The sequence below is a fragment of the Salvelinus fontinalis genome, chromosome 13 (assembly GCF_029448725.1).
Source record: "Salvelinus fontinalis isolate EN_2023a chromosome 13, ASM2944872v1, whole genome shotgun sequence".
In the NCBI taxonomy this organism is placed as follows: domain Eukaryota; kingdom Metazoa; phylum Chordata; class Actinopteri; order Salmoniformes; family Salmonidae; genus Salvelinus; species Salvelinus fontinalis.
In genome coordinates this window covers 12,345,512-12,489,690 of record NC_074677.1, presented here as the reverse complement: position 1 = coordinate 12,489,690, position 144,179 = coordinate 12,345,512, and the positions used below count along the sequence as shown (strand labels likewise).

The window sequence follows — 144,179 nt, the reverse complement described above, 5'->3', positions numbered from 1 at the left end:
AAGTCAACAAACAGATCACTGACCATCTCGAATCCCACCGTACCTTCTCCGCTGTGCAATCCGGTTTCCGAGCCGGTCACGGGTGCACCTCAGCCACGCTCAAGGTACTAAATGATATCATAACCGCCATCGATAAAAGACATTACTGTGCAGCCGTCTTCATCGACCTGGCCAAGGCTTTCGACTCTGTCAATCACCATATTCTTATCGGCAGACTCAATAGCCTCGGTTTTTCTAATGAATGCCTTGCCTGGTTCACCAACTACTTTGCAGACAGAGTTCAGTGTGTCAAATCGGAGGGCATGTTGTCCGGTCCTCTGGCAGTCTCTATGGGGGTACCACAGGGTTCAATTCTCGGGCCGACTCTTTTCTCTGTATATGTCAATGATGTTGCTCTTGCTGCGGGCGATTCCCTGATCCACCTCTACGCAGACGACACCATTCTGTATACTTCTGGCCCTTCCTTGGACACTGTGCTATCTAACCTCCAAACGAGCTTCAATGCCATACAACACTCCTTCCGTGGCCTCCAACTGCTCTTAAACGCTAGTAAAACCAAATGCATGCTTTTTAACCGTTCGCTGCCTGCACCCGCACGCCCGACTAGCATCACCACCCTGGATGGTTCCGACCTAGAATATGTGGACATCTATAAGTACCTAGGTGTCTGGCTAGACTGCAAACTCTCCTTCCAGACTCATATCAAAACATCTCCAACTACTCCATCTCCAAAATCAAATCTAGAATCGGCCTTCTATTTCGCAACAAAGCCTCCTTCACTCACACCGCGAAACTTACCCTAGTAAAACTGACTATCCTACCGATCCTTGACTTCGGCGATGTCATCTACAAAATAGCTTCCAATACTCTACTCAGCAAACTGGATGCAGTTTATCACAGTGCCATCCGTTTTGTCACCAAAGCCCCATATACTACCCACCACTGCGACCTGTATGCCCTAGTCGGCTGGCCCTCGCTACATGTTCGTCGTCAGACCCACTGGCTCCAGGTCATCTACAAGGCTATGCTAGGTAAAGTGCCGCCTTATCTCAGTTCACTGGTCACGATGGCTACACCCACCCGTAGCACGCGCTCCAGCAGGTGTATCTCACTGATCATCCCAAAAGCCAAAACCTCATTTGGCCGCCTTTCCTTCCAATTCTCTGCTGCCTGCGACTGGAACGAATTGCAAAAATCTCTGAAGTTGGAGACTTTTATCTCCCTCAACAACTTTAAACATCTGCTATCTGAGCAGCTAACCGATCGCTTCAGCTGTACATAGTCCATCGGTATATAGCCCACCCAATTTACCTACCTCACCCCATACTGCTTTTATTTAATTACTTTTCTGCTCTTTTGCACACCAGTATCTCTACTTGCACATGATCATCTGATGATTTATCACTCTAAATTGTAATTTTTCGATTTATTGCCTACCTCCTCATGCCTTTTGCACACATTGTATATAGATTCTCTTTTTTTCTACCTTGTTATTGACTTGTTTATTGTTTACTCCATGTGTAACTCTGTGTTGTTGTCTGTTCACACTGCTATGCTTTATCTTGGCCAGGTCGCAGTTGCAAATGAGAACTTGTTCTCAACTAGCTTACCTGGTTAAATAAAGGTGAAATAAAAAAATAAAAAAACATATAAACTGAGATTTTTGGATATAAATATGAACTTTATCGAACAAAACATACATGTATTGTGTAACATGAAGTCCTATGAGTGCCATCTGATGAAGTTCATCAAAGGTTAGTGATTAATTTTACCTCTATTTCGGCTTTTTGTGACTCCTCTCTTTGGCTGGAAAATGTCTGTGTGTTTTTTGTGACTAGGCTCTGACCTAATATAATCATATGGTGTGCTTTCGCTGTAAAGCCTTTTTTGAAATCGGACACAATGGGTAGATTAACAAGAAGTTAAGCTTTAATTTGGTGTATTGCACTTGTGAATGTATGAAAGTTAAATATTTCAAAAAAATATTTTTGAATTTCGCACTCTGCCTTTTCAGCGGATGTTGTCGCTAGCGGAACCCCTAGCCTCAAGATTAATTCCACAAAATATAGCAAAATAACCTATTGACCAATAAACATTACTGTCACGTTCCTGACCTATTTCTGTTAGTTTGTTGAATGTGTTAGTTGGTCAGGACGTGAGTTTGGGTGGGCATTGTCACGATCGTGTGGCGGATTGACGGACCAAAATGCAGCAGTTGGAAAATAAGCCATCTTCTTTTATTTAACAACACGAAGATGAACACGACACAAAACTCTATACAAACGAACAAAACAACAAAACGACCGTGAAGCTACAAACGTTGTGCACATACATACAGGCTACAAACGTTCTACATAGACAATTACTCACAACCAATGAGAGCCTATGGCTACCCTAAATAAGGCTCCCAATCAGAGACAACCGAAATCAGCTGTCTCTAATTGGGAACTCATTCAGGTAACCATAGACTCTCCTAGACAACTAAACATACATAGACAACGCTAGACATCTACACTCAACACAAACCCATAACTACACCCCTTTACCATATAAACACCCAAAACTAACAAAACATAAACATTCCCCATGTCACACCCTGACCTAACTAAAATAATAAAGAAAACAAAGAATACTAAGGCCAGGGCGTGACATAACCCCCCCCTTGAGGCGCGAACTCCGGGCGCACCATACACAGTCTAGGGGAGGGTCTGGGTGGGCTTCCCTCCACGGTGGCGGCTCCGGCTCTGGTCGTGGTCCCCACTTCACCACAGTCCCTAACCACCTCCTTAGCCTCTTCAAAATGACCCCTCTCCACATTAATCCCATTGCATTAAGGGACAGCTCCGGACTAAGGGCCAGTACCAGGGTAAGGGGCAGTACCAGGGTCAGGGGCAGTACCAGGGTCAGGGGCAGTACCAGGGTAAGGGGCAGCACCAGGGTAAGGGGCAGCACCAGGGCAAGGGGCAGCACCAGGGTAAGGGGCAGCACCAGGGTAAGGGGCAGCTCCGGACTGAGGAATGGCAGCTCCGGACTGAGGAATGGCAGCTCCGGACTAAGGGACTGCAGCTCCGGACTGAGGGACGGCCCATGGCTGGCTGACAGATCTGGCTGCTCATGGCTGGCTGACTGATCTGGCTGCTCATGGCTGGCTGACGGATCTGGCTGCTCATGGCTGGCTGACGGATCTGGCTGCTCATGGCTAGCTGACGGATCTGGCTGCTCATGGCTAGCTGACGGATCTGGCTGCTCATGGCTAGCTGACGGATCTGGCTGCTCATGGCTAGCTGACGGATCTGGCTGCTCATGGCTAGCTGACGGATCTGGCTGCTCATGGCTAGCTGACGGATCTGGCTGCTCATGGCTAGCTGACGGATCTGGCTGCTCATGGCTAGCTGACGGATCTGGCTGCTCATGGCTAGCTGACGGATCTGGCTGCTCATGGCTAGCTGACGGATCTGGCTGCTCATGGCTAGCTGACGGATCTGGCTGCTCATGGCTGGCTGACGGATCTGGCTGCTCATGGCTGGCTGACGGATCTGGCTGCTCATGGCTGGCTGACTGATCTGGCTGCTCCTGTCTGGTTGGCGGCTCTGGCAGATCCTGTCTGGTTGGCGGCTCTGGCAGATCCTGTCTGGTTGGCGGCTCTGGCAGATCCTGTCTGACGGACGGCTCTAGCGGCTCCTGTCTGGCTGGCGGCTCTAGCGGCTCCTGTCTGGCGGACGGCTCAGTGGGCTCATGGCAGACGGGCGGCTTTGCAGGCTCATGGCAGACGGGCGGCTTTGCAGGCTCATTGCAGACGGATGGCTCAGATGGCGCTGGGGAGACGGATGGCTCAGATGGCGCTGGGGAGACGGATGGCTCAGATGGCGCTGGGGAGACGGATGGCTCAGATGGCGCTGGGGAGACGAGCAGTTCAGTCATCGCTGTGCAGACGGCAGACTCCTGCCGGCTGAGGCGCACTGTAGGCCTGGTGCGTGGTGCCGGGACTGGTGGCACCGGGCTGGGGACACGCATCTCAGGGCTAGTGCGGGGAGCAGGAACAGGGCATACTGGACCCTGGGAGCGCACATTAGGCCTTGTGCCGGAACTGGTGGTACCGGGCTGGGGACACGCATATCAGGGCTAGTGCGGGGAGCAGGAACAGGGCATACTGGACCCTGGGGACGCACATTAGGCCTAGTGCGTGGGGCCGGAACTGGTGGTACCGGACTGGGGACACGCATCTCAGTGCTAATGCGGGGAGCAGCAACAGGACGCACAGGACTCTGGGTACACACAGGAGGCTTGGTGCGTAATTTAGGCACTGGTGGTAAAGGGCTGGAGACACGCACCATAAGGCTAGTGCGTGGAGGAGGCACTGGTTGTACTGGGCTGGGGACCGTCACAGGAGAGTTAGTACATAGGGCTAATATAGGAGGTGCAGGACTAGGGAGGCGTACAGGAGGCCTGGTTCGTGGGACTGTCCTTTCCAGACGGTTAGCACGCACATCAGGACGAGCATGGAGAGCTGACTCAGGTAACCTCACATCCCGCACACGCTCTGTCGGGTGGATCTTGTGCCTCACGCACCAACACAGCAGCTCCCTCATTTCACTCTCTTCCAACCTCCCCAATAAATCCTTAACAGTCTCTGCATCATTCCCATTGCTCCTCTCCAATCTCAGCCCGACTGGCTCAGGTTCCCTCTTAGAGGAAGCGCGGGAAGCACGGGAAGTTGACGCAGTTCTCCCATCTGGACTCGCCACATTCCCCATGAGCCCCTCCCCAAGAAATTTTTGGGTATTACTCACGGGTCTCCAGCCTTGTCTCCGTGCTGCCTCCTCATATCGCCTCCTCTCGGCTTTCGCTGCCTCCAGCTCTTCACGAGGGAGGCGATATTCTCCAGGTTGATCCCAAGGTCCATCTCCTTCCAATTCGTCCTCCCAACTCCAGAAATCCTGTGTAGGTAGGTCCTGTTGCCGCCTTCCATGCCGCTTGGTCCTATGGTGAGTAATTCTGTCACGATCGTGTGGCGGATTGACGGACCAAAATGCAGCAGTTGGAAAATAAGCCATCTTCTTTTATTTAACAACACGAAGATGAACACGACACAAAACTCTATACAAACGAACAAAACAACAAAACGACCGTGAAGCTACAAACGTTGTGCACATACATACAGGCTACAAACGTTCTACATAGACAATTACTCACAACCAATGAGAGCCTATGGCTACCCTAAATAAGGCTCCCAATCAGAGACAACCGAAATCAGCTGTCTCTAATTGGGAACTCATTCAGGTAACCATAGACTCTCCTAGACAACTAAACATACATAGACAACGCTAGACATCTACACTCAACACAAACCCATAACTACACCCCTTTACCATATAAACACCCAAAACTAACAAAACATAAACATTCCCCATGTCACACCCTGACCTAACTAAAATAATAAAGAAAACAAAGAATACTAAGGCCAGGGCGTGACAGGCATTCTATGTTTTCTGTTTCTATGTTGGTTTAAGGGTTGCCTGGTATGGCTCTTAATTAGAGGCAGGTGTTTGGCGTTCCTCTAATTGAGAGTCATATTTAGGTAGGTTGTTTCACAGTGTTCGTTGTGGGTGGTTGTCTCCTGTGTCCGTGTCTGTGTCTGCGCACCACACGGGACTGTAGCGTTTGTTCGGTTTTTGTGTAGTCTGTTTTCCCTGTCCGTGCGTTCTTCGCGTTATTTGTAAGTTCGTATTGTTCATGTCTGTCTACATTATTTTATTTTGTTTTGTAAAATGTATCTAGTGTTCTTCGTGTGTTTAGTTTCGTCTTGTTAATTAAAGTTTCATTATGTATTCACAACCGCTGCGCCTTGGTTCCATCACTACTCCTCCTTTTCGGTTGAAGAGGAGGAGGACCGCCGTTACAGAACCACCCACCAATCCAGAATCAAGCAGCGGTGTAATCGGAGGAAGGGACAGCGCAAGAAGGAGGAATGGACTTGGGACGATGTTTTGGACGGTAAAGGTTGCTACACACACGTCTCCTGTACGTGTGCATAGCCCAGTGCGGGTTATTCCACCTCCCCGCACTGGTAGGGCTAGATTGAGCATTGAGCCAAGTGCCATGAAGCCGGCTCTACATATCTGGCCACCAGTACGTCTCCTTGGGCCGGCTTACATGGCACCAGCCTTACGCATGGTGTCCCCGGTTCGCCTACATAGCCCGGTGCGGGTTATTCCACCTCCCCGCACTGGTCGGGCGACGGGGAGCATTCAACCAGGTAAGGTTGGGCAGGCTCGGTGTTCAAGGGAGCCAGTACGCCTGCATGGTCCGGTATTTCCGGCGCTACCTCCCCGCCCCAGCCCAGTACCACCAGTGCCTACACCACGCACCAGGCTTCCAGTGCGTTTCCAGAGCCCTGTTCCTCCTCCACGCACTCTCTCTATGGTGCGTGTCTCCAGTCCGGTGCCTCCAGTTCCGGCACCACGCACTAAGCCACCTGTGCGTCTCCAGAGCCCTGTACACACTGTTCCTTCTCCCCGTACTCGTCCTGATGTGCGTGCACTCAGCCCGGTGCCACCAGTGCCGGTACCACGCACCAGGCATATAGTACGCTTTGAGAGTCCAGTGTGCCCTGTCCCTGCTCCCCGCACTAGGCTTGAAGTGCGTGTCTCCAGTCCGGTGCCTCCAGTTCCGGCACCACGCACCAGGCCTACAGTGCGTCTCAGCCGGCCAGAGTCTGCCGTCTGCCCAACTTTGCCTGAACTGTCCGTCTGCCAAGCGCCGCATGAACTGCTCGTCTGTATTGAGCCTTCAAAGCCGCCCGTCTGCCATGAGCCTGCAAAGCCGCCCGTCTGCCATGAGCCTACAGAGCCTTCCGCCAGACTGGAGCCGCTAGAGCCTTCCGCCAGACAGGAGCCGCTAGAGCCTTCCACCAGACAGGAGCAGCCAAAGCCTTCCGCTAGACAGGATCAGTCTGAGCCATCCGTCTCCGCAGCTCCATCTGAGCCATCCGTCTCCGCAGCGCCGTCTGAGCCATCCGTCTCCCCAGCGCCGTCTGAGCCATCCGTCTCCCCAGCGCCGTCTGAGCCATCCGTCTCCCCAGCGCCGTCTGAGCCATCCGTCTGTCCCGAGCCATTAGAGCCGCCCGTCTGTCCCGAGCCGTCAGAGCCGATAGTCAGTCAGGAGCCGCTAGAGCCAGTCGTCAGTCAGGATCTGCCAGAGCCGCCAACCAGACAGGATCTGCCAGAGCCGCCAACCAGACAGGATCTGCCAGAGCCGCCAACCAGACAGGATCTGCCAGAGCCGCCAACCAGACAGGATCTGCCAGAGCCGCCAGCCAGACAGGATCTGCCAGAGCCGTCAGCCAGCCATGAGCGTCCAGAGCCGTCAGCCAGCCATGAGCGTCCAGAGCCGTCAGCCAGCCATGAGCGTCCAGAGCCGTCAGCCAGTCATGAGCTGTCCCTCAGCCCAGAGCGGCTATTTATCCAGAACTGCCCCTCAGTCCAGAGCTGTCTCTCTGTCCGGAGCTGCCTTTCAGTCCGGAGTTTCCCCTCTATCCTGAGCTACCTCTCTATCCTGAGCTACCTCTCTATCCTGAGCTACCTCTCTATCCTGAGCTATCCCTCTATCCCGGTGCTGCCCCTTGTGTCGATGTTACCTAAAAGATTTAGTGGGTGTAAGATGAGGGTGGTCATTTGTAGGGGGAGATGTAAGCTGGGATTGACTATGGTGGGGTGGGGACCTCGCCCTGAGCCTGAGCCACCACCGTGGTCAGATGCCCACCCAGACCATCCCCTAGACTTTGTGCTGGTGCGCCCGGAGTTCGCACCTTATGGGGGGGGTTATGTCACGTTCCTGTCCTATTTCTGTTAGTTTGTTGTATGTGTTAGTTGGTCAGGACGTGAGTTTGGGTGGGCATTCTATGTTTTCTGTTTCTATGTTGGTTTAAGGGTTGCCTGGTATGGCTCTTAATTAGAGGCAGGTGTTTGGCGTTCCTCTAATTGAGAGTCATATTTAGGTAGGTTGTTTCACAGTGTCCGTTGTGGGTGGTTGTCTCCTGTGTCCGTGTCTGTGTCTGCGCACCACACGGGACTGTAGCGTTTGTTCGGTTTTTGTGTAGTCTGTTTTTCCCTGTCCGTGCGTTCTTCGCGTTATTTGTAAGTTCGTATTGTTCAGGTCTGTCTACATTATTTTATTTTGTTTTGTAAAATGTATCTAGTGTTCTTCGTGTGTTTAGTTTCGTCTTGTTAATTAAAGTTTCATTATGTATTCACAACCCGCTGCGCCTTGGTTCCATCACTACTCCTCCTTTTCGGTTGAAGAGGAGGAGGACCGCCGTTACAATTACTGTCAATGTAGTTCCATCAATTCATGTTTCCATCAATGAATAAAACGCATTATTTTGCAGTGGGATTGTTTTTCCACCCTGTCAGTTAGGTCTAAAACAATTGTATTTATCGGCTTCAAAAAAAAATATTTGAAACCCTGGTGCGCATGCATAGGTACAGAGCCAGCCCGTACAACTGACTAGGTATTTATTTATACGTGTTTTTAGCTAGGCAAGTCCGTCAAGAACAAATTCTTATTTACAATGACGGCCTAGTGGGTTAAATGCCTTATTCAAAGGCAGAACGACAGATTTTTACCTTGTCAGCTCTGGGATTCGATCTTGTAGCCTTTCAGTTACTGGCCCAACCCTTTAACCAGTAGGCTACCTGTCGCCCTGTAAGGGATTTCCTCTTCGACTGAGGAGGAGTAGCAAGGATCGGACCAATGTGCAGCGTGGTAAGTGTCCATAATAGATTTTTAATAAATCAAAATGAACACAGAACAAAAATAACAAAATACGAACAAACAACCGAAACAGTCCTGTATGGTGCAAACACTAACACAGGAAATAATCACCCACAAAACACAATAGAAAACAGGCTACCTAAATATGGCTCCCAATCAGAGACAACGACTGACACCTGCCTCTGATTGAGAACCATACTAGGCCAAACACATAGAAATATAACAATAGAACAAAACATAGAAAAACAACATAGAATGCCCACCCCAACTCACGCCCTGACCAACTAAAATAAAGACATAAAAAAGGAACTAAGGTCAGAACGTGACACGCCCCTTCCCTATTTCCCTTTCAGAAAGTATTCATACCCCTTGACTTATCCCAAATGTTTTGTTACAGATGGAATTTAAAATGGATTAAATTGTGAAAATAGATTAGATTTATTTTTTGTCTCACCCATCTACACACAATACCCCATAATGACAAACTGAAAACATGTTTTTAGATATTTTTGCAAATTGATTGGAAATTAAATACATAAATATCTAATTTATATAAGTATCCACACCCCTGAATCAATACTTTATAGAAGCACCTTTGGCAGTGGTTACAGCTGTGAGTCTTTCTGGGTAAATTTGTAAGTGCTAGATTACCAATTTCAGGTCTTGCCATAGATTTTCAAGTATTTTTAAGTAAAAACTGTAACTTGGCCACGCAGGATCATTTACTTGTTTCTTGGTAAGCAACCCTCTTTCTCTCTCTCTCTCCCTCTGTCTCTCTGTCTCCCTCTCTGTCTCTCTCTCACCCACTCACTCACTCTCTCTCTCTCTGTTTTCTCTGTGTGTGTGTCTCTCTCTCTCCCCCTCACACACATACACATATACACACTCTCTCTCTCTCTCCCTCTCTCTGTCTCCCTCTCTCTGTCTCTCTCTCACCCACTCACTCACTCTCCCTCTCTCTGTCTCTCTGTCTCCCTCTCTCTGTCTCCCTCTCTCTCTCTCTCACTCACTCACTCACTCACTCACTCACTCACTCACTCACTCACTCACTCACTCACTCACTCACTCACTCACTCACTCACTCACTCACTCACTCACTCTCTCTCTCTCTGTGTCTCTGTGTGTGTGTCTCTCTCTCTCCCCCTCACACACATACACATATACACACTCTCTCTCACACACACACACACACACTGTATCTCTCTCTCGCTTTCTGTCTGTCTCTTTTCTCTCTCTTTCTCTCTTGTTCTCACTCTCTCACACACACAGACTCACACAGACACTGTCTCTTTCTCTTTCTCTCTCTCTCTTTCTCTCTCTCTCTTCGGAGTGCATGCTGGGAAGTGAGTCGTCAAGCAGGAGTGTTTGTGAGAGCGACTGGATTTCTTTTCATTCTATTGGGTTTTGGTATGTAAATATATATATATTGATTAGTTGGTTTAAAGATAATTGTTCTAATTATTAATTAACAAGTAGAGGGGTGGTGGGATAGTTTGAGGTTGTTTGTTTTCGCGAGGGCACAACCAGCTGGTTGAGGCTGGTTGAAATGTCCACTCGTGGGAGTTTGGAGTATGAAAAACTTAGTCGGCGCAATGGAATTAAGATTTTGGCAGAGGTTGGATGTTCAGTGGAAGAATGTGTTTTAGCGGTAGGTAGTATGATTGGGTATGATAGCATTAAATCAGCCTCAAGGATGAATAGCGCAGTAGTGATATTCTTAGATTCTATTGGAAAAGTGAATACGATGGTGGAGAACGGTGTTGTTTTGAGGGAGACACAGACGCAGGTATTTCCACTTATGAATCCGGCTAAGAAGGTTATATTGTCTAACGTACCACCATTTGTTAGAGATGAAGTGTTGGAGAGAGAATTATCGCGTCATGGTCAAATTGTATCTACAATAAAGAAAGTTCTTTTTGGATGCAAATCTCCGTTGCTGAAACATGTCGTGTCTCATAGGAGGCAAGTGCATATGATCTTAAAAAAGGACGTTGATGAACTGAATTTAGCGTTCAGTTTTAAGATTGATGGATTTGATTATGTTTTTTACGCTTCTACTGAATCAATGAAATGTTTTGGGTGTGGAAGAGAGGGGCATTTGGTGCGTAGTTGTCCTGAGAAGGAGCGCGCAGAGCCCGGTAGTAGTTATAGTGATGGTACAGATAATGCATCGACGCAAAGAGATGAACCTGCTAAAAGTACAGGGGAAGGAAGAAGGTGGGCAGATGTGGTTGGAAAAGGGGGAGAGGAAGGCAGTGTGGATACGGGGACAATTGTGGTGGATCAGAACAAGGAGGGAGGGGAAGCAGTCTGTGAGATTGCGACTGCCGTTGCTGAGGTGGTGTTGGAAAATGAAATTGGAGATAAAGAGGAAATTGAAATAACAGGAAAGGAAGAAGCTGTTTTCAAAGTACCGAGAAGTAAGAGAAAGAATGTAGGGGGTGGTGAGGGGTCTAATTCTAAGAGGAAGGTAGAGATTGATAAATTAGTTGAAGATGAAAAGGTTGAAGAGATGGGGGAGTTTTCCTCTGGGGAAGAGAGCGGGAGTGAGTCATCTGACGCGTCACAACAAAATAGTGAGATAATTGGGGAGGAAGGAAGGTATGGAATTAAGAAGGTACGCCAATTTCTGAAGTTGACAAAAGGGAAGAAATATATGCAGGATTACTATATAACTGATTTTTTCCCTGAAAGTGAATTGTTTATTGAATCAGCAAAGTTTTTGATGTCAAAAATAACAGGGGGAGGTTTGACAAGCCCTGAAATTGCTAGACTTAAGAAGGTGGTCACGAGAGTGATAAGTGATGTAAATTCTAAAGAAAATGAAAGGGTTTAGTTGCAGTTTTAACCCTGTAAAGAGATGGGATGTCTGTATTTTCCTCTGTATATTTTTTTCATTCATGAGCAGTTTTAAGATTTCTTCTTTAAACATAAATGGCGGAAGAGATGTTAAAAAAAGAGCGATAGTGTATGAGTTAATTAGGGGAAAGGGAAGTGACATAAATTTTCTACAAGAAACGCATAGTAATTTGGAAAATGAAGTTATGTGGAAAAAGGAGTGGGGGGGGGACAGTGGTGTGTAGTCATAAAAATTCTAAAAGTGGGGGTGTGGCTATATTGTTCTCAAGGGGGTTTTTGCCTTTGTCTTATGAGGTTGAAGAGGTAGTTGAGGGGAGGTTATTAAAAGTTAGAGCAAGGTATGAAAACATCACTATGTGTCTGATAAATGTCTATGCCCCAGTGGTGGCAGTTGAGAGGGTATGTTTTTTAGAGACATTATCAAATACCATTGAGAAATGTAACAATGAAGATTATTTATTTATTGCTGGGGATTTTAACTGCACAGTCAGTGATTTAGATAGAAATCACCAAGAACCTCATATAGCCTCAAGGACCTTTTTAAAACGCCTCATTGTAACACATGAATTGTGTGATATTTGGCGGAGTCAAAATGGAGGCACAAGGCAGTACACCTGGGCGCATGTGAGAGAGAACATCATCTCTATGGCAAGGTTAGATAGGTTTTATTGTTTTGAGCATCAATCTCAGGTCTGTAAATCAAGTGTGATAACCCCAGTGGGATTTTCTGATCATTGTTTAATAACAGAGGTGGTGTTCATTAATGATGTAAAACCCAAAAGCGCATACTGGCATTTTAATATAACTTTATTGAGTGATGCTCACTTCAGGAAATGTTTTTGTTTTTTCTGGGAGAGGTGGAGGTCTCAAAAGGACAGTTTTGTATCTATTCAACAGTGGTGGGATATAGGGAAAATCCAGATTCAACAATTTTGTAATCAATACACGAGGAATGTCACCAAGGATATCATCAGATCAATGAAAGCCCTAGAGTTTGAAATAGTGGAACTCATGACGTTGGTTGAGACCACAGGAGATCGAGGCCATACGCAGGCACTCAAGAAAAAAAAAGTTGAATTGGCAGACCTGCTGGGTATCAGAGCACAGGGGGCATTGGTGAGAAGTAAGTTTCAGGGAATATCTGAAATGGATGCCTCATCCAAATTTTTCTTTGGTTTAGAGAAAAAGAATGGACAAAGAAAAATTATTCATTGTCTCAAATCAGCTGTTGGACAAGAGCTCACTAGCCCTAGTGAAATTAGAAAGAGGGCAGTAGAGTTCTATGCTGAGCTCTACAAGTGTGAGTACAAAGAGGATAAAACAGTGACACAGCAGTTCCTTGATGGGCTCCCAAAGGTGGATGCAGAAGCTCAGGTTGAGCTTGAGAAACCATTGTCTTTGCAGGAGTTATACTCTGCATTAAAAGGCATGGAAAATGGAAGGGCACCAGGCTTTGATGGGCTTCCCGTTGACTTTTTTAAGTCTTTTTGGACTATGTTGGGAGAAGATTGGCTGGCAGTAGTTAGTGATAGTTTAACCGGAGGGTTACTACCATTAAGCTGCAGAAGGGCTGTCCTCACCCTACTGCCCAAAAAGGGAGACCCTAGGGAGGTGAAAAACTGGAGGCCGGTGGCTTTATTGTGCACTGATTATAAGATCCTGTCCAAGGCTTTGTCCAACAGGCTGAGGGAGGTGATGGGGCAAATCATACATACGGACCAGTCCTACTGTGTTCCTGGCAGGCAGATAGGGGATAACATTTCTCTGATTCGTGACTTTTTGGACGTCTCTAGGGCTATTGGGTTGGATGCAGGTCTAATTTCAATTGATCAGGAAAAGGCATTTGACCGAGTTGAACATCAATATTTATGGCATACGCTTGAGGCGTTTGGGTTCAGCTCTGGTTTTATTGACATGATAAAGGTGATATATGGTGACATTGAAAGTGTATTGAAAGTTAACGGTGGTTTGAGTGCTCCTTTTAAAGTGTGTAGAGGTATTAGGCAGGGATGTTCTTTATCAGGGATGCTGTATGCCATTGCTATAGAGCCACTACTAAATAGCATTAGAAGTCGCATTGAAGGGGTGTACCTTTCCAAGGATATTCCTCCTATTCGTCTTTCAGCCTATGCTGATGATGTAGTTGTTTTAGTGAAAAATCAAGCGGAGGTGGATAGTTTGAGTCTAATGGTTGATCGGTTTAGGGGAATATCCTCGGCAAAAGTAAATTGGGAAAAGAGTTGTGCTTTACAGATTGGAGAATGGTCTGGAGGGATCATGGCTTTGCCAGGGGGATTGGAATGGTGTAAGGGAGGGTTTAAGTATCTTGGAGTGTACTTAGGAGATGAGGGGATTATGGAAAGAAATTGGATTGGGGTGGTTGAAATGGTGGAAGGGAGGATGAGGAGATGGCGTTGGTTGTTATCTCGAATGTCATATAGGGGGCGAACTATTATAGTTAACAATGTGATTGCCTCTGCATTATGGCATCGGTTGGCAGTTTTAGAACCACCATCTGGTCTTCTGGCTAAGATACAGGCAATTATGGTGGATTTTTTTTGGGATAAATATCACTGGGTTCCACAAAGTGTTTTGTATTTGTCAAAAGAGGAGGGGGGACAAGGTCTGGTACATCTTGCTAGTAGGGCTGCTGCTTTCCGTTTTCAGTTTATTCAAAGGTTGCTTTATGGACAGGAAAATGTGGTGTGGAGGGGGGTAGCAGGCCTTGTGTTACAGAGGGTTGGAGGATTAGGTTTAAAGAAGGCTTTATTTCTGGTTGATAGTAGCCAGATTTCTAGGGAGGGAGTACCTCCGTTTTACAGAGGTCTTCTCAGAGTGTGGAGCATAATGAAGGTGTCCAGACGAACTTCAGCGGAGTCAGTGCATTGGCTGTTGGAGGAACCTCTGGTGTTTGGGGCAAGACTGGATTGTACAACTGCAGCTGTTCCACATTTCTCCAAGATTCTGGTGAAGGGAAAAATAATCACCTTAAGACAGTTAATGGCAATGGCTGGGCCCGACTTAATGGATGGAAGACGGTTGGCTGAACATTTGGGGGTGAGGTCGGAAAGGATTGTTGGACAAATGCTGGGAAGCTGCAGGAAAGCTCTGTCTGCGGAAGAGTGGGGAATGCTTAATAGCCACAAGAAGAAGGAACAAGATGAAGACGTCTCATTTCCAAGATTAGGGATTACACCAAATATCACAGAGTCAGAGAGAAAGGGTATATTGTTGGATTTGAGAGGGTTGGAGGAGGTGGGTTTGGATGAGGTGAATGGGAAGGATTTGTATAGGGGGTGTGTTAAGGTGTTAAACAAAGAGAAATTGAAAAATAGAAAAGACACTCCATGGAGGGTAAAATTGGGAATTGATGACAAGGTAAAGCCAGCATGGAGAGCACTGTACAAACCACCGTTACAAAAGGGTACTGGTGATATGCAATGGAGGGTGTTACATGGCATTATTGCAGTTAATGCTTTTGTATCTGTCATTAATTCAGATGTTAGAGATGGATGTCCTTTTTGTAATATAAGAGAAACCATTTTTCACTGTTTTATGGAGTGTGAGAGGATAAAACCTTTATTGGAAATACTGGAATCATTGTTTAGAGCTGTAGGTGAGATTTTTAATAACAATGTTTTTATTTTGGGGTTTCAATATAGTAAGCAACAGAAAAGAAAATGTCAAATGTTAAATTTTATTTTGGGACAAGCTAAGATGTCAATTTTTTTGAGTAGGAAACATAAAATAGACACGGGATATGAGAAGGATATAAGATGTGTTTTTAAAGGATTAGTGAAAGCAAGAATAAAAGTGGATTTTGAGTTCTTCTCAGCTGTAAAAGATCTCCCATTGTTTGAGGAGAAGTGGGCATATGAAGGAGCGCTTTGTTTTGTAGAGGAGGGGAAATTATTTTTTGTTGAGGAAATAAGTTGAATGTATATGTTCTTTTGTATTTTTATTTTATTTATTTTGTGTAGGAATTACATTCATTGTTTCATTTCTGAAAAGGCAGTGTGTCATTATTTATGTTAACAATTGAGTAGAAAATAAAGGTTTTATAAAAACTCAAACTCTTTCTCTCTCTGTCTCTCTTTCATACACACATACACACTCTCTCTGTGTCACTCTCTCTTTCAATTCCAATATCAATTTATGGGGCTTTATTGGCATGGGAAACACATGTTTACATTGCCAAAGTAAGTGAAATAGATAATAAACAAAAGTGAAATTAACAATACAATATTAACAGTAAACATTACACTCACAAAAGTTCCAAAAGAATAAAGACATTTCCAATGTCATATTAAGTATATATACAGTGTTGTAATCATGTGCAAATAGTTGAAGTACAAAAGGGGAAAAAAATAAACATAAATATAGGTTTCATTTACAATGGTGTTTGTCCTTCACTGTTTGCCCTTTTCTTGTGGCAACAGGTCACAAATCATGCTGCTGTAACGGCTGTCGGTGGAAGAAGGTGAGGACCAAAGCGCAGCGTGGTACGTGTTCATGTTTGTTTAATGACACTGAACACTAAATACAATAATAACAAAAGGGAATAACTGAAACAGTCCTGAAAGGTGAAAAACACTAAACAGAAAACAACTACCCACAAACACAGGTGGGAACAGGCTACCTAAGTATGGTTCTCAATCAGAGACAACGATTGACAGCTGCCTCTGATTGGGAAACATACCAGGCCAAACACATAGAAAAGCAAAACATAGAACAAAACATAGAATGCCCAACCCAACTCACGCCCTGACCAAACCAAAATAGAGACATAAACAAGGAACTAAGGTCAGGGCGTGACCGCTGCTGTGAATGCACACTGTGGTATTTCACCCAATAGATATGGCACTTTATCAACATTGGATTTGTTTTCAAATTCTTTAAGGGTCTGTGTAATCTGAGGGAATTATGTGTCTCTAATATGGTCATACATTTGGCAGGAGGTTAGGAAGTGCATCTCAGTTTCCACCTTATTTTGTGGGCAGTGTGCACATAGCCTGTATTCTCTTGAGAGCCAGAAAGGCCTTCGATGGCCTTTCTCAATAGCAAGGCTATGTTCACTGAGTCTGTACATAGTCAAAGCTTTCCTTAAGTTTGGGTCAGTCACAGTGGTCAGGTATTCTGCCACTGTGTACTCTCTGTTTAGGGCCAAATAGCATTCTAGTTTGCTCTGTTTTTTTGTTAATTCTTTCTCACGTGTCAAGTACTTATTTTTAGTTCTCATGATTTGGTTGGGTCTAATTGTGTTGCTGTCCTGGCGCTCTGTAGGGTCTGTTTGTGTTTGTGAACAGAGCCCCAGGACCAGCTTACTTAGGGGACTCTTCATTGCTCTGTAGGCGATGGCTTTGTAATGGAAGGTTTGGGAATTGCTTCCATTTAGGTGGTTGTAGAATTTTTGTAGGCTCTTTTCTGGATTTTGATCATTAGCGGGTATTGGCCTAATTCTGCTCTACATGCATTATATGGTGTTTTACGTTGTACACAGAGGATGTGTTTGCAGAATTCCGCATGCAGAGTCTCAATTTGGTGTTTGTCCCATTTTGTGAATTCTTGGTTGGTGAGCAGATCCCAGACCTCACAACCATAAAGGGCAATGGGTTCTGTAACTTATTCAAGTTTTTTTGCCAGATCCCTATTGTTATGTCAAATTTTATGTTCCTTTTGGTGACATAGAAGGCCCTTCTTGCCTTGTGTCTCAGATCGTTCACAGGTTAGTGGAAGTTACCTGTGGCGCTGATGTTTAGGCCGAGGTATGTATATTTTTTGTGTGCTCTAGGTCAACGGTGTCTAGATGGAATTTGTATTTGTGGTCCTGGCAACTGGACCTTTTTTGGAACACCGTTATTTTTGTCTTACTAAGATTTACTGTCAGGGCCCAGGTCTGAACGAATCTGTGCAGAATATCTAGGTGCTGCTGTAGGCCCTCCTTGGTTGGGGACAGAAGCACCAGATCATCAGCAAACAGTAGACATTTGACTTCAGATTCTAGTAGGGTGAGGTCGGGTGCTGCAGGCTGTTCTAGTGCCCTCGCCAATTCGTTCATATACTGTATATGTTGAAGAGGCTGGGGCTTAAGCTGCATCCCTGTCTCACCACACATCCCGGTGGAAAGAAATGTGTTTGTTTTTGCCAATTTTAACCGCACACTTGTACACTTGTTGTTTGTGTACATGGATTTTATAATGTTGTATATTTTTCCCCCAACAACACTTTCTATCCATTTGTATAGCAGACCCTCATGCCAAATATAAATCAACAAAGCATGAGAAGACTTTGCCTTTTTTATTCAATTAGGGTGTGCAGGGTGAATACGTGGTCTGCCGTACGGTAATTTGGTAAAAAGGCAATTTGACATTTGCTCAGTACATTGTTTTCACTGAGGAAATGTACACGTCTGCTGTTAATGATAATGCTTTCTCTCTTTCTCTCTCTCTCTCACACACACACACAGAGACTCGCTATCTGTCTCTGCTCAGCAAATAGCGGGGTCTCCAGGTCATGATGAGTGACTCAGTTTAAAGGTTTAGGTCTCTCAGGAGAAATATCACGCTCTCTCTCTCTCTCTCCACCGGACTCTATTCACCCCCTCTCCATCACTCTCCTTCTCTCACTCATTTACTGCAGTAGACAAGAGCTCATTGAATGACATGCATTCCATATAACCACTGCCTCCTATGTGCAATGGGGGGGGGGGGGGGGGGCTGTACTCTGTGCTGTTCTGTGGTGCAGACAGGCAGGCAGATATTGCTCTGACACTGATGCTGATTGTGGCTGGCTGCTGCTCCACACACAGCTCCAGGCTACAGATTTATCAGCTGGTAATCAGTGACGGGTAGGCGGAAAGAAAGGCAAACCGGCCGTAGCACTCGTCTCTGGGTGTGGGGCTTGTGGGGCTGGTATAGGTGGATTGCCTGTGATTGCGAATAGAACATGATAGGATTTTGTTACGTTACATAGAAAGGAATTACTTTTGCTGCTGTGGGCTGTTAGGTGTCTGCCGTAGGTCGCACCACGTGTGTGTGGGCAGGGCTTGTATGTGTGTGTTTTTGCTTGTGCATGCGTGTACATGCATGTGTGTGTTCATTCATGCATGTGTATGTGTGTGTCTTTTTGTGAATCATCTATACTGTATGCGCATTAATGGCTGCACTTAGGTCAGTTGTTCACAGGGCTCATAATGGGCTTTGCTTTCATCTCCAGTGTGTAATTACAGTGATGTCACTGACATGAGGAGAGAAGCTGCACCTGGCTCTCTGACTGAAACGCTGTAATCACAGCCATATGGATAGATGGGCCACTAGCCAACTAGTCATTAGATCTGTCTATATACTATAGGACCATAGCCAGGTTGCTTATAGACTATAGGACATATACAAAGCACAAAACGAGTATCGTTGCAGAATTGTCATCTTGTGCTTGTTATCACCAGGTTCGTACTTATAATGCACCAAATGGAGAAAACGGACTGAAACCAGGTTGGACTACTTTACCTACAATGGACCTGACCAATAACAAATGTTCATTTTTGTTTTCTATTGCAAGAGGTTTTAAACGTTTTTTATGTGCCCTAATGAACTTGCCTGATGACTAATCCTGAATTTAATTCCTCTGCTCTATTGATCACTCCATATATTCATTGTGGAAAGAAACGCTAGTGGGCATAGCCTTTTGGCAGAGTGATGTGGATGGGTGGTCAGGTTACTAATGAACACAAGCCAGGGGTGGAATTTAAAAAGTCACTATTGGAAACTCTTTAAAATGTCCAAGGATTTCAGCAGAAAATATATCTCAAATCAAATCCCATTTTGTTGCTCACATACACGTATTTAGCAGATGTTATTGGGGGTGTAGCGAAATGCTTGTGTTTCCAGCTTCGACAGTGCGGTAATATCTAACAAGTAATATCTAACAATTTCACAACATATACCCAATACACACAAATCTAAGTATCAAATTAAATCAAATTGTATTTGTCACATGCGCCGAATACAACAGGTAGACCTTACAGTGAAATGCTTACATACAAGCCCTTAACCAACAATGCAGTTTTAAGAAGATACCTAAAATATACAGGGGGTACCGGTACAGAGTCAATCTGCGAGGGCACCGGTGTCGAGGTAATTGAGGTAATATGTACATGTAGGTAGAGTTATTAAAGTGACTATGCAAAGATTTTAACAGAGAGCAGCAGCAGCGATCCAGAGAGGGGGGCAATGCAAATAGTCTGGGTAGCCATTCCATTTGCATTGCCCCCCCCCCCAATTACCTCGACACCCAGTAAAGGAATGTAATTAAGAATATGTAAATATATGGACGAGCAATGTCAGAGCGGCACAGACTAAGATACAGTAGAATATAATAGAATACAGTATATACATATGAGACGAGTAATGCAAAATATGTAAACGTTATTCAAGTAGCTAGTGTTCCATGTATCAAAGTGGCCAGTGATTTCAAGTCTATGTTTATAGGCAGCAACCTCTATGTGCTAGTGATGGTTATTTAACAGTCTGATGGCCTTGAGATAGAAGCTATTTTTCTCGATCCCAGCTTTGATGCACCTGTACTGACCTCACCATCTGAATGATAGCTGGGTGAACAGGCTGTGACATCGGGTGCTGTACGTGTCCTGGAGGGCAGGTAGTTTGCCTCCGGTGATGCGTTGGGGACACCACACCACCTGGAGAGCCATGCGGTTGCTGGCGCTGCAGTTGCCATACCAGGCAATGATACAGCCCGACAGGATGCTCTCAATTGTGCATCTGTAAAAGTTTTAGGGTTTTAGGGGCCAAGACAAATTTCTTCAGCCTCCTGAGGTTGAAGAGGCGCTGTTGAGCCTTCTTGACCACACTGTCTGTGTTGGTGGACCATTTCAGTTTGTCAGTTAAGTGTACGCCGAGGAACTATCCACCTTCTCCACTGCGGCCCCGTCTATGTGGATAGGGGGCTGCTCCCTCCGCTGTTTCCTGAAGGCCACGATCATCTCCTTTGTTTTGTTGACGTTGAGTGAGAGGTTGTTTTCCTGGTATCACACTCCAAGTGCCCTCACCTCCTCCCTGTGGGCTGTGTTGTCATTGTTGGTAATCAAGTCTACTACTGTTGTGCCGTCTGCAAACTTGATGATTGAGTTGGAGGCATGCAAGGCCACGCAGTCATGAGTGAACAGGGAGTACAGGAGGGGGCTGAGCACTCACCCTTGTGGGGCCCCAGTGTTGAGGATCAACGAAGTGTAGGTATTGTTTCCTACCTTCATCACCTGGGGGCGGCCCGTCAGGAAGTCCAGGATCAAGTTCCACAGGGCGGGGTTCAGACCCAGAGCCTCAAGCTTAATGATGAGCTTGGAGGGTACTATGGTGTTGAATGCTGAGCTATAGTCAATGAACAGCATTCTTACATTGGTATTCCTCTTATCCAGATGGGATAGGGCAGTGTGCGGTGCGATGGCGGATGCATCGTCTGTGGATCTACTGAAGTAGGTCTAGGGTGTCAGGTAAGGTAGAGGTGATATGATCCTTGACTAGTCTCTCAAAGCACTTCATGATGACAGAAGTGAGTGCTACGGGGCGATAGTCATTTAGTTCAGTTACCTTTGCTTTCTTGGGTACAGGAACAATGGTGGCCATTTTGAAGCATATTGGGATAGGGAGAGATTGAATATGTCCGTAAACACACCAGCCAGCTGGTCTGCGCATGCTCTGAGGATGCAGCTAGGGAAGCCGTCTGGGCCGGCAGCCTTGCGAGGGTTAACACAGTTAAATGTCTTACTCATGTCGGCTACGGAGAAGGAGAGCAGTCCTTGGTAGCGGGCCGCGTTGGTGACACTGCTTTATCCTTAAAGAGGGCGAAGAAGGTGTTCAGCTTGTCCAGAAGCAAGATGTCAGTGTCCGCGATGTGAGTGGTTTTCCTTTTGCAGTCCATGATTGTCTGTAGACCCTGCCACATACGTCTCTTGTCTGAGCCGTTGAATTGCGACCACTTTGTCTCTATACTGATGTTTTGCCTGTTTGATTGCCTTGCGGAGGGAATAACTACACTTTTTGTGTTCTGACATATTCCCAGTCACTTTGTCATGGTTAAATGCGGTGGTTCGCACTTTCAGTTCTGTGCGAATGCTGCCATTTACAGTTGAAGTCAGAAGTTTACATACACCTTACCAAATACATTTAAACTCAGTTTTTCACAATTCCTGACATTTAATCCTAGTAAAAATGTCCTGTTTTAGGTTAGTTAGGGTCACCACTTTATTTTGAAATGTAAGAAAAATAGTAGAGAGAATGATTTATTTCAGCTTTTATTTCTTTCATCACATTCCCATTGGATCAGAAGTTTACATACACTCAATTAGTATTTGGTAGCATTGCCTTTAAATTGTTTAACTTGGGTCAAACATTTCGGGTAGTCTTCCACAAGCTTCCCACAATAAGTTGGGTGAATGTGGCCCGTTCCTCCTGACAGAGCTGGTGTAACTGAGTCAGGTATGTAGTCCTCCTTGCTCGCACACGCATTTTCAGTTCTGCCCTAAACTTCTCTATAGGATTGAGGTCAGGGCTTTGAGATGGCCATTCCAATACTTTGACTTTGTTGTCCTTAAGCCATTTTGCCACAACTTTGGAAGTATGCTTGAGGTCATTGTCCATTTGGAAGACTCATTTGCGACCAAGCTTTAACTTCCTGACTGACGTTACTTCAATATATCCACATAATTTTTCATCCTCATGATGCCATCTATTTTGTGAAGTGCACCAGTCCCTCCTGCAGCAAAGCACCCCCACAACATGATGCTGCCACCCCTGTGCTTCACAGTTGGGATGGTGTTCTTCAGCTTGCAAGCCTCCCCCTTTTTCCTCCAAACATAACGATGGTCATTATGGCCAAACAGTTCTATTTTGTTTCATCAGACCAGAGGACATTTCTCCAAAAAGTACGATCTTTGTCCCCATGTGCAGTTGCAAACCATAGTCTGGCTTTTTTATGGCGGTTTTGGAGCAGTGGCTTCTTCCTTGCTGAGCGGCCTTTCAGGTTATGTCGATACAGGACTCCTTTTACTGTGGATATAGATACTTTTGTACCGGTTTCCTCCAGCATCTTCACAGGGTCCTTTGCTGTTGTTCTGGGATTGATTTGACCTTTCGCACCAAACTACGAGACCGAACACGTCTCCTTCCTGAGCGGTATGGCGTCATCCCATGGTGTTTATACTTGTGTACTATTGTTTGTACAGATTTACATGATACCTTCAGGTGTTTGGAAATTGCTCCCAAGGATGAACCAGACTTGTGGAGGTCTACAATTTTTTTTCTGAGGTCTTGGCTGATTTCTTTTGATTTTCCCATGATGTCAAGCAAAGAGGCACTGAGTTTGAAGATAGGCCTTGAAATACATCCACAGCTACACCTCCAATTGACAAAAAAAATGTCAATTAGCCTAACAGCAGCTTCTAAAGCCATGACATCATTTTCTTGAATTTTCCAAGCTGTTTAAAGGCACAGTCATCTTAGTGTATGTAAACTTCTGACCCACTGGAATTGTGAACAGTGAATTATAAGTGAAATAATCTGTCTGTAAACAATTGTTGGAAAAATTATTTGTGTCATGCACAAAGTAGATGTCCTAACCGACTTGCCAAACCTATATTTTGTTAACAATAAATTTGTGGAGTGGTTGAAATATTTGTTTTAATGACTCCAACCTAAGTGTATGTAAACTTCCAACTTCAACTCTACATGGCTGTGATAACTGAAGAGTATTCTCTTGAGAGATCATACGGTCGGCGTTTGATTGTGACGTATTCTAGGTTGGGTGAACAAAAGGACTTGAGTTCCTGTATTTTGTTACAATTACACCATGAGTCATTAATCATTAAACATACACCCCCGCCCTTCTTCTTCCCTGAGAGATATTTATTCCTGTCTGTGCAATGAACTGAGAACCCAACTCCCTGGACTGACTCAGACAGTATCTCCCGAGAGAGCCATATTTCAGTGAAACGGAGTATGTTACAATCCCTGATGTCTCTCTGGAAAGAAACCCTCGCCCTGAGCTCGTCAACTTTATTATCCAGAGACTGAACATTAGTGAGTAACATACTCGGAAGCGGTGGGTGGTTTGCATGCCTCCTAAGTTGGACTAGAAGACCGCTCTGAGTACCTCTCCTCCTCTGGCAGTGTTTTGGGTCGGCCTCTTGAATCAGTTAAATTGCCCTGTGGGATGTGAACAAAGGATTTGCTTTGGGAAAGTCGTATTCCTGGTCATAATGCTGGTAGTGCTGGTGAGTTAACGCTGCTCTGATATCCAATTGTTCTTCCCTGCTGTTTGTAATTACAATACTGTAAGAAATAATACATACAAAAACAAAACACTGCAACGTTTCCTAAGAGCTAGAAGCACGGCAGCCCTCTGAAAGGAAAACAAAGATTTGCGATTCTTATTGGACATATCCAGGTAGTCCCAGCCCTGACGGGTGTGTGTTGAAGCTGAAGCAGTGGCAGTGTGTGACCTACCATCCTCCTTGTCCTCCTGGCAAAGACAGACAGACAGACTAGACTCTAATAGGGTGCACAGAGAGATAGAGTGAAAACAGGGGGTTGAGTTGCCAGACGTGGATACTCGAGCACAGGTTAATCTACTAATTGGGAGAAGAGGGAGAAAGGTTGCCAGCTTGTGATGGCCACCAGGAGGGGCCATTTAAGTGGGACATCTGTTCCTTTTGGAGAGAAGACAGGAGACGCAGGGCGGGGCTCCCCTGACTTCCTCCCACCCTTCTATCGTTCCTCTATTTACACAAGGCCTCGTCTGGTCCCAGCAGCCCAGAGTCCCCCCTCTAGACACCATGTGGTTCCTCCCACCCTACCAGTCTCTAATCAAAGAGACTACGCCATCTACTCAAAAACAGTTTTTTTTGTGGGACTAGTATAAAGAATTGGCATAGTAGCAAAGGGTTAGAACTCTGAATTCAACACAGATAAAAAAGCTCTTCTTGGATGCAGGGTTTCTTGTGGGAGCGCATGCTTGTTGTTTTTGTGAAGCCAGGGTTTTTAGATTGTGGCTTCAGTTTTATGATATCAGTAGTACTCAGTAATATCACTCATAATCATTTCCCAGCCAAAAGGAAGCAGGGTTGGCATTTAGTCTGACTGAATTGACCCTAACCCTGAAAGGAGAGCAGATTATAAGTGCAGAATCCTAATATGAGACCCACTCCGTGATGGAATTACAATGTTGTACTTTTTACCAGGGAAGACATAATTGAGACCTAGGTTTATTTTTCAAATATGGCCTGCACAATATAACACAAATATACATATTATACACAAAATATATGTAGAAATACAAAAACCTAGTCATGGGAAGAATCACACATCACCTAGAAAAACTGTTCCTCCACAAATAAGTCCCCAATCAATACTCTAAACTGCCCGAATGGCACCAGAACATTAAGATGAAATGTATACTGAACAAAAATATAAGCGCAATATGTAAAGTGTTGGTCCCATGTTTCATGAGCTGAAAGGTACTTTCTATACACACAGAACACTTACTGTATTTCTCTCAAATTTTGTGCAGAAATTTGTTTACATCCCTGTTAGGGAGCGTTTCTCTTTTGCCAAGATAATCCATCCACCTACCAATAAGATTATTAAACAGCATGATCATTACACAGGTGCAGCTTGTGTTGGGAAAAATCAAAGGTCACTCTAAAATATGCGGTTTTGTCACACAACTCAACGCCACAGATGTCTCAAGTTTTGAAGGAGTGTGCAATTGGCATGTTGACTGCAGGAATGTCCCCCAGAGCTGTTGCCAGAGAATGTTAATGTTGAATGTTCATTTCTCTACCATAAGCCGCCTCCAACGTAGTACGTCTAACTGGCCTCTCAACCGCAGACCACGTGAAACCACAGGACCTCCACATCTGGCTTTTTCACCTGCAGTATTGTCTGAGACCAGCCACTTGGACAGCTGATGAAACTGTGCACAACTGAAGAATTTCTGCACAAACTGTCAGAAACCGACTCAGGGTAGCTCATCCGCGTGCTGGACGACCTCACCAGGGTCTTGATCTGACTGCAGTTGTTGTCGTTACCGACCTCAGTGGGCAAATGCTCACCTTCAATGGCCACTGGCATGCTGGAGGTATGCTCTTCACAGATGAATTCCGGTTTCAACTGTATCGTCCCATGGTGGCGGTGGGGTTATGGTATGGCCAGGCATAAGTTATGGACAACGAACACAATTGCATTTTATTAATGGCAATTTGAATGCACAAAGATACCGTGATGAGATATTGAGGCCCATTGTCGTGCCATTCATCCGCCACCATCACCTCATGTTTCAGCATGATAATGCACGGCCCCATGTAGCAAGGATCTGTACATAATTCCTGAAAGCTGAAAATGTCCCAGTTCTTCCATGGCCTGCATACTCACCAGACATGTCACCTATTGAGCGAGTTTGGGATGCTCTGGATCAACATGTTCCACTTCCCATCAATATCCAGCAACTTCACACAGCCATTGAAGAGTAGTGGGACAACATTCCACAGGCCACAATCAACAGCCTGATCAACTCTATGCGAAGGAGATGTGTCACACTGCATGGGGCAAATGGTGGTCACACCAGATACTGACTGGTTTTCTGATCCACGCCCCTACTTTTGTTTTTTACTTATCTGTATTCCCAGTCATGTGAAATCTGTAGATTAGGGCCTATTGAATTTATTTCAATTGACTGCTTGCCTTATATGAACTGTAACTCAGTAACATATTTGAAATTGTTGCATGTTGCGTTAATATTTTTGTTCAGTGTATTTAAAATTTTGTTCCAGCAATATGGTGCTTTAAGACTAAAAGCAAATGCTTGTAATGGGTCCAAAATGTTTATAACCTTTTATGCCTTATAACCTTTTGGAAATGTACTTTAATGCTGATTTGGGGACCAGCACTGTAAATTAATGTAGCGCAGATGTGATGGTGCGATGCATCTGACTGTTGTACATTCAATATGCAAATGTTGTTGCCTTTTCCTGCAGTCAAATTACCTAGTGGCCTCATGGGTGTAATGTTATTCATATTTTTCATAATTTCATAGTTAATAAACATTATTCTAAAAACCCGTAGAAAATCCTGTGTTTTTATGTCAAACGGTTTTGTTATATTTCAGTATTCAGTGACGTATATAAAGTGGAATATTGTGATACAAACTCAAAATAGGATACATTTCAACTCTATATCTGACATGGCACAGGTGTCTTATTTTTTGTAAGCCCATAACCATATGTGTGAGGTGTATACTTCTGTTTCAAAGTAGATTTGTTTAAGACTACCAAGAAACACTGTGACCTTGATTTAGGCCACTGCGGTAAAATGTTAATTAATTGTCACTATGTAGCTAAATAAATTATTGGAATAAAATTATGTGATCTGATTGGTGGTTGGTCTCGTCCCTCAGGGTACGCCATACTGCAGGCCATCATGGAGAAGGCGGGCCAGAACAGCTGGCAGGTGAGCGCCATCTGCGTGGAGAGCTTCGATGACGCTGCCTACCGTCGCCTCCTGGAGGACCTGGACCGACGGCAGGAGAAGAAGTTTGTCATCGACCTGGAGGCGGAGAGACTCACCAACATGCTGGAGCAGGTGAGATCAGTCAGGCAAGCAGGCAGGAAGGCAGGAAGGCAGGAAGGCAGGAAGGCAGGAAGGCAGGAAGGCAGGAAGAAAGAAAGAAAGAAAGAAAGAAAGAAAGAAAGAGAAAGAAAGAAAGAAAGAAAGAAAGAAATTAAGGGAGTTCAAGAGGCTCACCAACATACTGGAGTAGGTCAATCAATCAATCAATTAATCAATTCATCTATACAGTCTAAAACAGGTGACAGCACCATTTGGTAAAGCAAATGACCAGAGGAGACATTTTCCTTCATTTTAATTTGAGACCTGCAGTGGATTTTACAGTTCTAGAGTGCTTATTTGAATTAAGTTGAATTAATTAGCTGCAAACATGATTCATTCATATTTTGTGGTACAATCTGAGATTGTCCATATTGTACCAAACACAATTGTGTCATATTTTACATTATCATTCAGGTTTAGGTATATTCAGTCTATTAGGTCAAATTGTAGAATGTTTGAATAGCTTCTGGCGACACTCAGTTGCCTATATGTAGTCAGCGTTACAAACCGAATAACCCACTTCTCTGTTTCATAGTGTACTCATCCGCCATCCCCCAGGCAACCAGTATCTCTATCTCACGTTTCAATTATTTAGCAAATTTCAGCTCCGGCATCTGTCACTGTGCTAACGACTCAGTGTTTATGTGAGTGTGTGCGAGTCAGTATGTGTGTGTGGTGTGCTTGTGTGTGAGCCGGGCTCACCTCCAACAGCACCCATTGTATCTCAGTAGGCTTCAGTACACACAACTTCATCTTAATCAGCAGGTCACATCTAATGTACACATTGTATCTCAGTAGTATCTCGTGTTCACCAGGGATGCAGTGGTAAAAACTTGTTGTTTTTCGCATGGTCCCAATTTTAAGGGTAAATTCACTTTTCTTTAGTATAGCTTATTTTCAACTTCCCTCCAGTGTTATTGTTTCCAAACCATTTTTGGTTTTGTTACCTGGTCATTTAGCAATGTCCAGAAAAATCTGGCTAGCATTTTTGGAGAATGGAGCACTGCCAGTGGAAACAGATTGTATTTGTTAGCAGTGCGTTCAAACATATTAGGCTAAAACTTTAAACAAACAACAATGAATGCTTTAAAGAACATTTAGAAAGTCTTCATCATCGCTACATAGATACTGTACCTCACAAATCATCTATAAGCCAAGTCATACTACAGGGTGACATAAGCAACAGGGTGGCCCCTATCCGGGATCCTTGGGATGTCCCAACTCTGATGTTACCCCATTGAAGTTGACATTTAAAAGTGTTGAGGTAAGGGTTAGGGTTAGGCTAGGGTTGTGGTTAAGGTAAAAGTAAGGGCTAAGTTTAGGGTTTAGCAGCTGTCTTCAGTTCAATGTCTGTTTAGCTACTTGAGATCTGCTTGTGTTCAATGAATCAATGAACATTCTCTGTCTCTCTCTCCATGCCAGGAGCATTTTCATATTCCCTACTACCTGGCCTCAGATAGTGTCTGTCTGTCTATCTCCTCGTGTGGCACTCATCCGGATGCCTACTCATTTGTTTAGACAGCCTGCACGTCTGATTTCTCATGAAAGAAAGACAATGTTGACGCGATGCCAAGCCGCACACACTGGGGTGTCATTCAACTGACAGCCAATTAAGCTTGCTAATGCTAATCCAGTCGGGTTCACTCAACGTTTGTTGAACGTTTGTCCCTTTCCAGTCGGGTTGACTTAATGTTTCTCTAACGCTTCTCTCTCCCTTCTCTCGCAGATTGTCAGTGTCGGAAAACATGTCAAAGGCTACCATTACATCATGGCTAACTTGGTGAGGAAAAAAATCCTGGCATGTCTTGACTACACCATTCTCTCTCTCTTTCTCTCTTTCTCTCTTTCTCTCTTTCTCTCTTTCTCTCTTTCTCTCTTTCTCTCTTTCTCTCCTTCTCTCCTTCTCTCCTTCTCTCTTTCTCTCTCTCTCTCTTTCTCTCTCTCTCTCTCTCTCTCTCTCTCTCTCTCTCTCTCTCTCTCTCTCTCTCTCTCTCTCTCTCTCTCTCTCTCTCTCTCTCTCTCTCTCTCTCTCTCTCTCTCTCTCTCTCTCTCTCTCTCTCTCTCTCTCTCTCTCTCTCTCTCTCCACGTCTATGTATTTAGTATTCAGCCCTTTTCCACAGACAGTGTATTACTGATGTCCAGAACAGGACAGCTCAGTGTTTGTGTGTGTGTGCGCATCTACATGCGTACTTGCGTGCGTGAATGTGTGTGTGACAGTACTGGAGGCATCAGAGCACTGGGCTGGGAGAGATAACTGTTGGCACAATCCTTCTTACCAGCCCTCTGCTGCAGAAGCAGGGCGTCGACAGAATTCAGGCTCAGCCGGTCATCCCAGCTCTTAGAAAAGGCTAGGGGAAAGAACTGTCTGGTGTCCTTTTTGTCGCGGTATAACATAGTGTTCTGCCTCTCTTTCTCTCTCTCTTTGCCACTCTCTTTCTCCCCCTCTGTTTATTTCTCTCCCTCTTTCTATCTACCTTTTGCATGCCTCGCTCATTCTCCTTACTTCTCTCCATTAATGTCTTTTTCTTCCTGTCTCTCTCTCTCTCTCTCTTGATCTCTGCCCTCTGCCTACCTCCATCTGTCCCTAACCCCCCCCCCCCCCCTCTCTCTCCCAGGGTTTTAAGGACATCAACCTCGAGCGCTTCATGCATGGCGGGGCCAACGTGTCGGGCTTCCAGCTAGTGGACTTCAGCAACCCCATGGTCATCAAGCTGATGCAGCGCTGGAACAAGCTGGATCAGAGGGAGTACCCGGGCTCCGACAGCCCCCCGAAGGTAACACCCTGACTGGGATTAAGTCCTCTCATCTCCTCTAATGTCATGCCTTTCCCCCCACTTGCTGAAGAGCGACAGCCCCCCGATAGTACACCATGCCTGGAGTAAGGTCTTCTCCCCTAAGGTTCTCTCCTGTATCTCTCCTCTAAGTCATGGGGGTTAGAACAATTCTTCAGTAGATAACCTCTAGTTCTGACTGACTGGCTGGCTGACTGACTGGCTGGCTGACTGTGTGTAGGATTGCTTTAGACTCTGGTCAGTCTGGTCTGGTGCATGGGAAGGTGGCTTTAGGATTCTACAGGACCAACTGCAGAGGTGTGGGTTAGCCTGCTATCTCAGACTATCTCAACACACACACACACACACACACACACACACACACACACACACACACACACACACACACACACACACACACACACACACACACACACACACACACACACACACACACACACACACTTAGAATACCTTACAGTACCTGCTAACTGTGGTGCAGTCTCGTGGAAAGGTTCAGGCTATGGGATTGTGTCACAATCTCCTCTTTGTCTCACACCTGTGGACATTCTTAGTATTGGAATAGTGTAGCCCAATGCCTGAGGGAGCTCCACTCTTGCTAGGGGCCATGAGAACTGGTGCATTTTAGCTGTCCTGCTGCACTTGAATGCACTGGACCCATGCTCTAAAAATTCTAGCCAGAAGATTCTGGACGTTGCTAATTAACCAGCTAAGGAACCTAAAAAGGTTTGGATGAAACATCAAAAAGAAGTTGAAAATAAGCTAAAATGTTGAAAATATTATGAACTCTCCCTTTAAGGGGCTCTGTGACCAGCAGTCACCCACACCACCCGTACACATCATGAGTCAAAATCTCTGAGGGCTGATCTGAGATGCATTTCCTAGGGATAGATGGGAGGGAGGGAGTGATGGATGGAGAGAGAGAGAGCGAGCGAGTGGGGGGAGGTAGGGGAGAGATGGTATGGAGGGAGGGAGGGAGGGGGCATCATCATCAGCACTGTTGTTGGTCCACCCTGGGGGCCATTGGCCCTAGCTGTGAGAATGTGACGAACTGACCAATTTAAGCTATACTGCTGTGCCACGACATGCAGTGTGTGTGTATGCTTGTGTTTCTGCTCCAATATCCATGCAGATCACTCAAGATTGACTTCAAAATTGAACATCTGTCTATGTCCTGAGGACATCAGGAAATGCCTTCAAAACCAGCCACTAGGGGCAACAGTGCTATTTCCATGAAGTAGGCTTGGGTTTTGCGTTCTGGACAGGGGTGGTGAACGGGCGTAGTCCCATGACTCCGGATCTGAAGGTCTCGTGTTCTATCCCAGTGGTAGATACTCATTTTATTTTTTTATCCTATCCCTTAACTTAGCCATGCCAAAATGTAATGTTTTAACCCTATCCAAAACCTTAAACTTTGAAAATGTGACGTTCAAAAAATGTACTGTCTTGAGCAGGACGAATCAATCAAGGGTGTCAAAAACCCTTTGAAATTTGATGTTTGGAGCAACTTTGAAATTTTATCCTTGGAGAAACATGGATAAACGTTAGAATCTAAAGTGAAATTGGTAAAACCATTCCAATGTTCTCCCTACCAAACAGCCCCTCTGGTGTACAGTAGCACCATCCATAGTTTTTTTATTTTGTAATTAGTGGAGCCCTACTGTGTTCTGGTCACAGTCTAGATCAGGGATGTCAAACATACGGCCCGTGGAGAGTTTTGGTCAAACGTAGTGCACTATATAGTGAATAAACTATACAAAATGGTTATTCAGCTGTTCCCATAGGAGAACCCTTTTTGGTTCCAGGTAGAACTCTTTTTTGTTTCCAGTTAGAACTCTTTTGGGAGCCATGTAGAAGCCATTGTTGAAAGGGTTCTACATGGAACCCATTATGGTTGTACCTGGAACCAAAAGGTTTCTAACTGGAACCAAAAAGGGTTCTTCAAATGGTTTTCCTATGGTGATGGCTGAATAACTCTTTTAGGTTCTAGATAGCACCTTCCCAGGTCCAAGAACAATGGCAGTATTTCATTATAACCACACTCTGGATGTGTTGTGATTTGTAGGTTGGTTATGACTTGTATTATGGAACTTGGCCTGCGGGTGATTTGAGTAAAAAATAAATAAATACAACAACAAGAAATTGTGAGTGATGGGGGATGAACTCATTATACTTTAAAATAACTAAAACCAAATGGAAACTGTGTAGAAATTATAATGGACCTACATTCATATAGTTTCTTGCCTGTGTACAGCCTACTGATAATCAATACAATTAAAACTAGACAGTCAAGGAGCATGGTAAATTCCAAAAACGATAGATAGAGGACAATTTTTATACATTTTGCTCGCAAGGAAATATCTAACATTTTCAGTGCGGCCCTCCGGACATCGCTGAAGACCGAATGCAACCCCGGGGCAAAATGAGTTTGACACCCCTGGTCAAAACAGCTACAACACCCTCCTCTCCCCATTCATAACTCCTTGGCAGGACTGTCCATCTTCTATTTAAGTGCCCAGACTCTTACCAATGCCAAGCATGTACCAGTTTGTGCCAACCTTCGTGCCCAGGGAGCAGGTGGCATCAGCGTTGGTTATCAAACTGTTTATTGCCCCCCTTGACCCTTGTTGGTGTAGGCAGCTTGTCCACTCCTGTCACAGGGTTGGTGGTCCACACACACACACACACACACACACACACACACACACACACACACACACACACACACACACACACACACACACACACACACACACACACACACACACACACACACACACACACACACACACACACCGTGGCCCCCACAGAGAGCTGAAATGAGCCAGGATGGAAGGAGAGCGGGGTTAATGAGAAGGATTTTCCCAGGCCAGAGTGAAGATTAAATGAACTCTCCAATAAGGATTTTCCCAGGCCAAAGTGAAGATTAAATTAACTCTCCAATAAGGATTTTCCCAGGCCAGAGTGAAGGTTACATTAACTCTCCAATAAGGATTTTCCCAGGCCAGAGTGAAGGTTACATTAACTCTCCAATAAGGATTTTCCCAGGCCAGAGTTGAACGTTAAATTAACTCTCCAATAAGGATTTTCCCAGGCCAGAGTGAAGATTAAATTAACTCTCCAATAAGGATTTTCCCAGGCCAGAGTGAAGGTTACATTAACTCTCCAATAAGGATTTTCCCAGGCCAGAGTTGAACGTTAAATTAACTCTCCAATAAGGATTTTTCCAGGCCAGAGTTGAACGTTAAATTAACTCTCCAATAAGGATTTTCCCAGGCCAGAGTGAAGGTTACATTAACTCTCCAATAAGGATTTTCCCAGGCCAGAGTTGAACGTTAAATTAACGACCTGGCCAAGATAAAGCAAAGCAGTTCGACACATACAACAACACAGAGCTACACATGGAGTGTGTACAAACATACAGTCAATAATACCCCGTGTGGCTCAGTTGGTAGAGCATGGCGCTTGCAACGCCAGGATTGTGGGTTCGTTTCCCACGGGGGGCCAGTACAAAAAAAAAGTATGAATGTATGTACTTGTAAGTCGCTCTGGATAAGAGCGTCTGCTAAATGACTTAAATATAATATAAAATATAATACAGTAGAAAAATAAGTCTATATACAATGTGAGCAAATAACACAATGTACCTTGCTGCATTACAGGCATTTTGAAAAGTAGATTTTTAATGCCCAGTATACAGTAGCCTGGTTACTTTCTCTGTTCAGCTATTACATTTTACTTCTTGCCACTCCTGTCATTTCCCAAAGAGGAGTAGAATGTTAACTAAAACGTCTGCTACCCAGACTATGTATACTGTACACACACGCAGAAACTTTGTCTCTATTCATAGTCACACGGGCGAGCACACACACCCCATCCCTCCATCACACACACCTGACGCTTCGCTCCTGTTCCTCAGTACACATCGGCTCTGACCTACGATGGCGTGATGGTGATGGCGGAGGCCTTCAGGAACCTGCGTAGGCAGAAAGTGGACATCTCTCGCAGGGGGAACGCTGGGGACTGTCTGGCCAACCCCGCCGCCCCATGGAACCAGGGCCTCGACATGGAGCGCACCCTCAAACAGGTATCTACCACTGCACCTCAAAGACATTTCGGTTCATGAAATAACTACATAAATTTCTGCCAACTCCCCGGCAAACCGGGAACATTCCCAGAACATTAGCTAAGATTCCCATCAAGTTCTAGTTAGGGTTTTATATAACATTCTGACCATACTAAATAAATGCAAAACAAGGGAAATAAGGTCAGGAACGTGACAGTTGGTCTCCACTTTCTGGAGGACCGAGTTTTGAAATCAGTGGAATGCACGGTGGAATTAGAGTATGATAGCTAAGGAGATGGAGAAAATTCTGCCGTTTGATTACAAATATGCAGACGGAGTCAACAAGAGAACACACTGAAGGCTGTTGTATAAAACACCTGTCTCCGGATTACATCTTCAAACTAAGGCAACCATGACGTCTGTGACAAAGAGGGAGAAGCGTCCATCCATGTATACGGACGGGTAAGATAGTCTAGCTACATTTTCATATATTACACATTTCTAATTTTGTCAGAAAGTCATTTTAATTTCAAGTTAAAGCGTACTGTTAGTTAGCTAGCTAACGTTAGCTGCCTGGCTTGCTAGCTAACGTTACGTGTATGATCTGTGTAGTAATATTATTCGTATCTCAGAGCCATTTGCATTGCTAGCTATAGCCTAATGTTAGCTAGCTAGCTAACATTGATGTGGTTGGTTAGCTACCTTCAGATTCATGAAGGGTAGTAATGATATGAGTTGGGATTATGGTTCATTGTTTAGCTAGCTAGCTACATGTCTAAACGAAAGACTCCACTATGCAAGTAACCATTTCAATAGAATGTTGATGATATCACTTCTACAACTGTTGATAGACGTATCTGGTAAATTCACTCTGACTATCTACTCTGATTTCAAAGCACTCGTCTGAGTATGCCAGAGCGCAGAATAACTGACGAATTTACGAACGCTCAACAACCGTTGAATATGACCAGTGTCAGTAAACGTTGGCAAACGTTGGTTCAGTTTAATATGGCCAATCAGAACACAATTTCTGAGTTAATAAAATGTTCCTATCCTCTTCATATGCTTTGTACTTGTAACACTGTACTTTATTATTTTCTAGTTTTCTAGTTGGACAGTGCTTCCTTTAAATAACTTCTATTCATATGGTTCTTAAATTCAGTTTCAGAACCTTCAAAGTAAATATTGAAAACTTTTTTACCCTTTCTCAATCAAAACACATACAAATGCGTGCAATACCTATTCTGAAAAATTATGATCCATAATAAATATACAAATCTCATTTAGGTTCAATGCAATGCAAAAATAGGTCCAGTGCAGCTGTTTTTATCTCAATATCAAATAACTTCTGGGTAACAATTAAGAAATTGGGCTCACGAGTGGTGCAGCGGTCTAAGGCACTGCATCTCAGTGCTAGAGGCGTCACTGCAGTGTCAAGTTCGTCGTAAGGAGGCGACCAAGGCGCAACGTGAAATGCATACATTCTTCTTTTAATGAAGAAAGAACACAAAACAAAGTAACAAAGTAACAAATGAACGTGAAGCTATATAAAACGAGTGCTGACAGGCAACTACACATAGACAAGAACCCACGAAACCAAAAGGGAAAATGGCAACCTAAATAGGATCTCCAATGATGGGGACAATGTTAAACAGCTGCCTCTGAATGGGAACCAATTCAAGCCACCATAGACCTACAATATGCCTAGACTTACAAACACCCCATGACATATAAAAACCCTAGACAATACAAAAACACGCATACCCACGCTCGTCACACCCTGACCCGACCAAAATAATACAGAAAACTAAGGTCAGGGCATGACATGCAGACCCTGGTTCGATTCCAGGCTGTATCACAACCGGCTGTGATTGGGAGTCCCATAAGGTGGTGCACAATTTGCCTAGTGTCGTCTGGTTTAGGGTTTGGCCTGGGTAGGCCGTCATTGTAAATAAGAATTTGTTCTTAACTGACATGCCTGGTTAAATAAAGGTAAAATACAAATAAAAGTACCTTACTGTGATTGTTTACAATTAAAATAGTTTAAAAAATGCACAATAGCAAAGAGCAAAATCACAAAAAAACAGTATTACAAGTACACAGCATATAAAGAGAAAGGGAACGTGTTAAATAACTCAGTGGTTGTGTGCCGTGTCCTGATTGACAGTATTAGACTGGGGGAAAAACACAAGGTCTCAGCTAGTCCCTGGTGGCGCAGAAGGTCAATGATCTGGTTGCAGATCCACAGGTTCAATCCCAAATATTCTTGAACCATTTGTCTTTTGGAAAAAATAATGTAAAATTGAGGCTCAGATACTCTATACTCAAAGAGAGTTTATTTCGTCCAGATTCATAAATCCAGTCAGAAATGAAGAATTTTGACCTAACTGTGTAAAATGTACTCTTCAACTTTTAATAAAACGCAACCAATATAATTCCTACTTTGGGACACTTGGCATGGTCCCCCCTGTCTTATTTTTCATGATCTGAAAAGTGAAAGTGATCCGAGATCAGAACTCATAGTCTTGTATACATTGTAAATATGGACCCAGAAGTATGCAGTATATGAAGAGGATGGGTGAAGTCATGGTGAATAACCCAGTTACCAGTATATCCCTATGTTAATTATGCCTAAGAAGGCTTAAAAGGCAGTGTTTTATTCCTGGCTGACCATACTGCCATGGCAGTATATGTAAGAGTGCTTACCTGGTGGCACAGAGCATAAAACACCTGGATTGAGATGAAATGCTGTTCAAATGTCTTAAGAATTAAATAATATGCCGTTTGTCAACATATGTAATGTAAAAATATGTTTGTATGATTAAATGACCTGTGGATGAAATGGAAATGCCATGTGTGCCTATATCACCTTGTAGTGGGTCTACAATGCTATCCTCAAATGCGAATTCCAATCAAATCTGGAGAGAACCATAATGGGGATGTTTTCCAATCTGCTTTCTTTTGCTTTATGGAGCTAAATAAAAATGTGCATGCTGCCAATGTTGAGCTAATATTCGGTCAGACTTAAAAAATAATATCTTCTAAAAGTTATTGAATGTTCTGAGGACCTCCAAGAAAAATGTATATTGCGTCAACATTAATGGAATATTATGTTAAACCTAAAACAAATATTCTATGAATGTCATAAAAACGGACTTATTTGGAAATCGTGGAACATTACGCAACAATGTGGGAATGTTCTGTGCAACCTTCATTAATATCACAAGAACATTCTTGCAACATTGAGGGAATGTCCAGTGCGGGTCGGCATGATAGTGTGAAAACTGTATAAACATTGTATGAATGTCATCACAACTGAGCATATTTTGTGTTTTGGAAACCTATCTCTTGTAATGTATTCACACTTTTCCCACGACCTAAATGTTCTGGGAGCCATTAAAGAACTCATAATGGCTGTTCTGTAAAACAAATTGCAACATCAAATGAATGTTTTGTGCACCCTGATACAAACATTATCTGAATGGCAGCACAATTGGACAGTTGTGGTGTTTTGGGAACCTATCTCATCATATACCTACAATGTTCCCACAACCTAAAGAAACATTCTGGAAACCTTTAAAGATCAGATTAAATGTGTTCTGGGAACGTTCCTGCAACATCAGGTGAATGTTTTTGCACCCTAAAGGAAACATTGTAGAATCATCTGCAGAAGTGGAAAGTTGTTGTGTTTTGGGAACATATATTTTGTGAATTCCACTCAAAATGTTCTCACCAGACTGTTCCATAACCTAATGAAACATTCTGGGAACATTTAAAGAACAGATTAAATGTGTTCTAGGAACATTCTTGCAACATCAGGTGAATGTTTTATACAAACATTCTATAATCATCAGCACGACTGGACAGTTGTGTTATAAGAACATTTGCCCGAACGAATGTTCTGGGAACTTTCACAGAACCAAATTTGGTTTGTTGCGTCAAGGATGTCCACAAATTACATCACCAGTCAACACTACATACTATGTCATATGTAATCTATCTTATTAAAAGTAAAATAAAGGTATACTTCCACTCTGATGTAGTTGCAAAATTCTGGTCATTTCCAGGATTTCCAGAAATCATGGTCGGATGATTCCTGATTTCCTTCTTATTACCTCATGATTCTGGGAATCTTCAAACCAGGATTTCTGTTCATTTTGGTAAAGTTACCGGAGTTGAATACTCTGATACTGTTTGCAGGTCCGGTTGCAGGGATTAACAGGTAATGTCCAGTTTGACCACTATGGACGCAGGGTCAACTACACCATGGACGTGTTTGAGCTGAAGAACAACGGACCCAGACGGGTAAGAAGACTAGTGCTGTGACCGCCTCACCCACCTATGCTGCACCTCACTGGCTCACCCACCTATACCGCACCTCACTGGCTCACCCACCTATGCTGCACTTCACTGGCTCACCCACCTATACTGCACCTCACTGGCTCACCCACCTATGCTGCACCTCACTGGCTCACCCACCTATACTGCACCTCACTGGCTCACCCACCTATGCTGCACTTCATTGGCTCACCCACCTATACTGCACCTCACTGGCTCACCCACCTATGCTGCACCTCACTGGCTCACCCACCTATGCTGCACCTCACTGGCTCACCCACCTATGCTGCACCTCACTGGCTCACCCACCTATACTGCACCTCACTGGCTCACCCACCTATGCTGCACCTCACTGGCTCACCCACCTATGCTGCACCTCACTGGCTCACCCACCTATACTGCACCTCACTGGCTCACCCACCTATGCTGCACCTCACTGGCTCACCCACCTATGCTGCACCTCACTGGCTCACCCACCTATGCTGCACCTCACTGGCTCACCCACCTATGCTGCACCTCACTGCCCACACTATCATACCTTAACTCATTAATTTAAAGACATAACTATATGTTAGAATTTATATTCACTATATGTTTAATTGTTTTCTCAATTTCCATCACTGCCCATGCTTTCTAGCTATAACCATAATTGCTATACCATAATACCACTATACCATAATACCACTATACCATAATACCACTATACCATAATACCACTATACCATAATACCACTATACCATAATAACTGAATCGTATTAAAAACATAATATGCACGTTTGAGCAATGAATAACTGTATGTTTAATTTCTTTCTGTTTGAAATGATAGAAGAGAGCGAACATCATGTCATTATCTGTTTATCTGTTTAGCATTGTCTGTGTCTGTAGAATCTGTGTATTGTGTATCAGTGTTCTCTATATTCAAGTTGCTGCATGAATAGTATACTCAAGCTTCGACAATGTGTGTGCGCACCTGCGCCTATGTGTGTATGTTTAGTGCTGTTTGTGTACAGTATGTGTGGGACTCCAGCCAACTACGGTAGGTGGACAGAAAGCAGTGGAGCGGTAGAGAGAGAAAGTGATAGAGGGAGGAGAAGAAGAGGGGAGGAGGGGAGGAGGAGTGTGTTCATCAATCAGCAGGCCGCTTGGGCCTGCCCGCTGGCTGGCTCCGCGCGCTAGGAGTCCTGTCAGGACAGGAGGGAGGGGGGGCTGGGTACACACACGTGCGAACATACAGACACCTCCATACATGCACATGCGTGCACACACACACACGCTCACGCATGCACACACTCACACCTCTCCACCGCCCCCCAAAAGCTCGTCAATCATTCCTACACTCAGCAGGGAGAGAGAGGAGCAGTTCACGACCAGCCCGCCATCACTCCCTCCCCCCCACTCGTCTACTTGATCCATGGCAGACACCACCAATTTATATGGCAGACATTTATATTGACTGCCTTAGCTTGACTCACCTATTATACGACTCATGTACTGTATACTAAACATTTCAACATTGTGTACTTTAATGTACTGTACATGACACATCCAAGCATACTGTACAATTTGTGTGGCTCTTATTCTTTGCTTGTATATGCACACATTATCTCAGATACTCTGACAGATCTTAACACCACATCATGAAACATAAATACTGGAAACTACACACCAGAAATGCACTGCACACACTGAACACACACACCCTCTACAAACCCTCTACACACACTGTACACACACTGAAAACACACACCCTCTACACACACTGAACACATACACCCTCTCCACACACCCAACACATACACCCTCTACACACTCACCCCTGTGTTTGACTCAGTGTCCTCTGTCTCCAGATGGGTTACTGGACGGATTCAGACAAGCTGGTTCTGATCCAGAATGAAGCCCTCCTTCCCAATGAAATCCTGGAGAACAGAACTGTTGTAGTCACCACTATCATGGTAAGACACACTACAACCCCACACACATGCGCATACGTGCACACGCACACAAAGAGACACACAAGCACAAAAGAGGCACAGACACACCCCCTCTAGCGCGCTCATGTCTTAATGTTCTCCCGGACAGGGCTTTACTCCACCTTCCTCTGCCTCAGGGCAGACGTTCAGTCACACAAACACAAACACAATCCAAAACACTCACCAACATTGGCACTGCAGATGCTTTTGAGACGTTGTTACACTAGGTGTGATGGAGATGTCATTGTAAACATGTCACTGTAAGTGCAGTACCTACCATGACTAGTCTAGTCACCTTTATAAAATGCATGAGCTGTGCTCTGTATCCTTGCCAGAGACTGCTACACATGCATTTTGAGAATTGTTATTTAATGAGGCCAGAAAGTCAGATTCTATACTCAAACACACACACACACACACACACACCACACACACACACTATCACACACTATCACACACTCACACACACTCACACACACTCACACACACACACTCACACACACTCACACACACTCACACACACACACACACACACACACACACACACACACACACACACACACACACACACACACACACACACACACACACTATCACACACTATCACACACTCACACACACTCACACACACTCACACACACTCACACACACTCACACACACTCACACACACACACACACACACACACACACACACACACACACACACACACACACACACACACACACACACACACACACACACACACACACACACACACACACACACACACAGACAGAAACTCTCTGGGCTGATGTCAGAAGGTTGTGTCCTCCTACGTAACACTCGTTGTTTACTTAGTGGGCTACTTACTAGGGCTCAGGACCCAAATGATACCTTCCTGTTTGCTTGATAGTTGTTTGTTACATTCGGTTTCTCCTTCTTTTTGCACTGATACTGTAACATTTGGTTGCATGTAACTATGGGTACTAAATCAGGATTTTCACACTACTGAGCTGAACCGAGCCGAGCCAAACCAAGCTGTGCTGAGCTGGCCTGGTAATGCATTCATCCTAGTTGCTGGAACCGGGCTGACAATGTGAAAAGGAAATATCTGGGGCCAGCACAGTTCGTTCGGGTCGGCATGATAGTGTGAAAAGGGTGAAGATTTACTGTGTTTCTGAAAGTAAAGGTGGTTAGTTAGTTGGAGAGAACACGGTAAGGAAAGCAGAGTGAGTAGAAGAGGGATGGAAATGGGATTGGAGAGTCATACCTCAGCAGAATCCTCCTCTTTTCAGCCCCTGGTGAGGAACCCCATTTTAAGAAACTGAGAAAATGGACACAAGCTGAGCCCAAATGACACATCCCTTATTGGGAGACAGACGGACAGTGTTGGACACAGCCAGAGCCAAAATGAACCCCCTAAAGACACAGACTGATGCAACGGAGAGATGCGTTGTGAATTCTAATGCACACCTTATTAGGAAACTGACCCAAGGGAAGGATCTATCCAGAGCCAAAATGAACCCCTTCAAGAAGACCCAAAATGGACACAATCTGACCAAATGTTTAAGTAAATGAACAAGAATGTGGCGGGATAGGAGCCACAATGGACCCTTCTTCCTGCCTAAAGACACAAAAATGTTTGTTCTTCTAATCAAACATCACATTAACATGGTTGCGCTTAACTGTGTGTGTGTGTGTGTGTGTGTGTGTGTGTGTGTGTGTGTGTGTGTGTGTGTGTGTGTGTGTGTGTGTGTGTGTGTGTGTGTGTGTGTGTGTGTGTGTGTGTGTGTGTGTGTGTGTGTGTGTGTGTGTGTGTGTGTGTGTGTGTGTGTGTGTGTGTGTGTGGATGTCTGCGTGTGTGTGCGTGTGCTTGCGTGTACGTGCATGCCCGTGCGTGTGTGTTAGTATGTGTATGTCTGCACATGTGTGTGTTTGCGTGCAATTGGTCTCAACCAACTGTAGGATATAAATGTTCTTATTACAGCAATGTCCATGCCTGGCATATTGCAGGTGATTATGGGTAATACAGTATTTGAAATTGAAATGCAAAATGTAGGAATAGATGTTGAGATTTTAACGAAATAACTTAAAAAAGACTGCTCTGAATCTGTCAGTTTCCATTCATTGTTTGTATATAACTGCTTTATAATACACCTTCAAAAGCACTGCCTAAGAAATCATTTTATAGAGCATGATAATATCAGTGTTTAACCATGCCGACTGTGTCGGATAGAGTCTCTAATGTGTGTTTGCGCTTGATAATGTACTCGATAATGTTTGTTTACTGTAATATACACTAATTAAGCTTTTACTTCAGTATTACATTCTGTGGTGACTACAATAAGACAAACAGTAACACAAACTGTTTTGGCAATGCATTGGAGAGAGAGAGAGAAAGCTGGCATGTTTTGTGTACATCAAACCAGAAGGGACGATAAACTCGGGAGTTGGCATTCACACGGCGGAGGGGGAGTTTTGTTTGTTGTCCATGCAATGCTTTTGTTTGTGGTTTTTCTGGCTTTCATCAGCTACCATATGGCCAAAGGAAGCTCCAATGAAAAGAGCCAGGCAGGTAGTGTCTGTTCAGCTGTTTCTCATGTAAATATGCTATTCTTTCTGATGACAAGACTTCATTTGGGCTCCTGAGTGGCGCAGTGGTCTAAGGCACTGCATCTTAGTGCTAAAGGCGTCACTACAGACACCCTGGTTTGAATCCAGGCTGTATCACAACTGGCCGTGATTGGGAGTCTAAAAAGGCGGCGCAGGATTGGCCCAGCGCCGCCCGGGTTTGGCCGTTATAGGCCGTCATTGTAAATAAGAATTTGTTCTTAATAACCTCTACCAACCCCCCTCCAGGATCCGGGATCATCCTCATCAAAAAAGCTGACTAGCATAGCCTAGCCTAGCGCCACAGGGATATCATATAATATAATTTCATGAAATCACAAGTCCAATACAGCAAATGAAAGATAAACATAAATCTTGTGAATCCAGCCAACATTTCCGATTTTTAAAATGTTTTACAGCGAAAACACAATATATATTTATGTTAGCTCACCACAATAGCCAAACACACAACACCATTTTTTCACCGCAAAGATAGCTTTCACAAAACCCACAAATAGAGATAAAATTAATCACTAACCTTTGAATAACTTCATCAGATGACAGTCTTATAACATCATGTTATACAATACATTTATGTTTTGTTCGAAAATGTGCATATTTATAGCTATAAATCCTGGTTTTACATTGGTGCCATGATCATAAATAGCACCAAAACAGCCAGAATAATTACAGAGAGCGTGAAATACATAAATACTCATCATAAGACATTTATGAAAAATACATGTTGTACAGCAAATGAAAGATAAACATCTTGTGAATCCAGACAATATTTCCGATTTTTAAAGTGTTTCACAGTGAAAACACAACATATATTTATGTTAGCTCACCACAATATCCAAAAACACACCGCCATTTTTCCACCGCAAAGGTAGCTTTCACAAAACCCACAAATAGAGATAAAACTAATCACTAACCTTTGAACATCAGATGACAGTCTTATAACATCATGTTATACAATACATTCATGTTTTGTTCGAAAATGTGCATATTTATAGCTACAAATCCTGGTTTTACATTGTGAATATGGCGCCAAAATGCACCAAATTGTCCGGAGAAATTTTTGACAGTCACGTAATCTAACCAAAAAACTCATCATAAACTTTGCTAAAAAATACATGTTGTACAGCAAATGAAAGATACACTGGTTCTTAATGCAACCGCTGTGTTAGATTTTAAAAAAATAACTTTAGTACAAAGTACAGCATGCAATAATCTGAGACAGCGCCCAGCCATTCTCCGCCATGTTGGAGCCAGCATATTCCACAAAAATACGAAATAACAACATAAATATTCTCTTACCTTTGATGATCTTCCATCAGAATGCAGTGCGAGGAGTCCTAGTTCCACAATAAATCGTTGTTTTGTTTTAGAATTTCCATTTCTTCTGTCGAATTAGCAACTTTGGCTAGCATGGTGGCGCTCAAGTGTCCATCAATGTTTGGCGCATGGAATGAAAAATTCAAAAACTGATAATAAAAGTCGAATAAACTGGTCAAACTCAGTTGAGAATCCATCTTTAGTATGTTTTTCTCGTATGTATCCAATAACGTCCAAGACGGAGCATTTCGTCGTGTCTACCTAACGCATTGCAGAAAAGATTATGGTGCTCTCTGGTGCGCAGCAAAATACTGCCAATATGGCGGACCTGTCACTCCAAAAGCTCTCATTCGGTCTCACATCAAGCTAGACACCCCATTCATCATTCTACTGCCTGTTGACATCTAGTGGAAGGCGTATGAAGTGCATACAGATCCATAATTTAAAGGCAATTGAATAGGCAAGGCCTTACACAGAGACCCATTTTCAGAATTTTCACTTCCTGTTTGGAAGTTTGCTGCCAAATGAGTTCTGTTTTACTCACAGATATAATTCAAACAGTTTTAGAAACTTCAGAGTGTTTTCTATCCAATAGTAATAATAATATGCATATTGTATGATCTAGAATAGAGTACGAGTGTCACACAGGACTAGGTTGGTGAAGGAATCAGACGCAGAGAGTTACAGTTGCGAAAAGTGCTCCTTTACTATAGCACACAAAAAATGAATAACCCCAAACATACAGGGCGCAGCGAACAACTTGAATAACCCAAAACACAGGGTGCCAAGTAATTCGAAAAATAAATACACCTCTACCTAAAACACACACACGTAACATAAAGACAATCCCGCACAAAACAAGGGCGGGTCTACCTACTACATATAGGGAAGCTCATTAACCCGAAAACAGAAACACACGTGAAACTAATAAGACAAAACAAACAGACAAACGAAAAAGGGATCAGTGGCGACTAGTAGGATGGTGACGACGACCGCCGAGCACCGCCCGAACAGGCAGGCGAGCCAACTTCGGCGGAAGTCGTGACAGTACCCCCCTCCTGACGCGCGGCTCCCGCAGCGCGCCGCCATCAGCCTCGAGGACGACCTGGAGGGCGAGGCGCCGGGCGCTCCGGCTGGAGGTGGTGGAAGTCCCTCAGTAGAGAAGGATCCAAAATGTCCCCCACCGGAACCCAGCATCTCTCCTCCGGACCGTACCCCTCCCAGTCCACGAGGTACTGTAGGCCCCTACCCCGCCGTCTCGAGTCCAGAATGCCACGTACAGTGTACGCCGGGGACCCCTCAATGTCCAGAGGGGGCGGAGGGACCTCAGGCACCTCACTTTCTTGCAGGGGACCAGCCACCACCGGCCTGAGGAGAGACACATGAAATGAGGGGTTAATACGGTAATACCTAGGAAGTTGTAACATATAACACACCTCGTTTATTCTCGTCAGGACTTTAAACGGCCCCACACACTGCGGCCCCAGCTTCCGACAGAGCAGGCGGAGGGGCAGGTTTCGGGTCGAGAGCCAGACCCTGTCCCCCGGTGTGAACACGGGGGCCTCACTGCGGTGCTGGTCAGCGCTCCTCTTCTGCCGTTGTCCCGCTAACCTTAGCGATTCTGGGACGGCTTTCCAGGTGTCCTTGGAGCGCTGTACCCATTCCTCTACCGCAGGAGCCTCGGTCTGGCTCTGATGCCATGGGGCCAGGACCGGCTGGTAACCTAACACACACTCAAAAGGGAACATGTTCGTTGAGGAGTGGCGGAGGGAGTTCTGAGCGAGCTCAGCCCAAGGAACATACCTCGCCCGCTCACCAGACCGATCCCGGCAATATGACACCAGAAACCTGCCCACATCCTGGTTTACGCGCTGCACCTGCCCATTACTCTCGGGGTGAAAACCCGAGGTCAAGCTGACCGAGACCCCCAGTCTCTCCATAAACGCCCTCCAAACTCTGGATGTGAATTGGGGGCCCCGATCAGAAACGATGTCCTCAGGCACCCCATAATGCCGGAAGAGATGGGTAAACAAGGCCTCCGCAGTCTGCAGGGCCTTAGGGAGACCGGGCAACGGGATGAGACGGCAGGACTTAGAAAACCGATCCACAATGACCAGGATCGTAGTACTTCCCTGGGACGGGGAAAGATCGGTAAGAAAATCCACCGATAAGTGTGTCCACGGCCGTTGTGGAACGGGGAGGGGCTGTAACTTCCCTCTAGGCAAGTGCCGAGGAGCCTTGTTCTGAGCGCACACCGAGCAGCAGGAGACATAAAATCTCACGTCCTTAGCCAACGTGGGCCACCAGTATCTCCCTCTAAGACTCTGCACTGTCCTCTCGATGCCAGGATGACCCGAGGAGGGGAGAGTACCCGGACCCCCCCCCCCCCCCGACCCCCCCCCCCCCCCCCCCCCGGCACGTACTGAGCCCCCGCTGGACAGTTAGGGGGGGGGCTCTAACCGTGAGGCTCTCTCTATCTCTGCGTCCACCTCCCATAACACCGGTGCCACGAGACATGAAGGTGGAATGATGGGAGTTGGCTCAACGGACCGCTCCTCGGTATCATAGAGTAGGGACAGCGCGTCGGCTTTGGTGTTTTGGGAGCCTGGTCGGTATGAGATGGTGAACTGAAACCGGGTGAAAAACATGGCCCATCTAGCCTGACGCGGATTTAGTCTCCTCGTTGCCCGGATGTACTCGAGATTACGATGGTCAGCCCAGATGAGAAAAGGGTGTTTCGCCCCCTCAAGCCAATGTCTCCACACCTTCAGAGCCTTGACAACAGCTAACAACTCCCGGTCCCCCACGTCATAGTTTCGCTTGGGTGGTACGCCCGAGCGCTGGGACAGAACGGCCCCGACCCCCGCCTCGGACGCGTCCACCTCCACTATGAACGCTAAAGAGGGGTCCGGATGCGCCAACACGGGCGCATTGGTGAACAGCTCCTTCAGACGACTGAAAGCTCTGTCCGCCTCTGCTGACCAACGCAAGAGCACCGGTCCTCCCTTCAGCAGTGAGGTAATGGGAGCAGCCACCTCACCAAAACCCCGGATAAACCTCCGGTAGTAATTGGCAAACCCTAAAAACCGCTGCACCTCTTTCACCGTGGTCGGAGTCGGCCAATTATGCACGGCTGTAACGCGGTCATCCTCCATTACCACCCCGGAGGTGGAAATACGATAACCCAGGAAGGAAACGGCCTGTTTGAAGAACTCACATTTCTCCGCCTTGCAATACAGGTCTTGCTCCAGCAGTCGCCCAAGTACCTTACGCACCAGAGACACATGCGCTGCGCGTGTGGCAGAGTAGATCAAGATGTCATCGATGTACATTACCACTCCCTGCCCAAGCAGGTCTCGGAGAATCTCATCTACGAAGGATTGAAAGACAGCTGGAGCATCTTTCAACCCATATGGCATGACGCAGTACTCATAATGGCCAGATGGAGTACTAAATGCGGTTTTCCACTCATCTCCTCCCCGGATACGCACCAGATTATACGCACTCCTCAGGTCCAGTTTTGTGAAGAAGCGTGCCCCGTGAAATGATTCCACCACCGTAGCGATGAGAGGTAGTGGGTAACTAAACCCCACTGTGATGGAATTTAGACCTCGAGCATCAATGCACGGGCGTAAACCACCATCTTCCTTCTTCAAAAAAAAAGAAGCTCGAGGAGACAGGTGATGCAGAGGGCCGAATGTATCCCTGTCCCAGTGATTCAGTAATATATGTCTCCATAGCCACTGTCTCCTCCTGGGACAAAGGATACACGTGACTCCTAGGAAGTGCAGCGTTCTCCAGGAGGTTTATCGCGCAGTCCCCTCGACGATGGGGTGGTAATTGGGTCGCCTTCTTTTTACTGAAGGCGATAGCCAAATCGGCATATTCAGAGGGAATGCGCACGGTGGAAACCTGGTCTGGACTCTCCACCGTAGTTGCACCAACGGCAACTCCTATACACCTGCCTGAACACTCCTCTGACCACCCCTTAAGAGCCCCCTGTCGCCAGGAAATCACCGGGTTGTGCTGAGCTAGCCAGGGAATTCCCAACACCACTGGAAACGCAGGTGAGTCGATAAGGAACAGACTAATCTGCTCCTTATGACTACCCTACATTACCATGTCCAGTGGTACCGTAGCCTCCCTGACCATTCCTGACCCTAATGGTCGGCTATCTAAGGAGTGCACGGGGAAAGGTAGGTCTAACGACACAAGGGGAATCCCTAGCTTTAACGCGAGCCCCCGATCTATGAAATTCCCAGCTGCGCCTGAATCGACTAGCGCCTTATGCTGTAGAGAGGGAGAAAACCTGGGGAAAGAGGTTAACACATACATATGACCGACAGGAAGCTCTGGGTAAGTCTGGTGCTGACTCACCTGGGGTGATCGAGTAGTGCTCCGCCTGCCCTCCCGACTCCCAGATGAGTTCCTCCAGCACCGGTCGGCCGTGTGCCCTCGCCGACCACAACTGGTGCAGGAGGATACTCCTCCTCCGGTCCCCCTCGACGCTGCCCCCCCTAACTCCATAGGGATAGGAGCAGGAGGGCTGGGAGGTGGAAACGACAGGACCTGTTCCGAACGTCCGCTTGCAGCCAGCAGGTTGTCGAGACAGATGGCCATGTCAATAAATTCATCCAGCGTAAGGGTGGTGTCCCGACACGGTAGCTCCCTGCGGACGTCCTCCCTAAGTCTACATCGGAAATGGTTTATGAACATTTTGGACATCTTGGCTCTCTCTAATTCTCTCCTTCTCTCTTTCTTTCTCTCTCTCGGAGGAACTGAGCCCTAGGACCATATGTCAGGACTACCAGGCATGATGACTCCTTGCTGTCCCCAGTCCACCTGGCCTTGCTGCTGTCCCAATTTCAACTGTTCTGCCCGCGGTTATGGAACCCCTACCTGTCCCAGACCTGCTGTTTTCAACTCTTAATTATCGGCTATGAAAAGCCAACTGACATTTATTCCTGATTATTATTTGACCATGCTTGTCATTTATGAACATTTTGAACATCTTGGCCATGTTCTGTTATAATCTCCACCCGGCACAGCCAGAAGAGGACTGGCCACCCCTCATAGCCTGGTTCCTCTCTAGGTTTCTTCCTAGGTTTTGGCCTTTCTAGGGAGTTTTTCCTAGCCACCGTGCTTCTACACCTGCATTGCTTGCTGTTTGGGGTTTTAGGCTGGGTTTCTGTACAGCACTTCGAGATATTAGCTGATGTACGAAGGGCTATATAAAATAAACTTGATTGATTGATTGGTCTATTAAGACCCTGTTGTTCCACCCTGCTCCTGCGGCCAAGGTCCTGAACTCCAGGGCAAAGTCCTGTGCGCTCCTCGTCTCCTGACGCAGGTGGAACAGCCGTCCACCCGCCGCACGACCCTCTGGTGGGTGGTCAAACACAGCTCGGAATCTGCGGGTGAACTCATGGTAATGATCCCTCGCCGAGTCTGGGCCATTCCACACTGCGTTGGCCCACTCGAGAGCTCGTCCAGTCAAACAGGAGACGAGGGCGCTCACACTCTCCTCTTCGGAGGGAGTAGGACGAACGGTTGCCAGGTAAAGTTCCAGTTGGAGAAGGAAACCTTGACACCCAGCCGCCGTTCCATCATACTCCTGTGGGAGCGTCAGCCGAAGAGCCCCGGAGCTGGATGCGGTAGCAGGAACAGGAGGTGCTGGAGTAGGGGGTGCTGGAGATGAGGTGGGAAGGCCACTCCTCTCCCATCGATCCATCCTATCCATCATTTGGTCCATAGCTGAACCAATCCTGTGGAGAACACTGGTATGATGGAGGACCCTTTCCTCCATCGATGGGAGAGGAGATGCGGCTGCTCCTGCTGATTCCATAAGTGGTGCGGGATTCTGTCACGCGGGACTAGGTGGGTGAAGGAATCAGACGCAGAGAGTTCCAATTGCGAAAAGTGCTCCTTTACTATAGCACACAAAAAATGAATAAGCCCAAACATACAGGGCGCAGCGAACAACTTGAATAACCCAAAACACAGGGTGCCAAGTAATTAGAAAAATAAATACACCTCTACCTTAAACACACACACATAACATAAAGACAATCCCGCACAAAACAAGGACGGGTCTACCTACTAAATATAGGGAAGCTCATTAACCCGAAAACAGAAACACAGGTGAAACTAATAAGACAAAACAAACAGACAAACGAAAAAGGGATCAGTGGCAGCTAGTAGGATGGTGACGACGACCGCCGAGCACCGCCCGAACAGGCAGGGGAGCCAACTTCGGCGGAAGTCGTGACAACGAGGCCGTTTAATTTGGGCACGATTTTTTTCCCAAAGTGAAAACAGAGCCCCCTATTAAGAAGAAGCCTAGTTAAATAAAATAATAATAATTGGACTGGTATAGCAATCATTAATCCACAGTGGTAGCTCTGAATATGGCTAATCTCTAGACTGATAGCAAACGCCTTTGTCTGTCGCTCACCTGATTCAATGGCTATATTATTCAAAGGGTTTCAGACAAAAAGCTATTTTTTATTGGTGTTAGTCAGATAATGAATATACTTCATAACAATGGCACTGACTGAATATATTTCGGCAGAGCTTGGAACCGCACACCTTTCTAACCCTACAGTACTGAATGTACCATTATGGTCCCGAGGGTCATGTTTTAACCTTCTCAGAGTGTATGTGGGATAACGTTGCACAAAAACCCTACAAGGGACCTAAGGGGAACATTGCCTAATGTCTTTAGAACTGCTCCTGTTTGCTAGGGGTATGTCAGAATAAGAAAGGGGGGTCGCCTCCAGTACATATCCAATCAATACCCACTACTACAGCTAGCATACGTCTCCTGTTTCACCATGAGGAATGAGAGATGGCTTTAAGATTGTTCTCATTCATCAAATACCCATTTCCACCTCATATCAAGGACAAGGCAACTGAATGGTGTTTTACCCCAACAGCAGCAGCTGGGGGACTTACTGAGAGCACCTTAACGTTTTCATATATATTTTTCCACTCATGCTTGAAATGTGCTCAATTTACTGAATGTCATGCAGCCAAGTGAAAAATAAAGTTTTGATTTGTGCCGTAAGTGGTTGGTGATGACACAGAGATGCGACACAGAGATGTTTTGAGAGAGACAGGGAGAGAGAGATATGTAGGTTATAGTCAAGACCCATTATTTTGAAGTTTATTATTGTACATACTCCTCACCTATCAGACAGACTGTGTATCTGTCAATTCGATTGTCAACTCCAACTCACACACATACACTTACTGGACTCTCTTCCTTCTACTTATGTGTGTGTACGTGTGTGTGTGTGTGTGTCTGTGTGTGTGTAACGCTATGTCTAATAGGGTTCATTACCCACTGAGACAAGGGGTGTGGGAGATTATTGACCAGCCTGTCAGCCATGATCAACTTGGACGTGGAGAGTCTGGAAACATTTCAAATCTGCTGCTGACTTTCAGCATTCTTTAAGAGTTCTTTAAGCATTATCAACGTTTTTTCAATGTCCTTTCTGTCTCTCTATCTCTGTCTGTCTCTCTCTGTCTTTCTGTCTGTCTCGATCTGTCTTTCTGTCTGTCTCTATCTCTGTCTGTCTCTCTATGTCTTTCTGTCTGTCTCGATCTGTCTTTCTGTCTGTCTCGATCTGTCTCTCTGTCTACTGTCTGTCTGTCTCTCTGTCTCTCTGTCTTTCTCTGTCTGTCTCGCTTTCTCTGTCTATTGGTTTGTCTCTCTCTGTCTTTCTGTCTGTCTCGATCTGTCTCGGTCTGTCTGTCTGTCTGTCTGTCTGTCTGTCTTTCTGACTGTCTTTATCTCTGTATTTCTCTCCCCCTCTCTTTCTGTCTTTCTATTTTGCTCTCTCTCTTTCTGTCTCAATTTCTCCCTTTCTCTGTCTCACTTTCTCTCTTTCTCTGTCTCACTTTCTCCCCCTCTCTGTCTTTCTCTCCCCTTCTGTCTCTGTCTTGCGCTCTCTCTCTCTGTCTCTGTATCTCTCTCTCCCTCTATATCTCTCTCTCTCTCTCTCTCTCTCTCTCTCTCTCTCTCTCTCTCTCTCTCTCTCTCTCTTTTATACTGTATCACAGTACCATTTTAAATAATAGCCAGTGTAACATTCAATGGCTGTTTTATCGTCCACATCTGTGATCAAGAAGTTGAAACATTGGTACATAATCTTTGAACAGGAACTCCATATTCATAGAAAAGCAATCTTGTTTGTCCATTTTGGAAGATCCACACAATATCATACTGTCAGCACTATTTGTTGCTAAATTGTGTAGGCCCATTTCTTGGTCATGTCTACAACATACAGTGGGGCAAAAAAGTATTTAGTCAGCCACCAATTGTGCAAGTTCTCCCACTTAAAAAGATGAGAGAGGCCTATAATTTTCATCATAGGTACACTTCAACTATGACGGACAAAATGAGAAAAAAACAATCCAGAAAATCACATTGTAGGATTTTTAATGAATTTATTTGCAAATTATGGTGGAAAATAAGTATTTGGTCAATAACAAAAGTTTATCTCAATATTTTGTTATATACCCTTTGTTGGCAATGACAGAGGTCAAACGTTTTCTGTAAGTCTTCACAAGGTTTTCACACACTGTTGCTGGTATTTTGGCCCATTCCTCCATGCAGATCTCCTCTAGAGCAGTGATGTTTTGGGGCTGTTGCTGGGCAACACAGACTTTCAACTCCCTCCAAAGATTTTCTATGGGGTTGAGATCTGGAGACTGGCTAGGCCACTCCAGGTGTTACGACTGTCGCTTTCCTCATCCTCGGATGAGGTGAGGAGAGAAGGATCTTCTGACCAAAATGCGGGTTCAGGGAAATATGCCATCTTTATTATATATTTGACAGCCACGAAACAAAACAAAACACTTTCAAAACTACAAAATAACAAAACGACGTAGAACGGAACCTGAACATAAACTCACATCACAAACGTAAACTCACGGACAGGAACGTTACATCGAAACACACGAACAGCCAAACAGTCCCGTAAGTGAAAAACACATCGACAACGACGAAAGACATCACAGGAGACAATCACCCACCAACAAACAGTGAGAATGCCCTACCTAAATATGACTCTTAATTAGAGGCAAACGCAAACCACCTGCCTCTAATCAAGAGCCATACCAGGCAAACCAAAACCAACATAGAAACAGATAACATAGACTGCCCACCCAAAACATATGCCCTGACCATAAACACATAAAAACAACATAAAACAGGTCAGGACTGTTACAGTACCCCCCCCCTCAAGGTGCGCACGCCGGGCGCACCAGCACAAAGTCCAGGGGAGGGTCTGGGTGGGCAGTTGACCACGGTGGTGGCTCCGGCTCAGGACGCTCTCCCCACACCACCATAGTCACTCCCCTCTTCTGTCTACCCCTACTAATGACCACCCTAACACTACCCTCCCCTAAATAAACGGCCAGCACCGGAACAAGGGGCAGCACCGGGACAAGGGGCAGCACCGGGACAAGGGGTAGCACCGGGACAAGGGGCAGCACCGGAACAAGGGGCAGCACCAGGATAAGGACCAGCACCGGAATAAGGGGCAGCACCGGGACAAGGGGCAGCACCGGGACAAGGGGCAGCACCGGGACAAGGGGCAGCACCGGGACAAGGGGCAGCACCGGGACAAGGGGCAGCACCGGGACAAGGGGCAGCACCGGGACAAGGGGCAGCACCGGGACAAGGGGCAGCACCGGGACAAGGGGCAGATCCCGGCTGAAGGACTCTGGCAGGTCCTGTTTAGACGGCTCTGGCAGGTCCTGACTGGACGGCTCTGGCAGGTCCATGCAGGCTGACGGCTCTCGACGCTCATGGCAGACTGACGGCTCTCTACGCTCATGACAGGCTGACGGCTCTCTACGCTCATGGCAGGCTGACGGCTCTCGACGCTCATGGCAGACTGACGGCTCTCGACGCTCATGGCAGGCTGACGGCTCTCGACGCTCATGGCTCTCTGACGGCTCTGGCTGCTCATGGCTCTCTGACGGCTCTGGCTGCTCATGGCTCTCTGACGGCTCTGGCTGCTCATGGCTCTCTGACGGCTCTGGCTGCTCATGGCTCGCTGGCGGCTCTGGCAGATCCTGTCTGGTTGGCGGCTCTGGCAGATCCTGTCTGGTTGGCGGCTCTGGCAGATCCTGTCTGGTTGGCGGCTCTGGCAGATCCTGTCTGGTTGGCGGCTCTGGCAGATCCTGTCTGGCGGGCGGCTCTAGCGGCTCCTGTCTGGCTGACGGCTCTAGCGGCTCCTGTCTGGCGGATGGCTCTGTAGGCTCATGGCAGACGGGCGGCTTTGCAGGCTCATGGCAGACGGGCGGCTTTGCAGGCTCCTGACAGACGGATGACTCAGATGGCGCTGGGGAGACGGATGGCTCAGATGGCGCTGGGGAGACGGATGGCTCAGATGACGCTGGGGAGACGGATGGCTCAGATGGCGCTGGGAAGACGGATGGCTCAGATGGCGCTGGGAAGACGGATGGCTCAGATGGCGCTGGGGAGACGGATAGCTCTGTAGGGAGGAGAAGGAGAGACAGCCTGGTGCGTGGTCTAGGCACCGGCTGCGCTGGAGAGGAGGAAACAGCAGGAGAGAGAACCCGGAGAGACAGCCTGGTACGGGGGGCTGCCACCGGAGGACTGGTACATGGAGGTGGCACCGGGTCTACCGGACCGTGAAGGAGGACACGTGCTCTTGAGCACCGAGCCTCCCCAACCCCACCAGGTTGAATGGACCCCGTAGCCCTGCCAGTGCGGCGAGGTGGAATAGCCCGCACTGGGCCATGCAGGCGAACCGGGGACACCACCTGTAAGGCTGGTGCCATGTACACCGGCCCGAGGAGACGTACTGGAGACCAGATACGTTGGGCCGGCTTCATGGCACTCGGCTCGATGCCCAACCTAGCCCTCCCAGTGCGGCAAGGTGGAATAGCCCGCACTGGGCTAAGCACGCGTACTGGGGACACCGTGCGCTCTACCGCATAACACGGTCTCTTACCAGTACGACGCCTTCTACCTCCACGGTAAGCACGGGGAGTTTGCTCGGGTATCCTACCCGGCTTTGCCACACTCCTCGTGTGCCCCCCCCAAGAAATTTTTTGGTCTTACTCACGGGCTCCCAACCGCGTCGTCGCGCTGCCTCCTCATACCAGCGCCTCTCAGCCTTCGCTGCTTCCAACTCCTCCTTAGGACGGCGATATTCCCCTGGTTGAGCCCAAGGTCCTCTACCGTCCAAGATCTCCTCCCAAGTCCAGAAGTTCTTGTTGCTCCGTCGAGCATTCCCATACCGCTTGGTCTCTGTTTGTTGGTGGGTGATTCTGTTAAGACTGTCGCTTTCCTCATCCTCGGATGAGGTGAGGAGAGAAGGATCTTCTGACCAAAATGCGGGTTCAGGGAAATATGCCATCTTTATTATATATTTGACAGCCACGAAACAAAACAAAACACTTTCAAAACTACAAAATAACAAAACGACGTAGAACGGAACCTGAACATAAACTCACATCACAAACGTAAACTCACGGACAGGAACGTTACATCGAAACACACGAACAGCCAAACAGTCCCGTAAGTGAAAAACACATCGACAACGACGAAAGACATCACAGGAGACAATCACCCACCAACAAACAGTGAGAATGCCCTACCTAAATATGACTCTTAATTAGAGGCAAACGCAAACCACCTGCCTCTAATCAAGAGCCATACCAGGCAAACCAAAACCAACATAGAAACAGATAACATAGACTGCCCACCCAAAACACATGCCCTGACCATAAACACATAAAAACAACATAAAACAGGTCAGGACTGTTACACCAGGACCTTGAAATGCTTCTTACGAAGCCACTCCTTCGTTGCCCGGGCGGTGTGTTAGGGATCATTGTCATGCTGAAAGACCCAGCCACGTTTCATCTTCAATGCCCTTGCTGATGGAAGGAGGTTTTCACTCAAAATCTCACGATACATGGCCCCATTCATTCTTTCCTTTACACGGATCAGTCGTCCTGGTCCCTTTGCAGAAAAACAGCCCCAAAGCATGATGTTTCCACCCCCATGCTTCACAGTAGGTATGGTGTTCTTTGGATGCAACTCCAAACACGACGAGTTGAGTTTTTACCAAAAAGTTATATTTTGGTTTCATCTGACCATATGACATTCTCCCAATCTTCTTCTGGATCATCCAAATGCTCTCTAGCAAACTTCAGACGGGCCTGGACATGTACTGGCTTAAGCAGGGGGACACGTCCGGCACTGCAGGATTTTTGCTCAACATTCTTGTGATCATTTTGACCCCACGGGGTGAGATCTTGCGTGGAGCCCCAGATCGAGGGAGATTATCAGTGGTCTTGTATGTCTTCCATTTCCTAATAATTGCTCCCACAGTTGATTTCTTCAAACCAAGCTGCTTACCTATTGCAGATTCAGTCTTCCCAGCCTGGTGCAGGTCTACAATTTTGTTTCTGGTGTCCTTTGACAGCTCTTTGGTCTTGGCCATAGTGGAGTTTGGAGTGTGACTGTTTGAGGTTGTGGACAGGTGTCTTTTATACTGATAACAAGTTCAAACAGGTGCCATTAATACAGGTAACGAGTGGAGGACAGAGGAGCCTCTTAAAGAAGAAGTTACAGGTCTGTGAGAGCCAGAAATCTTGCTTGTTTGTAGGTGACCAAATACTTATTTTCCACCATAATTTGCAAATAAATTCATTAAAAATGTGATTTTCTGGATTTCTTTTCCTCATTTTGTCTGTCATAGTTGAAGTGTACCTATGATGAAAATTACAGGCCTCTCTCATCTTTTTAAGTGGGAGAACTTGCACAATTGGTGGCTGACTAAATACTTTTTTGCCCCACTGTACATACTGTATGTGTTTGTGCACGCTTGTCTGCTGTCTATTTTTGAGTGAAAAATCCAACGGGCAAAACTGGTTGAAATGACATAATCATTATGTTCTAATGATGTCAATTCAACCAGTTTAAAACATGTATTCAAATAATATCATTATGACGTCACTTAAACAACATTTTGAAATTACAACGTCACTCATTCTGACCTGGTGTCAACCAGTTATGCTCACTGGGCAAGTGACTGTCTGTGAGCGGGGGACATGTTTGCCAGTTTGACCCTGTGGTCCCTGTGGTGTGTGTGTCACTTTGTAGGAGGGTCCCTATGTCATGTTGAAGAAGAACTCGGAGTTGTACGAGGGCAACGACCAGTATGAAGGCTACTGCGTGGACCTGGCCTCGGAGATCGCCAAACACATTGGCATAAAGTACAAGATTGCTATCGTGCCCGACGGAAAGTACGGCGCCCGGGACCCGGAGACCAAGATTTGGAATGGCATGGTTGGGGAGCTGGTGTACGGGGTAAGAGGGACAGGGGACTGAGGTGTGTGTGTGTGTGTGTGTGTGTGTGTGTGTGTGTGTGTGTGTGTGTGTGTGTGTGTGTGTGTGTGTGTGTGTGTGTGGGGGGGTGTGTGTGTGTGTGTGTGTGTGTGTGTGTGTGTGTGGGGGTGTGGGGGTGTGTGGGTGTGTGGGTGTGTGCCCGTGCGGGCAAATCTGTTTAGTTAAAGGCAGCCAATGAACTGAAGACTAATAATCAGTTGTTTTAAACACAAAACACAGATGCCTTGATACCTGTCAGTTAGTCAGTTACCTGGACTACTTCAAATAGCTAGATCTTGACCAAACTAAACCTTGGGATAAGGGATCTTTTGGTGCTTATTAGGGTGGGAAAATTCCAGAAATCGTGGTTGGATTCCCTCTGATTCCTGGATTCTCACAACCGGGATTTATAAATTATTTTTGTGGAAAGTTATTAGAATTGTGCAACCCTAGTGCTTATAGCTAAGAGATACAGGCTATTATAAGGTGATAGTGCTAGGGGCTAGAGCTGGGACCAGTGTAGTGTGTCAAGTGTGATAGAGGTGTAGGGGTTAAAGTGTGCTTTGTGTGTGATGTGTTAAGTTTAAGAGGTGAGAGGGTTAAATGATGCTGGTGCTTAGCTACCTCCTGTCTGTTGCTAAGAGATAACAGGATTCATGTACAGGTGTAGGGGGTGTTTGTACAAGGGGGGAAAAATGAAGGTACTGTACTTTAAAAGTGTGTGTGTGTACGTGTGTGTGAAGGCTTAGAGAGATTGCAGGGCTCTTACAGTGCAGAGGGAAGCTGTGAGCTCAGAGCTTAGCCCGTCAGCACTTTCCTGTCTCTAAGACCTTGCCTGGTGACCATTCACCCTCTGACAGTCCTTTTCAAAGCCTGTGTCACCGTGAAAGGTCTCCCCCCATTTCAGCCCTGTCATGTATTTTAATGGTTCCTCAATGCAAGCCAACCTGTCATCTTAATAATTAATGCTGACGACGAGGGAATTTGTATCTCTGTTTTTTCTCTCTCTCCCTCCCTCCATGCAACGTGTCGGCTTGTTTTAATATATCAAACTTTGATTTATTTTTTTTGCGGATAAATCCCAAATTCCCCACTGCAGATGTCCAGGCAGGAAAGGTCGGAAGTGTTGCTAAATCACTAACAATAATCTGGTTTGTGGATTTGCCCGCAAAGAAGCAATACGTGTATTCTGTGTCAAATTTTTCCGTCTTGTGTTGTACGTATATTTCTCCAACGGCGTTATTTGATTCCCTTCTCCTTCAGATCCGCGGCCTTTCCAATTAAGCCGCTAGGATTAGAGCTACTGCCCGTCTTTTTCTATTCGAAACTGTATCATTGTAAGACGTGTTCAATCAGAAAAGGTGGCAAAATGAAATGACAAAAGGCGGGATGGAGAGAAAATACTGGTGGTTGTTGTTGTTTGTGATTTGTATACTTAGTGATTGTGTCAGATAGGAGGATAGACAGATGTGTGAATGATAGACATGGTCGACTAAGAAGAGAGTTCTCGGGCCGTATCCATCAAGCGACTCAGTATAGTTTTTTTTAAATCAGTTTTGCCTTTTAGATGATATTACATGGACAGGAGGGACCTGATCCTAGATCAGTGCTCCTGCTCTGAGATACTTGATACATACAGCCCCTGGCTTTTCTGGCTCTGACATACTGTAGCTGATCTTGTATGTACAGTACATGTATGTCCCTTTGGGAACAATTCATCTTTAGTACAATACATTTGGATAGGGGCTCGCCTCAGGCTCACACTCACTTACTGTAGTGTGTGAAGTTGACAGTGCTGAATAAGGTGGAAAGAGAACAAAAAACAGATGCTGTCTACTGTAGTCTACCTTTTAGTCCACTGTTTTGTCCACTGTTGTCTACCGTTTGTCTACAGTTTTATTAGGAGCTTAGATGACTCTCCATTCGAAAGGCTAACCACTTCCGCTATTTCCCTTCCTTCTTTCCTTCTCTCCCCACGCCCACACGCAGAAAGCGGAAATCGCTGTGGCCCCATTGACAATCACGCTGGTCCGTGAGGAGGTGATCGACTTCTCCAAGCCCTTCATGTCGCTGGGCATCTCCATCATGATCAAGAAGCCCCAGAAGTCCAAACCTGGGGTTTTCTCCTTCCTGGACCCGCTGGCCTACGAGATCTGGATGTGCATTGTGTTCGCCTACATCGGCGTAAGCGTGGTGCTCTTCCTGGTCAGCCGTTTCAGCCCGTACGAGTGGCACACCGAGGAGCCCGAAGAGGGTACCGACGGTCCGCCCAGCGACCAGCCCCCCAACGAGTTTGGCATCTTCAACTCCCTCTGGTTCTCCCTAGGTGCCTTCATGCAGCAGGGATGTGACATCTCCCCGAGGTGAGAGATAGATGCATTACTACTAAGACTGCATGATATACTACTGATATACTACAGTAAATGCATTCTACTACAGTACACACATACTACTAGAGTACACACATACTACTACAGCAATATATTCTGAAATATTATACCTTGGCCAGCTGAGAGATAAATATGTCACTACTAATACTCCATTACACACATAGTACTACATTACACACACAGTACGTCATTACACACATAGTACTAGACTATATCCAAACATCTCTTAGGTTAGAGATATATACACATAAATTAAACACATAGTACTACATTACATCCAAATGTCCCCACAATGTCCCTTTCTTTATTGTGTTAAGTGTTAAAGGCTGGTTGCCATTGATAACAGCTGCCTTGGGATGCAATGGCTCATATAGTATACATGTTTCATTCACTGGCTAACTATGAGTCTCTTCACTGTCTGTTGCAGAACAACCATAGTTACTCCACTCTGTACAATTGAAATTTGCACCATAGTTTTTTTGTCTCCTTAGTATTCACACCAAAATTGTCGCTTTATGTCGCATAAGTGAAAATAGCTACAGTGGCAAGAAAATGTATGTGAACCGTTTGGAATTACCTGGACTTCTACATACATTGGTCATACAATTTGATCTGATCTTCATCTAAGTCAAAACAATAGACAAACACAGTCTGCTTAAACTAATAACACACATACAATTATACACACAAACAATTGAACACACCGTGTATACATTAACAGTGCAGGGTGGGAAAAGTATGTGAACCCTTGGTTTTAATAACTGGTTGACCCTACTTTGGCAGCAATAACCTCAACCAAACGTTTTCTGTAGTTGTGGACCAGACCTGCACAACGGTCAGGAGGAATTTTGGACCATTCCTCTTTACAAAACTGTTTCAGTTCAGCAATATTCTTGGGATGCCTGGTGTGAATCGTTCTCTTGAGGTCATGCCACAGCATCTCAATCGGGTTGAGGTCAGGAATCTGACTAATCCACTCCAGAAGGCGTGTTTTCTTCTGTTGAAGCCATTCTGTTGTTGATTTACTTCTGTGTTTTGGGTCGTTTTCCTGTTGCATCACTCAACTTATTTTGAGCTTCAATTGGCGGACAGATAGCCTTACATTCTCCTGCAAAATGTCTTGTTTAACTTGGGAATTAATTTTACCATCAGTGATAGCAAGCTGTCCAGGCCCTGAGGCAACAAAGGAACCTCAAACCATGATGCTCCCTCCAACATACTTCACACTTGGGATGAGGTTTTGATGTTGGTGTGCTGTGCCTTTTTTTCTCCACAGATAGTGTGTTCCTTCCTTCCAAACAACTCAACTTTAGTTTCATCTGTCCACAGAATATTTTGGAACATCCAGGTGCTCTTTTGCGAACTTCACTCGTGCAGCAATGTTTTTTTTGCGCAGCAGTGGCTTCTTCCATGGTGTCCTCCCATAAACACCATTCTTGTTTAGTGTTTTACGTATCGTAGACTCGTCAACAGAGATGTTAGCATGTTCCAGAGATTTCTCTTTAGCTGACACTCTTCTTAACCTCATTGAGCATTCTGCGCTGTGCTCTTCCAGTTATCTTTGCAGGACTGCCACTCCTACCACTCCTAGGGAGAGTAGCAACAGTGCTGAACTTTCTCCATTTATAGATCATTTGTCTTACCGTGGACTAATGAATATCAAGGCTTTTAGAGATACTTTTGTAACCCTTTCCAGCTTTATGCATGTGACGCACAAAAGCGTAGTGGGTGCGGAGTTAGGCGCAGGAGGCAGAAAGTACTGAGTAGTGTTTTAATAAGGCACTGGGAAAAAATAGTGTGCGCCAAACACACATAGGCGCAACAAACACGAAACCCAAAACCAGGACCTAAATAGTCCAGAGGGAAATCCCAAAACGAAAACACGCTACCAATAACCTACCACACACATACACAGTGGAAAAATTAAGCCCGCACAAAGAGCAGGCGGGCAGACTAGCTTAAATAGCCCAACTAAACGTAAACACAAAACAGGTGTAACTAATAAGACAAAACCAACAGAAAAGGGAAAAGGGATCGGTGGCAGCTAGTAGACCGGTGACGACGACCGCCGAGCGCCGCCCGAACAGGAAGAGGAGCCACCTTTGGTAGGAGTCGTGACAATGCAAGTCAACAATTCTTAATCTTGGGTCTTCTGAGATCTCTTTTGTTCGAGGCATGGTTCACATCAGGCAATGCTTCTTGTGAATGGCAAACTCAAATTTTGTGAGTATTTTTTATAGGGCAGGGCAGCTCTAACCAACATCTCTAATCTCGTCTCAATGATTGTACTCTAGGTTAGCTGACTCCTGACTCCAATTAGCTTTTGGAGAAGTCATTAGCCTAGAGGTTCACATACTTTTTCCAACCTACACTGTGAATGTTTAAATTATGTATTCAATATACACAAGAAAAATACATTAATTTGTGTGTTATTAGTTTAAACAGACTGGGTTTGTCTGTTGTTGTGACTTAGATGAAGACCAGATCTAATTTTAGGACCAATTTATGCAGAAATCCAGATAATTCCAAAGGGTTCACATACTTTTTCTGGCCACTGTAAATAGCATTGGCCTGTAGTTTGTAATAAGAATGTCTCGTCTCAGCTTATAGTTTCTAGTTCAGCCACGTTCTAGCCCAGCTTTGGTGTGTACGTGTGTGTGTTTGTGTGTTTGTGCGTGCATTGTGATCTGTCTGTTTAGAAGGAAACTGGACTGCTGTCCCATTGTCTCTGATGTGTCTGGTGTGTGTTTCATACACTGTAGTTCTGTGTTCAACAGGCATGAGAGGTCAAAGGGTATATCATCCATTACTTACTATTACCGACCTCTCGTCCGATCATGAACCACCAAAAGATATTCAGTAACCAGTCAGTGCTGGGTGTCATTGCTTCCGGCTCAAGCTTCCTGTCTGTGACACACGTTTCTGCCCACTCACAGAGCATCTGCCTGCTTTTCTGTAGTCGTGATGAAGATCTTTAGGATTTGTGTAGTTATATTGATAGCAATTTCATGACAGACCTGAGTCAAATTTCCTAGATAATATCCTGTGTCAAATACTTAAACGTATTTGAGGTGTGCTTGGTCTAGTTTGGAGTTTGCACTTTTGTGACTATATTTGCTCTGTGATACAGAGAAAACTAAATCAAGCACAGTTGACTATTTAAAAGGACTTGAGGTATGTATTTGACATACGTCAAATAGGTCCCAAGTCAGCTTTATGATCCTTAGAGTTATTTTAAAGGTAGACTCAGCGATATGAAGTTAGCATTACAATAGCAGTTATGGTGACTTCCACAAAACCCACAAAGACAGCTGAAAGCAAAAGGTTGATCTCCCCTGCATTATCTTTGGTTCATACTGCTGCTCGTGGTCACGTCATATCGCTGAGTTTAAGTTTAAGCTATTGTAGTCTTTAATGGTTGTATAGATATCTTCAGTTCCTCTAAGATTTAAGATTAAGAATGGAGTAAGATGGAGAGGAGGGACCAAACCCAGCCTGTATTTTTCAGCCCTCCTACACAGGACCAGAGCAGAGGCATACACACGATGGAGAACACTAAGGTACATTAGACAAGAGCACCGTCGAAATGATAGCGCCCGTTACGTAGCATCCGATAACGTCCTATAGCACCTCTATCTTGAGGGAGCTATAGTGGGCCTATGATTTTGACTTAAGTCCACTTCATTTTAAGTCGTCCACTTAAGTTAACTTATTTCCCATGAGAAGGGATCCTCATCCACAACATACTGTATATAATTCTGGAAACGTTCCCAAGATTATCAGGTTTTCCAGAAATCCCAGTTTGGGATTCTCGCAATCAAGAGGGAATACGCAGGACAAGTAATAATCCAAATGGGAATCCTCCATCTGCGATTTCTGGAAAACCTGGGAATTTTGGGAATTTTTCTGGAATTTTATTACTGCTACAGTTTAGTTGTTTAGTCAGTGTTTACTATTGAAACTCTACATTTCGTCTACATGTTGTCCTTATGTCTCTCCACAGTGTGGTCAGACTACTGTGTCTGTCTGTCTGTCTGTCCCACACCTAGTAATCCCACGGGCCCTGTCCCAATCTGTCACCAAAAGTTCACTACGGAGGGGGTCGACTGAAGTTTACCCTGACAAGGGGACATGCAAATCCCCTCCACCAAGGGATTCGTGGACTTTGGGAGTGTGGAGAAAATGAGGGAATGCCAAGAGCACAGTTTTAGTGAAGGGTTTAGGACTATGGCACACCACGCATCTGTAGTGCTAAGGAAAGGAAGCCTGCGTACGTGCGAGGCATATACAGTGCCTTCAGAAAATATTCACACCCCTTGACTTTTTCCATATTTTGTTGTGTTACAGCCTGCATTTCAAGTGGATTAAATGTCACAATGTCAAAGTGGATTTATGTTTTCAACATTTTTACAAATTAATTAAAAATGAAAATCTGACATGTCTGGAGTCAATAAGTATTCAAGCCCTTTGTTATGGCAAGCCTAAATAATTTCAGAAGTTAAAATGTGCTTAACAGACATTGCATATCCCTTTGAGCATGGTGAAGGGATTCTACCAAGCTAACACATGGAATTGTTTTTAGATGTTCATACAATGGATCATTTAGCTATTTGATTTTGAATTTTAGTACCCCTTTAGGTATAAAAATATATACAGTGGGGAGAACAAGTATTTGATACACTGCCGATTTTGCAGGTTTTCCTACTTACAAAGCATGTAGAGGTCTGTAATTTTTATTATAGGTACACTTCAACTGTGAGAGACTGAATCTAAAACAAAAATCCAGAAAATCACATTGTATGATTTTTAAGTAATTCATTTGCATTGGGAAACACCATGAGGCCAATGGTGACTTTAAAACAGATACAGAGTTTAATGGCTGTGACAGGAGAAAACTGAGGACAGATCAACAACATTATAGTTACTCCACAATAATAACCTAAATGACAGTGAAAAGAAGGAAACCTATACAGAATTTTTTTCTCTCCAAAACATGCATCCTGTTTGCAAAAAGGCACTAAAATAAAACTGCAAAAAATGTGGCAAAGAAATGAACTTTATGTCCTGAATACAAAGATTTATGTTTAGGAAGAATCCAACACAACACATCACTGAGTACCACTCTTCATATTTTTGAAGCATGGTGGTGGTTGCATCATGTTATGCATATGCTTGTCATCGGCAAGGACTAGGGAGTTTGTTAGGATAAAAAAAACATAATAGAGCTAAGCACAGGCAAAATCCTAGAGGAAAACCTGGTTCAGTCTGCTTTCCAACAAACACTGGGAAACAAATGTACCTTTCTGCAGGACAATAACCTAAAACACAAGGCCAAATATACACTGGAGGTACAGTTTTGACTTAAATCAGCTTGAAAGTCTATGGAAAAATTAGAAAATTGCTGTCTAGCAATGATCAACAAACAACTTGACAGTACTTGAAGAATTTTCAAAATGAATAAGGTCCAAATATTGTACAATCCAGGTGTGCAAAGCTCTTAAAGACTTACCCAGAAAATCTCACAGCTGTAATCGCTGCAAAAGGTGATTCTAACATATTCAATTCAAGCTGACTCAGAGGTGTTAATACTTATGTAAATTATATATTTTGGTATTTCATTTTCAATACATTTGCACAAATGTATTACAACTTGTTTTCACTTTGTCATTATAGAGTATTGTGTGTAGATGGGTGTGACAAAAAATAAAAGTAATTAATTTTGAAATCAAGCTGTAACACAACAAAATGTGGAATAAGTCAAGCGGTATGAATACTTTCTGATGCTCTGTACAGGAAGCCATCTCACATTGATGACATACAAATGTAGGATTTCAATTTGATAACACTTTTGTTGCTGATCATTTTCTTGTACCGCAGGAAATCCAGATGAGCTTTGTGATGTGCATAAATCCACTGAACACCCACACCAACACACAGTTACAGTGCATTCGGAAGATATTCACAACTTTGACTTTTTCCACATTTAGTTTTACGTTACAGCCTTATTCTAGAATATTTTTTCTCTCTCAATCTACACACAATACCCCATGATGACAAAGTAAAAACAGATTTCTTTGACATTTTTGCAAATGAATAAAAAATAAAAAACGGAAATATCACATTTGCATAAGTAATATCACATTTGCATAAGTACTTTGTTGAAGCACCTTTAGCAGTGATTACAGTCTCCAGTCTTGGGTATGACGCTACAATCTTGGCACACCTGTATTTGGGGAGTTTATCCCATTCTTCTCTGCAGATCCTCTCAAGCGCTGTCAGGTTGGATGGGGAGCGTCGCTGCACAGCTATTTTCAGGTCTCTCCAGAGATGTTCGATCGGGTTCTCGTCCGGGTTCTGGCTGGGCCACTCAATGACATGTCCTGAAGCCACTCCTGTGTTGTCTTGGCTGTGTGCTTAGGGTCGTTGTCCTGTTGGAAGGTGAACCTTTGCCCCAGTTTGAGGTCCTGAGCGTTCTGGAGCAGGTTTTTCTATTTAATAATGATGGAGGCCACTGTGTTCTTGGGGACCTTCAATGCTGAGGACATTATTTGGTACCCTTCCCCAGATCAGCGCCTCAACACAATCCTGTCTCGGAGCTCTAAGGACAATTCCTTCTACCTCATGGGTTGGTTTTTGCTCTGACATGCACTGTCAACTGTGGGACCTTATATAGACAGGTGTGTGCCTTTCCAAATCATGTCCAATCAATTGAGTTTACCACAGGTGGACTCCAATCTAGTTGTAGAAACATTTCAAGGATGATCAATGGAAACAGGATGCACCTGAGCTCAATGTCAAGTCTCACATCGAAGGGTTTGAATGTTTATGTAAATAAGATATTTCTGTTTCTATTTTTAATACATTTGCAAACATTTCTAAAAAACGTTTTTCGCTTTGTCATTGTAGGGTATAGATTGATGAGGAAAAATGTATTTAATTTTAGAATAAGGCTGTAACATAACAAAGTGTGGAAAAAGTAAAGGGGTCTGACTACTTTCCGAGTGTATTGCACTTTTCATGTTGCTTAATTTTGGCCAGCTAATAGCCTAACCACTGATCAAGCAACATGGACTAAATGATCAAATCCTCTTGCTGCAGGATTATTTTGCTGTGACAATATATGTCAAATTAAGATCCTACATATGTACACAGTCCAATGGGAGATGAAGACCCAGTGGTGAGATGATTGACAGGTCTAAAGGTTATCCGCTACTGATGTTCCATCCTTTACTTTAATGAAGGTTAATCCTGATCCTCAGATACCCACACTGAGAGAGAGAAAGAGAGAGAGAGAGGGAAAGACATACAAACACACATTTCCCCAAGGCACCCCATAATAATTAATGCAGTAATTAATATCCCTGTGTGCTTGTCTCTGGCGGTAACACCAGATCTCCATGGCAACGGGAGGGAGAGAGGGGAGTGTGTGTGTGATTGAAGTGGTGACATGGGAGCACCCTAATTGAGAACAAATCCCAGTTTAGTGTAACAAATGGCAGCCTATTCCCTGTATAGTTCTGTATAGTGTATACTGTATAGTTCTGTATCGTTTTGTATAGTGTATAGTGAGTCATATGGTCCCTGGTCCAAAGTAGTGCCCTATATATGGGATAGGATGCCATTTGCCACGCACAACACTGTTTTTGACTCAGGATACTAGACAGATACTACTACATCATTTAGACTATCATAATAATATTTTGACATCTGTTTGGATGCCATTAAATCACCCAAACATTCTGGCGTAGCTAGTATGTTGCCATGTCAACTTATAACTAGATATAACAAATTATGTAATTGTTATTTTGTTGGGGGGGGGGTTGCAAGTGTGGTACCTTCTGTAACAAATATGCTTGTAAGTTTTGTCAGCTTTTTTCATCCCAAAAATGTTCAGCCAGGTACTTTAAGTCATTATATTTTACAACAACCTGACTCAACCTTAACCCGTGTTGGTTAACACGTTATCAGATCATCCCCAGAAAAATCCAACTCACAATTTAAACTGGGTGTGATTGGTCTAGTCTATGCTCACCCGTTGGCCTAATTGGATGGGGTGCAATTGGTTTGGCCGTTTTTTATATGTTGCCTTACTCTAGTCTGGTCTAATTGAGAAGGTGCGATAGGTTTGGCCTGTTTGGTCAGTGCTGATTGCTTCGGTCTGCTTCGGTCTATATGAATATCATTTTGGCTTGAGAGAGTGTGAGAGAGTGTGAATTTGTACAGGCTCATGTAGGGTCAAATAGATTTCCAGGTGTTTTCATTCTTCATCAGGGTAGCAATGGAGAGATGGAGGGAGGGAGGGAAGTAGGGAGAGGAGGAGAGAGGGAGAGGGGGATAGCATGAATAACTAAAGCACTATTGGCTCGCCTGGGGGCGTATCATGCTGGGAACGGACAACACCTCGTCATTTATTTAGGCTTTTCTCAAGGTCAACCTCATGTGGCTCTCCTCTCTTTCTCTCTTTCTCTCTCTCTCACTCTCTCTTTCTAGAGAGAGACAGAGAATCTATATATATATATCTTCCCTCTCTCTCCTAATATACACTTTATACAGTATATCTCTGCTATTATGTAATATTGTACATCAGATGCTGTGATCCTGATTACCTGTCCACAAACACACAACTCATGCAGACATCAAATAATGAAAGTCACTTGGCTGAGAGAGACGTTGCAGTGACAGTTTTGTAGGAATTCAAGTGTGTGTGTGTGTGTGTGTGTGTGTGTGTGTGTGTGTGTGTGTGTGTGTGTGTGTGTGTGTGTGTGTGTGTGTGTGTGTGTGTGTGTGTGTGTGTGTGTGTGTGTGTGTGTGTGTGTGTGTACAGTATGTGTGGGTGGCACCACTTCAATACGTAGGCTGCGCTGGGTCTCTGGTGTAACATGATGGACACGTCTGGGCTCCAGGCTCCACAGGCTCCACTGCTAATCGTTTGTCTGTGTGAGGCTGAACCAACCTGATTACAGTGAGGCAGGCCGCTCGGACTGGCCAAAGCAGCAGCAGCCAGCAGCAGCTAGTCTATCTCTGCTTCGCTGAGTGACTTAATACACTGGGATACATTGGACAAGTCCCCACTCGAGTCACCACTCCAAAGGCAGTCAGGGCTGCATCTGAAATGGTATCCAATTCCATAGTGCAATACTTTTGACTAGGGCCCGCAGACACTCACGCATGCATGTACACACACAATCGCACACACAATCACGTTCCCCATTGATGTTCTCAGTCCCGTCTCCCCCTGTAACACGGCTGTCTCGCTCCCGTCACCCATGTAACATGCTAAACTCAGGGTCAGACTGTACCATTACCCATCCCATAGGGGTAACCGTATGGCAGCGATGATCCCTCCCCAGATAACACCCCCCCCCCCTTCCATGGGGCCATGGCCATGGCCCATCAGGGTATGCCAATCTGTCAACATGGATGAAAGTCACTAGAGTCACCTCAGATCAACACAGACTGGAAAGAGGGAGCCCCCTGGCTAACTGTCTGTCCTTAGTCACAGCTGCTGGCCTCTCGATGCCAACGAGAGCAAACCCTACGAGAGGGAGGAAGAGAAGAGAGAGGGAGAGAAAAAGAAAGGGAGGATGAGAGACATAGAGAGAGAAAGAGAAAGAGAGAGAGAGAGGTAATCTGTACTCAAATCCAGAGTTAGAAAAGGGTATAGTAATCTATTCTACAGCATAGCCTTCTGTGTACATGCTTTTGTGTGTGTGTGTGTGTGTGTGTGTGTGTGTGTGTGTGTGTGTGTGTGTGTGTGTGTGTGTGTGTGTGTGTGTGTGTGTGTGTGTGTGTGTGTGTGTGTGTGTGTGTGTGTGTGTGTGTGTGTGTGTGTGTGTGTGTGTGTGTGTGTGTGTGTGTGTGTGTATGAGAGAGAGAGTGGAAGAGAGAGATTGTAACATGAGACATTGGGACATGTGGCATGTTCTAGGGACAAGACTAGAGGGGACACAGTTTGCGATAAGGGGAACGGGTAGGTGATGTGGAATATTTTCGGAAGTCCCTTCTTACACCCTTTTCACATTACTGAGCAGAGCTGTACTGCACTGGCCTGGGTGCACATCTACCATAGTCACTGTATGCTGGAAAGAAAGGGCCATGAGAAAATAAAAAAAATGAAATAACCATGCCAGTTCAGCAGAGTACGGTTTGGGTCAGTTCGGGTCTGCATGGTAATGTGAATCATGAAAAGGCTTGTTTCAGGTTGGCATCGACTTGTGAAATGGTGTGAAAATGCTGAGTTTGACAAAACAGCAGGAACTGAAGGGGTTTTCATAAAGCTTCTCTCTATGTTTGGTTTGTACCGAGGGTGGAGAGAGAACATTGTTTGTTAACTCCAATGCACCATTATGTTTGACTCTCCTCACAACCTTCCCCCCGCTCGCTTGAGAGTCGGCTTATCTGTCTCCCTTGAGCCAACAAACAAGACAAAAACAGAGCTGAACGGAGGGAGCGCAGTGTGACGTTGTTGGTCGCTCTCCAAAGCACTGCCAGCTCTTTTCATCTCACCAATAAACATTGAAAGAAAGAAAGAAAGAAAGAAAGAGATCGACACAGAAGCGCATTGGGTTTTAATGAGCCACTTTGCCTTCAGGTGGATCTGAATATGGGCTGGATGGTGTTGTGCAATGTGAAGTCAGTGTGCTCTTAGAGCTCCCCCCTGAGGTAGGTTGACAGAATAGCAGTCTGTTCCCAAGTTACCTATTGGCACATTGGATAAGTTATTATTGTTATTTATTTATTTTGGGGGGGGGGTGGATTTATTTGTTGAGAAAGGACAGTGAAGAGGAGACGGGAAAAGTAGGTGAGATTGCGAGTCAGAACAGCAGTAGACCGGATTTGAACCCATTCCGACTTTCAGATGTATTCAGGCCACTCGACCTTTTCCACCGTTTGTTACGTTACAGCCTTATTCTAAAATCGATTAAATATTTTTTTCCTCATAAATCTACACACAATACCCTATAATGAAAAAAACAAAGAATTTTTAAAATTATTATTTGAAGAAATATCACATTGACATAAGTATTCAGACCCTTTACTCAGTACTTTGTTGAAGCACCTTTGGCAGCAATTACAGCCTTGAGTCTTCTAGGGTATGACGCTACAAGCTTGACACACCTGTATTTGGAGAGTTTCTCTGATTCTTCTCTGCAGATCCTTTCAAGCTCTGTCAGGTTGGATGGGGAGAGTGCTCAGGTACTTAGCTCCGTTCGTCTTTCCCTCAATCCGTTCATCTTACCCTCAATCCTGACTAGTCTCCCATTCCTTGCAGCTGATAAACATCCCCACAGCTGGCCTTCTAGGCAGACCTGCAAAGAAAAAGACGTATCTCAGACTGGCCAATAAAAATAAAGGTTTAAGATGGACAAAAGAACACAGACACTGGACAGAGGAACTCTGCCTAGAAGGATCGCATCCCGGAGTTGCCTCTTCATTGTTGACGTTGAGACTGGTGTTTTGCGGGTACTTTTTAAGGAAGCTGCCAGTTGTGGACTTGTGAGGCGTCTGTTTCTCAAACTAGACATTCTAATGTACTTGTCCTCTCGCTTAGTTGTGCACCGGGGCCTCCCACTCCTCTTTCTATTCTGGTTAGAGCAAGTGTGCGCTGTTCTGTGAAGGGAGTAGTACACAGCGTTGTATGAGATCTTCAGTTTCTTGGCAATTTCTCACATGGAATAGCCTTCATTTCTCAGAACAAGAATAGACTGATGAGTTTCAGAAGAAAGGTCTTTGTTTCTAGCCATTTTGAGCCTGTAATCAAACCCACAAATGCTGATGCTCCAGATACTCAACTAGCCTAAAGAAGGTCAGTTTTATTGCTTCTTTAATCAGACAACAGTTTTCAGCTCTGCTAACATAATTGCAAAATTGTTTTCTAATGATCAATTAGCCTTTTAAAATGATCAACTTGGATTAGCTAACACAATGTGCCATTGGAACACAGGAGTGATGATATTCCATTTCAAATCAGCTGTTTCCAGCTACAATAGTCATTTACAACATTAACAATGTCTACACTGTATTTCTGATCAATTTGATGTTATTTTCATGGACAAAAAAGTGCTTTTCTTTCAAAAACAAGGAAAGGTCTAAGTGACCCCAACCTTTTGAATGGTAGTGCATATCTTTAATCAATTTTAGAATAAGGCTGTAACGTAACAACATGTGGAAAAAAGGAAGGGGTCTGAATATTTTCTGAATGCACTGTATATGTGTGTCAGGGTTAGCAGCTCTAACCGCTAGACCACCCATGTCACCGATAAGTTTGTCTGTAATTCACTCTCACTTCTTAATACAGTTTGTGGATTTGTGTTGATTCATAATAATTAGTGTTATTGATGGACTCTTCTATCTATCACACCCCCTACTCTCCTCTTCTCTTTTCCTCGCCATGCTCACTCTTTTCTTACTCCTCCTCCTTCTCATTCTCACCTCCACACTTCCCTTATTCTTCTCCTTCCTCTCCTCCTTCCCCTGTCCTCTCCCTCCTCCCCTCTCCTTCTTCCTCTTCCTCTCTCTCTCCCCCAGGTCTCTGTCGGGGCGTATTGTGGGTGGTGTGTGGTGGTTCTTCACACTCATCATCATCTCCTCCTACACGGCCAACCTGGCTGCCTTCCTCACAGTAGAGAGGATGGTGTCGCCTATAGAGAGTGCTGAGGACCTGGCTAAACAGACAGACATCGCCTACGGTACCCTAGACTCCGGCTCCACTAAAGAGTTCTTCAGGGTGAGTATAGTACTGGACTAGACACCAGCTGTGTCTGTTTTATCATATTATAGCCTTGTCCTACAGATGTAAGATCTTAATTTGAGCCAGTTACCTACAGCAACAGGAAATGTGAATTATTATGTGGATTATAATTAATGGACATTTAAAAAAAGGGAAAATCAAAGTGGAAATTAAAAACTTCAGAAGCCTTTTTAAACCTCAAGTGCACTACAAGTTTTACATTTCCAGTTCTCCTAGAACAGGGTGATTAAATTAAGATCCTACATCTGTATTTCATAGGTTTTTTGTGTATGTAGGAATATGAAGTAATAGGGTGAGTAGTATTGAACAGATCAGCTCACACACACACACACACGACACCATGTGTTGTACACAATACTGATCAGTTCACTCAAGCATACTCATTCACTGGGGGAGGAGTGTGTGTTTTTACAGTAACTGTTTCCAGTCAATATGCACTCCACCAGTAAATCTCTACAGTACACTAACTAACCCCCCATGTCCTCCTCTCTATTTGGCTATGCTCGCTCTATGCTCTCTCTCCACCCTCCTCCACCTCTATTCTTCCTCCACCCCTCCTCCGATCTGACCCAAACCAACCACAGAGGTCAAAGATCGCAGTCTACGAGAAGATGTGGGGCTACATGAAGTCAGCCGAACCGACTGTGTTTACCAAGAACACACAGGAGGGGGTTGTACGTGTGCGGAAGAGCAAAGGGAAGTACGCTTTCCTATTGGAGTCAACCATGAACGAGTACACGGAACAGCGGAAACCCTGCGACACCATGAAGGTCGGCGGCAACCTGGACTCCAAAGGATACGGAGTGGCCACTCCCAAGGGTTCACTGTTAAGGTGGGTGGAGTGGTATAACAATATGTCCAAGCTGTGCGTGTTGTTATGTTATTCCACCTTCCCTGGCGTGCTGCCTGAACATGTATAATAACGCTCATGTAACACTTATTTGGGTTGGATTTTTTTTTCATGCATAGTGATCATGAAGGTTAAGGTAGTGGCTTTTACATTTGTGTTTCGTGTGCATGCGGTCATGGCAACAGTTGTTTTTGTTGCAGCTCTACTTCTTCGTTGTCAGGTGATGTTTGTGCTGCTTTGTGTTGGTGTGCCAGTGGGAGTTGAAACAGTATGTTGAAAGGCCCTAGATAAGTCCAAATATTACTCTAATATATTACTATGACCAATGTTGCAAAAGTCTGGCAACTTTCTCCAAATTCCTGGATTTCCTGCTTATTCCCTTCTGAATTTGGGAATATCCCGAACTGGGATTTCTGGAAAACCTGGAGAATTTTGGGAAGGTTAATGGAATGTTGCGACCATAACTGCACTAATTATGGAAAAGAGTGCTATTTGGGATGTAGACATAGTGAATGTCATATGAGATGGTGGGATATACAGTTGAAGTCAGAAGTTTACATACACCTTAGCCAAATACATTTAAACTCAGTTTTTCATAATTCCTGACATTTAATCCCAGTAAAAATGTCCTGTTTTAGGTCAGTTAGGATCACCACTTTATTTTAAGAACGTAAAATGTCAGCATAATAGGAGAGAGAATGATTTATTTCAGCTTTTATTTCTTTCATCACATTCCCAGTGGGTCAAATGTTTACATACACTCAATTAGTATTTGGTAGCATTCCCTTTAAATTGTTTAACTTGGGTCAAATATTTCGGGTAGCCTTCCACAAGATTCCCACAGTAAGTTGGGTGAATTTTGGCCCATTCCTCCTGACAGAGCTGGTGTAACTGAGTCAGGTTTGTAGGCCTCCTTGCTCGCACACGCGTTTTCAGTTCTGCCCACAAATCTTCTATGGGATTGAGGTCAGGGCTTTGTGATGGCCACTCCAATACCTTGACTTTGTTGTCCTTAAGCCATTTTGCCACAACTTGTAAGTATACTTGGGTCATTGTCCATTTGGAAGACCCATTTGCGACCAAGCTTTAACTTCCTGACTGATGTCTTGAGATGTTGCTTCAATATATCCACATAATTTTCCTGCCTCATGATGCCATCTATTTTGTGAAGTGCACCAGGCCCTCCTGCAGCAAAGCACCCCAACAACATGATGCTGCCACCCCCGTGCTTCACGGTTGGGATGGTTTTCTTCGGGCTTGCAAGCTTCCCCCTTTTTCCTCCAAACATATCAATGGTCATTATGGCCAAACAGTTCTATTTTTGTTTCATCAGAACAGAGGACATTTCTTGCAAACCGTAGTCTGCCTTTTTTATGCCGGTTTTGGAGCAGTGGCTTCTTCCTTGCTGAGCGGCCTTTCAGGTTATGTCGATATAGAACTTGTTTACTGTGCATATAGATACTTTTGTACCTGTTTCCTCCAACATCTTCACAAGGTCTTTTGCTATTGTTCTGGGATTGATTTGCACTTTTCGCACCAAAGTACGTTCATCTCTAGGAGACAGAAGGCGTCTCCTTCCTGAGTGGTATGACGGCTGCGTGGTCCCATGGTGTTTATACTTGCATACTATTGTTTGTACAGATTAACGTGGTACCTTCAGGCATTTGGAAATTGCTCCCAAGGATGAACCAGACTTGTGGAGGTCTACAATTTATTTTCTGAGGTTTTAGCTGATTTCTTTTGATTTTCCCATAATGTCAAGCGAAGAGGCACTGAGTTTGACGGTAGGCCTTGAAATACATCCACAGGTACACCTCCAATTGACTCAAATGATGTCAATTAGCCTATCAGAAGTTTCTAAAGCCATGACAACATTTTCTGGAATTTTCCAAGCTGTTAAAGGCACAGTCAACTTATTGTATGTAAACTTTGACCCACTGGATTTGTGATACAGTGAATTATATGTGAATTAATCTGTCTGTAAACAATTGTTGTAAAATTACTTGTGTCATGCACAAAGTAGATGTCCTAACCGACTTCCCAAAACTATAGTTTGTTAACAAGAAATTTGTGGAGAAGTTAAAAAGCGAGTTTTAATGACTCCAACCTAAGTGTATGTAAACTTCCGACTTCAACTGTAAGTCATGTGAATGTCATATGAGATAGTGGGATATAATTGATGTGAATGCGAGCCATGTCATTGATCAGTCCTGTCTGACTTGGCTAGACTAGAGCTGCTTTATACACAGTGGAATTTACAGACTTCCCTAAAAAAACTAAAACATCCCAGTCACCACAGGGAGTTCGTTTCACTTCGCCAAACTCTAGTGTGTGTGTGTGTGTGTGTGTGTTCCTGTGTGTACTGGGCACAATTTCATGAATTCATTGCCGAAGGACTAATAAAAGTTAACTTGCATTTTCACAGTTTTTGTAGAATGAGTGAGATAATGTTATTTTTGGGAGGGAAAAGACACTGCAAATGATAAGAGCAAACAAGCACCCCTTAGCAAGTTATCTCAGTCTATACTATAATGCTCAGACTATCTTTTAGTGAATACTACTTCTGGTTTACCATATATCCCTTAATAAATATAAAATGGAACAAATAGCCATGATCACATGTAAACTGTAGAGAGGACTACCTCAGTGCAGTATGTAAACTAACTATAGATCTATGTGGTTGACCACCTGACCCTAGATAGGACCTACAGAGCATTCTGTCTCTCTCAATCAATCAATCAATGATGTTTATTTTATAAAGCCCTTTTTACATCAGCAGTTGCTACGAAGTGCTTATAAACACACTAGCAACGGTCGTCAAAATTGGTAAAATGTCAAAAACACAGTTCTGATAAATGTAACAGTTGCATAATGGAGTAGGATACTCCATACTTGTTGACTGAACTACAGCACTGGCAAGTGTTTGAGCGGTCATAACAGACGTTTGCGCAATTGTACAATCAACAGGAAAATTCCAAGCAAGAGTTGGAATGTGCATTGCTTTTCTTTTTAAATCATTTGATCCAGCAACAATTAAGTGAATTAACACCCCACAAAAACAAGAAAAGAATTGCTGGAAAGTGGGGAATCCTGAGGTGGGCTGGACATGTGAATTGCTAGACACACAGACGCATGCACGCACACACACTATTTCCACAATCCAACACCAATCCTTACCTGTCTGTAAATTCCACTGACTGTGCTTCTCTAGAATGGAACAACATGAGTTTGCAATGCAAACAACAACTGGTGCAGGGTTTACCCACTGTTTTCTGCAAGAGGAGTCACTGGCAGATCATGGTAGTTCCCGATGGAGTCCATTTTTTTTTCAGCATTATTATCGGTTGCTTTCCCCTGCTCAGATGTGGCATGCATCAACCAATGGTTGCGTGCCACATCCTCGACTGTGTCATCAACTGACAAATTGCTATAACATATGATGTGGTTAGCTGATACGTAAAATACCTATCCAGGCATTGTAAGATCTGGCATGCGTCAGTAACGCATGGGCAGAGGAACGTGCCCATCATCTTCTGTTAGTCACTTCTCCTGGTCACCATGGAAACCCACCAATCAGCATGCAAAGCAGCTATAATGTCAGACAAGGCTGCAATTTCCTACGGCAATAACCTTAAAGTGGCTCTAAAAGGGTTACATGTTTAATTATATTTTTCTTCTTCTCTTCTCATCAGCTTTTACTGAAATAGTTATTTTACTAATGTTGCTATCAGTTACATTTCTGTCTCTCTCATTTATGGTGTGTACTTGATATTACTGCAAAGTAGAGCTGAAAGGCACTGAATGCACGTGGACAAATCTCTCTTGATGCAAGTTTTACTCCTCTGAATCAAAATATACAGTATATATAACATGCCGTTACTACACAATCCTTTCCCTATGGGCCCTGGTCAATATATGCACCATTTTGGACACACAATATGTGTAATGGAGTCTAACTATCAATCAGGTTGTGTGAAGAAAGACAAAATACATTCTGGTCAGGGGCCACATGGATAAAACCAAGGGAAACATTGACATACTGTAATTTAGTTTCCTTGGCTCAAACTGAAGTGAACCAAGTCCCAACTTGAGGATTGTCCGTTCTGTGTATAAGGGTCCAATCTGTGGGGCAAATACAAATTTCCACTCAAGTCAAAATATAACTTCTCCCATTGACATCACTGCATGACTAAGTGAAAATGTATGACTTAAGTGGAAGTTAGGCTTTGCCCCCTGTGTATGGAGGGAGGGTTTATTGTTACAGATAGAACATTAACACACCCCTATTTCCACCCTTGTGCCCCCTTTACAATCCCACCCTTCCCCCTCCTATCCCCAATTGGATGCTATTGACTCACCTTCACTCACCCAAATATGTTTTATCATTTTCAAGAAGCGCAGTTAACCTGGCAGTGTTAAAACTGAATGAACAAGGCCTGTTGGACAAATTGAAAAACAAGTGGTGGTACGACAAGGGAGAGTGTGGCAGCGGCGGAGGTGGCGAGAAGGTTAGCCACCCGTGTGTCAGCCCCATGCCGATTGGGTAAAACTGTTGCTGTGGTAACGGGGGCATCTGCCGGGGCGACACCCATCCTGTGACCCGCAGTGGCGTTGTGACGCACCACAGTGGCACATATTATAGAGTGGAAAGTGATTACTGTCAAACCACAAATATGCGCTATTGGTAGATGTTATTGTTCACCTATTCATAATCTAAAGCTTAAGTGAAACGTTTTTGAAGACACCTTGAACTCACAGTCACCGCCCTATTGTGTACTCCCACTAAACACTACATTGTGCATGTCATACATGTATCTTATGCCAAAACAGGAAGTTGTCCTTTGATAACTTTCGTGCTCACTTGAAAAAGAGATGTACATCTCATTGTGACTTTCCTTGTTAATTAACGGATAAATGCATTTTAAATACACGTTTTTTTTGGGTAATTGTTGACCTGGTACAAAATCCAGCCAATAGTTGAGGCTTCACAGTAATGGCCTTCGATTGGTTGTTGTGAGGTAGGCCCCAGCAGTATGTACCCGTTCCAGAAAGCGATGAAGCAGGGGCTCCATGTATATGTCTGTAGCGCTCAGCCCCTCAGGCGCCCTCTCCTCGACCACGAGCATAGAGACATGTAAACCAATGGGGCTCCTGTCTCCGTCACTTCCAGATGTTAAGTGCTCTGTATGGGCTCTTTCGGTTTCTGACTGAATAACATAAAATAACATGTCCTATGATGTTATTTATGTTATTTCCCCCCCCCCCCCTGACCCTTCCCCGACCCCTCGACCTCACACGTGCGGTTTTGAAGAACGCCGGTAAACCTAGCCGTGTTGAAACTGAGTGAATCAGGCGTCTTAGACAAGCTGAAAAACAAATGGTGGTACGATAAGGGCGAGTGTGGACCCACGGCCTCAGGAAGTAAGGTCAGTCTCCTGCAAGTCCTGGGACCACACCTCCTCACTGACTGTTCTGATGTCCCACTGATGAACCCCACCCATCGCAGACAGACAGATAGAAATGCAGACAGGTAGGCAGGCAGATAGGGAGGCAGGCAGACAGGCAGGCTTGCTGACACACACACAAAAATAGGACAGAGAGACTTAAAGCGTAGCCTGAGGGATACAACACATCACACAAGAAGGCATGCTCACAATTCAGTGGTAAGCAGCACATCAATGTACTGTACTCTACCATTCAACATTTTGGGGTCACTTAGAAATGTCCTTTTTGATCAGAAATACAGTGTAGACATTGTTAATGTTGTAAATTACTATTGTAGCTGGAAACGGCTGATTTCTTTATGGAATATCTACATAGGCGTACAGAGGCCCATTATCAGCAACCATTACTCCTGTGTTCCAATGGAATGTTGTGTTAGCTAATCCAAGTTTATAATTTTAAAAGGCTAATTGATCATTAGAAAACACTTTTGCAATTATGTTAGCACAGCTGAAAACTGTTGTCCTGATTGAAGAAGAAAAAAAATGTCCTTCTTTAGACTAGTTGAGTGTCTGGAGCATCAGCATTTGTGGGTTCGATTACAGGCTCAAAATGGCCAGAAACAAGAACTTTCTTCTGAAATTCGTCAGTCTATTCTTGTTCTGAGAAATGAAGGCTGTTCCATGCGAGAAATTGCCAGGAAACTGAAGATCTCGTACAATGCTGTGTACTACTCCCTCCACAGAACAGCGCAAATTGGCTCTAACCAGAATAGAAAGAGGAGTGGGAGGCCCCAGTGCACACCTGAGCAAGAGGACAAGTACATTAGATTGTCTAGTTTGAGAAACAGACGCCTCACAAGTCCTCAACTGGCAGATTCATTAAATAGTACCCGCAAAACACCAGTCTCAACGTCAACAGTGAAGAGGCAACTCCAGGATGCTGGCCTTCTAGGCAGTTGCAAAGAAAAAGCCATATCTCAGACTGGCTAATAAAAAGAAAAGATTAAGATGGGCAAAAGAACACAGACACTGGACAGAGGAAGATTGGAAAAAAGAGTTATGGACTGACGAATCTAAGTTTGAGGTGTTCGGATCACAAAGAAGAACATTTGTGAGACCCAGAAAAAAATGAAAAGATGCTGTAGGAGTGCTTGACACCATCTGTCAAGCATGGTGGAGGTAATGTGATGGTCTGGAGGTGCTTTGGTGGTGGTAAAGTTGGAGATTTGTACAGGGTAAAAGGGATCTTGAAGAAGGAAGGCTATCACTCCATTTTGCAACGCCATGCCATACCCTGTGGACGGCGCCTAATTGGAGCCAATTTCCTCCTACAACAGGGCATTGACCCAAAGCACAGCTCCAAACTATGCAATAAATATTTAGGGAAGAAGCAGTCAGCTGGTATTCTGTCTATAATGAAGTGGCCAGCACAGTCACCGGATCTCAACCCTATTGAGCTGTTGTGGGAGCGTATGGTACGTAAGAAGTGCCCATCAAGCCAATCCAACTTGTGGGAGGTGCTTCAGGAAGCATAGGGTGAAATCTCTTCAGGTTACCTCAACAAATTGACAACTAGAAGGTCTGCAAGGCTGTAATTGCTGCAAATGGAGGATTCTTTGATGAAGGAAAAGTTTGAAGGACACTTATTTCAATTAAAAATCATTATTTATAACCTTGTCAACATCTTGACTATATTTCCTATTCATTTGCAACTCATTTCATGTATGTTTTCATGGAAAACAAGGACATTTCTAAGTGACCCCAAACTTTTTAACGGTAGTGTATGAAATGATGATACCTGCAGGAGCACATTCATATGGTTGTCACCTGTATCTGTGCCACACTTAGTAGTGTATATTTAGTAGGGCACTTAGCAATGAATGTATTCAAGTTTTGCAGTTTTGATGTCCCAGCAGATTATTAGTATCATAGAATTAGAATGAGTAGAACAGGTTTGAAACCTATTATTTTTTTAATGATTTATATGCCAGTCATTCCAGCCAACTGTAGATTGGATATAGCAAGTATAGCAGTTGGCCACTACTCAAGCATGTAAAGAGAACTCCCACCTCAACAAAGCAGCATGTAAACGCCTTAGCAGCAAAACAAGTCCTTGTCAAGTGTACAGTATTTTCTTGTCAAGTATAATTAAAAGGTAGCTCTCCAGTTTTGTTGGAATGTGCACACAAACTCCCATCAGCAGCAGATCAGATGCATAACAAGACAAGGCAGTGTTTAGTGAAGTCTCTAACCTGAACAGATTCCTTTTGAAAAGAAACCATCCTACTTTAGGAGCAGGAAACCAACCTGCTCCAAAAGAGGAGATAAGAAATGTGAGAGAGCTGCTCTCGTGTGTCTTAAACCACAGCATCTAATTACAAAATGACAATAAGCAGAGATAACAGAGGGATAGGGAGCTACTTGAGAGTTTAGACCGAGGAAAAAACTGCCTCTTGACAATTGTTGACAGCTAGCAAACTAGAATAATTGTTTTCCTTTTTAATTGCTGTAAAAACATCATAGTCACGCTTTAGATTGATTTGAATGGTAATTTCATGATGATAACAGCTCCAGCGCTAGCCACAGAGCTCATAGCTAGAGAAGGTGGACTGGAAAGTATGTCTGTGTGTGTGTGTGTTAGATTTGTTAACTTTGTATTTGTGTACTTGTGTTGTAATGTGTAATATAATTGCCTGGTATTTTATGTATGAGTATGTATGCGAGTCTGTGTTTTCATTTGTGTGTTCTCGGCACCCCACCACTGTCACGCCTCTGATTTCCTGTCTGCCCTGTGTCTCTCCTCCAACCCCACAGGACAAATCGTCCCAGGCCCTGTCGTTGAGCAACGTGGCGGGGGTCTTCTATATCCTTGTGGGGGGCCTGGGTCTGGCCATGCTGGTGGCCCTCATCGAATTCTGCTACAAGTCCCGGAACGAGGCCAAGCGAATGAAGGTGGAGGCACCGATGTCTGAACACCACCACCACCACCTCCCCCACCACCTAACCCCTAGCAGCCCCCGCCCCAGCTGCTCCAGCCCCAGAACAAGCCCTCACCCCAGTCACAGTCCTGGCTATAGTCCTGGCCATACCCCCGGCCCCAGCCCTTCCCCAAGCACCCACAACTTAGCCACGTATAGTGAGGTTTTCGACGGGTATGGGAGCGATGATGGGAGCGATGGAGATATTATGATATAATGCCAGTATAAAAAAATCCTCCTCCATCCCCCACCCACACCTCTAGGCCCCCCTCCTGTGGTACTGTAAGTTGAACCTCCCTTATTGGCCGCTAGCTAGCTTGCCATGCTGCTGATTGACTGTACAACCGGTGGCAATGCTTCCTTTACTTCCTCTGCCTTGTGATTCGCTCGTTTGTGGTCATGTGACGTACTCGTCTGTCTCTTGGCTTCCCGGCGGGGGCTTTAAGATGGCCGCCGTTTCTATTGTCTGTTTGGTTTGTTTGGCTGTAGACAATGTCTCATGCTGTTGACTGTGACTAGGGTTGCACACTTCTGGAAACTTTTCCAAAATTCCCACGTTTTAGAGAAATCCCGGTTGCAGGAATCCCTCCCTGCTTATTCCCCATTGATTCTGGGAATCTTCCAACCGGGATTTATGGAAATCTAGGAATTTGGGATATTATTCTCATGTTTTCCAGAAATACCAGTTGGAGGATTTCCTGTTGGTGTATTCCCTCCTTACTTATTCACTCCGTGAATCCACCAACCTGGATTTCTGGGAATTTGGGGAAAGTTTCACAGATTTCCCAGGAATTCTCAGGTTTTCTCGAAATCCCCTCTCTGCTTATTTCCTTCTTATTCCAGGAATCCTCCAACCTTGATTGTTTGGGAAAGTTTCTGGAATTTCACAACCCTGACTATGACACACACAGGCATCTGCTAACATCGCACATAGCCATAGTGCCCTGTCTAAACCAGGGGCATCAGTTGGGTATGGCAGTCGCACAAACATTTTAAGTAGGCAAAAAAAGTTGACAAAAATCTTTCCTATCCTGATTTAAAATGCAACTGCTGTTTAACGTAACATCAGACTGGCTTTAGGACCATGCGGAGCATCGCTCATAGAACAGCTGCCAACCTTTTCTCTCACTTTTAGAAAGCAGAGGACAGAGACAGTGGCAGCTTGCCAGTCAGCTGTTTAGGCTGATTGCCGATTGCTTTGAATTTGATGATGGTATTTGAACTCGGCCTTGTAAACCTTATTGTAATCTGATAGCCAGGGGTTAATTGAATTGGGAATTTGGAGGTGGGGAATCCTTCCTTTTTGGTGACATTCAAAACCAAAAGCGATTTTATTGTTATTAAAATATAGGCTGTGATAACCTAATTTATATTTACGTTCATTTGCCAAGTAGACTAGTGCAATTTTGGTTTCATTTATTGGTATGAACATAAACACAACTGAACAACTTTCTTTTTAGAGAATTTCCCCAAAATACATGTCCTGTTTTTGGCTTCAAAGAAAAGAACAATTGTAGGCTATAACAAATGTTCTGTCATGCAGTGACAGAATTATAATTGATATAACTATTTTTACTTCTTGCTGTCGGCCTACTTCATCATAATCCTCTGCCTGCATCCCTATCTGTAGTCTTCCTGTCTCTGGTATAATGCATTTCCACCTCTCACTTTATCAGTCTTGCTTGTCCATTTTCCTCAATTAAATTCTTACAGATCAATCTTGCAGGCAAAACGTCATTAAATATTGTTCAGTTATTTAGCTATAGTGTGGATGTAGGGCTGTTTTTGAAATACAATAATCACCCAGAGAGTGCAACTACTGCGTGGACAACACAATAATATCAGAGACAAGCTGGCCCGGGGAAAGATATGCGAGCCACCCCTTCGTTGTTCCAATCAATATTCTCAGAGCCTGCCTTGTTGATACAAAATGTTTCAATATTCTTGTTGATACAAAATGTTTCAATATTCTGTTGATACAAAATGTTTCAATATTCTCAGAGCCGCCTTGTTGATAAAAAATGTTTCAATATTCTCAAAGCCGCCTTGTTGATACAAAATGTTTCAATATTCTCAGAGCCGCCTTGTTCATTGAAATAATGTTTCAATAGTTTCAGGCCCACCTTTTGATGTTGGTGAGATGTTGGTTTTAATTTACAATGAATCCTACCGTTTATAAAAATCTGCGTACAAGTTATGATTTTTGTATATATTGTAGGCTACCTAACTATGGCCTAAAAATGTCTAACTGCCCAAATGTCTAATACACCCCCCCCCCCCCCCCCCACACACACACACACACGTTGCCATACCCTAGGTTTAGCTGAACCAACGCCACTTTTCTAAAACAGACAATATAAGAAGGGAGAACCACAGGTTTTAATGAGAAAACAGCTCCAAGTACACGCTAAGTTAGATAAAGCAATATAACACTATACATTATTGGCGAGTTAAAGCCTAAAGTAAGTGGAAACTAACTGCCCCTCTAAGAGCTATATTGACTTGAGCGCCGATCTCTAAGATATTTCCCTCGGGTCCAACGATATTTGACTTGCAGATCTACTGTATGTGTCTGACGTGGTTATGTGTCTCCTGTTGGTGCTGTAGGCCCCCTCTCTCAGCCCTCTCTTCATTCCCTTTACTGTTGCTTGGTCAGCTGCCCTGTCATCCCTCGCCCACACAAATCATCCAATGTCTAATAACCATAGTAGTCAATTGTAGTCTTGTATCAAATGTGCACATAAAGTGGCGTTAGAATGGCCATGATGGATGTCCTGTGATTCTGTGGTGTAACGTTAGATGTAGTTACTGTACTATATTCATCCCTGACATGATCCATCTTCATGATGCTTCCTGATCTTAGAATTGTTAGCGTAATTTTGTATGCCTAGATGAGCTGACATGTTTTTCTCTGTCCCTCTCTTCCCTTTTCTTTCTCACTCACTATTCCCTCTCTCTCTCTGTCCCCTTGCTTTCTCTCTCCCCCCTCTTTCTTCCCCTCTCCCTCTATCTTTTCACCCCTCTCTTTTTCTTATATTTGTCTCTTCTCTTTCTCACTACCCCCATCTCTCCTCTCTCTGTCTCTATCCCCCCTTTCTCTTCCTGCCCCCCCCTCCCCCCCCCCCCTTCCCTACCCAGCTGACCTTCACGGAGGCCATGAGGAACAAGGCACGCCTGTCGATCACAGGCAGTGTGGGGGAGAATGGGCGCGTCCTGACGCCCGACTGTCCCAAAGCGGTCCACTCGGGCCCCTCACTCCGCCAGAGCTCCGGCCTGGCCTTGGTCTCCTCTGAGCTCCCGTGAAAACCAAAAACCTTCCAAGTGCCTTAAAAACGACCAACCCACAACCACCATATACCACAAAGACACAGGACAAACACCACACAAATCGGACACCACCACCAGTGTGTGGGCAGACAGGGACTAACTAACATTGTGGAAGTTTTTTTAAATAGCAGAAATTGGGACTTTGCAATTTGAGTATGTAGTGAATCTGTGGCCATTTTGGATGGAGTTCTGTGGAAAAGTACAATCTGGATTTTTACTGTGTGGCCAAGTGAGGGCTATTTGTAATCGAGCTGCCATTTTTGGGTGCAGAGGTGGAGATTGCATCTGAGATGTTCCACTGAAGACCCTGTGCCAACTTATCATTGCGATCACTGGCGAAGGAAGAGCAGGAGGAATTGAGAGTGAAGTGAAAATGAAAAATAAAGGAAGACCAGAAAACTTGAAACATGTAACTGTGGATCAGTGGGTTGCTGACTGAATTGGCAAACTGAATCACAATCAAGATTGTTTTTCAAATGTGGACAATTGTTACCAGACGAGAGCAGTGTTCAAAAGACAACTGTCAGACAACAATCTCACTGAATATCAATAACTGACATGTGGGGGAGTGTCTCCCGTTGTCATCATGGAGATAAAAACTATACTTATTAATAAACTACAATAACTCTATTGATAATACATATAAGATAAATAAACTGTGAAGATTTAGTAAATATGTATATTCTGTGAAGACGAAACTAAAGAAAACAGATGTTCTGTACATAGAGGAGACTGTATAACATGCTTGCTTTTTAAACAGATGTAAATAGCTGATTCAGTAGTGGACAGAGGGCAGTTCTCTTTTTGTAACCATCTTTAAATAAATAATTCATCGCAATAATGGATAAGACGACGTTGTTGAAAAAGGAGAGACATTGAGACAGCGTTTATTCCTTCAACGTTCAGTTCAGAGCGTCATGTTCCATGGGCATAGTATCAACTCTGCCCATCTAGATACCTGTTCTCTACATATTAATATATTCAGCGATGAATGTTAATTAGTCCCATCCTCATCCTCTAGCATCATCCCCATCATCTTGCCCCACCCCATACTCTAGCCACACCCCACACTGTGCAGTCATAGACCAGAAGTGGCTGATAGACCGAATTTTATGTTTAGATGCTTTACTTGCGTCTCCACTAGAACACAAACAATAATTTTTGTGTCTTTTGATCTATTTTTTTGTAACGATCAATTACATTTAAAATTACTGTCCGTCTCCTGATTTTTCAATGTTTTTTCAATGTTCGCCTCTGTTGAACGTCTTATCTGGGTAGATATTTTAGACTATTGTGTATGGAGAGTATAATGCTTTTTTTAATGTGAAATGAGAAATGCAATTTTTTCCTCATTGCTATATTATTTCACGGGTCAAAGCTTATATAAACAGTATTTATTGAGTAAAAAAGAAGAAGAAGAAGAATATTTGTGTTATTGAGCCATGGTCAAAGCTTTGGACCTCTTGGTCCCTAACACTGTGGATCCTCACTGTGGATCCTCAGTAGAAGAATCTATGGTCTACTTCCTCTCATTGAAGTTATTAGCGTGCAGTGGAGGTTTCAACACATGGCCAATGGAAGGGCAATCTCTAGGCCCGTGGGCAGCAATAGGACACTGACTTTTACTGTGTCATCCTTTTGTCTCTTTCATTTTCAACTTTTTTGCCCCAAAACCTGTTTCTGCTATTGTTGTTGTCGGACAAATATGTGCAATGTTATCAATGTTTTCAATTGCTGCCTCTGTCTTTTGCCCTTACACACATTCACATACACGTCCAAATACATGTACTCGTAGTAGTGGTTGTAGCTTGTATGGCTGCCTGGGTGAACCCCCACTTCAGCCACCCCTGCACTAGCTGTAATTTTTATTCAGACATTTGGAACAACACAAATAAATAATCATAACATTTAAACATATATTCAAAATAAGACTCATAAGTATCAAAAAGAAGTAACAAAGACAAATAGAAACAAATTTGTGTTGATTTGGCACTCGAGCATCAATAAATTACCCATCCCCCAATACTGTCAACCAAGAGTCAAGACTAAACCAATTCACCTTGGTGGTATGCAGACTACATTACCCATCCCCCAATACTGTCAACCAAGAGTCAAGACTAAACCAATTCACCTTGGTGGTATGCAGACTGGTTTTGTATTATTCTTAACCATTTCACACAAACCAGAAAAAAATGACGCAATATCTCTGTGGAACTATATATTCACAGTATTATGAATGAATTGTGGTTTATTTGGTAGCATTTCATAGTGTGACTGATTTTACTAATTGCATTAGTACTGTACAAAGTTAGAGGTGCGCTATTTGATAGATTCCCCCGCTCCCCTTACCCCGGACTTCCAGTGGGGAGATCTGAGGTCAACCTACCCCCGCCCCCCTCCACATCTCGTACTTCTGAGTGGGAGACCTTCCCAGGCAGTAGCCTGCCTAGCTCACAAACTAGAACCAGAGCGCCCACTCCGACAAGGTTAATTGACCCACAGTCCCACACGGTGACATGATATCATAGACGTGACGTGCAAATGAGCGATAGAAAACCGATCACGCAAATGTCACCATTCAGATTTTTTTGGTGCGGGCGCCCCGTGCCGCCCCCGGCAAGATGCCACCCTGGGCGACTACCCTATACCTAAATCCACCACTGTGTACACAACACGTACAGAGGCTGGTGGGAGGAGGTATAGGAGGACGGGCTCATTGTAATGGCTGAATGGAATCAATGAAACAGTATCAAACACATCAAACACATGGAAACCACATGATTGACTCTGTTCCATTGATTCAATTCCAGCCCGTCCTCCTATAGCTTCTCTCACCAGCCTCTTCTGGTACACACACACACACACACACACACACACACACACACACACACACACACACACACACACACACACACACACACACACACACACACACACACACACACACACACACACACACACACACACACACACACACACACACACACACACACACACACACACACACACACACACACACACCGGATGGACCTTGTTGCTTTGAAAGAATAAACCAGCTAAAATATTTCAGGCCATGCGTTTTGGTTCTGCCATATGTCTGTAAAATTAAAATGGCATCCTATTTTGGTTTAAATTGTACATCTTTATTTTGATCATTTTTTTGTAAAAAGTTAATCCAAAGGCTTTGTCACTGTGTTTTTATTGTGGACGGGTGTGAGAGGGTTCTGTGTTAATTAATGAACTTACTTGAGTGTGTTAGTGAGATATTTTGTTTTATATAACCCACTCACAGGCTGGAATTCAATCAATTGCCTATTGTCAACTGTTGGGGAGAGTATTATATTTAAAAGGTGTATTTCTGAATCCTGAATGACATTTTTACAATAATAATGCAATATGTTCCATTTACTTTAACTAATATTTGTGTTCAACTGGTAATAAGATGCACCCAGTCTAATGTAAAGGCTTTATGTAATTTCTAACCAATGTTTAATGATCACGCTCATGTCATGCTTACGTGAGCATTATAAGACACTAAAGCTGTCAAATCCACAAGCAGCTCCCGGCATTAAACCTAAAGCGGACATTACCATTGGTCGCATAAAGATAAATTCCATGCAGCCTTGATTACAAGTTCAAACACTGAAATGTGAGATGTAATCTAGACCTCTATTAGGATGATAGAAATCGTCATTATTTTGTTGAATCATTTTCAATTTGAGCGTCATTATTTCTATATATCCTTCACTTTCTCATTCTGAACCTCCAACGTGAGTGGGATGGGTGTGGCCTCCTGACAATGATCAAGAGCAGCTGCTCAGTGATTTGACAGCTCCAACGCAGTCACACCTCTGACAATGCCAAAACATAAGCTATGTAGGTGTTGACTATCTCCAGTTAACGCTTGATCTGATTGAATCTAGGCCTTAGGCCCCATACACACTCAAGTTGTTCAACTGATATAAAATGCATTTGGCTCATCAGTTATACAACGCATCACTAAATTATCTGTTGTATCAGTTTTGTATCACAAAAATATCAGTTGTATCACACCTATTGTGTCAAATGCATTGTGAAACCTGAGTGTGTACGGGGCCTGATATCCTCCTAACGTAGCAGTGGCTCAGCCTCGGACACTATGAGTTTACAATTGGCTCATTCATCCCCCTCCTCTCCCCTGTAACTACTCCCCAGGTCGTTGCTGCAAATGAGAACGTGTTCTCAGTCAACTTACCTGGTAAAATAACGGTAAAATAAAATAAAAAAATTAAAAAATGAACCGACCACAAATATGACAGATGGTCCAAGACAAGGTGCTGAAACCATCAGGTGAATGCTGCAGTGACCGAACAAAGCCTCATTTACATCTACGCAAAATGGCTACCCTTCATAGTTGCGACAAATTATAGGTTGAGTTCCCCTGCTCAGACGTTGCATGCATCAACTAGTGGTTGCCTGACACGTCATTGACTGTGTTATTGATTGACAGATTCCTATAGAATATGATGTGATTAGCTGATACATAAAAAATATATATCCAGGCATTGTAAAATGTGTGGCCCAGCATTGTCCTGGTTAGGGGAGGGTTTGGCCGGGCTAGGCCGTCATTGTAAATAAGAATTTGTTCTTAACTGACTTGCCTAGTTAAATAAATACATACAAAAGAAGAAATTAATAAAAATATCTGGCCTGGGCAGAGGAACGAGCACACAGACTTTGGGGCTGCACAAAATGCAAGTATGCAGAATGGCCATTTTGCGTAGCTAATTGAGTTATTGTGTTGCATATGGTATAAGACCAACCCTGCTCATGTTCAGCCTTGACCTTCCACTCCATATTCCGGTCAAACCTTGGTCGTGCTCGCACTAAAACACTGTGTACAGCTCTACTATAGCTACTAGCGATGTTAACAGGGACGCAGAGCAGGCTGCGGTGGCTGGAGGCAGCTGAGGAACTCAACGTGTGGAGCCAAGGGGACAGGACGTTTGCTGTAAGACAGAAGTGACAACATACACTACATGACCAAAAGTATGTGGACACCTGCTCATCGAACATCTCATTCCAAAATCATGGGAATTTATATGGAGTTGGACCCCCTTTGCCTCTACTCTTCTGGGAAGACTTTCCATTAGATATTGGAACATTGCTGCGGCGATATGATTCGGTCGGGCACTGATGTTGGGCGATTAGGCCTAGCTCGCAGTCAGCACTCCAATTCATCCCAAAGGTGTTTGATAGGGTTGAGGTCGGGGCTCTGTGCAGGCCAGTCAAGTTCTTCCACACTGATCTCAACAAACAATGCTGAAACAGGAAAACCCAAACTTTCCCCAAACTGTTGCCACAAAGTTGGAAGCACAGAATCATCTAGGATGTCATTGCATGCTGTAGCGTTAAGAATTCCCTTCACTGGAACTAAGGGACCTAGCCCGAACCATGAAAAACAGCACCAGACCATTATTCCTTCTCTACCAAACTTTACAGTTGCCACTATGCATTCGGGCAGGTAGCGTTCTCCTGGTATCCAACAAACCCAGATTTGTCCGTGGGACTGTCAGTTGGTGAAGCATGATTCATCACTCCAGAGTACGTGTTTCCACAGCTTGAGTCCAATGGCAGCGAGCTTTACACCAATCCAGCCAATGCTTGGCATCGCTCATGGTGATCTTAGGCTTGTGTGTGGCTGCTCGGCCATGGAAACCCATTTCATGAAGCTCCCAAGAACAGACAATTGCAACCGAGAACAGACAATGTTTACATGCTATGCACTTCAGCACTCGGCGGTCCCGTTCTGTGAGCTTGTGTGGCCTACCACTTCGAAGCTCAGCCGTTGTTGCTCCTAGACATTTCAATTTCACAATAACAGCTCTTACAGTTGACTGGGGCAGCTCTAGCAGGGCAGAGAAAAGGTAGCATCCTACTGTATGACGGTGCCACGTTGAAAGTCACTGAGCTCTTCAGTAAGGCCATTCCACTGCCAATGTTTGTCTATGGAGATTGCATGGCTGTGTGCTTGATTTTATACACCTGTCAGCAACGGGTGTGGCTGAAATAGCCGAATCCACTCATTTGAAGGGTTGTCCACATACTTTTATATATAGTGTATGTCAAAAAGGGGAGGCAGCAGGGTTCTGACCTTCAGGGGAATACAACATAAGATCAGCCAAATCGAGCTGCCCAACCTTGGTCACATCCTCACTGAGAGTCAACACGAGTAGGGAAAAGGGAGGGATATAGGAGGGATGCTATAGGCAGACATTGATTTGGCAGGGATGAGTCCTTGGTGTATAAAAAGGCTGTGACCCCAACCAGGTGTCTGATATCATGTTGTAGCTAGGTAGATATTTGTTGAAATTCATCATTAGTTCATCCTCTTTGTGGAGGAGGACCCCATAGTAAAGTCATTAAATACAAAGTGAACGAGAGGGACCCGGCTCTACTTATTTGCTTACCTGTGAACCATTGACACCGCCCCGGTTAGTGGGGAATAAGGCAGCACAACAGTTAACACACACAGGGAACTTTATTTACACACACTGAGGAAGATGAACATGGAGATCCACTGGGCACACACTGGTTGAATCAACGTTGTTTCCATGGCATTTCAATGAAATAACGTTGAACCAACGTGAAATGGACGTTGACTCGACCTCTGTGCCCAGGGGGATGTACATGGTAATGGTTTTGTAATATAGAAATTAAGGCAATAATTAATATACACATTGAAAATACATTTTACAATCGGCATTGTTTGAATTTACAACTTAAATTACTGAACAGAACAAGTAATTAGATTATTGCCGCCAGCCAGCAGCCTAAATTTCAGCATTGCGACACCGTGTATAGCTTTGTGAAATGTTACGATTAACATGAAAAAATTTGTACCAAATAGGCCTACCAATAAACAATTATCCATTATCTAAAGCAAATATATATGCTACATGCCCTGGCACCACAGAAAGCTTATCACCTATTCGTTAGGCAGATGCATAAACATGTTGCAATTTTGTCTCCATGGACAGCAATCTGTAGTCCATACTTGTTTTGGGGGGGGAGGGTAGATCAGCTTTAATATTGCAGATAGATTGTGGCTTCTATCAGTGTAATTATCGGCATAATTTCCAATCCCGCATATATCTTTGGTAAATACATATATACACTAACGTTCAAAGTTTGGGGTCACTTAGAAATGTGCTTGTTTTTGAAAGAAAAGCTAATTTTTGGTCCATTAAAATAACATCAAATTGATCAGAAATAAAGTGTAGACATTGTTAATGTTGAAAGTGCCTATTGTCGCTGGGACATTTCTAAGTGACCCCAAACTTTTGAACTGTAGTGTTATTTGAACTGTCCTCCCTGTTATTTGCAAGAGGAAGCGATGTAGGTACAGAGGACAAAGAGCCGGATGCCTGGTCAGGACATGGAGAAGGCGAGTGGGAAAGCTGCCGTTACCGTCAATACTACTCGCCAACGTGTAATCATTGGACAATAAACTAGACGAGGTACGATCACGAATATCTTACCAACGGGACATCAAAAACTGTAATATCCTATGTTTCACGGAATCGTGGCTGAATGAAAACATGCATATTCAGCTAGCGGGATACACGCTGCGACGGCAAGATAGAACAGTACACTCCGGTTAGACGAGGGGGGGGGGGGCGGTCTTTGCATATTTGTAAACAACAGCTGGTGCACGAAATCTAAGGAAGTCTCCAGATTTTGCTCGCCTGACGTAGAGTATATTGTGATAAATTGCAGGCCACACTACTTGCCGAGAGAGTTTTCAGCTATAGTTTTTTGTTTATTTACCATCACAGACAGATGCTGGCACTAAGACCACACTCAGTCAGCTGTATAAGGAAATAAGCAAACAGGAAACCACTCACCCAGAGGCAGCGCTCCTAGTGGCCGGAGAGTTCAATGCAGGGAAACTTAAATCAGTTCTACCAAATTTCCATCAACATGTCACATGTGCAACCAAAGGGGAAAATAATTCTAGATCACCTGTACTTCACACACAGAGATGCATACAAAGCTCTCCCTCGCCCTCCATTTGGTAAATCCGACCACAACTCTAGCCTCCTGATTCCTGCTTACAAGCAAAAATTAAAGCAGGAAGCACCAGTGACTTGGTCAATAAAAAAGTGGTCAGATGAAGCAGATGCTAAACTACAGGACTGTTTTGCTATCACAGACTGGAACATGTTCCGGTATTCTTCCGATGACATTGAGGAGTACACCACATCAGTCACTGGCTTTATCAATAAGTGCATCGAGAACATCGTCCCCACAGTGACTGTACATACATACCCCAACCAGCCATGGATTACAGGCAACATTCGCACCGAGCTAAAGGGTAGAGCTGCCGCTTTCAAGGTGCGTGACTCTAACCCGGAAGCTTACAAGAAATCCTGCTATGCCCTGCAACGAACCATCAAACAGGCAAAGCGTCAATACAGGGCTAAGATTGAATCATACTACACCGGCTCCGACGCTCGTTTTATATGGCAGGGCTTGCAAACTATTACAGACTACAAATGGAAGCACAGCCAAGAGCTGCCCAGTGACACAAGCCCACCAGACGAGCTAAATCACTTCTATGCTCGCTTCAAGGCAAACAACACTGAGGCATGCATGAGAGCATCAGCTGTTCCGGACGACTGTGTGATCACACTCTCCGTAGCCGACGTGAGTAAGACCTTTAAACAGGTCAACATACACAACGCTGCAGGGCCAGACGGATTACCAGGACGTGTGCTCCGGGCATGTGCTGACCAACTGGCAGGTGTCTTCACTGACATGTCCCTGATTGAGTCTGTAATACCAACATGTTTTAAGCAGACCACCATAGTCCTTGTGCCCAAGAGCACAAAGGCAACCTGCCTAAATGACTACAGACCCATAGCACTCACGTCCGTAACCATGAAGTGCTTTGAAAGGTTGGTAATGGCTCACCTCAACACCATTATGCCAGAAACCCTACACACACTCCAATTTGCATACCACCCAAACAGATCCACAGATGATGCAATCTCTATTGCACTCTTCACTGCCCTTTCCCACCTGGACAAAAGGAACACTTATGTGAGAATGCTATTCATTGACTACAGCTCAGCGTTCAACACCATCATTAAGTTTGCAGACAACACAACAGTGGTAGGCCTGATCACCGACAACAACGAGACAGCCTATAGGGAGGAGGTCAGAGACCTGGCCGGGTGGTGCCAGAATAACAACCTATCCCTCAACGTAACCAAGACTAAGGAGATTATTGTGGACTACAGGAAAAGGAGGACCGAGCACGCCCCCATTCTTATCAACGGGGCTGTAATGGAGCAGGTTGAGAGCTTCAAGTTCCATGGTGTCCACATCAACAACAAACTAGAATGGTCCAAACACACCAAGACAGTCGTGAAGAGGGCACAACAAAGCCTATTCCCTCTCAGGAAACTAAAAATATTTGGCATGGGTCCTGAGATCCTCAAAAGGTTCTACAGCTGCAACATCGAGAGCATATTGACTGGTTGCATCACTGCCTGGTACGGCAATTGCTCGGCCTCTGACCGCAAGGCACTACAGAGGGTAGGGCGTATGGCCCAGTACATCACTGGGGCTAAGCTGCCTGCCATCCAGGACCTCTATACCAGGCGGTGTCAGAGGAAGGCCCTAAAAATTGTCAAAGACCCCAGCCACCCCAGTCATAGACTGTTCTCTCTACTACCGCATGGCAAGCGGTACCGGATTGCCAAGTCTAGGACTAAAAAGCTTCTCAACAGTTTTTCCCCCGAGCCATAAGACTCCTGAACAGGTAATCAAATGGCTACCAGGACTATTTGCATTGTGTGCCACCCCCCCAACCCCTCTTTTTACGCTGCTGCTACTCTCTGTTTATCAAATATGCATAGTCACTTTAACTATACATTCATGTACATACTACCTCAATTGGGCCAACCAACCAGTGCTCTCGCAAATTGGCTAACCGGGCTATCTGCATTGTGTCCCACCCACCACCCGCCAACCCCTCTTTTACACTACTGCTACTCTCTGTTCATCATATATGCATAGTCACTTTAACCATATCTACATGTACTTACTATCTCAATTAGCCCGACTAACCGGTGCATGTATATAGCCTCACTACTGTATTTATGCTCGCCACTGTTATTTTTCGCTGTCTTTTTACTGTTGTTTTTATTTCTTTACTTATCTATTGTTCACCTAATATGTATTTTTTACTTTAAAATAACTGGTAAGTAAGCATTTCACTGTAAGGTGTTGTATTCGGTGCACATGACAAATATACTTTGATTTGATTTAATAACTTGGCTAAGTGTGAAAATTCCCCACAACTTGCAATGTACTCAATGCTTAAATACTCTAAAGTTTTACATTTCTGACTCCAAACCTCATGCAACCGCAAAATTTCGGATAAAACATATACTGTACAGAATTTGTTCATCAACGTCTTTATGCTTTCGTTAATAAAATAATGATAAAAAAAGACTCTTTCAAAATGCAGATGTTTATTCAACTACTGTACATCTCAGCTACATTTTAGTTGCACTTCCCCACAGCTCCACGACCACGGGTAAAACTTTGCTGAGATGATCAATGTATTTTTTGTATTGTTGTATCGTCAGTTTCTCAAGCCAAAACGTCTTGATGGCCTTCACCAGTTCATCTTTGCTTGTAGGCTTGGCAGAGTTACAGATGAATGTTTTCAATTGAAGTTTGGCATCAGGTTTAAATCAGGAGACCTACATGTAGAGATGAAACAAATATTTGTAGATATACTGTAGGCATACCATAGGCGAGGGGTCTCACTAGTGTTGAGTAATGTGCTGTTAAATGTGTTGTAGGTCTACTTACTCTGCTGGCGTTTTGACCCAGTTTATGCCCTCATTTGCAATGCAAACCCAGGCGGCAGTGCTCAGCATATGTGGGAACTCCTTCAAGACTGTTGGAAAAGCAGTCCAGATGAAACTGGTTGAGAGAATGCCAAGTGTACAAAGCTGTCATCAAGGCAAAGGGTGGCTACTTTGAAGAATCTCAAATATAAAATATATTTTGATTTGTTTAACACTTTTTTGGTTACTAAATGACTCCATATGTGTTATTTCATAATGTTGATGTCTTCACTAGTATACTACAATGTAGAAAATAGTAAAAATAAAGAAAAACCTGGGAAGGAGTAGGTTTGTCCAAACTTTTGACTGGTACTGTATGTATAAAACATGTATTACTGAGCCTTTCCACTTAAGTTTCTTCAACTGTCTTCTGACTGTAATTAGAGCGATGTTGATGTTGTGCTGTGATGCCAGCAGATTCCAGATGGCCTTTGCCATCAGTGAGTCGATGGCTTGAATAGTCTTGCTGGAAATGGAATACAATGTAAAAATGTGCAGTAGTCAGTAAAGACCAGCAGTAGATTTATTTAAACATATTTTAATGACACTGAATGACAGAAATATTAGAATAAAGTAGGCTAATGAAGGCAACAAATTGTTGCTTACTGAAACACCCAAAGTTATCCAATTGTTATTTGGAGCAATAGGTTACCCACGTGTGGTCAACTATTTCAGCACCGTTAGACACTTGCAGTCACTTAGTAGCCTCGGCCTACTCCCAACAGGTCACGTTGTACAGTGACACATTTTCTTAAAGGAAACCCTGAGGCCTATACATAGGCTAATAAAAAATGCATTTTTGTTTTTCTTGGAATAGAAACACCCTAATATTGATGCATAGTATCAATATTAATCAATCCATTATAGTCTGTTTTAATAAAAAAAAGGTTTTAAAGTCTCTAGTCAATATTAAAAACAGTCAAATGCATCGTGAATTAAATCACTTTAGCCGACATGTTGCAGTTTATTCATTGTTTAATTATTCAATGCTCCCTTTGTTATTTAGTTTTATAACTAACATACTTGACTGTATTTAAAGACATGGATGACTAGTACTGTATGCTTTGCCAAAAGGTAAGTTACGTTAATACAGCTACAGTAAACAGGATTCTTAGGCCTACGGCTCCCTGTCATTAGCTTCTCAAAGATGCCCCCTGGTGGTCAAACAAGCACTAATTATTATTAATGGCAACAATGGCTGACACTTACAGTAAATAACATGCCATAGAATTCTGTGGCAGCCCACAAGCTAGGCTGCAGTACGACACAACTTTTAAAGGAAGAACCACTGTACTTCCTTTCTTGGTATAATGGCCACCATTATCTTTTGACATCTTCTCTATGGTTCCCATGAGCTCTTGGACCTGGAAATTGTTACTTCTCTCCTCTTCCTTCCCACATATCTCTTCTTCTACGCCTTGATTATTCTGCTCACCAGTGGTTGTGTTGTTCAACCCTGATGTTACCTCTTGTTGTTCCATTGTAAAGAGCAACATGCGCTGAATTTCCTCCATCTTTTCTGATCCAGTGGTGCTGTTTGTGTCAGCCCTGTTCTCTCTCAGATTGTCATAGATTCTCTGGAGTAGAGCAGCCGTGATCGCATCAGATTTCGAGGTCTGAGGTGTTGAGGTCTAGTATTTGTTGTCGATTACGTGAACCTGGTCTCTGCAAGCATCGACCAGTTCGTTCAGGTCATTGTTCTCCTGGATATAGTCCCTTATGTCATGCCATTACCATGGGTGAAGAGCAGGACTGTATGGTTCAACACAACTTCTTCTTATGTTCTTCAAAACAGAAGAACATAAGAAGAAGTTGTGAAGAACAACCGTCCGACTCTTAACACCAGCATGAAGGCATGAGGTCCGGGGGTGCAGCAGCACTCTATTCCAGATACAATTCCCTTTCTGACTTCCTTTTCGAGTCTGTTCATGTCACAAATCCCTGGTGTGTCGATATCGACAACACTTTTCCCAATGATCATTTTGGCGTTGACCTCACAGTGTTTGGTTACAGCGTGTGGACCGCAGGATGCAGGAAAACTATCTTCTCTCAGGATGGTGTTGCCAGCACTGCTCTTGCCGGCTCCAGTTTTTCCCAACAGCATAATCCTCAGCTCCTCCGGTCCTTGAGGAGAGATGGAAATGACCAATGGTGTAACGATTGTCTATTTCGTCCTCCTCATCGGACGAGGAGAGGCGAGAAGGATCGGACCAATATGCAGAGTGGTAAGTGCTCATGATGATTTATTAAAACCGAACTGAACACTGAAATACAAAAACAATAAACGATGTGCAGAAAACCGAAACAGTACCGTGTGGTGAAAAAACACTAACACGGCAACAAACACCCACAAACCACACGTGAAACCCAGGCTGCCTAAGTATGATTCTCAATCAGGGACAACGATTGACAGCTGCCTCTGATTGAGAATCATACCAGGCCGAACACAAACCAACATAGAAAAACACACATAGACAACCCACCCCAACTCACGCCCTGACCATACTAAATAAATACAAAACAAGGGAAAATAAGGTCAGGAACATGACAAAGAGAAGGATAAGAGTTACTTTCTTCATGTTGTTCATTGATCGTATTTGTTTGGTGGAATGTCATACATGGTCCTCAGACAAGCCATAGAGAGAACAAACCTACTTTGATTATATTGATGTAGAGGACAGAGCACCAGTACAGTACTTCAATAAACAACACTAACAATGTCAGGGATCATTTGCAACTATTTTTATTAGTGTCTCCTCATCTACAAGATTGCCTGAATTGTTCACTTTTTTATTTGTTAAGATTGACATGGTTTGAATCATTAGCAGCCAACATCAAGGTTAAATTGTAAAATTTAAATAATAGTACACAGAGCCATTACTCAACAGTGAAATTAAATCATAAGAGGAAAAACATTGACAAAGCATCACAACACTTGACAATCTCTTTCAATAACCCAATCAATTGACAAAACATTGAATGAAACTCACTCAAATAACAGTCATTATTTCAAATAAAATACATTTTTATTGGTCACATACACATGGTTAGCAGATGTTAATGCGAGTGTAGCAAAATGCTTGTGCTTCTAGTTCCGACCGTGCAGTAATATCTAACAAGTAATCTAACAATTTCAAAACAACTACCTAATACACACAAGTGTAAAGTAATGAATAAGAATATGTACATATAAATATATAGATGAGCGATGGCCGAACGGCATACACAAGATGCAGTAGATGGTGTAGAGTACAGTATATACATATGAGATGAGTAATGTAGGGTATGTAAACATTATATAAAGTGACATTGTTAAAAGTGATTGGTGATACATTTATTACATCCACTTTATAATTATTAAAGTGGCTAGAGGTTTGAGTCAGTATGTTGGCAGCAGCCACTCAATGTTAGTGATGGCTGTATAACAGTCTGATGGCATTGGGATAGAAGCTGTTCTTCAGTCTCTCGGTCCCAGCTTTGATGCACCTGTATTGACCTTGCCTTCTGGATGATAGCGGGGTGAACAGGCAGTGGCTTGGGTGGTTGTTGTCCTTGATGATCTTTTTGGCCATCCTGTGGGTGGTGTAGGTGTCGGGTGGTGTAAGTGTCCTGGAGGGCAGGTAGTTTGCCCCCGGTTATGTGTTGTGCAGACCTCACTACCCTCTGGAGAGCCTTAAGGTTGTGGGCGGAGCAGTTGCCGTACCAGGCGGTGATACAGCCCGACAGGATGCTCTCAATTGTGCATCTGTAAAAGTTTGTGAGTGTTTTTGGTGACAAGCCAAATTTCTTCAGCCTCCTGAGGTTGAAGAGGCGCTGTTGCGCCTTCTTCACCACGCTGTCTATGTGGGTGGACCATTTCAGTTTATAAGTGATGTGTACGCCAAGGAACTTTACACCTTCTCCACTACTGTCCAGTCGATGTGGATAGGGGGGTGCTCCCTCTGCTGTTTCCTGAAGTCCACGATCATCTCCTTTGTTTTGATGACGTTGAGTGTGAGGTTATGTTCCCGACACCACACTCTAAGGGGCCTCACCTCCTCCCTGTAGGCTGTCTTGTCATTGTTGGTAATCAAGCCTACCACTGTAGTGTCATCTGCAAACTTGATGATTGAGTTGGAGGCGTGAATGGCCACGCAGTCATGGGTGAACAAGGAGTACAGGAGAGGGCTGACAACGCACCCTTGTGGGGCCCCAGTGTTGAGGATCAGTGGGTTGGAGATGTTATTTCCTACCCTCACCACCTGAGGGCGGCCCGTCAGAAAGTCCTGGACCCAGTTGCACAGGGCGGGGTCGAGACCCAGGGTCTCGAGCTTAATGATAAGTTTGGAGGTTACTATGGTTTTAAATGCTGAGCTGTAATCGATGAACAGCATTCTTACATAGGTTTTCCACTTGTCCAGATGGGTTAGGGCAGGTTGCAGTGCGATTGTGATTGCTTTGTCTGTGGGCCTATTGGGGCGGTAAACAAATTGGAATGGGTCTAGGGTGTCAGGTAGGGTGGAGGTGATATGATCCTTGACTAGTCTTTCAAAGCACTTCATGATGACGGAAGTGAGTGCCCCAGATTATTATAGTATCAATTAAAGACTAACAAATAACATGTTAAAATAATATTAATTTTAGTGGTTTCTATTTGAAAGTAGACCAGCAATTCTCTAGCTCTGATACATCTTAATCCAATTGTCTTGTTCCTTTTGAATGAATCTTCTGTGTCGTCTCAGCTCTCCTCATTCATTGCTTATGACATTGCTTTTACTGCAATGCCCTTTGTGGCTAGAAAAGGTTTTGAGTCAAGTTCCACACTGCAGTAATGGCATTCCCAGCTTCCATGGCCACAGACTGAGCTGCGTTCTTCTCTGCCTCGTTTGGAGATTCCAATATATCTGCAGCTTGGGCTCCCTTTATCCTGCCTCCCACTGCCCCGGCAGTGCCAAGAATCGGCCCGACGGTTGCGCTAAGAACTATGCCGCTTATAGCCCCTGCACCAAGTGCTCCCCCAACCACCTCTACACCTCTATACTGTATCCTTACCTGCGTTGACAGACAATTTGATATCTTTGCACATTTGACATTCTACTCCTACTACAGCTAAAGATGGTGGTTTTCCTTTTCCAACTAAACCTGCTACATTCATGGTTAATTTAGTTACAATCCAGTTAGGAGTCCAGCCAACAGGACATCTGGAAAGGTTGGCACTACTGTCACGCTAAGCAGTATTCTGAGTAATCCTCCGGTGCTAACACCTGACAGTAGTCTCAATGCCCTATTTCAGACCCTTTCCCTGACTCGCCTCTTGCTCTCCGACATTTCCTCTTTCTCTCCTGCTTCCTGCAAGTCACTCATTATTTTCCCCACCTCTTACTCTATTGCCTTGGCCATTATCTTGAGATTTCATTTGTGTAGTTACACAATGCAAATAGTCCGGGTAGCCATTTGATTACCTGTTCAGGAGTCTTATGGCTTGGGGTTAAAAGCTGTTGAGAAGCCTTTTGGTCCTAGACTTGGCGCTCCGGTACCGCTTGCCATGCGGTAGCAGAGAGAACAGTCTGACTTGGGTGGCTGGGGTCTTTGACAATTTTTAGGGCCTTCCTCTGACACCGCCTGGTGTAGAGGTCCTGGATGGCACGCAGCTTAGCCCCAGTGATGTACTGGGCCATACGCACTACCCTCTATAGTGCCTTGCGGTCGGAGGCCGAGCAATTGCTGTACCAGGCAGTGACGCAACCAGTCAGGATGCTCTTGATGTTGCAGCTGTAGAACCTTTTGAGGATCTGAGGACCCATGCCAAATATTTTCAGTCTCCTGAGGGGGAATAGGTTTTGTCGTGCCTCTTCACGACTGTCTTGGTGTGTTTGGACTATTCTAGTTTGTTGTTGATGTGGACACCAAGGAACTTGAAGCTCTCAACCTGCTCCACTACAGCCCCATCGATGAGAATGGAGGCATGCTCGGTCCTCCTTTTCCTATTTTACAACTTGATGTTAGATGGTTCCTCATCCTGAAAGTAGTCTATGGGCAATGGTGATGGGGGCATGTGAGCATGTTTTTTATTTAAATGTCCAAATCACCTTTAAGTAACATCAAACCAAATATGTAGGTGATTTGAATTGATTTCAGGTGATATGGACATTAAAAAAATGACATGCGCACATGCCCCCATCACTTCCATTGATTGTTAGCGTGTGGTGGCTAAAGTTAGTTGAAGTTTGTAATGGCTTTTTAAAGAGAACTGAACCATGGACTACAGTTTCTCCCGGCCCATAGACTACTTTCAAGGGAGGAACCATCTAACATCGAGTTGTAAAATAGTGAACTACTCCTTTAATACAAGTTCACTCTCCTGCGCCTGACTTCCCTGCCACCAGGAGCACCCAGGAGTTCGCCCTGGAGTTTAAGACCCTGGCTGCCGGCGCGGGATGGAACGACAGGGCCCTGATCGACCATTATCGTTGCAGTCTGCGCAAGGACGTCCATCGGGAGCTGGCCTGCAGGAACGCCACCCGAACAAGGAGAGGGACCAACTTCGGCGGAAGTCGTGACAATACAAGGCCCTAGCCATATATAAAACGGTAATACATTGAATGAAAAAAAAAATTGGAAGTAGAGTCTTAACATGGCTGACATTGGTGTTATTATACTGACTGAAAAGCATGCGCTGACCACACATCCAAACATTTTTGTAGAGGTGCTGACTTGATTAACGGAAAGGAAGCCTCTATAAAACAGAAAAAGTCACACTATATGCTCCCAAGAATGTAATGGGTAAACATAAAAATTGTCCTGTTTTCCCAGTACATTTTTGTGAGCATAAACACTGATTGTACAAAACATTTGGAACACTTTCTTAATATTGAGTTGCACCCCCTTTTACCCTCAGAACAGTCTCAATACGTCGGGGCATGGACTCTACAAGGTGTCTACAAAGCATTCCACAGGGATGCTGGCCCATGTTGACTCCAATGCTTTCCACAGTTGTGTCAAGTTGACTGGATGTCATTTAGGTGGTGGACCATTCTTGATACACACGTGTGAAAAACCCAGCGAATTAGCATCAGCAGGGGATCGGAGGATCGGGACACTGAATAGCGCGGGAAGTTGCAGCTCGAGGAAAGTGGACATTGAACTACAAAGAAGGGAAGTAAAAACGGTCACTATTGGATTTAGACTTATCGTCATTCATAGAACGGTATAGTAGAAGTGTGAACGGACAGCGACGGTGTGAAGTTGGCAACAACAACAATTAGCCACAGTAGCAGACAGAAATTTAGCAAATACAGCTACTCTGGAAACTCATGAGCTAGAGCATATCGCTAGCTCTGACTATAGAAGCAGATGACTTACTCATTCTAGTGGAAGATCATTAGTTTGGTAATGGATATGAGAGAAGCAGACTTGAGACTTCAGCGTGATTCTAAAATAACATTATTCTCTCATACCGAGAAAGAAGTTCCATGAAGGGAGCTGAAAGGACATTGTCATTGAAGAAAGTTTAGCGCTGGAGTCACTGGTATATTTAGATAAACGGGACTAAGTTGACACAAAATCAACTTTATTTTATTATGACAAATTTGTGACTTTCAGGATCTGATAATCAAAGGTTAATTATCTACAAGGTCATGGTTTGGTTGACTTTTAGGACATTTCATCAAGTAACGTTAGTGTCAAACTATTTTTGTACTGGTTATTGAGGGTTACTGAGTGTGAGAAATACTTTGCCGTGCCTGGTTGAATACTAAATGTGGTTTTGAGAAACTGTTTCTTTGAGTGTTTGATTGATGGTTGGAGAAATCAGTCCACTGCTCTTTATTATTTTCATTGAGTGTTATCAGTTTGACTATTGGGGCACCATACTGTTGCTTTTGTTTTGGTGTGTTGACTCTCGACTCTATACCACTACTCCTAGTGGATGAACATTGTCATATGAAACGTTCTATAATTATAAAGGAAGAATAGAAAAGACTGCTACACTTCATGTGAATGGGTGGAATTAAAGCAAATAATTCTAAACGTTTATCTGGACTCACCGCGTGGATTGATTAGAGGCCAGACTATTGCACTCTTACACATACACCCTCTGAATGGCTGTAACAACAGAGCTGTGAGTCGGGAAGCATGTGAAACGTTTAATAAAACCAGTAATGAGACAATTCAATAAGGCTACACGCTGGTAAACAATAACAATACCAACGGGTGAGAAAACATAAGGGATTGACATATAAAGGGGAGGAAAGGATGAAGATATTGAAGTCCAGGTGTGAATCATGATGATTAACAGGTGCGCGTAATGATGAATCCCAGGACCGGTGGTTAGTATTCTGGTGACGACGTACGCCGGAGGGGAGGAACAGGAGAAGATGTAACAATGGCACTACACAATCAATATCTCAATTGTATCAAGCTTAAAAATCTCTCTTTAATCTGTCTCCTCCCCTTCATACACGCAGTCAGTCAGGAAAGAAAAAGCAGATATTTGCATCCTGTAGCTCTAACTCCAAAAAGTTCTGGGACACTGTAAAGTCCATGGAGAATAAGAGCACCTCCTCCCAGCTGCCCACTGCACTGAGGCTAGGTAACACGGTAATCGAAAACTTCACCAAGCATTTCTCAACGGCTGGCCATGCCTTCCACCTGGCAACTCCAACCTCGGCCAACAGCTCCGCCCCCCCCCCCCCCCCCCCCCCCCCCCCCCCCCACACAGCTACTCGCCCAAGCGTCCCCAGCTTCTCCTTCACCCAAATCCAGATAGCAGATGTTCTGAAAGAGCTGCAAAACCTGGACCCATACAAATCAGCTGGTCTTGACAATCTAGACCCTCTATTTCTGAAACTATCCGCCACCATTGTCGCAACCCCTATTACCAGCCTGTTCAACCTGTCTTTCATATCGTCTGAGATCCCCAAGGATTGGAAAGCTGCCGCGGTCATCCCCCTCTTCAAAGGGGGAGACACCCTGGACCCAAACTGTTACAGACCTATATCCATCCTGCCCTGCTTATCTAAGGTCATCGAAAGCCAAGTTAATAAACAGATCACTGACCATCTCGAATCCCACCGTACCTTCTTCGCTGTGCAATCCGGTTTCCGAGCCGGTCACGGGTGCACCTCAGCCACACTCAAGGTACTAAATGATTTCATAACTGCCATCGATAAAAGACATTACTGTGCAGCCATCTTCATCGACCTGGCCAAGGCTTTCGACTCTGTCAATCCCCATATTCTTATCGGCAGACTCAGTAGCCTCGGTTTTTCTGATGACTGCCTTGCCTGGTTCACCAACTACTTTGCAGACAGAGTTCAGTGTGTCAAATCAGAGGGCATGTTGTCCGGTCCTCTGGCAGTCTCTATGGGGGTACCACAGGGTTCAATTCTCGGGCCGACTCTCTTCTCTGTATATATCAATGATGTTGCTCTTGCTGCGGGCGATTCCCTGATCCACCTCTACTCAGACGACACCATTCTGTATACTTCTGGCCCTTCCTTGGACACTGTGCTATCTAACCTCCAAACGAGCTTCAATGCCATACAACACTCCTTCCGTGGCCTCCAACTGCTCTTAAATGCTAGTAAAACCAAATGCATGCTTTTCAACCGTTCGCTGCCTGCACCCGCCCGCCCGACTAGCATCACCACCATGGACGTTCCGATCTAGAATATGTGGACATCTATAAATACCTAGGTGTCTGGCTAGACTGTAAACTCTCCTTCCAGACTCATATTAAACATCTCCAATCCAAAATCAAATCAAGAATCGGCTTTCTATTTCGCAACAAAGCCTCCTTCACTCACGCCGTCAAACTTACCCTAGTAAAACTGACTATCCTACCGATCCTCGACTTTGGCGATGTCATCTACAAAATAGCCTCCAATACTCTACTCAGCAAACTAGATGCAGTTTATCATAGTGCCATCCGTTTTGTTACTAAAACACCTTATACCACCCACCACTGCGACCTGTATGCTCTAGTCGGCTGTCCCTCGCAACACATTCGTCGCCAGACCCACTGGCTCCAGGTCATCTATAAGTCCATGCTAGGTAAAGCCTTATCACTTCGCCTTATCTCAGTTCACTGGTCACGAAAACAACACCCACCCGTAGCACGCGCTTCAGCAGGTATGTCTCACTGATCATCCCAAAAGCCAAAAGCCATTTGGCCGCTTTTCCTTCCAGTTCTCTGCTGCCTGTGACTGGAACGAATTGCAAAAATCGCTGAAATTGGAGACTTTTATTTCCCTCACCAACTTTAAACATCTGCTATCTGAGCAGCTAACCGATCGCTACAGCTGTACATAGTCCATCTGTAAACAGCCCACCCAATTTACCTACCTCATCCCCTTGCTGTTTTTATTTATTTACTTTTCTGCTCTTTTGCACACCAGTATCTCTACTTGCACATGATCATCTGATGATTTATCACTTCAGTGTTAATCTGCTAAATTGTAATTATTCGCTCCTATTGTAACGTTCGTCTTGTGGTGAATGAACGGACCAAGGCGCAGCGGGTGATGAATACATACTGATTTATTTTAAATGAAAGACGAAACACTAATGAACACTAGAACAAACTACAAAACAATAAACGAAGGCAACAGACCTGAAACAAACGAACTTACATATAGACGAAGAACGCACGAACAGGAACAGACTACCTAAAATGAACGAACAAACGAAACAGTCCCATGTGGTATACACAGACACAGGAACAATCACCCACAAACAAACAGTGAGAACAACCTACCTTAATATGGTTCTCAATCAGAGGAAACGTCAAACACCTGTGTTACGAATCCCTCTGGCCCGACAGTCTAGGGGGGATGGTAATGGGACCCGTAACACAACTCATGCAAATTATTATAGTGACAACGTAACAGTGAGAACAAAAATAACCACAGACAACTAAATTACTACCGTCAAACACTCAAGGTTTATTTAAAAAACACACGGTAATGGGGGGAGCAGGAAAAGGGGCTGAGCGGGACCCAAGGAATGAAAGAATACCAAATCAAAAACACCCCTAAGCTAGACTAGCCTAATTCACAAACAGCTAACTAACTAACCAAAAATACAGGGGGTGGTCCGCCCAGTTCTAACTAGTGTTTTTAACAATATTTAACTACGGGTAGTGTAGCCCAAGGGCGACTTGTCTGGTTACCCCCTTTTCCCACCATTAAACAAACACTCAAACACCATAACCAAAACAATACTCACAGGTGGGGACAAAGTGACATGTAGATGCAAAACACACAAGCGATCTACAGACAGAAGGCATTTACAAAAGAGATTGAGCTCTGGAGAAAACAACTGACAGGGGTTTTAAACCAAGGGAAAGGGACTGTGATTGGGTAGGGGAAAGGAGCAGGTGTCTTCCGATTAGCGACTGATTGATGACTGATTGGGGAATGATTATTGTCACCTGTGAGTAGGGGAGAAGGAGAGAAAAGAAATACACACAGGATACACACAGAACATTTGTATCCGTAACACTCCCACCCTTAAAAGAGCAACCCTAGGGATTGCGAACACATTTACAAAACAAACAAACATCATAATTCTCACACACGAGACAAAGCATCTGCCAACACATTCTCAGAACCTTTTTTATGCTTTATCTCCAAATTATAATTCTGTACAATAAGGGCCCAACGCATTAGGCGCTGGTTCTGGTTGTACATGCGGTGGAGAAACACTAAGGGGTTGTGGTCCGTATATACAATTACTGGTAGGGCACTGGAACCAATGTACACCTCAAAGTACTGCAGAGCCAACAACAAAGCAAGAGCTTCCTGTTCTATTGTGGCATATTTTGTCTGACATTTGTTAAACTTCCGAGAAAAATAACAAACAGGATGATCCACTCCACTCTTGTCCTGCTGCAGTAGAACAGCACCAGCACCTCTGGCACTAGCATCTACCTCAAGTTGAAACGGTTTTTCAAAATCCGGAGCAGCAAGTACAGGGGTATTACACAAAAGGGCTTTTGCAGATTCAAAAGCTATTTTACAATCCGGAGACCACACAAATGATTTAGCCGGACTAAGTAAATCGGTCAATGGCGCAACTACCGCAGAGAAATTTTGACAGAAACTACGGTAGTAGCCAACCATCCCTAAAAAACGGCGTAGCTGTCGTCTGGTGGTAGGTGCGGGAAATGCAGTTATAGCCAACACCTTGGCATCAACAGGGCGCACCTGTCCATGGCCGACCTCTTTGCCAAGATAAGTAACAGTAGCTTTTCCAAACTCGCACTTTGCCAAGTTCAGGGTTAGCGAAGCAGCTGCCAACCGTTCACATACTACCCTGAGAGAGTCAACATGATCTGACCACTCAGACGAATAAATCACCAGATCATCAAGATAAGCACTACAGTTGGGTACTCCAGCTAATACGGAGTTAACCAGTCGTTGGAAAGTGGCTGGTGCATTTCGCATCCCAAAAGCCATGACTGAGTACTGTAGGAAGTTGTCGGGGGTTACAAAAGCTGAAATCTCCGAAGCACGTGAAGTTAACGGAACCTGCCAGTAACCTTTTAAGAGGTCCAACTTAGTAACATACTTAGCAGCTCCAATAGTGTCGATACAGTCGTCCAGTCTGGGTAACGGGAACGAATCTGGCATTGTGACAGAATTAACCTTTCGATAATCCGTACATAACCTGGACGTACCATCAGGTTTAGGAACCAGAATGCAAGGAGAACTCCAAGGGCTTGAACTTGGCGTAGCCAGGTCATTCTCCAACAAATATGTCACTTCATCCCTCATTATCTTCCTTTTGTAAGCGTTGATACGATAGGGGTGCTGCTTGATAGGTGTAGCATTTCCAACATTAATGTCATGTTCCAACACATTTGTGCGAGTAGGAACGTCATTAAAGAGACATAGAAAACTGTGTAGTAGCCTCACAACATCGTCGGCCTGTCCGTCCGTTAAATGAACCAGACCTGACTGGATAGACAACAGCATTTCTGAGTTGGGCAATCTAACGCACTGCTGCTGAGTATTGCGCAACTCTAATCCATCTCCCTCACCATCATCAATATGACAGTCCACTATCATAGCAGTAGAAGCAGAGGAGACAGCAGTACCTTCCTCTATTTTTGAACTATCCACTTGGGTGACGGGTCGGATGTGGTAGGCTTTTAACATGTTAATGTGGCACACACGAGATTGGCGTTTTCTATCAGGCGTTTGAAGCACATAATCAGTTTCACTTAATTTCTTCTCAATGAAGTAAGGACCAGAGAAACGAGCTGACAGTGAAGATCCTGGAACAGGCAATAACACCAGTACTTGGTCACCTGGCTGTAGTGGACGAGAAACAGCCTCTTTATCATAGTGTCTTTTCATGATCCTTTGGGAGGAAGACAGAGCTTCCTTTGCAAGAGCACAGGCTTGGTGTAGGCGCTCCCGAAAGCGACTAACGTAGTCCAACACATTTTCATCTCCTGTACACAACTCTTGGGACAAAAATTGTTCTTTAAGAACTTTCATTGGTCCTCTCACTGTGTGACCAAACACTAGTTCAGCCGGGCTGAAACCTAGGGACTCCTGTACAGTGTCACGAGCAGCAAACAAAACTAGAGGAACTCCCTCATCCCAATCTTTCTCAGATTCCAAACAATATTTACGTAGCATAGACTTCAATGTCTGATGCCAACGTTCAAGCGCACCCTGAGACTCTGGGTGATAGGCGCTTGACACACGGTGCGTAATTGACAAGGATTTTAACACCTGCTTGAAAAGCTTGGACAGGAAATTTGTACCTTGATCACTTTGTACCACCTTAGGTAATCCGAATGTCGTGAAGAATTTAATTAAGGCTTTACTCACTACCGGGGCTGTAATCCTTCGCAGAGGAATGGCCTCGGGGTATCTTGTTGCCATACACATAATTGTCAACAGAAACTGGTTACCCGATTTTGTCTTCGGTAATGGTCCAACACAATCAACCACCACATGTTCGAATGGTTCACCTATGACAGGTATTGGACAAAGAGGAGCGGGAGGAATAACCTGATTTGGTTTTCCTGTTATCTGACATGTGTGGCATGTACGACAGTACTGAGACACATCTTGTTTTAAACCTGGCCAAAAGAAATGGCGAAGAATCCGATCATAAGTTTTTGTGATTCCTAAATGACCAGACCACTGGTGATCATGAGCAAGGGATAACACATTTTGTCGAAAGGCTTTAGGAATCACTATTTGGTAAACAGCATTCCAATCTCCGCCCGCGTCATCATGGGATGTCCATTTACGCATGAGGAGATTACCATCAATGAAGTAAGCCACATTTTTCTTCTTTACCTCTTCCAATGAGACAACACTAGAAAAACATTTAGCAAGCTTTGTGTCAACCTTTTGGTTAGCAACCAGCTGCTCACGAGTGACTGGTAACTGTATTGCATCAGCAATAAGTTCAACTTTCTTCGCTTCTTTCCTGGGCTGTTTGTCAGAGGTGATCAGCTTCCCAGAGGTAGCGCACAACCCATCCTCTTGATCATCCTCTTTGAACAGAACTGTGTTAGACAAATCTATCACGTCACTCTCTTGTCGTGCCTGAGCACGAGTGACAGCACAAGCAGGGAACACATGTGGATAACTCTGTGCCAGCTCATTGGAGAGAGAGTGGTCACTTTTATCCAATACTTCCAATACGGGTACTACCTTTCCTCCGGCAATATCGTTTCCCATTATAAAGGTCACACCTTTTACTGGCAACATAGGACGTACTCCCACTCTGAATATTCCACTGATTAACTCAGAGTGTACTTTCACAAAGTGCAATGGCACTGGAACAAGACCCATTTCTATACCCTGAACTAACACACTGGAACCACAGTATGTATCGTCGGATAAGGGCAACACATCAGACAATATAAACGACTGCGCCGCACCAGTATCTCTAAGGATTTTAACCGGACGCTGAGACGCTTCGTCATTCGCTAGGGACACAAACCCCTCGAAAATGAACGGTTCATAACTACGGTCGGGAACTGGGTCTTTCAAAATACATTTACCCTTAGGCACCTGTTTCATTTCAGACCTCACAACCGTACGAATTAGACCAACACCTGTTGGTGGCTTGGCACGAAGAGGCATCCCTTGTTTACGTTTTAGCAGGAAGCAATCATTAATCATATGTCCCACCTTATGACAATAGAAACAGGGACGCTCATTTTTCTGGCGTGCTTGATATACTGCTAGCCGACTAGGGCTATAAGTAGGCAATTCCGTAACTCTACTCTCAGTATGAGCCGAAAACACACTCTTGTGCGTCAACACAAACTCGTCTGCCAACACAGACGCTTCTGACAGGGAGGATACTTTCTGTTCGTTTAGGTACACTACAATGCGTTCAGGTAAGCAATTTTTAAACTCTTCCAACAAAATTAACTCCCGGAGAGAGTTGAAATCAGTTACCTTACTAGCAGCATGCCATTTATCAAACAGATTTCCCTTCTCTCTAGCAAATTCCACATAAGTCTTACTAGAAGACTTCTTATGAGACCTAAATCTCTGTCGGTATGCCTCAGGCACAAGCTCATATGCGCGAAGAACAGTAGCTTTGACCACTTCATAATTTAAACTGTCTTCAAGAGGTAGCGCTGACAAAATCTCTTGGGCTTTACCAGTTAATTTACACTGAAGTAATAGGCACCATACCTCTTTAGGCCACTTCAATGCTACGGCTATTCGTTCAAATACACAAAAATAGGAGTCAACCTCTGACTCTCTGAACAAAGGTACTAAGGCAATCTGCCTACTAATGTCAAAAGTGTTGGAATCTTTAGTTGGTGAGGACGGCTCACTAACAGTCACTGCAGGCACGAAGGCTAGCCTCGCTGTCTCTGCCTCCAGTTCCATCTGGCGCATTTTTAACTCCATCTGCCGCTGTTCTCGCCTTTCCTCTTTTTCTGCCTCAATTTTACACATCTCCAACTGGAGAGTTTCTCGCCTAATTTGGGCTCTCTCCTCCGCCTCCAGTTGGAACTGTATTGACCGGACATCCCTCCTGGTATCACCGGTTGACTGTGGGGAGAGTGGATCAAAACGGGGCAATGTGGCTGGAGCTTTAGCCTCACCCTCAGACACCACTGGGCTTAGAGGAGCAGCAACATCCCCTACAGGGGTAGTAGGCTCAGGTAGCGGAAATACAAGCACCTGTTCTTCCAACAAAACATTCAACACTAATTGTTTAACCTCCGCTTTAACTACATTCTGTGGAATCAATACTGAATAATGGTCAGCCAAGGTCACTAAATCCACTCTACGACACCTATCAAAAACCTCCCACGAAGGGTTATCCAAAAAGGACTTCAAATCAAAAGTAGCCATCTTGAACTACCACACAAGAGTCAACAAAAATAGCAAACACTAATGCTACTTCAGCTACAGCGCTCAACACTGAACTATACCACTACAACAATTTGCATAAGCGGTATGGGTGTCAATAAAGACAAATATCCCGGATGAGCCCCCACTTATGTTACGAATCCCTCTGGCCCGACAGTCTAGGGGGGATGGTAATGGGACCCGTAACACAACTCATGCAAATTATTATAGTGACAACGTAACAGTGAGAACAAAAATAACCACAGACAACTAAATTACTACCGTCAAACACTCAAGGTTTATTTAAAAAACACACGGTAATGGGGGGAGCAGGAAAAGGGGCTGAGCGGGACCCAAGGAATGAAAGAATACCAAATCAAAAACACCCCTAAGCTAGACTAGCCTAATTCACAAACAGCTAACTAACTAACCAAAAATACAGGGGGTGGTCCGCCCAGTTCTAACTAGTGTTTTTAACAATATTTAACTACGGGTAGTGTAGCCCAAGGGCGACTTGTCTGGTTACCCCCTTTTCCCACCATTAAACAAACACTCAAACACCATAACCAAAACAATACTCACAGGTGGGGACAAAGTGACATGTAGATGCAAAACACACAAGCGATCTACAGACAGAAGGCATTTACAAAAGAGATTGAGCTCTGGAGAAAACAACTGACAGGGGTTTTAAACCAAGGGAAAGGGACTGTGATTGGGTAGGGGAAAGGAGCAGGTGTCTTCCGATTAGCGACTGATTGATGACTGATTGGGGAATGATTATTGTCACCTGTGAGTAGGGGAGAAGGAGAGAAAAGAAATACACACAGGATACACACAGAACATTTGTATCCGTAACAACCTGCCTCTAATTGAGAACCATACCAGGCAACACATTAACCCAACATAGAAAACACATAACACAGACTACCCACCCCAACTCACGCCCTGACCAACTAAACACATACAAAACAACAGAAAACAGGTCAGGAACGTGACACCTATGGCCTATTTATTGCCTACCTCCTCATGCCTTTTGCACACAATGTATATAGACTAATTTTTTCCCCCTACTGTTTTATTGACTTGTTTATTGTTTACTCCATGTGTAACTCTGTGTTGTTGTCTGTTCACACTGCTATGCTTTATCTTGGCCAGGTCGCAGTTGTAAATGAGAACTTGTTCTCAACTAGCATACCTGGTTAAATAAAGGTGGAAAAAAAAGTGAATTTAACAGGTGACATCAACAAGGGATCATAGCTTTTACCTGGATTCACCTGGTCAGTCTATGTCATGGAAAGGGCAGGCAAAGATTTGTATAACTAAACCAACATAGACCACAGCCTGTCATTTCCAAGGGGAACAAATTAGTCATAGTGGGCAGAACAAGCAAGGTGGTGGGCAGAGCCAAGCATGAGCTAGTAAGATCCTATTGGCCCGTTTTAGCATGCATCTGCATATTTCCGTTAGAGAACACCTACTCTGTGAAGTGCGCCTGTGCAATAACTCAATTCGCCTTTGCACTCCTTCTAAACAATGCTATTTTTTACAACTTTGGCAAAGAGTAAAGTCTACAAAACTTAGTCCACTCTGTTCATAACAGATTGTAGTTTTGTGAACAGAAAACTGCATTGAGATCAAGGATCATATCATATCACCTCCACCTTACCTGTCACCCTAGACCCACTTCAATTTGTTTACCGCCCCAATAGGTCCACAGACGATGCAATCGCCATCACACTACACACTACTCTAACCCATCTGGACAAGAGGAATAGTTATGTAAGAATGCTGTTCATTTACTACAGCTCAGCATTCAACAACATAGTACCCTCCAAGCTCATCATTAAGCTTGAGGCCCTGGGTCTCAACCCCGCCTTGTGCAATTGGGTCTTGGACTTTCTGACGGGCCGCCCCCAGGTGGTGAAGGTAGGAAACAACATCTCCACATCGCTGATCCTCAACACTGGGCCCCCAAGGGTGTGTTCTCAGCCCCCTCCTGTACTCACTGTTCACCCACGACTGCGTGGCCAAGCACGCCTCCAACTCAACCATCAAGTTTGCAGATGGCACAACAGTAGTAGGCTTGATTACCAACAACGACGAAACAGCCTATAGGGAGGAGGCGAGGGCACTCGGAGTGTGGTGTCAGGAAAACAACCTTTCACTCAACGTCAACAAAACAAAGGAGATGATCGTGGACTTTAGGAAACAGCAGACGGAGCACCCCCCTATCCACATTGAAGGGACAGCAGTGGAGAAGGTGGAAAGTTCCTCGGCGTACACATCACTTACAAACTGAAATGGTCCACCCACACAGACAGTGTGGTGAAGAACCTCAGGAGGCTGAAGAAATTTGGCTTTTCACCTAAAATACTCACAAACTTTTACAGTTTACAATTGAGAGCATCCTGTCGGGCTGTATCACCGCCTGGTACGGCAACTGCACCGCCCACAACCACTGGGCTCTCCAGAGGGTGGTGCGGTCTGCACAATGCATCATCGGGGGCAAACAACCTACCCTCCAGGACATCTACATCACCCGATGTCACAGGAAGGCCAAAAAGATCATCAAGGACAACAACCACCCGAGCCACTGCCTGTTCACCCGGCTACCATCCAGAAGGCGAGGTCAGTACAGGTGCATCAAAGCTGGGCCCGAGAGACTCAAAAACAGCTTCTATCTCAAGGCCATCAGACTGTTAAACAGCCATCACTAACACAGAGAGGCTGCTGCCTACATACAGACTTGAAATCATTGGCCACTTTAATAAATGGATAACTAGTCACTTTAATAATGCCACTTTACTTTAATAAATTGTTTATAAATCTTGCATTACTCATCTCATATGAATATACTGTATTTTATACCATCTATTGCATCTTGCCTATGCCGCTCGTTCATTGCTCATCCATATATTTATATGTATATTTTCTTATTCCATTCCTTTACTTAGATTTGTGTGTATTAGGTAGTTGTTGTGGAATTGTTAGATTACTTGTTAGATATTGCTGGTCTGTCGGAACTAGAAGCACAAGCATTTCACTACACTCGCAGTAACATCTGCTAACCATGTGTATGTGACCAATAATATGTTCTTTTATTTGATGTTTCATAGATGAGAAAATGTGCAGAATGTCAGCCAGAAACCATCTCCTTCCATCGCCCGCCACTGGGCTTCCTCTCCCTACCATATTTGATAGTGAGTGAAAACGCCAAGTGGATGCTTCACATTTATACATCCAGTGAAATATCTGTGTCACTGTTGTAGCTGTAGGGCAGGTGTTCATAATGTTTTGTAAAGTGTGTGACTCTTTCTTTCTTGTTATACTTACTGACTGAACAAATACATGTTTCAATTATATCTGACAGCCACAAACATCTGGAAACTAAAGGCTTCTGACACTTGAGGGTTCAATCATGAAATATAATTTACATTTGTCAATTCAGCTTAATTTAGATAATACTGTCAATAAACATCATATCATCCATTATTTTCTCACTTTTCCCTGCTATGGTCACCTTGAAGAATCAGAATCTGATGGATGGGGGGGTTGCCTGTTTTGCATGTTATTTTGGCATTAATACGTGTCACATATCAGTTTGCAAACAATGTAAAAAGAATATGTATATCATTGAGTTAATAAAGTCGCATACAAACATGTCTCTTTTTTGCTTTCTTGAGTAAGGCAGCTCCAAAATGCAGGTGTTTCAGCCTAGCTCAGTGCTTTCTCTGGTGGTAGGGCAAGCCAGCAGAAAATATGTTGTGCTATGATTGGCTCAGTGTTCTGTCACTCATGGGGACACTACATCACCGCCAAATCTAAGGGTAGAGCTAGACAATTCTAGCCCCTTGGGTGCTGCCATAGAGTTACATTATAAGTACCCATCCAAGAAGGCTCAAGGTAATTGGCCACAGATAAAATAACGTCAAATCACATTATATGTACAGTAGCTTTGATTGGACTGATCATGTCAACATCATTCTTTCAAAATCTTAGCTACTGTAGCAGTCATGATCATGAATCAAGTTGATAATCTACTGACAAATCCTTTTTAATTCTTGTCATATGAAGAGAAATAACGAAGAGAAATTATAGATAAAACACATAGGTGCTCATCGGCCATTGGACATAAACATTACACAACAAGTTGGAAATCGCAAATTCAACAATGAGTGGTTTGGAAGGAATCAGTGACAGTGGCTAACATTAACTGCATGCATTGAAAAGCAATCACTAGCCTGCTATTCAGTGGAGTGGCTGTGTGGTCCCAAATCTAGGATTAATGGGCTCTTTTCCAAGTTTAAAATGATAAACATTCAACATTGGCCATGCTGTCAATGAAGCATGATTTGTGCCGCGCTCAAAACAACTGTTAACTCGGAACTGCGAAAACTTGACCTCAGTCATTTCAAGACAACTGGGAAGTCAGGAATAAACGAGCTCCGACTGGGAAACACGTTTGAATGGTCATCCAACTCAGAATTGTAAATCCGGCCTCTTTCTAGAGCCACAACCTGAAGATGATGAATCATGATTCAACCTTGTATTTTTCCGAGTTCCCAGCTGTTGTGAAAGCACCATAAATCCAGAGAATGCTAGACTTTGATGAGAAAATTTGCTCACGAAGGACCGCCGCACCACCTGCCTGTTCAAATGAGCACAGCACAACAAGGTGAGTCCAAAAATGTATTGTATGCTGCTGCATCAATGATGTAATATGCCAGGGAGATATGTATACTGTAAGAATGGCCCATGTTCTGAATTCTGTCGTTGTACATTTCAAAAGTGCAAAACAAATAGTTATATCGACTACGTCCGTCCTAGCTCACTCATTAATGTCTTAATCTAAATTACGGAATGCCTCTTATCCGCATCTCGTCCCCTTATGCCATAGTTTGTACATCTCAATTGACATTAGAAACCACATTTGTTTAAGTAAGTCAGCCATATCAGCTATGTTTTTTTAAAAGGCAGTAAATGAGGCTGAATGAACTGTTTCGCTGCCAGACAAGGCTCTGCTGGTAGCCAGGTGTAGCAGTGGTAAGATGTTGGGACTGCTGTTAGGACAGCTTTATGTAGGCACCATATGTCACCGTTATAGTGCAATTAATGTATTATTTAGTGTTGTGTGGTGTAGTGGCTTTGCTGGCAAGCATCCCACGTAATTATTATTTTTTCCCCCCACCAAGATTTACATGCTGAAATCGCCTCTGGTTGTATGTATAACTGAGTTGTAGCCACATACTTAAATCCACTGCAGTAAATTTCATTTTCCCAATTCCTTTCAACTAGTTTTGTTTTTTCAAACTTCACTAGGCTATTTCCTGGACCAATCAGCAGCTGTTGCTAGTTGGAAAATCCTATGTTAAAAGTCTTATAACCAATCATAAATCATTTCACAAATTGCATATTATAAAGAGAAAGGAAAAGAAAAAGGAAAGTACAGGAGGTGATGAGGCTTTATCTGACCTGGCCATTATAGATATAACAAGGTGACCTGGTCAATGATTAACTGACAATACCCCTAAACACACACACACAAACACAATTATGATACTATACGGACACAGAGGAAACACAAATACATTGATCCTTTAATTACATTGATATTTTATTGTGGTCTCAAAAAGTAACTGTTACACAGCACAAAGAATTGAAGCACAAATAAGTTCCTAATTGTCTAGAATGTATCTTCTCATGATCTAGGCTTAAACAGAAGCAGTACAAGATGCCGGAGGAGCAGCGACATCGTGGGTTTGATCATGCATATTGCTTAAGATGATCTCTTTAGTAGCATTTCTTCAAGCAGTATGTACAGCAGATTGTATCTAACATCTATTTCTTTATTGAGCATTAAGCCCAAATACACTCAAATAACACAAATAAATAAGTGTTGCACTATAGTGTATTTGAGTGACATGAAATCGTATTTATTTCCAAAAGTGCACTGTTGACGACCATCAAGCGAAAGAAAGAGCAAAGGCGCAACAAGACAAACCACACGTTGACATGCACTGAAGCAAACTGCTGCAAAACTACGGATCACAAGCATTGACATTCACTTAAAAGGTAACAAACCTGTTCATAAATATTATTCCAAATAAAGAAACTGTGCAAGCATGGCATTTCAACAAGACAATTTTTTTTTAAAGAAGGCCTATGGTAATTACGTGTGTGGTGTTCACTGAAAGCCCTAGCTGATAATATCATGCAGTGAACTATCTGAACCATAAAAATCTCAGAAGGGCATTACACTTTCAAATCAAAGTTTGGCAGATGTTTTCAGACCTCAAAAGTAGTCTGATTTCACTAAATCTCACAACGTAGTTGAGGTCTGAAAACATCTGACAAACTTTCATGTATTGTGTAAAATGTCCCTTTAATTAACCATTAGAAATGAGTGGTCTTTACCTCGTTCAAAAGAAGTAGAATGGAAAAGTACAAAACATGCACACCTGGAATAATATTCCAGTCACTGTAATATACATTAGTCACTGTAAAAAAAGAAACACAGCAAAATGTGAATTCAGTTTGGAGGCATTGGTGTAAGCTTTAGTCAGTCACTCGACACAGCTCGTTCTATGGGGAATAACGCTTGTGATCCCGCTTTTCATTGATTATGCCATATAGTGAGTAAAACAACAGCGCAGGCAGAACTGTTGCAAACCAGATTATTAGCCTACAGTAACAACTAAGGGTGTTTTCACATGGTCCTTTAAAAAAACGAATCTCAGTCCTCTTTAAAGTGATTTTTCTTTTGCTAAATAACCCAATTTTCTTTGTATTCATGCTGCCTTTGCCTTTGAATGAGTACTCAACTCTTTTGCCAGTTCACTTCACCCATTTTGTGGTTCAAGTCCTCTTTGCATTCACATTTCTGTTTAGAAAGGAACCAATATCTTTTTCCAACATTCACTCGATTCACTCTGGGTTTTTACAAAGTGCAGGACAAACCATTCCATCAGCATGTGTTATCGGACAGCTAGATATACCTACTTACATTTTGGTAGCTAATAAATTGCATTTAGTTAAAAGATGAGATATAATTGTAATCAGAGGATACTGTTAACATTTAATTACTATTGGTAACAGAATAAATAGCAGACAAATATCTGCAGATTAAATAATGCTGTAATTGAAAATTGTACACCTAATGTAGGCTACTGGCCCTTTCAGAGATATAATTTATTTTGCACTCCGTGTTGTGATTTTCACCAAATATGTTGTCTTTTCACACTATTTAAAGATGCACTATGCAGAAATCGCTGGTGTACAAAACCAAAAGTAAACTACGCAAAAACGGAACTTCAGAACGGGTAGCATAGAAACAGCACTCAGAACAGATCTACAGCTTCGTAGACTTGCTTTCAACGGGAATTAATCTTTAACTCACATTTCTATGTGAATTTGGTTAGGTCGCCCAAAAAGTTACATATTGTAGTTTTATACTGCACAATTGAATAAAAAGTTTCTGGTTTATGAAGGTCGCTTAGCCTATAGATCACATATTGCAAACAAATAATCTGAACTAAAAACTCACATATTTTGGAATTTCTGTGCATCCTTGACAATCACTAATCAATATCCAAAAATAGCACACGTATTTTCAGTGAGTCTGGGGTGTAATCATTAGCCAAACAGTCAACCTAAAACACATTTTTGTATTGGACAAATTCAGGTAGTGTCCTCTCCGTTTTCATTCCGTCTGCTTCCGTTTTAGAAACGTTTGCAACAGAATCAGTGGAATGAATACGTCCCAGCACATCATCATCTTCTCTCTTTTGTGGTACCAATGCGAGGGGTTATGGCAGAAGAAACGGTGTAGCAGTAGTTTAGTGTGTCGTATGGGAATAATGACAAGTGAATCTGTGGAGCTTTGTACTCACATTGCCCTAAAAATGGGAACAGGACCACGGAATTCAAGGGAACCTGAACTCAGACCACCCCTCGAGATGGTTTCAGTTTGGTTCACTTCGAGGGCTCTTTTGAGGGGTCTGAGTTCCTTTGGAGTGTTCACACTGCATAAACAAATGAAGCCGCACTGAGTTCACAGATTGTCTGAAAGGGACCAAGTATGAAAACACACAAAGTCATATGTACGTCGAGGGGAATGGAAATAATTGATGTACTAATTCAGTGAACATTTAATGTGTCACATTCAATATATCTAAAAATATTTACAAATAAAACAATCGTGGACATAGTTGAATAAAGATTTACAAATCAAACAATCATGGACATAGCTGAATAACATTCATAAAATAAATAACCATTTATTCATACTGCTATTCTGAATGATGTGAATTGTCCACATTAGTCTACATTTTGGCAATGAGAATTATGCTCTTGTGAAGTGTTCTTGACATGCATATGACCTCAAATGTGATTAAATACAATTGATAAATATTGGACAAATGATTCAGAAAAGAAACTGCCTTGCTGAGTTAATGGCTGCAAGTGATTTAATTGGATGAATGAATGTCTGCTATCTCTTGATTGATTTTGACTGCAAATTAATCCAGTCCTATATAGTGCATATGCCCTTTTTTCCAGCTCATGTATCATAGCAATCTTCTTTAATTAGCCTACTTTCATTTCCTTCATATACCCCTCCTCGACCGATTTGTCTGTCTGCACATTGCAACACAAAGCCTTGCTGCTTCCCCACTTAAATACGGCAGGCAACATAGGATTGGACAGTAACTCTTGACTTCCTTATACAGTACAGTGCAGTACACTACACTACACAGAGCCAATTATAGAATAAGTACATAGCTCTTGTACAATTCCCTACATAAGCATAGGAAGCTTATGAAGCCTTTTCAGTTTGTGACTTCTGACAGTCTGACAGAACAGCTTAGGACTACTGTTATTGCCTTGTCTAATGGTAAAGAGGAAGCACTGTCTCCTTAAATGTACTCAAATATTTTTGGTGTCACAGCCGAACATTCATCACAATGAGATGTATTCAAGGGGATAATGGACTGGAGAAAACAAAGCACTTGTTTCATGATGATTCAATTAAAGGGATAGGTCACCCAAAGTACATATTCATTTTGTAATTTGGGTAAACTATTTCTTTAAAAATGCATAATAATAGCAATACATAACCAGCAATGGATGGCTGTTGTACAATCACAAATCATTAAAGCAAGGAATAACAATGAGTCAGTGAATGACTATGTGGTGCAGCCTCATCATGCACCCCTACAATCGCCATGGTCATCTAGTGGTGCTGGTGGTTCTGAAGTCGCTGTGGGGGTTAGAGGCAGGGTGTGGAGGGGTGGGTGTGTGTGAGCATGTGTGTGAGCGCTGGCGGGGTGAGCGGTTGGCAGTGACGTGATGTAGCTGGGAGGACGGGGGTGGGGTTGAGGAGGTTAGAGGTATAGGGTCAGGGGTTAGAAGTCAGGGGGAGTGTATTTACAGGTTGACCAGGTGGAGGTCGGAGGCAGCGAAGTGGGGGCACAGCGCCATGTCGGGGTTCTTGAGCTGCCGCAGCACCCGCCGGTGGAACTTGGAACGCACACGGTTGAACTCCATGATGTCACAGGGGTCCTCCTCGATCCAGAACCGATGGAACTCCTGCATTAGGTAACCTGTGAGAGGAGAAGGTGGAACATTAGCCGGACAGAACCACAGTAGCCTGGTCCTAGAACTGTTTGTGTTGTCTTGCCAATTCCTATGGTCATAGTTAGCTATACAGCACAAACAGATCTGGGACAAGCGGCTGGGATCACAGAGGAGGACCAGAAGAAAACGGAAAACCTGTAGGTTAGCAGGTAAGGGTGGGACAACAGTATAACATTTTCATACAGTACTACAATAACTGTACCAAAATTGAAAAAAACATTTGTTTTGGGTTATCATATTTCAGGGAAAGATACTACTATGATATTACGATAAAACAATATTTCAGGGAAAGATACTGTAGGAATTCTCACAGCATTTTCTGTCTGACAAGTTGAAGGCATGCTGATTGAGATTAGTGAGAAGCATGACTGAAAGTGTATAAGTGCGCCGTTCGGTTCTCAGTCACACGTGCTAGCAGATTTAACACAAAGACTGCATCTAAAATGGCACCCGATTGGACTCTTGGCAAATGTCTTACACTATATAGGGAATATGTTGCCATTTAGTAGTACGATACATATGGAATAGAGTACCATTTAGTAGTACAATACATATGGAATAGGGTGCCATTATGGGCACAGTGGTTCCCACTCACAGAAGGTCTGCTGGAAGTGGCTGAGGCTGGGCATCTCCGGGGCTACGTTGTACAGGTGGGTCTTCAGGGCTCCGCTCACCAGCAGAGAGTAGGCCAGATCCGTGATATTGATGCCCACGATTGCAAAGGAGTATCTGGAACAATCGGTTATAAACATATCTCATTTTATCTGAAGCTGGAACAAAGGCAATCTTTTTAGCTGTGCACAAGCCTCTGTGCTGCCCCCTGCGGTTGTTCCTTCTACACGACTTAAGTAGGCAGTAGGCACTAGTGGATATGGACTAGAATGGAATATATTTACAGTCTTATGCTTGTAATGTAGCTTAATGATCTCACAGGTTTTGATTGGATGAAAATAATGTATGGCCTTGTTGAGATTTGAAATCCACAACATGGACTTGGCCTATTGCAGTGCAAGTATGAGAAGTGATTTTGCCAAGGTTTGACTGAGACAATTGAACTAAAGGAATAGGTGTGTACAAGAGCTGAATCTAAACAAATCCTGGCACACACACACACATACACTTCACCTCTGAAAACACACACACACACACACACAATTCATCCTCTGAAAACACACACACACACAGCCTGAATATATATGTCACAGCCGGACTTCCAGTGCTGAAACAGCCCCTCTGCCGGAGCCAAATCTCCCTAGAGCTACAGTAACCCTCCACCCCATGCCCAGATCTCCCTAGAGCTACAGTAACCCTCCACCTCATGCCCAAATCTCCCTAGAGCTACAGTAACCCTCCACCCCATGCCCAAATCTCCCTAGAGCTACAGTAACCCTCCACCCCATGCCCAGATCTCCCTAGAGCTACAGTAACCCTCCACCCCATGCCCAGATCTCCCTAGAGCTACAGTAACCCTCCACCACATGCCCAAATCTCCCTAGAGCTACAGTAACCCTCCACCCCATGCCCAGATCTCCCTAGAGCTACAGTAACCCTCCACCCCATGTCCAAATCTCCCTAGAGCTACAGTAACCCTCCACCCCATGTCCAAATCTCCCTAGAGCTACAGTAACCCTCCACCCCATGCCCAGATCTCCCATAATCCTTTAAGACACTGCCAAGCCTATGGTATGATGAGGACACATGGACATCAAAGGATTCTTCTTGATATTCTCTCCTGTGCCATCTCCGCTGTACGTGCGTGTTTTAGGGATTTGAGACTCACCCAATTGCTTTATCAAAGTTCTTCTGTTCCCATTCTGCTTTGCTCATTTTGCTGTGGAGGACACAAGCGTGAGTGTGAGTGTGCATCTAGAGCTCTGACATTGCAGTGTTTTCTGACTGCTGAAGTAGCCTGGTCCCAGATCTGTTTGTGCTGTCTTGCCAACTCCTATGGTCATTGTCAAGACAGCACAAACAGAACTGCAACCAGTCTACTTCAGAGGTACCTCAGAAACGTCAAAGACCTCAGCTAATGAAACAAGATGAGCAGTGCGAAGAAAGTGCCATGATGCAGTTTCATATGACAATATCCATTACTATCTAGATTCTATAACTCATCGCAATTAATGAATGGAATGCGTAACTATAACAAGTACATATAGAAATAATTCAAAAAAGTAGCAAATCAATTGGTCAGTCTGAATGTGAAATGATGAAGTAGTACCTTGCCTCTTTGGGAATGCTCCTACACACGTGAGAGACAGGGATGGAGAGAATGGAGGTGGAGAAAGAAAGAAAGTGAGTGTGCCCAGTGAGATGTAGACCAAAGCAAAGGTGCCAAACGACAGAAATTAAAACGCTAGTCACAACTGCAGTCATCCAAGTCCGTACTATAAATTGCAGCTATAGACTGACACAGCCACAGTGTAGCCTAACCAGTGTAGAAGAACTAGTGTTGGGTTCATTAGGGCACACTGGAAAATTATCTTAAATTGTACACAACGGAAAGCAAAAATGTGTGTTTCTTATTGGGCAAGTTCAGGTAGTTCCTCCCTGTTCAGTCCTTTTTTTTATTTGTTAGGTGCTTAATGAACATGACCCACGAGAAACTCAAAACATCAGAGAGGTCTGAAGGGAAATAGAATTCAAGACTACTGATAGTGATTTCCCGTTTTATAAGATTTCCTCCAAAGGGGTTTCAATAGTGGGACTCTTATGTTGAGAGTTAGTGTGACTCCAGCGCTTAAATTAATCATACAGGTCACGTTCCAGGCCAACTACATTACAGACGTTGCATTGCATCAACCAATGGTTAAGTGCCACTTCATCGACAGCACAGTCGGGCATCTGATTGCTATATCATATGATGTGGCTAGATAATATGTTCAACACCTATCCAGATGTTCTGGATCTGGAAGGCTTCTGCAATGTAGTCAGCCTGGAACGCGGGATAAGATGGTGAGCTGACAAATAAGCATGATAGGTACAAATCATCCAAAATATCTAGCAGTCATTGGTTCGACCCTAGACAGGTCATTCTTCATAGCATGTTCTAAGGGGTTGATATAAATCAAGAGCCAATCTCTACGCTATAGGTCAGGGGGCGGGTGAAGGAGGGGTAAAGGGGAGGGAACCACCTGTGTTTCGGCTGCAGGGAGTCATGAAGCACCTGGAGAGCGGTGGCCTTGTCATGCTCAGCAAAATATCTATGGTAGAGGAAGTTAAAACACAGGGGAAACATAAATTACGATTGTACAGGATTGTCTCTATGTCCCTTGACATTGTTACTGGATGTATAATCAGTACTGTACTACTGTCTGGTCCTTGTCTGCAGAGGAAAACATTTGCACAGTACAGTGACTCATATTACACACACACACATGACACCATCACACGACACTGTCACACACACAGAGACACTCACAGAAGATTGTGTAGGCCCAGTAGACCCATGCCCCTGAAGTCAGTCTTGGGGTCATTGCCTTGGAAACCGATCTCACACCACTGCTTGGAGATCCGCCCGGTGAGTGTCGAATCAGGACGCAGTGTCTTCCACAGCTACAACAGAACAAACACAGACATTAATCTGGGAGAGACTACTTACTGCTATGAGTAAATACAGCCAGATCCTGTATTCATAAAGTGTCTCAGAGTAGCAGTGCTAGGAACAGGTCCACTCCCTGTCAATATATTGTTATTCATTATGATTTAAAGGCCAAACTGATCCTGGATCAGCAATCCTACTCTGAGACAGTTTATGAATATGGGCCCTGATATTCAAAACCTGGCCCTTTCAAACATAGCAAATAACAATTTATATCAGCAATTCAGTCACCTTACATTCTGAGCAGGGGATCAAATTATATACTGTATCTAACCCACACAAAGTAACTACCCCACTCTAGCTCCCAAACTATAGAAAGCACAGAAATTCTACCTGTCTAGCTACTTTATATAAATTCCAGTAAGCACAGATGTCAGCAGCACAAGTCAGTATATCAACACATACATTAAATAGTGGTATTTATTGTAGCACTTCTTAATGCATTATAATAACATTACATCTTACCTTCATCAACATCTCCTCATGGTCGGGGTTCTCACAGTCGTACGGCTCCCTGCGTAGCTTCTCCACCTCCGCCACCAGGCTACGGTAGCCGACGATCTGGAACAGACTGGCCTGGAGGGAGATGCCTAGCCTGGGGAGAAACACAGCCATGCAAGGGTCAGCCTATAGGTTAGCCTGGAGGTGATGTACTACTATAGGTTTGTGTTCAATAGACACCAAACGGAAGAGAATGAAAGGGGGAGTGGAGAGAGGCTGGTCTAGTCTTTTCCTATACAAAATTCTCAAACAATAAGCTATGGTGTACCCTAATGAACTCAACCCAGTGCTTCTCTTATGTCTTAGCCTGGATGAGCCTTGAGGTCTGTGAGAGCATGCTCTTTTTGGAGGCTCCTTTTGTAAGTACTAGAGCCAGGATTCAATCCTAGGTCCATTGTAGCGCAGGGCACTATAACGGTCTCTTAAAAGGTAATTTGCGTTTGAGCCGACTTGCAAGGTTTACCAAAAATGCAATCTCTGAAGAACTTTGTGGAAAATACCTTTAAAAGGGGATTGTCAGCTGTATAGTAACCAGTGCTATAAGTGCCTTGGACTGGATCCTGGGCCACTGTAGGTGTTTCAATCCTGATCAGTAGTCTGACTAGAGTATATATCAATTGTATTCTAGTTAGGTCGGGCACGTTATGAACATTAAAAGACCGCTTGGTGGCTCTCAGTACTTCATTATAGTGATTAAATCTGCCTATGCAAATGATGCAGTGATCAACAGATTCTGAACATGATCTTACTGTGGGTTAGTGTCAGGGTTGACCTTCTTCAGGGTCATGATGTCATCGATGGTCTTCTCCACTCGGTCTGGGTGAGCACTGAGGGCAGACTGGCACAGCTGGAGAGGGAAGAGAAAGATGAGGAGAAAGAGGAGTAGGAGGAGGAAGAAGAATAGGAGGCAGGAGAAGGAAGAATAGGGAGCAGGAGGAGGAAAAGGGGGCATGAAGAGAAGGAGGAGGAATAGGGGGCAGGAGGTGGGGGAATAGAGGGCATGAAGAGAAGGAGGAATAGGGGGCAGGAGGAGGATGAGGAAGAATAGGGGGCAGGAAGAGGCAGAGGAGGAATAGGGGGCAGGAAGAGGAGGAAGAGGAATAGCGGGCAGGAGGAGGAGGAGGAAAGCACAAAGCATCATCACAGTTGTGTAAAAATGTGTATAAGTTATGAAATACCATATTACCCATCAAATGTACACCACTCACCTCATTCTTTGAGTACCTGAGAGAAGACTCTGAATGGGAAAAACAAGTAAAAAAATAAATGCTAACAAACCTACAGTATTTCAAATTCCCAGTTCCCACCCACCACATTTATCATTATCATAGCCTACATATCTCTCGCACAGAATCAGAATTGATAACAGATGAAATTACATGTTGACGAATTAAACAATTATTCTAAGACAATAAGTAGGCCTACCGATCTTAAGGGTCCTTCGGGCCCCTGGCTTGTTGTTGTGGCAGATCCGTTGCAGTTCGCACCTCCCCGTGACCTTCCTGATCACAAACTTCAGGCCTCGCCACAGACATTTACAGTACAGGAACACAAAGAACTGTGTCACCACCCTACAGGAGGGGGGAGAGAGAGAGAGAGTATATTCTCTCCTATCAAAAGGACCACGTCAGGGGTATTGGACACAGAATGAGACAACCTCTCTACATTCATTTTGTGACCGACCCAGGTCTTCTGCGTACCCCATCAAGACTGTGTTAGCAGACTGAGCTAAAGTCTAGGAATTAGCTTGGGGAACTAATTCAAGTCTTCAGGTCACAGTCAAAGTTACTCATCCTCGGTTTGACTAAGACACACTGATTTAATCTAGGACAGAAGTACAGTGATGTGCTACAGTAGCCATAATGTTCTGTACCTTGTACAGTGTATGCTTATAATGGGCACCATTGTTAAGTGTTTATGCTCAGGGAAGAGAATACCTGCTCAGCTGCACAATTTTTTTATACTTGAATTGCACAGCCTGCCACAGCTCTTCATTTGTGTTGTTGTTCAATGTACACATCAAATGACATTATTCTCTCTTCTCTTCTCTCTCCTCCCCCTCTCCCAGGCTCCATATTTAGGTCTGAGGGGAGCCACCGCCCCCATCCTGATAAGAGAGTGTAGTTCCAGATGCCCAACTGGGACAGAGGGAGAAGCATGACGTGGGTCGGGCACACAGCAGCCTCCTAATGTAGGCTGTACTAGCACAGTGTGTGTGTGTGTGGGGGGGGTGAAAATGTGAATTTGTGTTGTAGGGAACATCTACAGTTCAAGTCGGAAGTTTACATACACCTTAGCCAAATACATTTAAACTCAGTTTCACAATTCCTGACATTTAATCCTAGTAAAAATTCCCTGTCTTAGGTCAGTTAGGATCACCACTTTATTTTAAGAATGGGAAATGTCAGAATAATAGTAGAGAGAATTTTTTATTTCAGCTTTTATTTCTTTCATCACATTCCCAGTGGGTCAGAAGTTTACATACACTCAATTAGTATTTGGTAGCATTGCCTTTAAATTGTTTAACTTGGGTCAAACGTTTCAGGTAGCCTTCCACAAGCTTCCCACAATAAGTTGGGTGAATTTTGGCCCATTCCTCCTAACAGAGCTGGTGTAACTGAGTCAGGTTTGTAGGTCTCCTTGCTCGCTCACGCTTTTTCAGTTCTTCCCACAAATTTTCTATGGGATTGAGGTCAGAGCATTGTGACGGCTACTCCAATAACTTGACTTTGTTGTCCTTAAGCCATTTTGCCACAACTTTGGAAGTATGCTTGGGGTCATTGTCCATTTGAAAGACCCATTTGCGACCAAGCTTTAACTTCCTGACTGATGTCTTCAGATGTTGCTTCAATATATCCACATAATTTTCCTTTCTCATAATGCCATCTATTTTGTGAAGTGAACCAGTCCCTCCTGCAGCAAAGCACCCGCACAACATGATGCTGCCAACCCCTGTCCTTCACGGTTGGGATGGTGTTCTTTGGCTTGCAAGCCGCCCCCTTTTTCCTCTAAACATAACAATGGCCATTATGGCCAAACAGTTCTATTTTTGTTTCATCAGACCATAGGACATTTCTCCAAAATGTACGATCTTTGTCACAATGTCCAGTTGCAAACCGAAGTCTGGCTTTTTTAGGGCGGTTTTGGAGCACTCAAAAAGGCAAAGTATACTGGGAAATGATTTTGGAGGCGTGGCTTAGTGGAGCCATTACTCAAAATGTTCAAGCTGATACAACTCAAATCTGGACCCCCTACAGCACGTGTCAAACTCATTCCACGGAGGGCCTAGTGTCTGCGGGTTTTCGCTCCTCCCATGTACTTGAGTATTAATTGAAAGGAAAAAACAAAAACCTGCAGACACTAGGCCCTCCATGGAATGAGTTTGACACCTCTGAGATAGTCACTGTGACCCTACAGAGCAGGGCTGTCAAACTCATTCCATGGAGGGCACTGTCTCTTGGTTTTTGTTATTTCCTTTTAATTAAAACCTAGACAACCAGGTGAGGGGAGTTCCTTACTAATTAGTTACCTTAATTCAGCAATCAAGTACAAGGGAGGAGCAAAAAACTCACAGATACTCGGCCCTACGTGGAATGAGATTGACACATGTGCTCTGTTGGTTTAAATCATGACTACAAAATCACTTTAAGTAACTGTACTTAGATATATTAAGTGCATCTATCTATCTAATCTATCTAGGGGAACCTGTTTGAAGGTGATGAGTTGGAGTGAGAACTGTGGTTCATGGCCCATACTCAACTGAGTATTTGCCAAGTCGGAGAGCTTGGAAGCTATAAGGTTCTATCTGCATTTTTGTCAAAATGTAGTTATTGACATAGCCTTGTTCTGTTCAATGTTCAGCAAGTGCCAACACAGGTGAACACCACTAGTGCTTTGAAATGTGTTCGAAATGTGATAATAACCTAATATTAGGGACGTCAAACATTCAGGCTTCTGCACTGACACCATGGAGGCTCTAGTCTAGAGCGCCTGGTTAAATTGTGTTTGAGAGCATTTTTAACTGTCTAAATGGTTAAATTTGTGAGAAATAGATATTGTTGCAATGTGAGTGGGCAACATATACTATCATCTTAAATTGATATGTTGAATTATTTTTCCATATGAAATTATTGGATATTGCCCTAATGTGGACAGTTTGTGCTATTACCTTACACAAGCTTGCATTTCTACCCCATAAAATTTAGTGGAATTACACATAGTTTTTACTTGGTAATGTTTGGTAATGGTAATGTTAGTATAAACGTTTATAGTCATCACAATGACAAGATTGACTGCTTAAAACATATCAATGTCTTAAGGAAATGGGTTAATGGAATGGCACCAAAGATTCGGGGTGGTCTCTCCATAAAAGTTGTTGGCTAAACACCAATACACAGATTTGACAGTCAAATGTAAGTAGCTGCTAAACGTTCTCACTGTTGATATCCTATGCCCCACTGTAATTAATTTAAATTAGGATCAGTTTGGGCCAGAAGGTTACCGACCACCACGGATGAGCTCACTCTCCTTGCCTGTCTCATTACACCACGGTCAGAGCGGCTGAAGACAATGATCAGGTAGGGGGAAATCAGATTTTCAACATTTATAATTATAAAATGTATGCAACGATTTTCCACCAACAGGTTTCTTTCTGTGAGAATGCACCACACACAACCAATAAGGTTGAGTACCTTATGATAAGCTGTAGACCACACTATCTACCAAGAAAGTTCTCATCTATATTATTCGTAGCCATCTATTTACCGCCACAGACCGATGCTGGCACTAAGACCACACTCAACAAACTCTATAAGGCCATAAGCAAACAAGTGGTGCTTCTAGTGGCCGGGGACTTTAATGCTGGCAACTTAAATCAGTTTTACCACATTTTTACCAGCATGTCACATGTGCAACCAGAGGGAAAAAAATTCTAAGGGAAACCCAGACGCGAGCTGCCCAGTAACGCGAGCCTACCAGACAAGCTAAATGCCTTTTATGCTCGCTTCGAGGCAAGCAACACTGAAACATGCACGAGAGCACCAGCTGTTCTGGATGACTGTGTTTTAACACTCTCGGTAGCCGATGTGAGCAAGACCTTTAAACGGGTCAAATTCACAAAGCCGCGAGGCCAGACGCATTACCAGGAAATGTACTCAAAGCATGCGCGGACCAACCGGCAACTGTCTTCACTGACATTTTCAACCTCTCCCTGACCAAGTCTGTAATATCTACATGTTTCAAGCAGACCACCATAGTCCCTGTGCCCAAGGAACCTAAGGTAACCTGCCTAAATAAGTACCACCCTGTAGCACTCACGTTGGTAGCCATGCAGGGCTTTGAAAGGCTGGTCATGGCTCACATCAACAGTATCCTCCCGGACACCCTAGACCCACTCAAATTCGCATACCGCCCCAACAGATCCACAGATGACGCAATCTCAATCGCACTCCACACTGTTCTTTCCCACCTGGACAAAAGGAACACTCATGTAAGAATGTGTCCACGAATTGCCCACGAAGTGCCCACGAAGCTCATTACTCAGCTAAGGACCCTGGGACTAAACACCTCCCTCTGAAACTGGATCCTGGACTTCCTGACGGGCCGCCCCCAGGTGGTAAGGGTAGGCAACAACACGTCTGCCACGATGATCCTCAACACTGGGGCCCCTCAGGGGTGTGTACTTAGTCCCCTCCTGTACTTCCTGTTCACCCACAACTGCGTGGCCAAACACGACTCCAACACCATCATTAAGTTTGCTGACGACACAACAGTGGTAGGCCTGATCACCGACAATGATGAGATAGCCTGTAGGGAGGAGGTCAGAGAACTGACAGTAAGGTGCCAGGACAACAACCTCTCCCTCAACGTGAGCAAGACAAAGGAGCTGATCGTGGACTATAGGAAAAGGAGGGCCAAACAGGCCCCCATTAACATCGGCGGGGCTGTAGTGGAGCGGGTCGAGAGTTTCAAGTTCCTTTGTGTCCACATCACTAACAAACTATCATGGTCCAAACACACCAAAACAGTCGTGAAGAGTGCACTACAAAACCTATTCCTCCTCAGGAGACTGAAAATATTTGGCATGGGTCCCCAGATCCTCAAAAAGATCTACAGCTGCACCATCGAGAGCATTCTGACCGGTTGCATCACTGCCTGGTATGGCAACTGCTTGGCATCTGACCGTAAGGCGCTACAGAGGGCAGTGCGTTCGGCCCTTTGGACCTATATAATAGGCGTGTCAGAGGAAGGCCCATAAAATTGTCAAGAGACTCCAGTCACCCAAGTCATAGACTGTTTTCTCTGCTAACGCATGGCAAGCGGTACCGGAGCGTCAAGTCTAGGACCAAAAAGCTCCTTAACAGCTTCTACCCCCAAGCCATAAGACTGCTGAACAATTAATCAAATGGCCACCAGACTATTTACATTGACCCCCCCCCCCCTCCCCAGCCCCATTTGTTTTGCACACTACTGCTACTCGCTGTTTATTATCTACGTATAGTCACTCTACACCTACCTACATGTACAAATTACCTCAACTAACCTGTACCCCCGCACACTGACTCAGTACCAGTACCCCCTGTATATAGCCTCATTATTGTTATTTTATTGTTACCTTTTTATAATTTTTACTTTAGTTTATTTAGTAAATATTTTCTTAACTCTTCTTGAACTGCACTGTTGGTTAAGGGCTTGTAAGTAAGCATTTCACGGTAAGGTCTACACTTGTTGTATTCGGCGCATGTGACAATTAAAGTTTGATAAGAAATGGATAACTGCATATTCTGATTACCAACTTTGAGCGTTTCATCATGGTTTGCGTTTTCAACACCAATCAAATAAGACTTTGTCAATCTCGACAAATAGAAAATACATCCCTCCCTTCTAAGTATCTAAAGCTTGGAATCTCAGAATGCCATTAAACTTTTTGTTGTTTTGAAACAGTCTGTTTGCAATCATCGATTGGTAGGTGTGCAGTTAGTTTGCAAGACTTATATTACAGTGGAGTGGATGAACGTGCGCAGGTAGCCTACAGGAGAATTTTGAAGTATCCTAATCAGATTAAAAAATTGTGAATGGTTGTTTTTATGCTACAAAAATAAGGTAATACAATTTAAAAGTTAAATGACAAATATTTAAGCTATAATTGAAGCATTAGGATCTAGGTCAAGGAATAGCCGCTTGGATCGGAAAGGAGGCAGAACGTGCGTTAAGCTTTTTTGAATACCAGGGTCTGCTGGGAGCATAGGCCTTTGTGGCTACAATATATAGGACGACTTGGGAGAATGATGATTGGCAACAGACAGAGCATCCGTATCAGAAAAAACATTTGACAGTCCTGTACTTTGCCTTTCTAGAATGTATAATATGTAGAAAGTAGACCCACAACTGAACCAAATGGAATTCATGGAAAGAAACATTCAAATAACAGGGCTTTTATGCCGTTATTCAAATGACATTTTCACTGCAGTTTTCAGCCTATTGTAGAACGGTACTCATTTGAAAACAATAATGCTAATATTAATTGCATTGTGGTGTTGTAGGCTAGTCTAGGTAGGGTAATTGTATTGTCCCTAAGGCCATACAAATTGAATTAACTGTATAACAGCAAAAAACTAAAGGATCGCTATCACTAAATCAAATCAAAGTTGTATACTTTGTAATAATACTAAACAACCTTTGTACAACACCTAACGACCTCACCAAGAGATTTTTGCCTTTTGGTATTGTAGCGAACGGTGAGGCAAGGCATGGCGTGAAAGACAAACTCTAGACACGGTGTTAATAGGGTTAACCCACTTGCAGAGATTTGTAATGTGGCTCATATAGCGAGGTTTGCTACATTGCCCCCTCCATATTTAAAGGCACGTCCCTGTGCTTCGACTACTCAGCCCCGTAGCACGTCTGAACCATGCGTTCTGATGGCCTCACGGCCGCCATCCCACTTCTGACACCAGTGTAGCAAACAGCAGGATAAGGAAGTGAAACAAGGTCACTGGCGTGAAATTGAAACACCCTATGCATAGTGCCAAAAGGGTTAACACACTTGGTTGGAATAGTATAATTTCATCTCACATTTTACTCACTTAGCAGACACTTTTACTCAAAGGCACATCAACAGATTTTTTACCTAGACAGCTCAGGGATTTTAATCAGCAAACTTTTGGTTACTGGCCCAATGCTCTTAACTGCTACGCTACCTGCAACCCTCATCATGGCTCATATTACAGTCACAGGGACCAGGGTTTGCGTCCCAGTCAGGGTACCCCCTAAACCACTACTGTGCCTTCGGAAAGTATTCAAACCCCTTGACTCTCTCCACATTTTGTTACGTTACAGCCAAACTGTAAAATTAATTAAATTAAGAAAATCCTTAGCAATCTACAAATCTTTTTTGTCATTATGGGGTGAAATAAAAATAAATACATTTCCATAGGTATTCAGACCCTTCGCTATGAGACTCGAAATTGAACTCAGGTGCATCCTGTTTCCAATGGCCATCCATGAGATGTTTCTACAACTTGATTGGAGTCCGCCTGTAGTAAATTCAATTGATTGGACATGATTTGGAAAAACTCACACCTGTCTATATAAGGTCCCACAGTTGACAGTGCATGTTAGAGCAAAAACCAAGCCATGAGGTCGAATGAATTTTCTGTAGAGAGCTGAAACAGGATTGTGTCAAGGCACAGATCTGGGGAAGGGTACCAAAAAATGTCTGCAGCATTGAAAGCCCCAAGAACACAGTGGCCTTCAGCATTCTTAAATGGAAGAAGTTTGGACCCACCAAGAGTCCACCAAACTGAGCAATCAGTGGACCAAGAAGGGCCTCGGTCAGGGAGGTGACCAAGAACCAGATGGTCACTCTGACAGAGCTCCAGAGTTCCTTTGTGGAGATGGGAGAACCTTCCAGAAAAACAACCATCTCAGCAGAACACAACCAATCAGGCCTTTATGGTAGAGTGGCCAGAAAGAAGCCACTCCTCAGTTAAAGGCACATGACAGGCCGCTTGGAGTTTGCCAAAAGGCACCTAAAGACTGACCATGAGAAACAAGATTCTCTGGTCTGATGAAACCAAGATTGAACTCTTTGGCCTGAATTCCAAGCGTTGTGTCTGAAGGAAATCTGGCACCATCCCTACGGTGAAGCAATCATGCTGTGGGGATGTTTTTCAGCAGCAGGGACTGGGAGACCGGTCAGGGTCAAGGGAAAGATGAACGGAGTACAGAGAGAGCCTTGATGTAAACCTGCTCCAGAGTGCTCATACCTCAGACTGGGGCGAAGGTTCACCTTCCAACAGGACAACGACCCTAAGCACACAGCCAAGACAACGCAGGAGTGGCTTCGGCACAAGTCTCTGAATGTCCTTGAGTGGTCCAGCCAGAGCCCAGACTTGAACCTGATCGAACATCTCTGGAGATACCTGACAATAGCTCTGCAGCAACGCTCCCGTCCAACCTGACAGAGCTTGAGAGGATCTGCAGAGAAGAATGGGAAACTCCCCAAAAACAGGTGTGCCAAGCTTGTAGCGTCATACCAAAGAAGACTCGAGGCTGTAATCGCTGCCAAAGGTGCTTCAACAAAGTACTGAGTAAAGAGTCTGAATACTTATGTAAATGTCATATTTCAGTTTTTAATTTTTAAGAAATTAGCAAAAATGTCTAAATCTGTTTTTGCTTTGTCATTATGGGGTATTGTTTTCAGAATGATTCAGGGGAAAATTGATTTAATCAATTTTAGAATAAGCCTGTAACCTCACAAAATGAGTAAAAGTCAAGGGATCTGAATACTTTCCGAAGGGACTGTATATTGGTGTCAGGTGTTGAAGAGCAACATTAGTCACAGTACATTTGTGTTAGGCTAGCAGTGTTTCTGTCAGGTTTCTGTACCGCACATGCGATGGCAGAATATGCTCAACAAATGTGCACCCGATTGCTACAGATCATCATATCATTCGGCCAGGTAGGCCTACTTTGCAGTCTACATTTAAGGTAAACTGGATCTCTTTCCCCCATAAGTCTGTCCCACTTTAGCTACTCCATGTTGTCCTAGTTTAGCTAGCTATGGTTAGTAAAGCGGGGCAACAAAAAAAATGACAGAATCACAAAATGTTAACATAATATTGGCAACTTTTTTATGTATTTTGATGCACCAGTAAATAGTATTCACATTTACATTACAATTTGGCACAGTGCATTATTTATGACAGTTGTATAACCTTAACATCAACACAGAAAAAAAGCTACATCACTAATCTGTACAGTGTGCTTTGCAGGGTGTGGTTTCTCTGCAAGGACTTAGTAACAATAGTTTTGATTGATCTCTTGTCAGACCAAGAAATAGACAAGTCAGGATTAAGCTGTCCCAGTTTATATGATGTCCCACTCTTTCTGAATTCCCCCTATTTATGAAAATGTCTTGTCAACAGGAAGCAGCAACATCATCATTTTCAACTTAAGTTTAAGCAATATAATGAATCTCCAATTGTATTGTACTTAATCAGGTAAAAACTGCGGAATGGGTCCAAAAACGTGCTGTGATTGATTTATGTTGATGATATACCAGAAATCACCAACACGGGTTTGCCCTGCCTACTAATATGAAGCAGATGATAGTATGAAAGGATACACAGCAGCCATGTAGACTAACACATGTCCACTGAGTGTATTGATCACAGACCACACATCCCGGGGGACCATTTTCTCTCCCCACTGCCTGAGAACGAGACTGGCATGCTAAGTAGGCCAAGCACACGCAGAGTGAGCGCATTCAAACATTAGCCAACTCCATTAGCCGATGGAGCAGCACCAAGCACTGCCATGGGACACGGGAACAGGCGGAGAGCACTTGTGCTTGCAAACACTCACATGGTAATTAAGTGATTGGTAGGCCTACACTACGCACAATAACCACCCTAACCGAGCGTCGTCACTGAAAAGATCGTAAAAGCGCAAAGGCGCGAGAATAAAGGCCTGGTTGCCTGCAAAAACCCTCTGTTCTCTATTCTCCTAAATATCTATATTCTCCTACACCTGACCGATTGGCGGAGCTGTCCTTTCAGCACCACTCACACAAGGGCACCGTTTGTCACATAAAATCGGGCCTATCTAAACAATATGGTGTAAATTAAATTCGGGTTGTCAAGCTTCTTGATAACTAGCTTCTTATTCATTCGCATTTGACCATGGAATAACAACAGGCATTTAAGGCCACTGGGAGGACTTCGTTTACCATTTAAGGATATATAGACAAAATGTCACTCCACATGAGTGAAAAGAAAACATTCAACATTTTAGGCTTCGCCTATGTGAGTTGACAGTATAGGCAAGGTCTCATTACAAGAAGTTCTGACCATTCATAAAAAAACAGATTTATTAGGCCAGGGCTATAGCAAAGTATCCCTTGCAGAGACAGCATATATTTGCCTACCTCAAAAAATGCTTCATTTTTATGGTTTTGCCGAGTTCCTTATCTTTTCTTTAGAAATGACACACGGGCAATGGCCGATGTATTCCTGCAAAAAAAAAAGAAACCGGTGGGAAGGGAAAAACATAATTTTACATTATTGATACAAGCACACAGAAACAAAGATAGCCCTAAAACGTGTTAATGTCTGGTGAATGGCGCGTTTTATTTGGTCTGCAGTTTCCATGGTGCTACTGTGCTGTCGGATTATAGGCTATATGCTACATTGCTGTGAGCAAGTATTGATATAGCCTAGCCTACCTGTTCTTCGGGTTAGGCTACCTGCAATATGATGAAATTAACATTCTTAATCTCATTATAAGGTAAATACATCACACAGTTGTGTGGTTTGGTGCAGCCTTAGCCTATTTCTCGAAGCTAATAATTGGCACCCAAGTCACACCATGCATATTCCGAGCTCTCGAATAACACAATGAAATCAATCGTGCGTCTCAAAATGGAACATGCACATATTTACAAATATATCAATAAATTGCACTCACAGGAAATAAGAAATGAGAGGAGCCTTATAAAGACGCAATAGATTGCCGCTGGTGGTGGCCTCGCGTTTGTGTGGTTGTCGTCTTCACTATGTAGCAGGTAACTGTTCTTCCTCCATGATGACAGCGTCACTGAGTGGATGAGGAGACGGAACGGCAGAACAGCATCGCAATGCAGGGTTATTGCCGCCGCGAGGTGGAGTAAAGAGCGTCAGCCCAGCCCAAGCCTCGCGCTTCAGACAGACACCTTCGTAAAAACAAAACGGGTCACAGACTCATCAGACCCAAAGAGATGTCCACCTAAATTATATCATTTTATCAGATTGTCATGTTTGTTTTGTGTCGCTTAGGCCAGCTAGCCTACTTGGTAAATGCGGTGCGTCTGGCTACAAAATAGTCTAGGGCGCAGGAATCGCAGTCTGTCGGGGTCAGGTTAAGTCTGGCCATTTCGACTGTCAACCAAACAAAAAACTCTACATTTGTGACACTATAATAAGATCATATGGGCTATTAAGCCTATATACGTATTGGATGAGCGAGCACACACCTTAAGGTTTTAAATGATGTGTTCTAATCAGCTATCAATATTATCTAGTCGTGTGATTTACAGGCTCCGCGATCTGTTATTTCTGTACGTCCAACGTTTTACAGTGCATCGTCTTATAGGGCTAGGCTATCGATCTGTTTCTTGTATTGTCTCAAGACAGACCTGGCAACTTGTCTAACATGATGCAGGTTTTCTCTTTAATTATAGCCTATCATTAATTCTGATTTGGTCTCTAGGATAACTGTCTCCGTACACTGGAAATATTGGTTGTGCATGGTTGTTTGACAACCATAATAACCAAGACTAAGAATTAAGATGTTAATTAAATAATGTGTGTATCCATAATGCAGCAATTGGTTTGCACTTTGCAGCATTGCCCTTTCAATGCTATCTGTTCGTCTGAATATGGGACATTACATTGACAAACTGACAGTCACTGAGGGATATAGCACAATAATGACGACACAACATCCACATAGAAAATAAGAGCCATGATGAGGTAACCAGAAATACAAGAGAATAACTAACTTTATTATCATCAATAGGCTATTTAAAACACTTCTGCAAAGGCATATTTTGTTGACAACCCATTTTCAGCAAATGTACACCTAAATACCAATGTAGGAAAGATACACAAGTGATGGCCTCTGATGGACGTATATTTAATTTCATCCAACAAAATGACATACATTACATTACCAAAAGTATGAAGACAACTGCTCGTCGAAGGCTTTCCACTAGATGTTGGAACATTGCTGCAGGGACTTGCTTCCATTCAGCCACGAGCATTAGTGAGGTTTGGCACTGATGTTAGGCGATTAGGCCTGGCACGCAGTCGGCGTTTCAATTTATCCCAAAGGTGTCACGCCCTGATCTGTTTCACCTATCCTTGTGCTTGTCTCCACCCCCTCCAGGTGTCACCCATTTTCCCCATTATCCCCTGGGTACTTATACCGGTGTTCTCTGTTTGTCTGTACGTTGTTTTTCTTGTTGTGCTTATCATGTGAAGACGTCTTTCAGCTTCTAGCTACACAGCCCAGCAAAGGCCGCCCTACAGCTCCCTCCACGTCCACAGTACCAGTCAAAGCTCTCTGCAGCTCAGACCTCGCCATGTCCTTCTGAGGTGACCCTGAGAAACAAACTAGGACAGAGAGAGGGAGAGAGAGGAAGGGGGGGTGAGAAAGACAGATTAGGAAATGAGAGAGAGCGATGGAAGAGAGAAATGGAGGGAGAGATGGAAAAGAGAGGGGAGCGAGAGAGAAAGAACAGAGAGAGGAGACGAGAATGAACATGTTCATAATTACTACTGAACACATTAACAATGTGTTTTATTAAGAATGTCTGCATCAAAGACACAGACAAGGGATGTGCAGTAATGGTTAGTGCTAACTGGGATCTTTGGAAGGTTCATACCCTAAACCCTAACCCTAACCCTTCCCTAACCAATTTAAATTTAAACTTCAATGGAGTGACGTCAGAGTCGGACGTCTCAATGATACTTAATAGCAAGGGCCATGCAGTAATCTCCCCTGGAATTTACGCCTCATTATATGGTACTCAACTAGGCCCCCTGCAGTCAAAGGAAACTAACACTGCTAATTCTCTTTTAATTTGTCAATCTTTTTCAGAACAGATTAGTACTTTTGGAAAGTAGACTACGCACTTCATAGCCTACTGCTCTATTCTCAGACCCAATGTTTCTAATCATGGAAGATTCCCTTTTGAGAAATACCAGCAATACCATCGCTCTCAATGCCATCCTATTTGTTTCTCCTGGATTATCCATCATTCAAATTCCTAACTGTCACAGTTTATTGATCTATATTTGTTATTGTTTGTTTGTACTTTTATACACAATTAATCTTTTAGCTGCCATGTATACAAAATAAAACTAAAGATATTTCATACAGTAGCCCCTGGTGGTGTGACAAAGTGGGTCTCTCTCTTGTTTCCATAGGACAAATCAGGTTATTGAAATCTGATGTGAATGCAGAAATAATTTATTTTATAAATGGGAAACATATAGATTTGTTCATGGCAACACAACACTAATGCCATTGTGCATAGTGTGCAATTTATCCTTTGCAGAGGAAAAACACAATTCAATTCAAAACAAAAAAATCAGCAAACTAATACCATTTTGCAACATGGTCACAGAGGATTTCATATTATCCTGTATGTAAAGCCCAGTGGCTAATGCTAGGGGTTAGCTAGCACTAGGGGTTAGGGTTAAAGTTAGGTTTAGGAGTTAGGTTAAAGGGTTAGGTTTAGGGGAAGGGTTAGCTAATATAGTAAGTATTTGCTAATTATCTAAAATTGTCCATGAGTAGATTTGAACACAGAACATTGAGGTTACTAGACTTTCACGTTATAGGCTTCCCATCCACCTCAACCACCCACCCTACTTTTGTTTTGTTTAAGTAAATCAAATAAACTGAAGTAAAAAATAAAATTAACAATAAATAAAGTAACCTATTTTATGTAACCATGCCAAATGTAACATAATGTAACATATCATAATTTGAGTGTCCTGGATTTACATGTTACGTCTAGTCTATGAGACCATTATGCAGAAAATAGATCATGCTGCAGGCAGCATAAAGAAGAAAAATACATGTTTAGAACTGATAATTGATCGCATGGTGCAAGAATGAATGCAATGAATTGATTATTGAATGTTATGTAAAAACCAAAACACACAGTCTCTGCTCAACAAACTCGAACTCGAGAACAAATTGTTTGTGGTTCTGCCTGGATGCTGCAGTTCGAACAATATTGTGCTTATCATCCTCACAGCAAAATGTCCTTCCGTGGAGGGGGGGAAATTCTTGAATATTCATGAGTCTCAACATAAGCCTTGAGTGTGTGACGTCACATGGATGCTCTACAAAAGAAGGGGAAAATATTATACATTTTTTTATGAATGTGACTGTGAAGTTATTTTGGAGCGAGTTAAGTGATGACATGTTTAATTTCATTAATAAGACTCATGTATTTACAATGAAAGATGTAATATGTTATTATTCAAATTAAAACTACTGAATTAGTCATTCTTCATTCTCTCTGGTAAATTTTACATACAAATATTTGAAATCTGTTCCCAAATGCAATATATTTTTACTAGAAATCCAATATGTAATAAAATCTCTAGATTTAGTCAATAACCCCAAAAAATATGTATTCTTACAACTCAATCATAGGTTTATACAATTGTAACCCCTGATCTTATTCTACGTATTTTATTAATGTCACGATCGTGTGGTGGATTGACGGACCAAAATGCAGCTTTTGGAAAATAAGCCATCTTCTTTTATTAAACAAACACGAAGATGAACACGACACAAAAACACTTTACAAACTAACAAAATAACAAAACGACCGTGAAGCTACAAACGTTGTGCACAAACATACAGGCTACTAACGTTCTTACATAGACAATTACCCACCACCAATGAGAGCCTATGGCTACCCTAAATAAGGCTCCCAATCAGAGACAACCGAAATCAGCTGTCTCTAATTGGGAACTCATTCGGGTAACCATAGACTCTCCTAGAATACTAACCACCATAGACAATACTAGACATCTACACTCAACACAAAACCATACACTACAACCATTAACCCCTTTATCAAATAAACACCCAAAACAACAAAACATAAACATTACCCATGTCACACCCTGACCTAACTACAATAATAAAGAAAACCAATAATACTAAGGCCAGGGTGTGACATAACCCCCCCCTTGAGGCGCGAACTCCGGGCGCACCATACACAGTCTAGGGGAGAGTCTGGGTGGGCTTCCTTCCACGGTGGCGGCTCCGGCTCTGGTCGCGGTCCCCTCGTCACCACAGTACCTAACCACCTCCTATGCTTTCTCCAAACGACCCCCCTCCACATGAACCCCATTGCATTCAGGGGCAGTTCCAGACTAAGGGGCAGTACCAGGGTAAGAGGCAGTACCAGGATCAGGGGCAGTACCAGGGTCAGGGGCCGTACTAGGGTCAGGGACAGTACCAGGATAAGGGGCAGCACCAGGGTAAGGGGCAGCACCAGGGTAAGGGGCAGCACCAGGGGAAGGGGCAGCTCCAGGGTAAGGGGCAGCTCCGGACTGAGGAATGGCAGCTCCGGACTGAGGGACTGCAGCTCCGGACTGAGGGACTGCAGCTCCGGACTGAGGGACAGCCCATGGCTGGCTGACAGATCTGGCTGCTCATGGCTGGCTAACTGATCTGGCTGCTCATGGCTGGCTGACGGATCTGGCTGCTCATGGCTGGCTGACGGATCTGGCTGCTCATGGCTGGCTGACGGATCTGGCTGCTCATGGCTAGCTGACGGATCTGGCTGCTCATGGCTAGCTGACGGATCTGGCTGCTCATGGCTAGCTGACGGATCTGGCTGCTCATGGCTAGCTGACGGATCTGGCTGCTCATGGCTAGCTGACGGATCTGGCTGCTCATGGCTAGCTGACGGATCTGGCTGCTCATGGCTAGCTGACGGATCTGGCTGCTCATGGCTAGCTGACGGATCTGGCTGCTCATGGCTGGCTGACTGATCTGGCTGCTCATGGCTGGCTGACTGATCTGGCTGCTCCTGTCTGGTTGGCGGCTCTGGCAGATCCTGTCTGGTTGGCGGCTCTGGCAGATCCTGTCTGGTTGGCGGCTCTGGCAGATCCTGTCTGGCTGGCGGCTCTAGCGGCTCCTGTCTGGCTGGCGGCTCTAGCGGCTCCTGTCTGGCGGACGGCTCAGTGGGCTCATGGCAGACGGGCGGCTTTGCAGGCTCATGGCAGACGGGCGGCTTTGCAGGCTCATTGCAGACGGATGGCTCAGATGGCGCTGGGGAGACGGATGGCTCAGATGGCGCTGGGGAGACGGATGGCTCAGATGGCGCTGGGGAGACGGATGGCTCAGATGGCGCTGGGGAGACGAGCAGTTCAGTCAATGCTGTGCAGACGGCAGACTCCTGCCGGCTGAGGCGCACTGTAGGCCTGGTGCGTGGTGCCGGGACTGGTGGCACCGGGCTGGGGACACGCATCTCAGGGCTAGTGCGGGGAGCAGCAACAGGACGCACAGGACTCTGGGGACACACAGGAGGCTTGGTGCGTGGTTTAGACACTGGTGGTAAAGGGCTGGAGACACGCACCATATAGCTAGTGCGTGGAGGAGGCACTGGTGGTAC

General features: G+C 44.0%; 2 protein-coding genes across 4 annotated transcripts; one reads left to right on the top strand and one right to left on the bottom strand.

Moving 5' to 3' along the window:
• Window positions 1–27,044: 27,044 nt before the first annotated feature.
• LOC129869117 (glutamate receptor 4-like) lies at window positions 27,045–91,942 on the top strand (the record flags this gene model as incomplete). The annotated part of the gene is made up of 13 exons (XM_055943620.1): window positions 27,045–27,278; window positions 29,032–29,085; window positions 29,922–30,080; window positions 34,018–34,185; window positions 38,365–38,469; window positions 40,351–40,455; window positions 57,556–57,762; window positions 59,770–60,143; window positions 72,699–72,897; window positions 73,506–73,753; window positions 79,083–79,197; window positions 82,030–82,167; window positions 85,332–91,942. Coding segments are annotated over 13 exons (2,271 nt in total), but the record flags the coding sequence as incomplete, so codon positions are not given.
• Window positions 91,943–118,348: 26,406 nt separating this feature from the next.
• Window positions 118,349–138,648, bottom strand: LOC129868100 (ELMO domain-containing protein 1-like). 3 transcript variants are annotated; one of them, XM_055941738.1, is made up of 13 exons: window positions 138,458–138,648; window positions 138,216–138,236; window positions 137,919–138,003; window positions 127,916–128,061; window positions 127,699–127,727; window positions 127,240–127,337; window positions 126,455–126,584; window positions 125,810–125,943; window positions 125,523–125,591; window positions 124,610–124,630; window positions 124,169–124,219; window positions 122,984–123,117; window positions 118,349–122,354 (listed from the first exon to the last, which is right to left on the bottom strand). In XM_055941738.1, the coding sequence occupies exons 3-13, from the start codon at window positions 137,933–137,935 to the stop codon at window positions 122,179–122,181; spliced, it is 1,005 nt and encodes a 334-aa protein (XP_055797713.1). In that variant the 5' UTR covers window positions 137,936–138,003; window positions 138,216–138,236; window positions 138,458–138,648; the 3' UTR covers window positions 118,349–122,178. The 3 variants fall into 3 exon arrangements, with proteins under 3 accessions (XP_055797713.1, XP_055797712.1, XP_055797714.1); XM_055941737.1 differs by lacking the exon at window positions 138,216–138,236; XM_055941739.1 differs by lacking the exons at window positions 124,610–124,630; window positions 138,216–138,236 and having other exon boundaries at window positions 138,458–138,645.
• Between the last annotated feature and the right edge of the window lie 5,531 nt (window positions 138,649–144,179).

Excerpts from the sequence above, each read along its gene's own strand:
- LOC129868100 (XM_055941738.1), bottom strand. Across the intron at positions 127,728-127,915 it reads CCGAAGGACCCTTAAGATCG|AGTCTTCTCTCAGGTACTCA; the intron begins GTAGGCCTACTT and ends TTTCCCATTCAG. Across the intron at positions 124,631-125,522 it reads TCCCTGCAGCCGAAACACAG|GAGCATTCCCAAAGAGGCAA; the intron begins GTGGTTCCCTCC and ends TCACGTGTGTAG.